This window comes from Delphinus delphis, chromosome 12 (assembly GCF_949987515.2).
Source record: "Delphinus delphis chromosome 12, mDelDel1.2, whole genome shotgun sequence".
Taxonomy (NCBI): domain Eukaryota; kingdom Metazoa; phylum Chordata; class Mammalia; order Artiodactyla; family Delphinidae; genus Delphinus; species Delphinus delphis.
Window position 1 is genome coordinate 11,081,206 of NC_082694.2, and position 142,205 is coordinate 11,223,410.

The following is a 142,205-nucleotide window of genomic DNA, read 5'->3' on the forward strand; positions in this document are numbered from 1 at the left end:
CTGGTCCAGCCACAACATTGGCTCCGGGCTCACTACAAGTAGTATGGGCCTAGGTGAGTACCTCAGGCACTTCTAGCCAATAGCATCATTATAGGCTGAGATTGACAACACAAAAACAAACAAAGAGAATAAAGTTGGCTGGTTACTCCTGATGTTGTTGGGCAAAGTGGTAAAAGAAAAAACTCAGAGATTTACATTCCCTTCTCAAGTGCATATGGAACATTCTCCACAATAAATCACATTTTAGGTCACGAAACAAGTCTTAAAATTTTTAAGAAGATTGAAATCACATTAAGTGTCTTTTTTGACCACAGTGGAATGAAACTAGAAATGAATAGCAAAAGGAAAACTGGAAAATTCACACATATGTGGAAATTAAACAACACACTCTTGAACAACAAATGGGTCAAAGAAGATATCACAAGGAACTTAAAAAATATCTTGATAAAAAAAAAAAATCTTGGGGCTTCCCTGGTGGCGCAGTGGTTGAGAGTCCGCCTGCCGATGCAGGGGACATGGGTTCATGCCCCGGTCCGGGAGGATCCCACATGCCATGGAGCGGCTGGGCCTGTGAGCCATGGCCGCTGAACCTGTGCGTCCGGAGCCTGTGCTCTGCAATGGGAGAGGCCACAACAGTGAGAGGCCCGCGTACCGCAAAAAATAAAAAAAATAAAAAATATTGAGACAAATGAAAATGAAAACACAACATACTAAAACTTACAGTTTGCAGCAAAAGCAGTACCAAAAGGGAAGTTTATAGTAGTAGATACCTACACTAAAAAAGAACTCAAATCAACAACCTAACTTTATACCTCAAGGAAGCAGTAAAAGAAGAACAAACTAGGGACTTCCCTGGCGGTCCAGTGGTTAAGACTTTGCCTTCCAATGCAGGGGGTGTGGGTTCGATCCCTGGTTGGAGAGCTAAGATCCCACATGCCTTGCGGCCAAATAAAAAAACAAAAACGAAATCAGAAAAAACACCAAAACATAAAACAGAAGCAATATTGTAACAAATTCAATAAAGACTTTAAAAATGGTCCACGTCAGAAAAATATTTTAAAAAAAAGAACTGGGGCTTCCCTGGTGGCGCAGTGGTTGAGAGTCCGCCTGCCGATGCAGGGGACACGGGTTCGTGCCCTGGTCTGGGAAGATCCCACATGCTGCGGAGCGGCTAGGCCCGTGAGCCATGGCCACTGAGCCTGCGCGTCCGGAGCCTGTGCTCCGCAACAGGAGAGGCCACAACAGTGAGAGGCCCGCGTACCACAAAAAAAAAAAAAAAAAAGAACTAAGACTAAAGTTAGCAGAAGGAAGAAACTAATAAAGATTAGAGCAGAAATAAATAAAATAGAGAATAAACAATAGAAACAAATCAATGAAACTAATAGTTGGGTTATTTTAGTTGGGTCAATGAGATTAAAGGAGGAAAGAAAGAAGGAAAAAACCATACTATAAACACACACACAAGTTTGGTGGTTAAACAGGTATTATATTTATCAAACTCACTGGACACTTTAAATGGGTGAATTTATTTATCTAAAAGTATACTTTAATAAAGTTGATTTTATAAAATGCCCAAAAGCCAGGTTTTTTTTTGGAGTAGCAAAACTGACAAACCTCTGGAAACACAATCAAGAGAAAAGAAGAGGAGACAAACAAGCAATTCCAGGAATGAAAAAGAGATCATAACTACAGATAAAACAGGGATTTTAAATAAAATAAAAATATTTGAACAACTTAATGGCAAAAAAGAAAACTTTTAGAAAAGCCTAACTTAAAAAAATTCAAGAAGAGATAGAAAGTCTGAATATCCCCTAAAACCAGTCAAAACACACACTATACAACAATAATCCCAGTTTAACAGGTGAATGTAACTAAACATTCAAGGAGCACAAACTCTTCCAAGGGTAGGGAAAATCATTAAGTTGTGTAAATCCCAGGAATGCAAGTGTTCTTTAACATTAGAAAATTTATCAATGTAATTTACCACATTAACAGATTACAGAAAACCATACAATCATCTCAAAAGATGCAGATTTTACTACTGTTCATTAAAAATACTTTTTTAAATAAAAGATTAAAAGACACATGTTATATTCATCATCATTTTATTGGGCTACACCATCATAAAGCTGATGGCAGGTCATAGAAACAGCTATACCAATACCTAATAGTCATACAGCACTTGATAGCTTACAAATCACTCTGCACCCATTATCTACCTAATCTAGCCACTCTCAAGGAGGTATGACATTTTAAAATATATATAAATGAGGAAACAGATTTAAAAGGATGACGTGATTTGTCCCAAATTCCAATTATTTTCCTTCTTTATTTTGTTGGTTCTTTGTGATATACACACATAGATAATACATAATAGGAAAAAAACACACAATTCTGAATCTAATTCTCCAGTGGTCCTCACATGTTCTTGGAGCAAAGATACAAATAAAAATGCTTAACCTCATAGTTTATATTCTTAGTCATATTTATTCTTCCTTCTTGAATTTGTAAACTACAATTAAATGCTGGTATTTCCTCAACTTAAAAACTATAGTTCCCTCAAAGCTAGATGACGCTTGCAGCCTGATAGTTTCTACCTTCCAACTAGGCAATGTATCTTTGGGGAACAAGTGAGCATTCCTCTTGGTCCTTACTTGGTTACAAATGCCCGGTGTAAGCTACAAACCTTTGATGCAACTTGACCTGCCATTTCAGTGTCAGATGGAGGATGTCATGGGAAAGGTGGAGTGGTGATTTCCCCCATTACTCTAAGTATAGCTAAAACCCCTGCACGTTCTATAAAAAACAACATAAGATTCTGAAAGGTGGAGAGAATACAGACAGGCTGGGGACCTCTGGACCTGAAGAACAACGCAGGGCTCCTTGGGTTTTCTTTTTGCTTCATTTGTCCCAGACTGGGTTCTGAAGAAGCAGGAAATCCAGAAACAACAACAAGCACAGACCAAAAAAAAAAGCCCAAGAAAAGTCTGCTCATTCTAGCCAAAGGACTAGGAAAAAAGAGCAGCTTAGCAAGACAGAAAACTTTTAGACAAGAACCACCCTACTCCGGCCAGAGACCATGGAAAAACACTGTGCTCTTATCCACAACCAACAAAGGCCAAGTGGGGAGCCTACATATCCACCCTCACAGGCTGTAATGAGGCTCCTCAATGCCCCATCCCCACCCTGAGTGGTGTCAGAGAAGGTCAAGTGGGGGACAGGATTGTCAAAGCCAACCCCTCCCCCATCCCACCTCAGCAGTGTCACCGGGGACTCTAGGGGAGACTAGGCTTCCAACCCTACCCAGAGATAAGACGTCTCTCCCCTTCCTTACTGGTGTGGTGTCAGTGGAGGCCACGTGGGGAGCTGGAACTCCTCCGCACCCCCAGCCCAGCAGTACTGAGGATCCCTGTCCCACGTATCAACAGAGGCCAATGATGGACCGGGACTTCCAACACCAACTTATAGTCATAAGGCAGTGTCCCCCCAACCCTTTCCACCAGAGCAGTGTCAGAGGAAGGCTGCCCAGACGGAAGCTCCAAAGAGAGTCAGGGCCTCATAATACTCAAAATGTCCAGATTTCAATGGAAAATCACTCATCACACAAAGAACCAGGAAAATCTCAACCTGAGTGAGATGATCCACAGATGCCAACACTGACATGGCACAAATGTGAGAATTACCTGACAAGGATTTTAAAACAGTCATTATAACAATGCCTCGGTGAGCAATTACAAACACACCTGACACAAATTTAAAAAATAGAAGTCTCAGCAGAGAAACAGAATAGAGAATCAAGTGCAAGTGAACAACACAATAACTGACATAAAACCCAATAATGGGCTCAAATAGTAGAATGGAAGGGACAGAGGAACCAGTGAACTTGAAGACAGAACAATAGAAAATACCCAATCTGAACAACAAAGAGAAAATTGCTATGGACTGAACTGTGTCCCCTGAATTTATATGTTGAAGCCCTAACCCCCAATATGACTGTATTTAGAGATGGGGCTTTTAGAAGGTAATTAGGTTAAATGAGGTTATAAGTATGGGGTCTTAATGTGATAAGACTGGTAGACTTCTAAGAAGAGGGGGAAAGAATTCTCTCTCTCCACACCCATGCACTGAGGGAAGGCCATGAAAACACAGCAAGAAGGTGGCCACCTGCAAGCCAGGAAGAGAGCTCCTACCAGAAACCAAATCTGCTGGCCCCTTGAAACCAAATCATCTTAGCCTTCCCAGCTCCAGAGCTGTGAGAATTAAATCTCTGTTTGAGCCACCCAGCCTATGGTACAGGCACACCTCAGAGATATTGTGCGTTCAGTTCCAGAAAGCCACAATAAAGTGAATATCGCAACAGTGAGTCACATACTGTTTTTTGGTTTCCCAGTGCATATAAAAGTTATCTTTATACTGTAGTCTATCGAGTGTGCAATGGTATTATGTCTAAAAAACAAGTACGTACCTCGATTTAAAAATACTTTATTGCAGGCTTCCCTGGTGGCGCAGTGGTTGAGAGTCCGCCTGCCGATGCAGGGGACATGGGTTTGTGCCCCGGTCTGGGAAGATCCCACATGCCGCGGAGCGGCTGGGTCCGTAAGCCATGGCCGCTGAGTCTGCGCGTCTGGAGCCTGTGCTCCGCAATGGGAGAGGCCACAACAGTGAAAGGCCCGCATACCGCAAAAAAAAAAAAAAAAAAAAAAACTTTATTGCTAAAAGATGCTAACTTTCAGCGAATCATACTAGTAACATCAAAGACCACTGTTCACAGATCACCATAACACATATAATAATAATGAAAAAGTTTGAAATATTGAGAGAATTACCAAAATATGACAGGGACACGAACTGAGAAATGCTGTTGGAAAAATGGCACCAATAGAGTTGCTCAACACCAGGTTGCCACAAACCTTACATTTGGAAAACAAAAAACAGAAAAACAATCCCAGAATACCTGCAAAGTGCAAATAAAATGAAACACAATAAAACAAGGTCTGCCTGTATTTTGGTTTGGAACCCAAACAGATTAAGACAGGTTTTGGTACCTAGAAGAGGGATGCTGCTCTAACAAATACCTAAGAATGTGGAAGTAGCTTTGGAACTGGGTTACGGAAAGAGGCTGGAAGAGTTTTGAGGTGACTCCTAGAATTAAAGGCCATTCTGGTGAGGTCTCAGACATCAGAAATGAGGAACACATCATTGGAAACGGGAAGAAAGGCAATCCTTGTTGTAAAGTGGCAAAGAACTTCACTGCACTGTGTTCCAGTGTTCTGTGGAATGTAGAACGTGTGAGCAATGAAACTGGATGTTCAACATAGGAGATTTCCAAGCAAAGTATTGAAGGCACAGCTTGGGTCCTCCTTACTGATTAGAGCAAAATTCGAGAGGAGAGGGACTTCCCTGGTGGCGCAGTGGTTAAGAATCCGCCTGCCAGTGCAGGGGACACTGGTTTGAGCCCTGGTCCAGGAAGATCCCACATGCCGCAGAACAACTAAGCCCGTGTGCCACAACTCCTGAGCCCATGCGCCACAACTACTGAAGCCCACGCGTCTAGAGCCCACGCTCAGCAACAAGAGAAGCCACCACAATGAGTAGCCCATGCACCGCAACGAAGAATAGCCCCCACTTGCTGCGACTAGAGAAAGCCTGTGCGCAACAACGAAGACCCAACCCAGCCAAGAAAAAAAATATTCGAGAGAAGAGAGATGAATGAAAAAGGAACTGTTAACCCAAAAGGAACTAGAACTTGGAGGTTTGGTAAATTCTATCCATGTTGCAAAACACGAGAAAACTTGTTCTGAAGAGAACACTAAGGGCGAGGCTGAGCAACCATTTGATAACGAGATCATGGGTGTGACTCGTAGATTTAATCAGCCATCTCAGCAGAAGCCAGGGACAGAAATGGGACTATACCAGCAGAAACACAGCCAGCTGGGACTAAAGGGGATAGAAAAACCAGACAAATGAAGGAAGGCTGTTGGAATTCTTAGATCCTATAGGGCCAGACAATAGAGCTTATTCAGCTGCAAACGTGCGCTGTGCTTCAAGAAAGGGAAGAATGACTCTGAAGTCGACTCAGAGATCTTGAGGCTGCCTCCTCAGTTTCAAAGGGTGGGGACATCAGCTTGGTTTCAACAGGCCAGACAGCCTCCAGCCACAGTTTGGAGGCAGGGCTGCCCAGCAGAGCTTGGCAGCAGGATGGCTGCACGAGCAGGTCTGGAAGGTGGGACACAAAGCCAGAGAGGTTTATCCTCACCTGAAGATCTCATGGAGCTTGCTTTGCTAGGTTTTGGGCTTGCTTGGGATCCATCACCCCTTTCTTCTTTCCTATTTCTCCTTTTTGGAGTGAGAATGTCTATCTTATGCTGTCCCACAATCGAATTTTGGAAGCACATCACCTATCTGGTGTTACAGGTTCACAGCTGGACATGAATTTTGCCTCAGGATGAATGATACTTCAAGTCTCACCCATATCTCATTTATGTGATATTTAGGTGAGACTTTGAACTTGACTTTAGAGTTGATGCTGCAATAAGTTAAGACTTTGGGGGTTGTTGGGAGGGAGTGGATATATTTTTGCATGTGAGAACATGAATTTGGGGGGCCAGGGACTGAAATGCTACGGACTGAATTGTATCCCACCAAAATTCATATGTTGAAGTGCTAACTTCCAATGAGACTGTATTTGGAGATAGGGTTTTTCAGAGTAAATTAAGGCTACATGAGGTCATAAGGCTGGATTCCTAATCGGACAGGACTGGTGGTTTTACAAAAGGAAGAGAGCAAGCACTTTCTTTCTCTCCTTCCATGCTCAGGCACCAAGAAAAGGCCATATGAGGACACAGCAAGAAGGCAGCCATCTGCAAGCCAGGAAGAGAGCCCTCATCAGAGACCAAGGCCAACACCTTGATCTTGGACTTCCAGCCTCCAAAACTGTGAGAAATTAATTTCCGTTGTTTGAATCACCCAAGCTATGGCACTTTGCTATGGCAACCCATGCAGACTAAGATAAAAACGTACCAAAAAGTAAGTAAACAGAGTCTCAGGAACCTGTGAGACTACAGATCTAACATTTGTTAGAAGGGGTGGGGGTGGAGGCTGAAGATGTATTCAAAGAAATGGTGGCTGAGAATCCCCCAAATCTGGCAAAAGACACACACCTACAGCCTCAAGAAGCACAGAAAGCAGGATAAACTGAAAGAAATGCACACTAAGACATCACAGTCGAACTTGTAACCACTAAAAACACAGTACTCAAAATGTTTGCAAAAATAATCTTCAAAGTTTCAGTGAAAAAAAAAAACAAATATAAAGATGTCACCTGCCTTTATTTAAGAGTAAAATGATGAAAGGTGTTTCTAGTGTTTTCAAGTTGTTTACCACCTAATATGCCGTGTCAGTTCAGGTCTACAGGTAAATTAAACGATGGTATGAAAAAGGTTAGGGTACAAACTACATACAACTGAGGCAAATTTTTATAAATATGCACATTCTCAGGTAACTCACCTTAAAACAGACTGAAAGCATCAGAGGTCCCTTCTGTAATCTCCCTTTCTAGGTTGTCAGCCTTGACCCTTGGAGTTGTGATTCTTAGTAGGTAACTTCTCAATGAACATTGTCTAAAAGAGCAAAAGTGCAGAAGTGGACTTGCCGGGCCAATATTCCTTGGCTTCAAGATGGAAACTTTGTGACTAACTAACAAGCCTGACTGATATTTTTCCTGGTTCTTGGTACTCATTTGAGTAGTTATCTCAATCAACATGTGAGTTCATCCCCAAGCTCTTTTTGTCTATGCTTTCTATCCACCTCCTAAGTGCTCTGGTATTTAAGACCAAGGACAACGTCCCTTCCACCACCACTCTCAACCCTGTACGGGTTCATTGTGAATTGCCAACCTCTTATTTCCACCCTTGCAATTTGCCTAAAAGGACCATTTATCCCTTCAAAACTTCATCTCCTTAGCATTATGAGACCACCTACCCCAGCCAAGATGGCCTCTTTCCATCATGGCACACCCTATTTCTCTCACAAGGATTTGGTAGCTTACATACACATTAGGGTGTTGGAAATAATTTCCCTCTCTCCCCAGGGAAATACACAACTTCCTCTGTTACTTAAAAAAATGTAAAACCCTTCTTTCACACTCTAAATAAGCTATGTCCCATATCAACAATGACTTCTCAATTAGATCTTTTTTTGTAACACAGTCTTAAATTCCTTTGTAGCCCTCACAGCATGTATAGTAATTGTTCAATAAATATGTTCTGAACATACTACACGTACAGGACCTTTATCCAGTATGAATTCTCTTTTGCTGGCCAAAGGCTGAATGCTCACTAAAGGCTTTTCCATATTCCTTGGTTTTCCCTCCAGAATGAGTTTTCTGATGTTGAGAAAGGGATGAACTCTGGCTGAAAGCTTTTCCACATTCCTTACACTTATAAGGTTTTTCTCCAGTGTGAGTTTTCTGATGCTTTGTAAGAGATGAGCTCTGGCTGAAAGCTTTTCCACAATCCTTACACTTGTAAGGTTTCTCTCCAGTGTGTGTTCTCTGATGACGAATAAGGGCTGAGCGGTCACTGAAGGCTTTGGCACAATCATTGCATTTGTAGGGTTTCTCCCCAGTGTGAGTTCTCTGGTGTTGAGTCAGGGCTGAACAGTAGCCAAAGGCTTTCCCACATTCATTACACTCATAAGGCCTCTCCCCAGTATGAGTTCTCTGGTGCTGAATAAGGCCTGAACGATCACTAAAAGCTTTCCTACATTCATTACACTTATAGGGTTTTTCTCCAGTGTGAATGACCTGATGCTGGGTAAGGAATGTGCTTTGGCTGAAGGCCTTTCCACATTCATTACACTCATAAGGTTTCTCTCCAGTATGAATTCGCTGATGTTGAGTGAGGTATGAACTCTGATTAAAGGCCTTCCCACATGCATTGCATTCATAGGGTTTCTCCCCAGTATGGATTATATGATGCCGAATAAGGGCTGAGCGGTGACTGAAGGCTTTCCCACATTCGTGACATTTGTAAGGTTTCTCTCCCGTATGAATTCTCTGGTGTAGAGTAAGGTGTATGCTCTGACTAAAGGATTTACCACATTCATTACATTCGTAGGGTTTTTCTCCTGTGTGAATTCTCTGATGTAAAACAAAAGCTGAGTAGTAACTAAAGGCCTTTTCACACTCATTACACTTCCAAGGCTTCTTTTCTGCACAAATTTTCTCATGTTTCATTAGATCTGAATTTTGTTTCAAGTTCTTTTTAAATGAATCACAATTGTGTTGTTGCTCTCCTTGCTGTTGAACAAGGAATGTCCTCCGACTAAAATTTCTTCCAAATCCATCACACTGGTAACTTCTCTCCCCAGAAGGTTTCTTCTGAGGGACAACCTCTTGTATTAAATGTTTCTCATGGTTTTCCTGCTGACTCTCTAAAGAATCCTCACATTCACTGGAACTTTCCTTTGGAAATCTCTCTATTAACACCCCAGTGTTAACAGGGGCTAATTCTTCTTCAGAAATATCCTGCTCTGGAGTTAGCTCCTTGCATTCCAGTCCTGTATCCCAGTGTGAAAGAAACAAAAATACAATGTATCATTTCCTACACTGAGAGAAAAATAATTGCTGTGGTAGGAAAATAATGAAACAAACAAAAAATGCTTACAGGGGACAGAGGAACTTCTAAGTTCTCAAAAATAGCCCTGCAACCTTGAGAGAGCATGAGAAAAGAAAGATGACTGGGCAAAGCAGTGCTCAACATTCCTGTATCCAGCAGGGGAGGAAATGAGAAAGAATAACAGAACAAGACTAAACAGAGGTGATGGGGGAAATAGCAGATAAGAAACAGGGTCTGGTGGAGACTGGACTGGGATCAGAAAATGATGGTCTCCCATGGATTGCCCACTGTCACCACCTCACCAGAGCATCATGCCCTGAGAATGTCCATCAATAGCTGATCTTACCACCAATCTTTTCTTGTTCCAATATGTCCCAATCACTGCTGGCAGACTAACCTTTTAAAAGCATACCTCTTACACAAAAATCTCTGTTGGTTCCACTGTCTCAAGGTGAGACACAAATCCTAGAAGCTAGCATTCAAGGTAGTTCAGATCTACAAATTCAATTAGTAATTAAAAAGCAACTGATCATCTCTGATCGCGCCACACCAAACAAATTGGAAACAGCAAAACAGAACCAACCTTTACAAAAAAATAAGTAGTGTGTGGGGAGGGGAAGGTCAAATCCCCACATGCTCAGACTGGTCCCCAACCTGTCAGGACACCTGTCCCCAAATTCCAGGCTTCTTAGGAAGAGTTTGGGGGAAAAACCTGCACTGCTAGAAATTTTTAAATATTCTAGGCTTAAATGGTCATTACTATCCACTCCAACCATGACTCTACATGAAATAAATCAATACGATATAACCTGCTCAATGACGTATCATAATCAAGGAAGTGGCTAGGATTGTAAGGATAAATAGGTAGAAACAGGTTAAAGGCAAATGGACTTTTAGCTAAGGGGAGTGGAAGAACTGAAGCCCCAAACATTTGCAGAAAACACATGGTTAGCGGAGGATAGTCAGAGACTTGCCTGTCTCGTGTTAAGGGTTCAAGTTGAACAGAGAAGATAAAATGACTAGGCAGGTAGGTCTTGAAGGCAGGTAGAGGAATAGAGACCTGGCAGAGTAAACAACTCACTGTGGGAAATCTGGCAGTATTATGCTGCCTAATTAGACAAGGATAAGAAAGTATAATTAAAAGCTAAAGAAAGTATAATTAGCTGGTAGTCTATTGCAGTATCCAGTTTGACAAAAGTGATAGGCTCAAATCCATGACATCTTTCAAAAGAAAAGTTAGCAGGACTTAATCATTAGCTATCATTTGCTTAGCACATAGCCATGTACTGTTCTAAGCATTCCCTTGGATTATTTCATTTGATCCTCACAACAACCCTATGAGTTAAGTGCTATCATTACCCACATTTCACAGTTGGGGAATTTGAGTCACAGAAAGAATTATCAATCTGTTAAAGCTCACAGAGCTAGTAAGTAGTTCAGATTGGCTTTGAACCCAGGAAGAGTGGTTCCAAAGTCTGCACTCTTAACCACTATGCTATGCTACCTCCACTTAGAGAAGAAGGCAAGGGGACGACTCAGAGATCAATTTATAGTCATTGTTCTGAGACAAAAAGTCACGTTATCCTGCAGAGATAAAATAACATATATGAAAAAACCTGGGGCTTCCCTGGTGGCGCAGCGGTTGGGAGTCCGCCTGCTGATGTAGGGTACACGGGTTCGTGCCCTGGTCTGGGAGGATCCCACATGTCGCAGAGCGGCTGGGCCTGTGAGCCATGGCCACTGAGCCTGCACGTCCGGAGCCTGTGCTCCACAATGGGAGAGGCTACAACAGTGAGAGGCCCGCGTACCGCAAAAAAAAAATATAAATAAATAAATAAAATAAAAAACCTGGTTTAGAGCCTTGCACCCAAACAAATTATTAACAAACATTATTTCACCTTATTTGGGAAAAAGAATTGGTTTGAAAGGGTGCAAAGTACTGACTTTCTAAAAAATAAAATTATGACTCTATAACAGGTCAGCATACACAGAGCTGGAGTATGGCCCAGGAGAAAGGCAGTTCACTTCAAGCTTTCCATGGGTCTAGCGAAATCTGGAAAGGCTCCTTCACAAGCATTGCAAAGATGCTTTTCCCACTGACCATCTGGGTTTTACGTTCACCGTTTCCAAAAATCACTCACCTGGACTAGTTGCTTTTGAGACTTCTCTCTCCAGCTCCTCCCCACACTCTAACTGAGAGATTACATCAGGCTTGGAAATTGGAAGCCCTGTTTGTGGGGAAAGAAAAAGGAGTCTGGTAAAGAGCTCAGTGTTAGCTCCTTGGTCGTTAGAAAAGACAGTCAGTATAAGAGAGAGAAAGGTCGGTTCTGGATTTCTCCCTCAACAGCGCTCAGAAGAAGGTAGGAAGATTGATATGGGGTCTATTTGAGTTCAGAATAATTGAATCACTTGTTTTTACCTCTCCCTATTAAAAGAATAAGCACCCATCTCTTAAGAGGTGTTTTTATTAGAACTTTGTCTCAACATCCTTGGTCAGGGAATAGGGAAGAAGGACGCTACCGCCTAGGCAATTACGATATAAAGGTGTCCACTTCTGACTCCAGAAGGTTTAAACTTACATCCAGAAACAAAAAGAAGAAATTGCCTGCATCAGACTTTACACAGGGATTAAGAATCTTTGAATCTAAGAACGTCAGAGCTCCTAGGAACTGAGGAAGCAAAGGTACCACACTGGGTAAATTCCCACACTGGGTGGGGGCCGGGGTGATGCTTACCCAGCAAGACCAGATTCCTATGCTTCTCAGGCACATCTCCTTGAGGAGTGTTCAGCTGCCCCCACTGGGTGAGAGCCTCAGCCATATCCCTGATCATCGACTCCTGAAAAATCGAACACATCAAGTGCTCACCAAGGGACATCCTTCCAGAAGCCTCTGGGAAGGACTCAAACAGACGGCATAAGAGGAGAAAGACAGGAAGGACAGGAAGGTTAGACAAAACGACCTCTACCATCCTTTCCAATACTAAGATTCTCTGGTGTATCTGAAGTCACAGACTCGCTCCTTACCTCCACGCATCAGAATCGCATGTAACCTGCAAGTGGGAAAGAATACCTGCAGGGTAAAATCTGAAGGTACCAAGTTACTAGTTTACGTGGTGAAAAGTTAAATTATAGAACTACAGAAATCCTTACTATTTAGATATGGGAAAGTGGAGAAAATATAATTATGAATTAAGTATTTCCTTTATGGTATGTTTTTAAAATACAAGAGATTCAAGAAATATGAATTATTTTTCTCTCTCGTTTTCCTTTGAGAATAAAATCAGTCCAATATATTTTCTAAAAATTAAGGTGTTTGCTACACATGTCACAGTATATAGATTTGTAAAACAGTATTTCAAGGGCTTCCTGGGTGGTGCAGTGGTTGAGAGTCCACCTGCCGATGCAGGGGACACGGGTTCGTGGCCCGGTCCGGGAAGATCCCACATGCCGCGGAGCGGCTGGGCCCGTGAGCCATGGCCGCTGGGCTTGCGCGTCCGGAGCCTGTGCTCCTCAGCGGGAGAGGCCACAGCAGTGAGAGGCCCGCGTACCGCAAAAACAAACAAACAAACCAGATTTCAAGCCCAAATTATCAGAGTTCCGAAAGTGTTCTTGCCATTTCTCCCCAGTCAGTCTGACCACTCTCCCCCCACCTCCACCATCTCCTCTCTACCCCATCATACACTGCTTCTCCTGCATTCTCTGTGCTCCAGCTGCCGGCTGCCCTTTGGCTGCCTGAAATGTACATCATTCTCCCTCCCTTCTGCCCCTTTACACACACTGCTTTCTGTCCCTGAATGTTCCCCCGTTTCCCCATCCTTTCAGCTATTTTAATCCTACTCACACTTCGGATCTCAGCTCAGGGGTTACCTCCTCAGGGAAGCCTTCCCTGATTCTCTGGGTGGTAGCACCATGTTCCTTCCCTCCTCCTGGGTTATGCACACAGCAAGGGGACTTTGTGATTAACATCTGTCTGTCCCATTAGAAGCTAACCTCGAAGAGAGTAGAGGCCAGGTTTAATTTTTCCCAGTGAAGCAGCCCTAGTCTTTGGCACAGAGCAGGAACACGGTGAATATTTGTCAAAGAATTAAAAGAAGGTGAAACACTTGAACAAGAATTAATAGAAACAAGAATTAAGTTTAAATGGGGTGTTCTATAAAAGTGTGCCTGGGAACAGAGGTGGGAGGGGAACAGAAGTGTATCAAACATTGAAAACATTACAGGAGTGTTTACTCTACCTTACCTTGACCTAGATGACAGGCACAAAGTTTAGACCGTCTACTAAAATGTAGGGAGAGTGCTCAGGGTGGGTAATGCTCCTTTGAATCTAGAGCTGAATCTGTTTACTGCTGATAAAACAAAAGTCTAATAATTTTTCTAACTCTATTAAAAATTTTTTCTATACAACTTCAATGTAATGGAGTCACATTGAAACAGACCAGTCCCTGGGATGCTAGCAAATGAACCAGTCATGGCTTTCTTTGAAACACCGCTTTTGCCATAGCCCCTGAATATATATGTATATACATATATACATGTTATATGTATACACACACGCGTATATATGTGTACATATCCTCCAAAACCAACTGGTAAAATAATTCACATAATGACACAAAGTTAAGAGAAACTACTTTGAAAATCCCTTGCTCAAAATAATTTAAATCTTCTTCTAATACTTGAACTATGAAATAACTTCCCTTTTTTTTAAGTTACGGTCCCTTAAGGCCACATGCCTCAGGAGTGCTCAACACAAGCCATGTAATTTGTACAGTCTCTTTTCTTACAAACAACGCAGCAGTAACAGACTACCTAGCAGTTCCTTTCAGACTTTAGTTCTGAGAAAACCTCAGCAATCAAACTCATTTAAGGAGCTGCTGCTCAGTGTGAGTATGTGGGGGGCTTGAGGGCACAGGTAGACCACATCTACCATCCAGCAGATGCTACTGACTCTCTCTCCTCTTCCCTCTGAAAGAGATCTACCAATTCAGATCAGAATCAGTACTGGTGTTTCTTCCTAGCGTTTTGCATGCACTGTCAGCACCTGGATGCTGTGAGGCAGGTCTGAGCTTGACAGGCGGTCCCAATGCCTTTACCACGGGGTCTGCCATTCTCCCAGTATCCTAGACCAGATCCTACAGAAGTATCTTGACTAATCTTCTCTCTCCAATCATTCACGGCATGTTTCATCTTGCTGGGCCTCTAAAAACTTTCACGGGGCCTCATCTGCCTTTGGAATAAGATCCTGTGTGGATTTTTCCTGTGATCTGGCTACAACACGCCTACACTTCCCTCATCACACTCCAGCTCACTCCACAGTGACACACATTCTCCCTGAAGACCTCTGACTCTCTCATCACTTGGGAGACTTTTGTCAAAGCTGTTCTCTCTCTTGGAATATTCCTATATTCTATTTTCCAACTACCTACTCTCTCTTGTCTTCCAAAATGCAGCTTTTATCCCAGCATTTTACCCCCAAATACTCTAGGGGATGGAAAACCTCTTCTAAGGTCTTTTATGACTTGTCTGTACTAGTAATTTCTCTATTAATATATATATATTTCTTCTTGCTGTTTAACTATTTTACTTATCTGTATCTTATTTCCTCAATAAACTTCACAAGGCAAGGCAACTGGCTCTTATTCCTTTGCATCTCGCCAGGAGGCCAATCACAGCCCTGAAGAGCTTGTAAGCGTGCATCTAGCACTAAGTGGATAGAGAAGTGATGCCAGGAGGGAAAGTTCTGTCCATGTGAAGAGCATTTACTATTAGGTTCACTGCTCATTATTTTATTAGGATGAAGCCAGTGGTCTAGGAACCACGGCTGAGCAAGTCCATAACAATGCTAGAAACTATATTCATGTTCTGAGAACAGAAAAAAAAAAAGAAGAAATTTAAACACACCTGGTATGCAGGAGTCAGCAGCACAGAGGTCAGGCCATTTTCTTTTGGGTTTCCAGCATGGGGAAGGTCTGAATTCTCAGAAAGTGACCCTAGAAGTGGAAATAGGAGCCCCAGTGATTACTCTTGCTTGCAGTACACTCACAGAAACTGCCACACACAACTACTTGTCACCTGAGAAGAGTCAACACAGGGAACCAAGGGACAATCCCACAACATCTCTTATACAAGACAGTCATGACCATGGCTGCCTCAGGTTCCTCCTATGCTCCTCTGCCCTTAAACTCCAGTAGAACTCTGCTACGAGATCCTGGACACTTAAATACATATTTCCATTTCTCATCTGCTGAGTGTCGTCAAAATAATCTCAAAGTCTCGGTGTGTCAATCCGTGCCTCAATGAGTCACTCCTGTTCTATTCCAGGCTCACAGGATGAAAGACTAGGTAAATTCATTTTGAACATTGGCTTTTCAGATACAAAACTGGCTTTCTCAGAAAAGCAATGGGCCTGTGGGGAAAAAAATCCAAGTACTCTAAATAAATCCTGTGACTTCTCGAATCCTCACTTTCCCCATCTGCCAAATGGGTCTATTTGATAGTCTCCTTCCTCCATAACCGCCTTACGAGATTCCTGTGAGAACAAAAGAAAGTCATTATCAAAAGCCAAATTGTCAGATATGGTGATTTGGCGGGGGGTGGCAAAGGAGGTATACATCATTCTAAAGACCAGAAGGGCAATGTAGGTAGCGGGCTCCCCTTAAACCCCAACATGAGACCAGCTGGTAGGAATGGGCTCTCTCCCCCAGAAGATGTGATGCTTGTCCTTCCGGAGCTTGCCCCAGCCAGAGGGCAGCCTTTCTCCTTTTTTCTCTCCAGCAGGCGGCATCCTTCTGAAATTCTCACCTCTGCCCTTAGGCTCCATGGTGACTTCCTCCCCGCCGGCGCAAGTGACGACCGTGGGAAAATGGCGCGACGAACGCACTAGAGGCCGGGGGTCCACAGCTCTAGTCCACCCCGAGGCCCGGGAACACGCGCGCGACCCTATAGCTGGGCAGCCCGGTGTCCTCCACCCGGAGGCCCTCCACCGCCCTCCTTCCGGCCACTCAGACTCCGAAGGACACGCGCTCAGCCCTCTTGGAGCCCAAGCTCGACCTCGCGAACAACGCTGTGGAGGCCCGGCTCGCGACAAAGGTATCTAGGAGCCGGCCGTGCCGAGTCGCGCCAGCCCGAACTCGCTAATGAACTACAACTCCCAGAATCCTCCGCAGGGCGCGGCGGCGCGTCACCGGAGGACGCTTCCCAGAGGACCCCGCGGGTCCGCCTTTGCCCCCGGCCCTGCATCTCTGCGATGGCGCGCGGCCGTGCTGGGTGATTAGCAGCGCTCGGCCTCTCGGAGAACTCTTTCCTGGACGCTCCAGGGGCCGCCCCTTCCTCAGTGTGTACTCTGGCCTCCAACCCCGGAGGACGTGTTCGGCCGCGCCAAACCCCGCCTCGAGAGGGAAATTCACTCCCAGCCAACTGTAACTGGCAGAGGGCGGCGCCCCGCTACCCACCCAGGATTCCTCCCTGGCTGCTCTGCTCCCTCGGAGGGACGGCGCCCGCGTTCCAAGGATGTTCACCACGTCGTTTACCCTGTACTGCGCCTCCACGACCCACTGTCGGGGGGCAGAGATTACCTCAAGTAACCAGGGATGTTTATTCCATGCAGCACCTCGAAATATTGAAAAGCAGAATCTCAGTCCCGGAAAGCACCTCAGTCCGGTCCCCAAGAAGCTATTAGTTAATAGTTGATACCGCTGACCTTAAGGTGCCTGGAACATGAAAGTCTTTCAAACTCCCAAGGAGCTCTAGGAAACGTCAGCTGAGAGTGGGGTTATCTTCAGGCTGGTGCATGTTCTCACCTTCCTTCCCACAATAAAGTGGCCAATTTTCTATCCAGTGCAAGTTCCCAAGAAAGAAAATCAAAGTACCTAACTGTCCCTGCTTGGGTATAAGCCACAACGTCTGTTTCTCCTTTCTCTAATAGAATCCCCAACTTTTAGCTAGGCTTAAGGCTGCCTGGAGTAAAAATGACATTCCTCATCATCCCTACCTCTTGCCAGGGGGATGAGAGCAAAGTGATTCTTTTTTTTTTTTTTTTTTTTTTTTGTGGTATGCGGGCCTCTCACTGTTGTGGCCTCTCCCGTTGCGGAGCACAGGCTCCAGACGCGCAGGCTCAGCAGCCATGGCTCACGGGCCCAGCCGCTCGGCGGCATGTGGGATCTTCCCGGACCGGGGCACGAATCCGTGTCCCCTGCATCGGCAGGCGGACTCTCAACCACTGCGCCACCAGGGAAGCCCCCTCACTGTTTTATATTTACAGTTTTGGAGTGTCCATTGCCAGCACCCATTCATGCTTTGCCGTTCTAATAGAGCTTCCTCCTCCCTCCAGAATCATAATAAATGAATTCTAATATCCTGCTCAGAAAGAGATAAAATACATGATCACATGAAGTATCTTTTAACTTTCCCTAACTAGCAACCTTGGATACTTCCTCCTCCATATCCTCATTGGGTTGTTAGAGGTTCATCGAGTAACATCTTTTCCCCACTTGAGTTCTGATCGAACTCAGAACAAAGGAGGCAGGCACATAGAGATCAGAACAGCTGTTTTGAGAGCTGTTGAAAAATGTGTCTGAGGGACAGTGACAACAGGTTTCCCCAGCCTGGACCCCACCCAGATATTTGTCCTACTGGAAGCGGAAGACTGCTTTCTGCAGGTACACAGTGCTTGCCACGTGGCCAGGAGCAGGCATCCCTCTAACGTCTCCAATGATCAAAGTAATCCCTTACCTTTTACTTCTAACAGCTCCTGATGATTTTGCAAAACTGTGCTATACAATACAATAGCAGTTGCCCAGAGTGGCCACTGAGCACCTGAAATGGGGCTAGTCCGAATTTGAGATGTGCGGTAAGAATAAAGTACTTGAAGACTTAGTTTTTAAAAAATGTAGTATCTATCTCAATGCTTTTTATATTGACTCTATTTTGAAGTTTTTAAAATATTTGAATGAAATTCAAATATTGATTGAAATGAAATATTAAAATTAGCTTTTGCTGTTTCATTTTAATATTTAAAATATGGCATTATATTCCTGTTGGGCAGCACTGATCTAAAATGCCTGGACTCGGGTATAGGGCTTAGGGTCTCTTCAAGTTGATTTCATATTTAATGGTCCTGGAGGGGAAAGGTACTGCAGTTTTCCAGGGCCAGATTTGGGTTCTTGTCTCTCACATTGGTGCCATATGATCTTCACACTTCTACTATCAATATAAGCTGATACATACATTTCCCCTGTACATTCAGGCTCTTGTTAATGCATAGTCAAGGAGGACTCTCACCAGGATCCCCATCACCTCAACATGGGTACTTCAACTACTTTCTGCCTTTTTACCGCAGAAGTCCCACCTCGATAAGACAGACCACTTAGGAACTTGACATCCGCAGCTAGCTTTCTCTTGGAATCATGATTCTGGCTTTATCAGTATGTTATCTAGGGACTTCCCCGGTGGTCCAGTGGCTAAGATTTTGCGCTCCCAATGCAGGGGGCCCGGGTTCAATCTCTGGTCGGGAAACTAGATCCCACACGCATGCCGCAACTGAGAGTTCGCATGTCGCAACAAAGACCCCATGTGCCGCAACGAAGACCCGGTGCAGCCAAAATTAAAAAAAAAAAAAAAGTTATCTACTGACCGGCACCCAGTAGCCTTGCTCCCCAGCTCCTCTTCACATCTGTCTTATTTATGTGAGACTTGGGGGTTAATTTATTCTTAGAAGCACAGGCCTGGGGGTGAGATAAATTTCTGGGATTAGTAGTCCCACCAATTCTCTGTCCCAGGCTTCAGTGCACCGGTTTTCTCTATTTACCATATTGTCTTCATCTCAAAGTTCCCTAGCATTGCTTATCCTTTTCTTTAAAGTGTTGATTCATGGTGTGCTTCTATTAATTTGTGTGGTAAGTGTTCAATTCTCTTAAACTTAGATAGGGCTTATTTAAGCATCAGAGAGATTATTTCATTTTTTTGAAACCCCTTTTAAAGTATTTTGCCTTGTATCTTAAAGAATGTTGGCATAGGGACTTCCCTGGTGGTCCAGTGGGTAAGACTCTGTGCTCCCAATGCAGGGGCCCAGGTTCGATCCTTGGTCAGGGAACGAGATCCCGAGTGCTGCAGCCAAAAATAAAAAAAATAATAAAATAAAAAAAAGAATGCTGGCATACTTCCAGTTTGTCCAATTTCTGATTCGAAGATTTCACCCTACTAATGGCCATTCAGTGAAGCTAAAACCTCAAAATTTAAGACCTCCACTACTCCATACCTTATTGAGAGGTCAAATGGCCCTTTCCTCAGAATTTTTAGGAGATGGAACAGTACTCCACCTTTTAAAAATGCTCTGCAGATCACCAAATTTTAGAAAGGAACAAAGGGAGAACTGCTGACTTTATGTCCCCACTCTGTTTTGATTACCACTTTACTCAAAAGTCCATTCTAGTCTCATCTTGCTGACAATGGCAGAGTATCTTAGGGGAATACCTGACATTCAATTTACTTTTAACAAGGCAATAAATTAAAGATTCAGAACTCTCAGAGACAGTCATCAGCCAAAAATCTGTCAGTAGTTTCTTTTATTTTGTACTTGACATTATTAAATAATGATATTATCCACTTCAGTAGATTCTGCACTGTTTTTCCTCAAGTTACTTTGAGAGTCCACATGTGAAAAGTCTTCCTGCTGCTTATCTGCTTTAAGAAAGGTGGATCAATAGGGTTGTGGGTAGGCTAGGGAAGGGTCTGTTTGGAATTCCAGCTTCTTGAATCAGACTTTTACTCCCAGGGAGAAATGCATGTTGGTCCACTGGGATTCATGCATGGCGAGGTAAGTTCCAGACAGCCTTTCAGAATCAAGTCCTCTTCTGGGCTTCACCTTAAGCAAATAGAAAGGGAATGCAAAGCCTAGAGTCAAAGCTGCCTGGTGCCTGACTGTCAATAAAATAAAAGTATAGGACTGGGTCCAGGGACTAGCAGGGTTTTGGGAGTCGAGATTTCAAGTTTAGCAATGTGGGATCACCTCATGGCAGACCTTAAATATTCAGAGACGTTTTCATTAAACAGGGAGCTATTTTAGGTCTTGAGTAAGGCAATGATGGGCAGGAAGGGATCATTTGGAAAGACCGGCCTAACAGTAATATGAAAAATGTAACTTGTGACAGAGGCTGTTTATATTAACCAAATGCTGAGGTGCCTGTTGACTTTCCTAGTATCTTGGTGCTGGGTTCTGGTTTATGAGATATGAACAGAAGTGATGGCCCTGAAAAATATCCCAGCATACCCCCCAGCTTTCTCTTCCATGATGACCTTGGAGGCAACATGTTCTAAATGATGAGGATGAAGGAAGACAGACTCATATCTGAGTTTATGTGAGAAATGAATCTTTATTTTGGGTTCACTTATTGCCCCATAGCTTAACATCTCCCTCCTCAATAATGAAGAGGAAAGAATTCGAATCAAGGAGTGTCTACTGCAGTAATGGGAGCCTGAGATGATAAAGGTACAGGCTAGACTGTGAAATTCAGAGAAAGGATGTGAATCTAAGAGGTGTTTTAAATAGAACTTGGTAAGTCAAAGAGTCATTAATTCAGATAACTATTTATTGAGCACCTATTATTTGCAAGGCACTGTGTGAGATACAAAGACATGTAAGTCACAACTCTGAGTGCTTACAACCTGGTTGAGGAAATAATACATGTACATAAATTATAAAACAAACCTTATAGCATTATGGTAAAGAGAACAGACTTTGAAGGGAGACCTGTATTCAAGACCTGGCTTCACCTTTTACTAGCTGTCATATTGGGCAAGTTATTTAACTCCTCTAAACTTCAGTTTGCTCATCTGTAATATGTGGGTAGTAAAAGTACCTACTTCAGAGGGTTAGTGAGAGAAGCAAATAATCTACTCCTTGCAAAACTCTCAGCTGAGTGCTTGCCCCATAATAAGCGCTCAATAAGTGCTAGCTACTAGTAGTAGTATTAAGAGATCTAGAAGCTGGGACACAACAGAACAAGGTCAGTGCCCAAAAAGTCTCCAAGAGAGAGGGACTAACGGCTATAAAGAACTGTTCTGGAAACAACCGTATTGCTCTGACATTAGTGTGCCTTCCCCTCCTGCTGTGGCCTCCAGTTATTTAAAGTGTAGTGATACCTGGGGCCTAGGACGAGAGGTGTGTCTGAGGACGGCCTCCTAACGTTTGTCCCTATCGTCTGACAAACCTCTGCAAAATGCTGACTCTAAAGAGTCACATCCTAATTTCTGGCATCCCACATCAGCTCTATAACACAGTGGGTAGAGAATGTTCCTTCAAACACTGTGGTAACAGAGGCAGGTAAGGAGAGTAGTAGCCAGAATAGGTGCAATGACCGGGAGATGGATTTAAGTTGGGGAAGACCTATCTTGAGTTTGCATGGAGGTCCTTTAACTAAAGCTTTTGCTCAACTCAGTCTATTCCCTGTTTGGCATAACGCCTTTGATGTTGAATAACTGATGATTTGGAACTGAAAACCTTCCCACACACGCTGCATTCAAAGGGCTTCTCTCCTGTATGAACCCTCTGGTGTCGCGTAAGCCGGCACCTCTGGCTAAAGGCTTTTCCACATTCGTTGCATTCATATGGCTTGTCTCCGGTGTGAATCTTCTGATGTTGAGTAAGGGAGGAGCGGTCAAAGAAAGCTTTCCCGCACTCGCTGCACTGATAGCGAGGCTCTCCAGCGTGGGCTTTCTGATGTCTATTCAGTGATGAGACACCGTAGAAGGCTTTCCCACACTCGTTACATTCATACGGCTTCCTGCCCGTATGGATTAGCTGATGTCGAGTAAGAATACTTTTCTGGCTAAAGGCTTTCCCACACTGATTACATTCATAAGGACTTTCTCCAGTATGAATTCTCTGGTGTCGAGTAAGGGACGAGCGGTCAAAGAAGGCTTTTCCACACTCATTGCATTTAAAGGGCTTCTCTCCAGTATGAATTCGCTGATGTACAGTTAGGGATGAACGGTCGAAAAAGGCTTTCCCACAGGCATTGCACTCGTAGGGGCTCTCCCCAGTGTGCGACATCAGATGTCTACTGAGACTGCTCCTGTGACTGAAGGCTTTCCCGCACTCAGGACAGTCATAGGGCTTCTCTCCAGTGTGAGTCCTCTGATGGCGAATAAGGGAGGAGTGGTCAAAAAAGGTCTTCCCACAGTCACTGCATTCCTGGTCTCTCTCTTTAGTGAGAATTTTCTTGGGAGGGGTTGCCCCATGCTGCAACCTTTCCTCCTGAGAAAGGGATTTCTTGCAGGCCTCCACTGCAGGGCTTTCCTTCTCTGTTCCCAACCCACCATCCACTGCATGAACTTCAAATTTAGGAGATGAAGGACCTTTCATTCCAAGCTTTTCCCTCAATGTTCTTTCTGATTTTTCTTCTTCTGAAGCACCTTGGATTTCAGGCTTAGTCTCCCAGTCTGGAATGGACAGAAAACACAGATGCATGTTTCTTTCTTGGGCTAGGAAATGTTACAGCAGAGAGGAGAGATGCTATGATAAATCTGAAAAGCCATGTACAGTCACCGCATTGCTTGCTCCCAGAAAGTGTTACACTCTAGGGAGAAACCAAGACTTGGGACTGAAACGGGGAATAGAACTGATAGTGGAAATCTCAGAAAAGAGGAGAATTTCCATTGGGAGCATGGCTAGGTTAATTAGGAGAGCTGGTTAAGTGGAGGGGATGGTGAGGAATAGGAATATCAAAGTGTTGAATGGGTAATGTGACAGGTCTGAGAAAGTAAACATTTGGTGAATAATAGTGCACAGAACGTTAAGGTGTAGAGAAAAAGAAAAAAAAGCACTGGTGGGGGACAGAGAATAAATAATAAAGGACAAGATTTGAATTTGAGAAAAAGGTGATACCCAATACTCCCTCCCACATACACCTAAATAACAACCACAAAGCAAAACAAAACTCTGCCCCGCCCAGTTCATACTCAATTACCTTGAGAGACATTCTCTGCACATTCTTTCCCCTCAGATCCATGAAGCTCCACTATCCAAGGCTCATCCCCTCTCTTCAACTGAAAAATCACATCAGGTCCAGGAACTGGAAGTCCTGCTCATGGAGAAAGAAACAAGCCAGGTGGTCATGTGTGATTAAATACACAATGATTCCAAAGCTAATCCCAACCTCTATGTCTTTCAGAGAGCAAATGCAAAAGGCAGAAAGTGCACACCAGGAATACAGAGTATGAAGTCATATAAGGAATTCAGGAAACTCTGAATGGAGGTCAAGACTGAGGTTCCAAAAAGGAACAAATAGCATTTGGTCAGAGAGTTGATAGACTCCATTTGAATTAATGTGTTTATTCTTCCCCACGAAGTGAATGGGATGATCCTAGCTTTAGCACTGGTAGGATGGGGGGAAAAGTCCTTAACTCAGAGAAAATGAGAATGAAGAAAGGTCACAGTGAATAAGAATGTGTAATGTGGGGGCTTCTCTGGTGACGCAGTGGTTAAGAATCTGCCTGCCAATGCAGAAGACACAGGTTCGAGCCTTGGTCTGGGAAGATCCCACATGCCGCGGAGCAACTAAGCCCATGCGCCACACTACTGAGCCTGTGCTCTAGAGCCTTCGAGCCACAGCTGCTGAAGCCCGCACACCTAGAGCCCATGCTCCGCAACACAGAGAAGCCACCACAACGAGAAGCCCGCGCACCACGACAAAGAGTAGCCCCCGCTCGCTGCAACTAGAGAAAGCCCATGTGCAGCAATGAAGACCCCACGCAGCCAAAAATAAATACATTTATTTTTTTAAAAAAGAATATGTAATGTGTATTATATAGGTGCCCATTTTTGTTTATTTACCCTTTACTATTGTGATTTTATTTAAACAAGTGGATCATGTTCATTGTAGGAAATCTAGAGGCATGTACAAGTAATAAGAAAAATCACCTTTCGTACTTTGTATTCATTTCTTTCTTTCTATTCACTTTGATACTGAAAGATACCTATAGATACATTTTGTTAAAAACTGGATAATGACAATTATATCTCAATTTTTGAAAATAATAAAAAACTACTGGAGAGAGATTTTGGAAAATAACTAAGACTACTCCAACTAAAATCATTCCTATTTGATTTATTTTGACATCCACAAGTAGATAATTTCTAAATCCATAACGATTCACTATATATAATATATGTCACTCCAGGCACTTTTACATCGAAAACATCATTTTGGGCAGAAGACTCTCAATTAAAAAAACAAACAAACAAGGAAAAACCCCAAATAACTGGATAATGAAATAATGTTAAATTTTAAACTTGATTTTTTCACATAATAAAAAATTTTAAATATTACTTTAATTAGCACAGCTCTACCTCACCATTTTAATGGCTACATGGTATTACATTGTATGGAATAACATCATTTATTTAATTAATCTCTTGCTGACAGACATTCCAGACTGTTTTCAATGTTTTGCTAAAACAAACAATGGTATGATGAATATCTGTGTACACCACAGGCTGCTAATCTTATTATTTCCTTAGGACAAATTTCTAGAAGTGAATCTGTCCATCTTTGGTTACATTTAAAAAACAGATCCCCTCCTAGAAATAGTCTTGAGGTCTAAACTTCCCCTGCATTGGGACCCCTGACTTGGGCAAGAGAGGTACTTTCTTCTTGGGCCCAAGGATCATCGATCTGGTTGTATGCTGACTCTCTGCTGAGAACGGCCACATCCATCACCTGCTCATGGCTTCCTGTCTCTGTCCTTAGATTTCTATTTTTCCTACCAAAGTGACAAAGGCTCAGCAGTCTCCCTTAATGCTCCCTAAACATTCTCTTCTGTTTCCAGATTTGTCCTGTTTAAGCTACTCCAGGGTGTTGTGCTTGCTTTTTTGACCTGCCTTGAATGAAATCTGCGATGTGACTCCTTTTACTGCCTCCTGCTGCTGATTTTAAGTCTATTCTAAATCTGTACACACTCAGCCTCTTATTCTGGAAGCTCCTGAGAGGTTCTCCTTACAGGAGCCCAACTTTACTCTCACGAATACCTCACATCAGCAGTAGCTCTTAATTTTCCTTTTGTCACACAAGTCCCTATCATTGCAAAGTGCCTTCTGCAGGCATCTCTCTAAGATGTCCTTAAGACAAATATTCAAAATCAAACACATTTCTAGTGACCTACTCTGAGCTACAACCTTCTAATCTCACCCCTACATGCCCTCTTTTTTTTTTTGGCATGCGCGTGTGGCATGCAAGATCTTAGTTCCTGACCAGGGATCAAACCCACGCCCCCTGCAGTGGAAGCACAGAGTCTTAACCACTGGACTGCTAGGGAAGTCCCCCCCTTTTTTTTTTTAATTGAAGAATAGCTGATTTACAATGTTGTGTTAATTTCTGCTGTACAGCAAAGTGACTCAGCTATATATATATATATATATATATATATATATATATATATATATATATATATACACACACACACATATACATTCTTTTTCATCAATAGATTCTTTTCCATTATGGTTTATCGCAGGACATTAAATATTGTTCCCTGTGCTAAAGAGTAGGACCCTGTTGTCCATCTGCCCATTTTTTTTTTAAATGGAAACACTTCTTTCCCCCTCCTCTGTTTCTTTGAGGAGAAATTTTCCCTCAACGAGAATGCCCCTTGCACTCCCCCTTAGCACTCTGGATGGAGCTGAGTAAGTTACTGCTGAGCTGAGGGAAGACCTGGGCGTAGGTATCTCGGCCTCTTCTGCTGGCCCCAACCCTCTGGAGAGCAGTTCCCTGCAGCAGGCTCTCACATGCCCTGCTCCTCCTGGCCCTGGCCCTGGCCCTCCGTGTTGCAGGGCCAGGCTTCTCAGCAAGGGCCCCTTGGTTGTCCAGTCTGCTTACAGCTCAGGGAGCAAGCCTGTCCCAGGCTGGGGTTCAGGATTAAGAAACCCACTCTTGCTGTACACCTAAGCCACATCCCTCTGCTCTTCGATCTTGTCTCTCAGGGGTTCTGACTTGGGTGGGAGGAGAAGAGGTGTCAATTTATTAGCCTCTCGAGCCCACATCAACACAGTACAGAGTCTACTCCTGGTGGGAAACTCTCCTTACCCAACGAGACAATGCTCTTATAGTTCTCCAGCATCACCTCCTTGTAGAGGTCCCTCTGAGTAGGGACCAGACACCTCCACTCTTCATCTGTGAAAACCACCGCCACGTCCTCGAATGTCACTGGGTCCTGGAAACACAATTATGTTCTCCTTATTCATAACCCTTCTCTTTACATGGCCAGACAAAACTATCATAATGATGACAGCCTGGAGGATGCAGAGGGAGTGGAAAGAAAATGGTTCTGACAAAGTAAGGCTTTGAAGCATTAGGGGAAAGTGCTATACTCCCCCGAGGCATGAAGTTCTTGGTCACAACCCCACACTCTCTTCCTAGCCGAGCCTCTGAATATCAGGGGTTCTTTTTTCAGACTTACAGAAAATGTGCAAGAATAGAACAAAGAATTCCCATGTACCCTTCACCCAGCTTCCCCAAATTAACATTTTCCACACTGGCTTTATCTTTCTGTCTCTCTCAGTACACGCACATTCACCTATCTTCTTCCTGAACTTCTTTAGAGTAACTTGCAAACATGATGTCTCTTTACTCATAAATGTTTCAGTGTGTATTTTGTAAGAACAAGGATATCCTCTTGTATAATCACAGCATGACTGTAAAAATCAGGATAGCAGTGATATTATATAATTATCTAATCTACAACCTTAGTCAAATTTCACCAATTGTCTGTGTGTGTGTGTGTGTTTTAAAAAATCCTTCAAATAATGGTGTAGATTAGATCATCTTTAAGATCGCTCTCATTTCACTCTGCTGTTCTGTGATTCTGTAAGGTTGCATCTTTACCCCCAATCCTGAAACCCAGATGAGTCTCCACAGTGTCTGCAGAAGCTCTAAGCCAGAGCATGGAATTCAAGACTCCCTGCCCTTGGGCAGGAAGGGGGTAAACCACACGTCTCTACCCACACACAACTCTCTTCAGGACTCTTTCAACTTCACTGAGGTGCTTTACAGTATGTGTCACGTTCTCCGCCTAACCCAACAACTCCCTGGGATATGGGGACCTACTTTCAGTCCATACATAGTGGATGTACTAAAGGGAAGTCAGAACTAGAAACAGCCCGCTGTTCCCCAAACCTTCCAATCAGACCCGTACCATTGGTTTTTGGGCAAAATTGCTTAGGGTGAAGGCCACAGGGGCTGCGTGCCTGGTGACAGGCTAGTGGGCACATGTTCAAGGCAAGGAAGCATCACTGAAAGATATCACAAATCAAATAGGAAGGACACACTCCCTAAGGAGTCCTTCCTCCACCTGGTTGGGTTTGATCAAAGAAGCTCCAAGATAGAGAAAGAAACGTGGTTACATTCTGGAGCCCGATAGAGTATTTCAGAAACACAAAAGTCCAACTCACCTGGAATCTGGTAGTCGGAGACACAGCAGCCATTCCCTCCCGAATGCTCTCCTTGCAGAGAAGAGCCGAGTCCTAATGAGGCAGAGGTGTGGGATGAGAAAGAGGGTAGAAGAGCAGTCTTGTTTTGTAGTTTTGTGACCCATGAAGCAAGAAATCTCCACACACCAGCGAGTTAGGTACTCACCTTCATTCTCAATACCCTACAAAAAGGGAAGGCAAAGTAAAGCAAGGCCAAGAGCAAGCCCACCCCATCCCAGAACTAGAGCGAAAGGCCATGGATGTTGCTATACAGAACACAATGTGGTGCTTGTTTTACCATAATCTTAGAGGCAAAGTTCTGTTCCTGGCAGTCAAGAACATATTAAGGCTCATACCGTCTTTACAAATTCACATTCAACATTGCTCAGAATGATTACTAGACAAAAAGCATAAGAAATTTTATGAATGGCTATAGGGACAAGTTCTGTCAGGGAAATACCCATAGCCTATTCAAAGGAAAAATGCCCCATTCACAGCAATACCCAATGCTAAAGGAGCAGCCCTTGGGCAGCCACAGTTTGTTCCGCGTGACCCTGCCTCTCACTCCTGGAGCCACACTGATTAGGCCACAGGTGGGCAATGCACAGGCTGACCAGTGGACGGACGTATGGTCTGGCTTGAAAAGATGACATCCATCCTCAGGATCGTGAACTAAGAAATATTGGGACAACGAGGGGGTGATGAGCTGAAAGGATACCGTGAGGGACAGAAGTAGCCACGAGGGTCAAGGAGCCAAAGGTACCAGGAAGCAGAACCCATGAGCATGTGGGAGGCACGAGGTAGAGAATAGGCTGTAACAGACTAAACACAGGCGGGCACGTTGGTGGTGAAGCACTGAAGCAAAGACCCAAGAATTCCTGGCCTTGAAGGCCCTAATTCACCTAGCACCACCCCAGACAGCAATGTGCATGCAGACCAGCCTTATTTATTCTTAGATTTCCATAAGACTGTAACCCTCTCAGGCTTTGTGTGAATCTTTATCACCAAACTTTACTTGCATTAACTGAGTCCATCTTAGTTTCTCACAATCAAGAGTCTAATTGAGACATAGTCAAATCAAGCATTTTGGGGATTCATGAGTGGGGTGTGGGGAGAGTGTGGTCCTGAGAAGGAGAAGGAAAGGGTGTGTATGTGGCTCAATGACTACTGTCCTGCAGCCAAGGGAATGTATTCATTGATCCTTGTTATTCCTTCATCCATCTATCCAACCAACATTTATTCAGTACCTACTATTTATGCAAAAGAAGTATGACACTGTCCTTGCCTTTCAAAAGCTTACGGACTACTACGCAGGACAAACAAGTAATCAAGTTAATATTTCACTACAGGATGAATAGATGCTCTAAAGAGATGTGCACAGCTAACTACGAGACAGCACATCAGAGGCTCGCCTAACCCAGATGGGAGGCAGGGAGGAACACTGCCGGTTTCTTGGCAGAAGTGGGACCTAAGGTAAGTTTTGATTTGGGGGAGGCATTAGAACATTCTAGGCACAAAAAAAAAAAAAATCAAGTTTTCCAAAAACAAGGAGGCAGGTCTTTACAGGGAAAGGATTAACAACTGTAATGAGTTTAGAATGGCAATGTTTAGGTTGGGGCAGTGCTGGGAGGGAAGATGGGGTTGAAGAAGTAGGCAGAGACCAGCTAGATCAAGGAGAGCTCTGCGTGGTCCTACTCCCACTGGCATGGGGATCACAGAAGGATTTAAGCATGGAAGGGTCACCACCAGATTTGTGTTTTAGAAAGATCTTTGCAATTTGTATCAAGGGCCTTAAAATACATATCTTTGACCCAGCAATTTTCTCCTCGGAGTTTTTCCTAAGGAAATAAGTAAGAACACATGCAAAGTTTTTTTATTAATCATCACTAATACTAACCTTTACTGAGTGTCATGTGAGGCAACCTCCTAAGGACTCTACATGTGTCATCTCATTTAATCCTTACAATACAGTAAAAATTTGAAATAGCCTAAGTTTCTAAAATAGGAGATTTGAGGGCTTCCCTGGTGGCACAGTGGTTAAGAATCCCCCTGCTAATGCAGGGGACACGGGTTCGAGCCCTGGTTCGGGAAGATCCCACATGCCGCAGAGCAACTAAGCCCATGTGCCACAACTACTGAGCCTGCGCTCTAGAACCCACGAGCCACAACTACTGAAGCCCGTGTGCCTAGAGCCCATGCTCCGCAACAAGAGAAGCCACCACAATGAGAAGCCCACGCACTGCAACGAAGAGTAGCCCCCGCTCACTGCAGCTAGAAAAAGCCCGCGCACAGCAATGAAGACCCAATGCAGCCAAAAATAAACAAATAAATAAATTTATTAAAAAGATAAAATAAAAAATAAAATAGGAGATTTGATTAAATAATTTATGGTCCAGACCATACATACAATGGAATACCGCTGATATTATCATATTAATATGATAATGTTATCATATTTTATATGTTATTTTATATGATAATTAATATCATATTAATAATAACTAGCATTTATTGAACTTATGCTACTGACCAGGCACTGTACTAAGTACTCTTTATAAGAATAGTTTAATTCCATCCTTATGAATCAATTAGGTACGTACTGTTTCACAGATTAGGAAATTTAGGCTTTGTAAGAGGCTGAGGCAGAATTTGAACCCCAGTCTGGCTAGCAGTTTTTAACCTCTATGCTGTAATGATTTATTTTCATGAAAAGATAGCCACACAGATAACAGACCAATAGACTAGAAAATACCAAAACATATCAAAGCAGGTAGGAAAGCTTGACACATGACAGAAGTGGCATCACAAATCACTGGGGGAACGATCACTAGTAATAAACTGCAAACAACTTACATGTTCATCAATAGGATAAACTGTGATTTTATATGTGCATGTGTGTGTGAATATTATACCTTGATTAAGATGAATGAACTAGAACCTCATGTTAGTAATATAAATTTCAGAAATATAATTACTGAGCAAAAATAAAGTTATAGAATGACTTACTATGTAATAGTTATATAAAATTTAAAAACAGGTAAATGGTATCTACAAAAATCTATATGGGACAATAAGCAACAGATTGTGAGTATCTCTGGGAAAGAAGGGAAATAGGATTGGGGAGGGATACCTAGGAGACTTCAACTTTGTAATGTTTTGTTAAAAAAAATCTAAAGGGAAAAAAAACCATAGAAATTCACACAATATTAAGTGAAGAATGCACACTTTTAAAATTACATAATTGAGCATGCACACACGTACAGAAAAATGACTGGAAGAATATATATTAAAATGTAAATGGAATTTGAGTGGTGGCATTACAAGTGATTTTTATTTTATTTCTTACAATTCCTTATATTCTGATTTTTTTAAATAAGAGTTATGTGTTTACTTTGGTGTACAGGAAAAATAACAGGAAGGAAGGAAAGGAGGCGTGCAGAAAGTTATAGCAGACCTGAGACTGCCATTCTTGGGAACATCTACTTGCAATGTTGGCCCTTGGCTGGGGTCTGGGAACTTCCATTTTAAGAGGGTTTCCTAAGAGGTAGGGTGGGCCATTATGCCTAAACTATTTGTGCAAACAATATGGTTTCTGCTGAACACCTGCTGTCTTGCTAGAGGGCCTGGAATTTTGGTATATGTTAGGCAGGAGGTGCCTACGTGGCTAGCCCTCACTAAAAAGCTTGGGCTCTGAGTCTAAAGAACTTATCTGGGCTGACACATCACACACATGCTGCTGCATTTTCATTGTCGGAGGAGGAAGTGCTCTGTGTGACCCCTCATGGGAGGGAGAGAGCATGAGGAAGACTTCCCATGGGTTCCTCCAGACTCTGCCTATCTGTCCCCCTTATGATCTGGCTGTGTATCCTTGCGAGATCACTGTCCTCATCTTAGCCATGAGTATAACTATGGGCTGAGTCCTGAGTCCTGCTAACAAATCCCTGAATGAGGGGTGATCTTGGGCACCCCCGACACAGGCGGCCATACCACTCTGGGTAGCTGTGGCAGAATGGGAGCAGAGGAGGTGAGTAGACCGGTGAGGAGACTATTACAATTAACTAAGCAAGAAATGATGAAGAACTGGACAGCAGACATAGAGAGAAGGGGAATTACTGTTGAGATATTAAGAATAGACCATAGATTAGAAGCGGAGGCTGAAGGTGATGGGAGAGGCAAGGATGACTCCAGGTCACAGATCTGAGCAACGTGTGAATAATGGCACCATTCATAGAGATGAGCGACAGAAAAGTAGTTTTGGAGGGAAAGCTAAGAAGTACAGTTTTGGGCATTTAGAATTTGAGCTGTTTCCACATCTCTGGATAGGAAAAAAATCAGATGACTCTGGCTCCCACGGACCAAGTTGTAAAAATTATTATTGCCAAATGAAATTACTTGAATTTTGAAAAACTGTGAGTTTCATTCAAAATAGAAAGGTTAATATAAAGCATTTTAAAAATGGTTATAATACAAAGAAGGCAATGTTCAAGCCTTTAGTTATATACAATAGTACTTTGTTTTTTTCTATTATTTGTAAGACTATTCATAAAGTATAGACGTATTCTTGAGATATATAGTTGTATTCATTCACATAAGCATGAAAAAAGAAACCTAGGAAAAGGGGATAAACAAAGTAATCCCAGAAATAGGAATTCCGTACCCCAAACAGGAAGGACTAACCAGCAATGGGACCAGGTAGAAAGAACATGGGCTCCTCACAATGAACCAACCTCAGATTCTAAAGAGGCAAAGTAACTGCAGACTTAATCCTTCTTCCCTTAGGAGATGAGCCCTCCAGCTGGTCTTATTAATTATAAGATACTAATAAGGTAAGTCACGTTTTCAAAAATGCCAAAAGACTAGATCAATATATACTTACTAGACAACGGGTTAACACCGGCCAAGCAAACTTTAAAAGAATATTGCCTTGAGGGTGAACAACAGTTTGCAAAAACTAAAACCTATGTGAAAGGCAAAAACTTAAAACAAAACTTACTGGAAAAAGAAGTTTGGTGTAACTATAAAAAAGAATCTCAACCTGAGGAGAGATTGGGGTTTGAATCTTGCTAGGAGGCCAAGAGGATACCTGTACAAATGGAAACAAATATACAACATCAGTTGGCAACCAGAGCCTCCAACTTGTGTTGTCTGCGGCAATACGTATTCTTACACTTTTTGGTCTGTCAAGATTCCTCCATCCCCAGGAGGGTCTCAAAATATTACCCTTGGGTCCTATGGAGATGTCAAAATTAGCATTTAGAGATACAGGAGAGTATAGGAGTAAAGGCTCTGGCAGAGCGCTTGAAATCAAAGTCCAGCTCTGCCTCTTCCTACCTGTGTGACCTCAGGTAAGTTTCTTAACATCTCAGTTTGCCCATCTGTAAAACTGGGATAGTGAAAGTACACATCTCATAAAGTTATTGTGATCCTTAAATAGGATAATACGTGTAAGGCATTTAGAATAATATGCTAAGTAAGTGTCAGGAGTCCTAGGAAGGTAGAAATAAAGAAAATATTAATTACACTGTGTCGCTGCTGTTTTAGAGTAGGTTTAAGTGTAAGTGTAGCCACAATATTGGGATCAAAGTATTTGTATATGTTGTCTAAAGCATTAGAACTTTTTGAACAAATCAGTTGAACTACATCTGAAATTGTGGTTGAAACTGCTCAATGTTTAAATGCTTAAAGACAATTTTCAAAGTTTCATTTATTAGATTATAACTTTAATACACTGAGTATTAACCAAATTACAAACAAAGGTGAGCATAAAAGCTCCCCAGTCATTAAACGACCAGCTAGTATTCCCAAGGTGCTCATCGTCTGTGGGCTCCCTGCCAGGCCAACTTCAGTCCCCGTCAGGTCTAGACTCCACCAGCAGTCACTTTGGTAAGCTCTCAATGGTACTCAGGACTCCTCAAATCCACCACATTCACATGGAATCACTGCCAGCAAAGGGTCACCTCTGTTTTTCCTTTCCCTATTTCTGGATCTCAGAGTATTTCTGGAGAAAATGCTTTTCAAATTCTTATTCTATACCTTCAAAGAGTGCTCGCCTAGAAAGCTTTTACCGTTCCCATCTTAGCTACACAGCTATCCCAAACCTCCATGGCTACCCTTCAATTTCAGCAGAACACTGTCTTTCACCACACTGAAGCTTCGCAAGAGTGAGTCACTGAGCAAGGTAGGACTGTGGTAGAAAGCATTCCACAGGCCTGGATTACTGACTGTGAAGGCTTGGGCAAGTTACTTAAGCTAACTGTTGACCCCCCATCCCCTGTTTTTTAATACCTATTTCACAGGGCAGTTATAATAGTAAATGAGACAATTAATGTAAAGCATTTATCTTACAGTCTGTTCAATAAATGAAAGCTTCTTTCCTTTCTACTGCCCAACACCAACCCATTCAACCAATATTTCCAAGTACCTGTTATATGCTAGGCAGCCTGGGTGTGAGGCCAGCAAAATGGAAATGTCTCTTCTCCAGGACTTTACCTTAGCGTCCTACATCTGTGTCCTACTTTCTTTTCCACCATTGTTTCCTCTCAGAATCTGCTTCCTGCATGACCCACTCTTCCTTTCTCCAGCATCTCCCATCGCTTCAGGAGCTTCTTCACATATCTGCAAACAGATATAATCCTCCTCGATGTGAAATTATCTTCACTGAATCCCATGGCCTCCCTCTGGCAAAACAGTTCTGATTTAGATTTTCCTTTCATGATCAAACTTCTTCTACATACCTACTGATGCCACATCATCACCACCTACTCTTCTCAAAGCCATTTTTCTGCTCCTGCCACCCCTCACACACCTGAAACCGCATGCTTGAAAACTGCCAATGCATTTCTGAGCTCTAATTCCGACAGTCCTTTTCTCCTTATTTCTCTGCAGCTTTTTGACTGTTTTGACAAGTTTCTGATGCTGCCCAAGGCTCAGATTGCGTACAGCGTTCTTCCCGCTATCCCGCAGAAAGTCCATGCACACCTGGTGCTCCATTTCCACCTCTACAGAAATGCTTCCGGGGTCTAGTCCCAACCCCTCTTCCAAACTCATCCTGCATTTCCAAATGACTAAGAATTTTCAATTAGACATTTTGTTGGCATCTTAAAACCACCTCCCCCTATGCAATTCCCCACATGAGCTCCTCTCCCTGTCCTTACATTTCTAGCAGATGTTCTATTATTCTCCCAGGTGCCCCAAATTCAAACTCTTATCTAGCTATCTTTCCTCCCAAATCTAGTTAGTCACCAGATCCTTCTGAGTCTTCTTTTGCAATGTCATTTGTATCCTTACCCACTACCGACACCATCATCATACAGGTCCACAACAGCTTGCTTCAGGACTACTACCACTACCAAGCGTTCCTAACTGGTTCCCTGCACTAGTCCCTTCCCCTCTCTAGTCCTGGATGGAAACTCTAGAATAACTGTACCAAAACAGTTTTAGTCCTGTCAGTCCCCGATCCGTCCCATACAATCCACCCTGCTGACCGTGTCTCGTCCTGATCCTCTATGCTCTGACCCCACTGTGCTTTTCCCCACCCTTGTCCCCCACTGTTCCTCGATACTTCACTCTTATACATAGCATTTCCTTCTCAAATCTGCCTAATGCTTCGCTACTTCTTTCCTATTTTTTTCACATCAAATTCTACCTCCTCCACGAAGGTCCCCTGATATAGTGCGGAGGCCTATGGTAGGGAGCTAAACGAGACAATCTGATGCGATTTCTGGGAAAAACGGAGGGACTGGAGTGGGCGGCACCCTAGATTTAGTGTCAATTCCACCCACGTTTATTAAGCACCTATTATGGGAAGAAGGTACGGGAGGTGCAGAGGAAGGCTCCAAACTTCCCACGGAACACACGCACACACGGGGGCTGGGGGGAGAACTTTCTGTCCGCACCTGTCCGAGCCGGAACGTCGACACACACACACACACACACACGCACGCACACACTTACGCGCACACACGCACACACTCAGACGTTCTGCAGGTTGGCTCCGCCCGCGTCACCTGTTCTACTCCCACAGCACCTCCCCCAAGTTCTCAGTGTCCCCTTCTCTCGGCCGCTGCGCTCACTCGGCTCCGCCAAGACACACACCCACAGCCCTCACCTCCGGCACAGACTGCTCGCGACCCAGGAAGACGGCGCCTTTTCAGGTCGGGAAAGCAGTGCGCCGGCGCAGGGGGTTCTGACGTCCGCGCTCCCCACCAATGCTCGGCTTTGGCAGACTCCATTTCCCAGAAGTCTCAGCGGTTGGCGAGCTTTAATTTGATGTCTAACGATCTGCGCAAGCGTACCCTTCTAATGTAGGGGTGGGCGGTGCCGAACCGGATCCGACGCGGCAGTGCGGCAACCTGAGCGCGGAGAGGGAACAGTCGTGGACGCTTGGGAGGCTTGTGGTCAGCCTCGAAGTGCTGCCTATGTGTGATGTCACGTCCCTCCAGTCCTCCGATGGGAGGGCCGTCCTAAGGAAATGTGCCTCTTTTAGCTTTGGGGGCCGGTCCCTACTGAGAACGACTTCGAGTCTTCTGGCCCTCGGAAGGGGCTTGTTTCCGCTTCAGCTTGTTCACTTTAAGGAATTTGGTTGTAAAATTTGGGCAGGAGTGACGCAGAGTTTGGTTCTGAGGATGGGGCTGGGTATGTGCACATTTTTGTGCAGAAAAGAGAAGAGCCCTGGAGTAAGTCAGGTAGCCCGACTCCCGACATTTTGAGTGCACACCAGCCTGTCTTCCTTGGTGCTACTGGAAGGACCCTCGTTGGAGTCTCGCAGGGCTTCTCAACCTTGACTGCACGCCGGAATCACTGAAGAGCTTTGATACATTGATTCCTGGGGCCCACTATGAGGAGTGAGAGTTTGAAAAGATCTGCAGGTGATCCTAATGTGCAGCTGAAGCTAAGAATCACTGCTCTATAGCTTCAGGGAAGACTTGAGATTATACAAAGAATGTGATGAAGTTCTACAGTCAGGAACAAGTCTACACTTGCACTCAAAGAACCTAAATTGCCTGCCGTAGGCAAGGCATTGTTACAAATACAAATAAGACACAGTTACTGCCCCAAAGGAACTCGTGTTCCAGTGGACAAATCAGAATGTGAAATTGTTACAACACAAAGCAGTGTGTTCTACAATTATGTCACTATTGGGAGACACTATTGGGAGTACAACTGAGGAAGCAATTAACTATGGCCGAGAAAGTTGGAAAAAGCTTCCTATAACTGGTATCCTTGAAGAAGAGTAATTAGAAAAAATGCAGAGAGAATAGCATCTGCAAAGGTATAGGCTAGAGGATAAAAGTGCAAAGAATTAGTAGCAAGATGAGTGGCTGATGGATAAGGTTTAGGGGCTGATAACCATGACCTGGAGCCAGATGGAGGGCGATTTTGTGCTATAGTAAGGGGTTTGGACCTTCCAAGAGGATTAGGACTTCGAAAAGTTACAATGTCCAAGACATATTTTCTTGCTGTTCCCTTCTGTGGATTTTTTTTTGTTGTTTTTTGCGGTACGTGGGCCTCTCACTGTTGTGGCCTCTCGCGTTGCGGAGCACAGGCTCCGGACGCGCAGGCCCAGCGGCCATGGCTCACGGGCCCAGCTTCTCCGCGGCATGTGGGGACCTTCCCAGACCGGGGCATGAACCCGTGTCCCCTGAATCGGCAGGTGGACTCTCAACCACTGCGCCACCAGGGAAGCCCAGGTGGTTTTTGTTATTCGTTTAGCCTTATGCTGAGAGTGGAAATTTGTGGGTCCTGGGTGAGTTTCTTAGAGTTCCCTCCCCTTGGGCAGGCCTTAGGGTTTCATCGCTACCTTAACTCCTCAGGTTGCTGTCAGAGTGGGAGCTTAAGTTCTCCAGGGTTTAGCAGGGTAAGAGTTGGGTTTACTGCGCACTCACCTCTCAGGGCTCTAGCTCACACTTCCTTATTTTTTTAAATTGAGGTATAGTTGATTTACAATATTATATTAGTCTCAGTTGTACAACATAGTGATTCACAATTTTAAAAGATTATACTCCATTTATAGTTACTATAAAATATTGGCTATATTCCCTGTGCTGTACAATATATCCTTGTTGCTTATTTATTTTTTACATAGTAGTTTGTACCTCTTAATCCCCGATCCCTATCTTGCCCCTCTCCACTTCCCTCTCCCCACTAGTAACCACTAGTTTGTTCTCTATATCTGTGAGTCTGTTTCCGTTTTGTTATATTCACTAGTTTGTTGTATTTTTTAGATTCTGCATATAAGTGATATCGTAAAGTGTTTGTCTTTCTCTGTCTGACTTATTTCACTAAGCATAATACCCTCTAAGTCCATCCATGTTGTTGCAGGTGGCAAAGTCTCATTCTTTTTTATGGCTGAGTAGTATTCCATTGTGTGTGTGTGTGTGTGTGTGTGTGTGTGTGTGTGTGTGTGTACACACACAAGTCCACTGTCCTCCTTGGCAGCAGATACCCATTGAAGGAGACCCAGTCCAACCTACCCCCATTCTTTGCTGGAATATTTTATACCACATCTTATTCATCTGTTGCTGGACACAGGTTGCTTCCATATCTTGGCTATTGTAAATAATGCTGCTGTGAACATTGGGGTGAGTGTATCTTTTTGTTTTCGTTCTTTCTTTTCTTTAACTTTGCAAATTCCTTACTTTCATGCCTGTGTGTTTAGAGAGATGATTTATAAGTTTTCAGCATTTTTATTTTTTTAGTTTTTTCCAGTTAGGGTTGTTCAGGGAACCCAATCTGCCATGTTGCTGGAAAGATTAAGAGAACTTTAGCCAGTTTTCTTAGAAGAGTTAGGAAGGGCATACGGATGCTGAACAGCCAAGAAACAACGTTGTTTAGAATAAAACAAGGCCTGCCAGCTGGGGGCTCTGCCAAACTGCAAGATGTTATGGCTATCTGCTGCTGTGTAACAAATCACTTCAAACTCAGTGGCTTAAAACAACGTTTATTATGCCAATAACTTCTGTGGGTCAGGGACTTGGACAGGGCACAGCAAGGGTGGTTTGTCACCGCTTCACACTGACTCCAGTGTGAAGAGGACTCAAGTGTCTTCATCACTTGTGTGTCTGGTACATGGACTGGCATCCATGGCTGGGCTCACCAGGACTGTGGACCAAAGTCCCTACATGTAGCCTCTCTTTGTACTTGGACCTCCTCACAGCGTGGTGGTCTCAGGGTGGTCAGACTTCTTATATGGCAACTCAGGGCTCCGAGAGAGGGTCCCAGTGAACAAAACAGAAGCTGCATGGCCTTTTATGACCTAGCCTCGAAAATCAGTTCACTTCTGCTTTACACTGTTGGCTGAAGCAGTCACAAGCTTGCCCAGATTCAAGGGTAGGGCGTTACAGCCCACCTCTCAAAGGGAGGCATGTCAAAGAAACGATGGTCGTTTAAAAAAAATCTGCAACATAGGATTTTAGCCTTCCCCTTTCATGGGTGTTTCTCTATGAGACAGGTGGGGCGGGGGTGGAGTGTGGCCTTGCAGTGTCCCTATTTTCAGCGGACAGTTTTGCTGTGTCTCGTCGTTTTGCTCAGCTGTGTTGCTGTCTCCTGAACTGCTGCAGTGTGCTTCTAACAGCTCCTCCCAGGCCCCCTCTTGCAATTCTAAGACCCCTCTTCTTGGACACCATTTGACCTTATTTCTCTGAGCGTCTCTTCTCTTTGCTGCTACTACCTGGTACTCTGTATCCAGATCTACATCTCTCCAAACTCTCTGTCAAAAGAAAACATCATTCTTTTATAGCATGTGGCCTTTTAAGAGGCGTTATCTTAGCAGAAGAGCATGGGCCCTTAGTGATAAGTGTTTTCAGTTTAACCACTCAGTCTATGGGGTAGAGGATGGTTTGTCCCCTAGCAAAGGGATTTGGCTAGGTAGCAGTAATATTCTTTATTTTCTACTACCACCTCTCTTTTCCTGGGGTGCATGTGTATCATCAGAAGCTGGGTAGGTGAGGTGGAAGAGAAATATTCAGGCACAATTTTAGGCTATACCTGAAAAGCATTGTTTCTTCTGATGCCTAGGTCTGATTCCAGGTCAGATTGGTAATCTACTTCTATACCTTTGTTTGTTTAATATATTTTTTTCAAAATAGATACCATTGGATTTTTAGTCCACCCTAAATGACTGTATATGCCTGAGCCCTAATTGCGAACAGGTTCCTGTTTTTACCGTGGGACTCCTTACCCAGGTAAGTCACATGGCGGTGCTCTAACATCCCACATTAGTTAAGGAGGCTCTGTCTGCTAGAGCACACGTTGGACCTGCAGAAATCTCTGTGCTTCAGTTCTGCCTTTCAAAAGCACCAGCCAGTCTTTCACATTTTTGTTTCTTTTAATTAGTTCTTAAAATTCCTTTAGCTCTTTAAACTAGAGTAAGCCATCTCCTTCAGGCTAATGTGAGTTAGAGAGATGCTCTTGCTATCTGATTTTCCTCTGGATAAAATATTATGAGTATTGTTCTTAAAATCTGATATTTCCCATTATTTTTCTGTGGTAATAGAATTTTAGCCAGGCACAAGAATAAAGACTACATTTCCTGGTAGCTAGGTGTGGTCATGTGTTCTGGTAAATAGGATGTAAGTGGATGTGTTGTACAGCACCTTCTGACAACCTTCCGTAAAGGAGAGCTGGACTCAGAACAAAAAGGAATGAACTACTGATACACATGACAACATGGCTGGATCTCAAGGACTTTATTCTGAGTGAAAGAAGCCACTCTCAGAAGGTTACATACTGTATAATCTTGTTTATAAGGTATTCTGGAAAACTACAGCACAGAATAGAGCAGTGATCACAAAGGGTTGGGATGGGAGAAGGGTTTGAGTACAAAGGAGCAGCAAAAGGGAATGTCAGGGGTAATGGGGAAACCTATCAGGCTGCTGGGGACCAGGGCTCCCCTGACTGCACTTGGCATCAAATGGCGCACCAGAGCACTCGGAGTCGGGGAAGAGACATCACTGGTCAGCAATTGATTAACTCTCCAGGGTAACAAATGAGGATTGTAACAAGGGCCTCGAGCTCAAGATCTGTCCCAAAGGACGGAATTTAAGAGTGGGAAATGTCAGGCACTGTAGCAGGCCGATGCCTAAAGGAAAAGGTATCAGGGGCAGGCAGAGCCCCTCAAGTTCATCCGAAGCAGTTCCATTTCTAGTTATGTCAGCCACCAATGAGATGACGCTCTTTTCTCATGTGTCCATACCCTCCCCTTTTTGGTTCCAGAGCACAGAAGAGAACAGAAACTCCTGTGCCAGCCATGGTTCCCAGGCAGCACCCCCTTTCCACACCTCCTCGGCTTGGGAGAAAGAGGGCTTACTTGCTGGGCAGTTGCTGTACCACCCTGGCCATCTGTGCCACCAGAAGTGCTGGCAGAAAAGTGAAACAGATTGAAAGAACAAGAAAGGAGAATGGGGACTTCCCTGGTGGTGCAGTGCTTAAGAATCCGCCTGCCAATGCAGGGGACATGGATTCTAGCCCTGGTCCGGGAAGATCCCACATACCGCGGAGCAACTAAGCCCATGTGCCAAAACTACTGAGCCTGCGCTCTAGAACCCGTGAGCCACAACCACTGAGCCCACGTGCCACAACTACTGAAGCCCGTGCACTCTAGGGCCTGTGCTCTGCAACAAAGAGAAGCCACTGCGATGAGAAGCCCATGCACCACAACAAAGAGTAGCCCCCCTCGCTGCAACTAGAGAAAGCCCACGCGCACAGCAACGAAGACCCAACGCAGCCAAAAATAAATTTATTAAAAAAAAAGGAGAGTGGACTTTTTGCCCTGATTTAATAGGTTATTCTTCCTTGAACCCCTAATTAGGGTCTATAAATCAACCTCTCAGTCCTCACAAATCCCCTCTCTGATTAAGGAGTGCCCCCAGAGAACCACTGTTTTAATATCCAGACTGTTTCTCCATTTCTTTTAGGTCCTAGATGATACGCGTTTCCAGAAGAGGAGGGAGTCCAAAGCCCTCCCTTCTTTGAGTTCACCCTTCACTGAATCCAAAACCGGGGGGCAGTGGGAGAAAGACAGGCACGTTAACAGCCTGTAGAATGCAGTTAGTAGCCTGCAATTGATCTCAGGTGGCCTCGGCCTGCAGCGGCTTGAAGCAGGATTTCGGTTTGTAGCCAGAGATTGAAGTCAGGCCGTGGCAGTGGGAGTGCTGAATCCTAGCCTCAGACCACCAGGGACCAGTGGCCAGTGACAAGGCCCTGGCCCATCAGCTGTGTAGAAATGAATTTCCACATAGAGTCAGAAAGTAGTGAAACAAAGTATTTATTAGGAGGAAAAAGGGTACGTGTGGATAGGCACACAGGTGGGCTCAGAGAGGGTCCTGCCACTGTGGTAGTTTGAATCACTTTTATGGGGCATTTCTTCCACGTTTCCTTTGGCCGACCATCTTGCTTTGCCTGGTTCTGAGTTCGTATTTGGTATATCTCAGGGTCCTCTCATATGTGCGCATGCACCTCTTAGCCAAGATGGATTCTAGCGAAGAGGCCTATGGGTAGGTTGACATCACCTACTATGTGGTGGCGGCCCCTCCCTTTTTGACCTTCAAGGAGCCTTTCTGCGCATGTGTAGTCAGGAAGGTCTCCTCGACCTCGAGATGAGAAATAAGCGGTCTAGCGCTTGGCTTCTCCTCCTTCCTCCTATTTTGGCCCCTTCCAGCCTGGGACCCATCTATCTCCTGCCTCACCATGGGCCATCAGATCTCCTGGGCACTTTATAAGAAATACACATGTCTGGAGAGCCTCCTAGAAATTCTTATTTGGCAGATTAAGGGTAGGGCCCAGGCTTTTTAACAAATCTCCAGTGACTTCTGTTCAGCAGCCCCAAGCCAGGCTCTCCGGCCCAGGTACTAAAGGCACTCCCAATATGGGGGTTGCTTCCGGTTCCCTGCCCGTGGCTGGGAGCAGGGTGACACCTCCATCCACGTAGCTGATGCCCACTTTCCCCATCCGCAGCTGCGGGAGCACAGCACCCAAGATTCCCCAGTTGCCAGGGCGCAGGCGCTGCTGGGTCCCGCCCTGCAGCCGCGCCCCCTCGCGTGGCGGCCGGTCTGCGCAGGCTCAGGACGGGTCTCGGGAGGCGGGGCTGGGGCTGGAACCCGGGCGTCCTTTGGATCTTTGTGGGTTTAGCTACTCCTGGCGCGCAGGCCTGAGCTGGGCACCGCGCCCCGAGCCCGTGACACAGTGGGGAGTGTCCCTTCGTCTGCCCGCCTGCGAGGGGCTGAGGAGGCCTGGAGCTGGGCGCAGAGTTGCGGGGCCGGTCGTTTCCCTGTGAGGCTCTCCCCAGAATCCCTGCTGCCTCCGGGCAGTGGAGGAGCGGGCACCGAGGTCGCAGGTGTGGCTGGGGCCGTTTTTCCTGGTGCTCTGCGTGAGAGCTGGGTTCCAGAGCCTGGTCCCTAGGAGGAGAGCGGCGGAGCGGAGCCCGTGGGCGGAGGCCGGGCGCGTGAGGGGTCTGGGAGTGGGAGCGGGAGAAGAGCATCGCCCCCGCAGCCATGCTGCGCGCCGCTGGGAAGTGGACCCGGGTTTGACAGCCCTGCTCTGGGCGCTGCGGGTTGGCTGGGCGTCGCTGCCGGAGTGGGAATGCCTGGTGTCACCCAGCTTGCTCCCCGCTCCCTGAACCCCGGGAGGACCGCAGGGACCCGGCCGGAGGACAGAGATTTGGACCTAGTGAAAGGACATCGTCCCTTAGCACCAGCTATGGACTCCACAGCATCAGGTTTGGCTCTCGAGGGTGCCGCGGGCCAGACCCCTCCTGGGGGGATTAGTGCTGGGTCGAGGAGGAGGGCCCTAGGAAAGGGCCGGGGAATCCCACTGGAGAGGCAGAGCCTGCAACCGCCTTCCCTGTGGCGGTGCCTTCCAGGCTAATGAGCGTGAAGTCCCAGCATCCAGAGACCATGGAGGGCATGGCCATGGGAGACTTATCCCAAAGGCCAGAGGACAGAGGGGAGAGCAGGAGGGGATCTCTTCCTGCTGTGGCAGGGAGACGGCAATAGACCTGTGAGGGAGTGGCCCTTGGCCAGGGATCAGAGGACAGTGGGGCCATTTGGAGCCTTGCCACCCACTTCCTTTATTACTTCATTAAGTAATAATGTTCTTCCGGAGCAGCTGGGTACAAGGTCAGCAGTGTACACGGTGGGCACCTCCTGTGACCACCGTCTGCCCCAGTGTTGGGGAGAGCGCAATCCAGGTGACCCAGGAGATTTTAAGCCATTCCTTTCTTAGTTTAGAATCTCCCGCCCTTCACCAAGTGGGCATTTTATTTTTGCTGCCTTGGGTCTTCGTTGCTGCACGCGGGCTTTCTCTAGTTGCGGCGAGCAAGGGCTACTCTTTGTTGTGGTGCACGGGCTTCTCATTGCGGTGGCTTCTCTTGTTGCGGAGCACGAGCTCTAGGTGCGTGGTCTCAGTAGTTGTGGCTCGCAGGCTCAGTAGTTGTGGCGCACAGGCTTAGTTGCTCTGCGGCATGTGGGATCTTCCCAGACCAGGGCTCAAACCCATGTCCCCTGCATTGCCAGGTGGGTTCTTAACCACTGCGCCACCAGGGAAGTCCCGGGTGGGCATTTTAGTTCTTCAGTGCACATGCTCAGGGTCATAAAACTGGCCAATGACAGAACTGGGCTAAATCTCTGGGACTCTCACCCCCTCTTTTTTCCTATATGCCTTGTGGTCTGTAGACCAGCAGCACAGGCTTCCCCTGAAGCTCTCTAGAAATGCAGACTCTCACGCCCTACCCCACATCCCCTGACCCAGTCTGTTTAGCGAGATCCTCAGGAATGCATATGCACATTAAAGTTTGAAAAGTGCTGACCTGTGCTATCCCACGCTGCCCGCCTACCTCCCTACTTTTGTTGGTGGTGGCCGTAGCCACTTCTCTGGCATGGTTGGGGTTAGTTTTTTGTTTGAAGACTTTAAAAAGAGTATGATACAAAGGCCTGTAATAGAGGGGCTCTCAAAATACACTCTAGAGACCTAATAGTGCTTAAGAACATAGAGGACAGCTTCTCAGGAAGAGCTGGCCTCTGCGTTGCTTCCCAGGGATAAGGGGAGAGGTGTAACTTCTTCCCAAAAGTCCTATATCCCTATGTGGCCTCGTCCTAGGCCTTATTTTGTATTGTTAACCTGTCTTATATCCTCAGGTTACATTAAAATTCTTTGAAGTTCTTATTCACATTTATATTTTCAAAAGGCCTAGTAAATGACCTGCATTATTGGAGGCCCAGTAAATAACTCTCCGATAGAGTGGCCAGACTGTGGTCACACTTCAGCTACCTACAGCTTGCTGTGGCCTATGGACAGGTGGGGACCTCACGCAGCTGTGTACAAGGGCAGCCTCTAGCCCGTCCGTCAGCTCCCTTTGGCCCAGCCTTGTCCCCAGAACCATGGAAGTGACACACTGACTTGGGGAGTCTGGGAGCTGTAAATCTCATGAGGGTTAGCCTTCCTTATGTCTCCTTTTACCTTCCTAGTTCTCCCTTCTCAGGACCCTGCTCTTCCTCCAGAGAGATGCCCAGGAGAAAAGGGAACAGCCAGCTTATTCCTGAAGGCCAGGCCCCAGGTGAGTTGGGGTTCTCTTGATGTTTCCTCAATTGCCTGAACTATGGCTAGTTTTGCCTCCTTTTCTCTGGAGCTTCCTGGTTTGCCAAAGGGAACTGACCCCAATTCCTGCTCTGCAGGAGGCCGAGCCCATCAGGGCTTTTGCTGGCCTCCTTGCCCCTCGTCCAGGGCCCTCTCCTCTCTGCTCAGCGTGCACTCACTCAGACCCTTTGGTTTATTTCTGTAACGGGCACTGTGGTGAGTACCAAGTAATGCGAGAGCACCCTGGCCCTGGAGATGTCACAGCCACGGAGGGGAGGGGACTCTCGCACCCGGGATGCAGCCCCAATCACAGTAAGGATGTGCGTGGTTTGATGGCAGATGGAATGGCATAGACAGGCCTTTCCATCAGAGTTTGGGAAAAGGAGAACCAGCCTGTGCTGGAGAGGTTGGGGAAGGTGCATGGAGAAGCGGGGACAAGGAGGTTCTGAGGGTTCGGGCAGGTGAGGAGGTCATTTGAGGCTGGACCCCCGTGCACATGTTATCTTCCCGGATTAGTGTGGCAACACACTTAACTTCCCTGCTTCTGGCTGCGTGACCTTGGATGAATCACCGAAGCTCTCAATGCCCTGGTTTTGCCAACTGTAAAATGAGGATGACAATCATGTGGATGATAATGATGAAAATAATAAAAGCTATTATTTGCTGAAAACCAAATAGGCATCAGGAACTATTCTACACAATTTATTTATACTAATTAATTTCATCTTTAAAACAGTCCCATTTTGAAGAATGGCAACTGAGGCACAGAGAGGCAACCTGAGGAAACCAAGGCACAGAGAGATAAAGTAACGTGGTCCTGGTTATCTAGCTAATGGCGGGGTGGGGGGGGGAGCCAGTTTCAGATCTGGGTTGTCTGGCTCCAGACTCAACCACTCAGTAACACATGCACCTCATGTAGCTCTTGGAGTCTCCTGGCACATGGAGTTGCCTAGTCCTCGTCAGCTTCAGTTGCGATGGGGATGCAGGCGTTAATGGTGACTGACTGTAGAGGTGGATTCAGGTTTGGCTGTAGGAGGCTGGATGTGGAGGGAGAGCCAAGTGGAGGGCCGTGAACGCCAGCCTGCATCGTTTCCTAGCATCCAAGATGGTGGTTTGGTGGGATTCTGGCTTGAAAATAGACATTCATAATTAGTTTTCTAGTCAGTAGGGGAAACCCTCACCAATAAGGAATTGTCTCAAGGAATTAGTAGAGTAATAAAGAGCTTAAACCTCTTTGGCCTTGATGTACACCATTCAGAGGTATATCAGAGAGCTTCGTCTAGTTATGCTGTGGTAGCAACAGCAGCTCTCACTGGCTCACGGTAACGAAGTGTGTTTCTTCTGTACGTTACCTGTCGTTAGGGGGCTGGCCGTGACTCTGCTCCATCCATACCCTCTTCACTCTGGGATTCAGGCTGAAGGATCAGCCCTCCTCTGGGGTGTGCCGTTCTCGTGGCTGGGGGAAGGTGCAGTGTGAGGCTCAGGAGCCGGCTCTCCAGGCTTCTGCTGAGAACTGGCATGTGCTGCTTCTGCTCACAACCCATTGGCCAGAGCAGGTCACGTGGCCATGCCTAATGTCCGTGAGGTGGGAAGTATAAGCCTCCCATAGTAAGGGGCACAGAGGGAGGGGCAGTAAACATTCTGAACAAACAATTACACTGTCTGTTCTCTTGCTCACAGATGTTCACGTCCCTCCCTCCTGCACACAAAATCTCTCCCCAGGGGAGATATAACCCCAAAGCCCCATCCAGTCAGAGCATGAGGATTGAAGTCCTGGATGGTGTGATGTTTTGGACATCAGGTCTGGATATTTCTCCTCTGGATATGGAGATCTCTGAAAAAAGAATCCATATACCCCACATACAGTGGAACAGTGGGGCTGGATAAGCACAATAAACACCGCTGTTCAGAAAGGGGAACCATGGGAGGAGCCCAGCAGTCCCTGGTCTGGAACAGTTAGGAAATTCCACTGGGCAGAGTATGCATATGGCTGATTCACTTTGTTGTGCAACAGCAACTAACACAGAATTGTGAAGCAGTTATACGCCGAAAAAGATCTCTTAAAAAAAAAAAATTCCACTGGGCAGACTTGGTGAGGACCTTGGCCTCGGGAGTGGGGAAGTCTTTTGGTTATATGCAGTGGCTCTGCTCCCTGGGTACAGCTCCCCAGTCCAGTGTTCTCCCTGGCTCTTGGCTCTGCCCTCCAGAAGTTCCTTCCTTTTGCAGTATCCCCCTTGGTCACATATGAAGATGATGTTGGAGGATAAACTCTTTTGAGGGCTAAGCAGCTTTTTCATTCTGCCTGAGTAGGTTGATGGCCCAAGGATTGTTGCAAGTCATGAACATTCAGTGTAACTCTCAAAAACTCGACCAGCTTTTTGTGTACTTCCTTCCATTAGCTCCCTGTGTCAACAGCTTTTTCCCACAGTTCTTGTTGAAATATGCCCCTCTCTTTAGACTTAATTGTGGAGCTTTTGGGGTTTCCTTGGGAAAACCATACTTTTAGTCACTCTGAACAGATTGGTCCCACTGAAAGGATTTACTGGGAGCCATCTGAAATTAATAAGAGGTTTAAACAAAAGGTTTGACGATCACACCCATGATTTGGTCCTTGCCATTAGGCTGAGTTTTAATCAGCCTCTGTCATGCAAAAGCCATATTTATTTTGTCTTTGACCAGCTGGAAACGAGAACTGGTTAACTCTCCAACCCTGCAAGTCCTGGAGTTTCTGGACACTTTCTTTGGCCTTCCATTTTTATTTTGCAAATCAGCAAACTCTTGAGCTCATTTTTTTTTTCCTGTAATACTGTCAAGTGACAGTGCCAATGACAACCAACTCATACTACTGATATTATGTTTCCCTCCTCTTTTCGTAACATCACAAGCTCATGCTTGCACTGTTCGTCTTTCAAGTTACGGCAGCAACAGCTTTACCCCACAGTTCAGCACCAAATTACATGGGTTGCCATCTTGCCAGTAAGTTTCCTCACTGCCTGGCCCTGAAGACAGTGTCACGTATTTTAGGCTTTTTGTCGTGGCAGAACCCTACTTGGAGTACCAGCTTTTTTAATGAGTCCGTTTAGGCTAGTTATGCTGTGATAACAACAGCAAACCCTGAGAGACTTACAGCAGCAATGGTTTATTTCTTGTCCACGTTACACACAAGCTGTGGTTTTGCCCCACATCTTCACTCTGGGATCGTTTGCTGTTCTCAAAGCAGAGGAAAAAGAAGCAATTGCAGAACCTCCACTGACCCTGAAGGCTTTTGCTCATTAAGAAGCTCATGTCACTTCCTTCACATTCCATCTGTGAAAGCAGAGTATTTGGCCACACCTGAGTCAGTGGCGTAGGAAGATCAATTTTGTAGGGAGGGCCAATGAATATTTTGAACAAATAATATAATAATCGATCACAAGAGGTTACTAAAGTAGTGAGTTTTCCACATCTGATTATTCTGGACTGCCTTTAACTTAATATAAAATTGTTACTTTGGCCTATTCTATGGAAACCTTAGTATCTAAATGGGATTTGACTTTTAAACGTTTTGGGGGGAAAGTAACAGTACTACGTTCACTTATCTGCTTTATAGTTCATAGTTTATGGATTACTGTACAATGTAAGTCAAATGAGAGTGTTGCTGTTATAGAGAGTGACAGGATAGTTCTGGTTGGGACCCACAGAATGGTTGTACCTTGTGGGGACCTGAGATCCAGGGTCTCACTCTCAACTTTGCACATTCAGGAACTGAAAAATGATTAGGCTTTGGGGGAGAGGATTTATGTGAATCAAAGTCGCAGAAGTCTTAACTGATTCACTATAAGGCCACTTGATATACTTCCAGTGAACTGCGTGCTGGCAGGCTGTTTTGGGGATAAGTTATTCTAAGCCCCAAATGATTTTGTTTGGCCTTAGCAACAGTTGTCATTGAAATCCTAGGTCACAAGTTTCAAAAATACTTAATTAGAAAACTACTGATACCATTGCATTTCAGAATGCAGAGTACATGAGTTTGTTACTTCGAATTGATTCTATTTAAATGTCACTAAATTGAGAGTGAAACCTCTGGAAAACTGAGGAAATGGATTGTATTTCTCTCTCCCATATAAGCAGAGTGTCTCTGTAGGCCTGATTCTCCTGAGACCCCGATTACATTTCTAAGCACTTGATGTTGACATATGTGGGCACTGGGTGGGATGCCAAGTAGTAAGGATGACACAATCCCTGGAGCAGCTTAAAATATTTTTGAGATGATAAAACCCAGAACAGGGGCATTGCGGTCGCTAGGAACTCTCGGAATCCCTTCCCGTACATCCTGAGGTTCTCCTCAGACACCAGTCTACTCTCCTCCCCAGGGTCATGAGTGTGCTCCCGAGGGTGCAAGAGTGTCTTCTGTGTTTCAGGACCTGATGACATTTGAGGATGTGGCTGTGGAACTCACCCGGTGGGAGTGGGGGCAGCTGGACCCTACTCAGAAGGACGTGTACCGGGAAGTGATGCTAGAGAATTTCAAGAACCTGGCCTCCCTGGGTGAGCTCAGCTCCTCCAAAGCCCAAAGCCTGCCCATCATGCCATCTTTATTTCTTTGGTGTTTAAAAGCTAGGGGTGTCTGGGCCTGTTGGCTGATTTTTGCCCTGGGATTCTGGAATTAGACATTTACATTCTCTTTGGCACCCAGAGATACAGTATTTCTACTCCTTGTTCCTAGGAAAAGTCCCACTCCATATGAACTCAGAATAAGAAGTTTCATGACTCTGCTCCTGATACTTCACAATGCTTATTCTTTGGAGGCTGTCTACAAGCCTTGACCTCTGACATACACAGTCATGATCCTTTTCCTTTCCACCAGGGTTTCCAATGTCCAAACCGTATGTGATTTGCCGGTTGGAGGAAGGGGAAGAGCCCTGTATTTTGGAGAGAGAAATCTCAACAGGTGCCCCCGCAGGTGAGTGAGTTGGACCAAAGCAGATAATAAGGCCCAACCGAGAGCGGGAAGTTCCCCTGAGCCCTTGGTCAGGGGGCTTTTCTTTGAAAGGGTGAGGTCACTTGCCAGGAACCCTCAACACCAGTATTTTGAATACTTGTAGGCTTTTGTAATGTTTTTCTGGTGGGAAAAGAAGAGATGTTCATTTTCTTCCCTAGTGTTTTTATTTCCCTTGTTACCTATCTCTGCCCACCCTTCAGGGTTCCTGGGGCTGTGCATCATCACTAGATGTCACACGGTCAGTATTAGATGGAATCTAAGGAACAACAGATGTAAGTGCCCAGCAATCCTGTATCAGCAGGGCTAAGAGAGTTAGCAAGGAACCAGACTGAACAGTTAAGTAGCCCAGAAATTAAAGGGTTACTGGCAAGGACATCCTGATGGATAAAGTCAGGAAGATCAAAGTGAGGACACTTCAAGCTTGGTTAAGCTAAGCTGCAACAGAGGTGATTCCAGGAACAAAGACTACTCCTTACTAGCTGTTGATGGAACCTCTTTGAAACTGTTTATTCCTAGGTGATTTGAGAGTACCCCGTAGGCTCCACCCCTTGGGGTAGAATTATGGACACAAAGCTCTCCTGACTCCCGTGTGTAGCCCAAGCATACTGGAGATGACAGTCTGTGTCAGTGTCCATCTCTGAGGCAGAATCAGCCCCAGGCCAGCGCTAATGCTCCTGAAAGCAGGGCTCAAATCCTGACAGCACAGGCTGGGCCTCGTCATGGGAACCTAGAAGAGAGGAGAGAGAGGGAAGATGCTGATCTCCTCTGTATTTAGTACTCTCTTGATCTTGTTTCCTTCCAGAATGAGGGCAAGGGTCTGACGTCTGGATCTAGCCTCATCATCAATATGTCTGTTTACCATGTTCTGCAAACATGGCTGTGTTTCAGAATCTCTCGGGGAGCTTGATAAACACTCATATCCCCAGGAGCCACACAAGACCTACTGGCTCAGAATCTGGCCTCTGGGAGCCCTGGTTAGGCATTGCCAGTCATTTTACTCTTCAGAAGGGTCACTGTTATTGTATTAGCTTTCTGTTGTTGCTGAAACAAACTGTCACAAACTTAGAGGCTTTAAGCAACATGTTTATTATCTCACAGTTCATAGGTCAGAATCAAGCATGGGTCTCACAGTGTTACAACCAAGGTATCAGCAGGGCTGAGTTCCTTTCTGGAGTGTCTAGGGAAGAATCTGTTTCCTGTCCCTTTGGGTTGTTGGCAGTACCAATTCCTTGTAGTTGTAAAACTGAGCTCCTCGTTGTCTTACTGGCTGTAAGCTGAGGGGCGTTCCTAGCTTCTAGAGACTGCTACATTCCTTGGCCCCTGGGGTCCTTCCTCCACCTTCAAAGCCAGAAATGGTGGATTGAGTCCTTCTCACACCACGTCTCTCTGACTCAGCCAGGAAATCTTCTCTGATTTTGAGAACTCTTGTGATTAGATTGGGCCCACCTGAATGATTCAGGATAATCTCCCCATCTCAAGGTCTGTGCCCTTAATCACATCTGCAAAGTCCCTTTTGCCATGTAAAGTAACATATGTTCCTGGGATTAGAGCATGGAAATCTTTGGGGGATAATTATTCTGCCCACCACAATTACATACAGTAATATAATACATGGTATATGTATATTATATAATACATAATAATGTGTGGTGTGGACTGAGGGAAGATTTTGTGGAGGGCATCTTCCTAACCCTCCTCTCATCTTTACAATCTTTGGACTTATCTTGTGTCCTGGAGTCCAAACACTGTGCTCTCAGGTTTTCCTAATCTCCAGTCACCTGTGTATCTTATTCTTGACACCTCCAAAACTTTGTTCAGACATACACCATTCTTGGAAGAAACTGTACACCTCTTTTAGATATTATTTTATTTATTAAATTTTTTTTTTTAATTTTATTTTTGGCTGCATTGGGTCTTTGTTGCTGTGTGCGGGCTTTCTCTACTTGTGGTGAGCGGGGGCTACTCTTTGTTGCCGTGTACAGGCTTCTCATTGCGGTAGCCTCTCTTGTTGTGGAGCATGGGCTCTAGGCATGTGAGCTTCAGTGGTTGTAGCACGTGGGCTCAGTAGTTGTGGCTCATGGGCTCTAGGACACAGGCTCAGTAGTTGTGGCACACGGGCTTATTTGCTCCATGGCATGTGGGATCTTCCCGGACCAGGGATCTAACCCGTGTCCGCTGCATTGGCAGGCGGATTCTTAACCACTGTGCCACCAGGGAAGTCCCTAGATATTATTTTAAAGGTTAATTATCTTACATCTATTCTAGGACTTTACTTCCTCTTGGCACATAGAACAGGTAATAACAGACTGTCTTTTTTTTTTTTTCCCCAGACTGGGAGAGAAGGCATCAAGCCAAGGAATCAATGCTAAGTCAGGGAATTTCCAAAGAAGAATTATTCCAGATAGCATCAGTGGAAAAAGACATTAGAGATGAACTCTGGTCCTCCAAACTGAAAGGAACTTGTGGTTGTGATGACCAGTTAGAGATGCATCCAAAAAAGCAGGAGAGACATCTGAAAGAAATGTCACTCACTCACAAATATACTACCACCCTTAGGAGAGATCATGAGTGGAGTGAATTTGGGACAAGTTTGAGTTTAAGATCAGTCCCTGTTAACCAACACAGTGTTCTCATGGGAGAAGGATACTATAAATGTGATACAGATTTCAGAGAGACTTCAGGGAGAAATAACTCTCAGAGAACCCATCCAGGGAAGAAATCTTGTAAATGCAATGAATGTGGGAAGTTGTTCCATTTCCAGTCAGAACTTAGGCGCCATCAGAGATGTCACACTGGAGAAAAGCCCTATGAGTGCAGTGAATGTGGAAGAGCCTTTGGTCATATTTCATCCCTTATTAAACATCAGAGAACTCATACTGGAGAAAAGCCCTATGAATGCAGCGAATGTGGGAGAGCCTTTAGCCAGAGTTCATCTCTTGTTCTACATTATAGATTTCATACTGGAGAGAAACCCTACAAATGTAATGAATGTGGAAGGGCCTTTGGTCATACTTCATCCCTTATTAAACACCAGAGAACTCACACTGGAGAAAAGCCCTATGAATGCAGAGAATGTGGGAGAACCTTCAGCCAGAGTTCCTCTCTCATTGTACATTACAGATTTCATACAGGAGAGAAACCCTACAAATGTAATAGATGTGGGAGAGCCTTCAGCCAGAGTTCCTCTCTTACTCAACATTATAGATTTCACACCGGAGAGAAACCCTATAAATGTAACGAATGTGGAAGAGCCTTTGCTCACACTGCATCCCTTATTAAACATCAGAAAAGTCATGCTGGGAAAAAAACCCTATGAATTCAGACAATGTGGGAAGGCTTTCAGCTGGAGTACACACACCACTAAACCTCAGAAAATATACATGTATGTATATATATGTGTGTGTATATATATATATATATATATATATATACACACACACACATATATTATATGAGTGTAATGTATGTGGGAAGGCTTCTGGTCGGAGGACCTTGTTAAACATCAGACAGGACATACTAAACTGAAGCTCTGCTAATATCAAGAGAGGGAGTGGGCTTTTGTCACAACTCCTCCCTTATCAAACACCAGAGAATTCAAACTAGTAAACTATGTGAACATAATGGATTTGGAAAGGCTTTAGTTAATGGACACACATTATTCAACATCAGACAGTTTATACTGGGGAGAAGCCTTATCTGTGTAATGAGTATAGCACAGCCTTCAGTCACATATTATTCCAAAAAAACCACAAACAAACCAGATAACCATACTGGAGAGAAACTCCTCAAGTACAGTAAAAGCTGTCAGTAATACTTCTCTTCTTGCCTTACTAAGCAGCAGGAATACATGCTAAAGAGAATTGCTGAGAAAGCAGTAAATGTGGGAAGGCCTTCAATCACAGCACATCCCTTATTAAGCATCAGAGAATTCGTTCTTGAGAAAAACCCTGTGGACATGGTGAATGTGGGAGAGCCTTCAGCCAAACCTCTTCCCCTTAGAAACATCAGCAAGCTCACCCCACTGGTTAGAAACCCTGGGGATGTAATGCATGTGGGAAAGGCTTTGGTGGATGTTCTGCCCTTTTTGCACATCAGAGAATTTGTACTAGAGTGACTCTCTGAATTTAGTGAAACTGGGAAAGCCCACTAGCCAGAAGCCAGAACTACACATATTGTATAGTTCCCTTTATATGAACTCCACTAGTAATAATGTGTGTTCTCTAACTAAAGCCTTTCCAAATCCAAAACCCTCAGCATACATTAAGGCTTCACCCAAAAGGGAAACCCTGGGAGCTTAATGAATGTGAGGAAAGTTGATTCATAAATCTAGAGCTGAAAGGAAGCTAAGAGACCACCTAGTCTGGTGATTTCCTACCTGCTGGGGGTTGTTTTTATAACCACTTGTGTTGTCTCCCCATCCTGTTACTGATGGGAGAGGGGGTGCTGTGTGGGTGAAGAGAGTGAAGGCTGAGGAAGGTGGAGGCACCAGTGACCTAGGCCAGCCATATTTTACAGCTAAGGAATCTGAGGTTCAGAGAGTGCCATGCCCTGGTCTATACACCTAACTGCTGGACGTCTTTCCTCCTGGTTTACAGCTATAGTTTGGGGATTGAGAGAGTGAAGGCCTTCTCTACACAAAAGCTCCATGCACTTGTTTCTCTGTAATGTTACTTTTATGAGGCAGTAGAGTACTCTTATTTAAGTTTTTGCGAGCAAAAAGCAATTTTAATAGATCTTTATGCTACTAGATTTGGGATTTTTGAAATAAAAAAAATTTAAACATCAATTAAAATATGGGTATTTTAAAAATCAAAACCTCAAAAACATTATCCTAAGTGAGAGTAGCCAGATGCCAGGGACCACATATTGTATGGTTCCCTTTATATGAAATGGCCAGAAAAGGCAAATCTTCAGAGACAAAGCAGATCAGTGGTTGCCTGGGGCTGGGAGTGGCAACTGGGAGTGACTGCAAATATTTCAAGGAATCTCACTGGGGTGGTGGGGCTGTCCTAAAACTGGATTATGGTGATGGCTGAACAACTTGGTAAATTACCAAAATTCACTGAAATGTGCAAATAAAATTAAATTTTATGGTATGTAAATTATATCTCAACTGTTTTTCAAAAATCAAATATACAGACATACCAACTATTGCTAAAACAATTTTCCTATCTCGTTTGTTACTTCAAGCCATCTGTGTGTCTTTGCTATCACTTTCTATTTTCTGTAATGGTTATTCCTAAGCTTACTGGGTCTCAAGTTCATATCATGTCTCTGCAACCTATGTGGAGAAGCCAAGACCAAGAGCTGTCATAGGCCAGAGGAGTCTTGGCTAAAGGAATTAGCTTGCACTAAGGACAGTCGTTCAAACATTTAAAGTCCAGATGAGTTAGCTGAGCCCAGAATTCAGGGAACCAGCTCAAAGTGGGGCCATGCAGACAAGCAGGATCTAGGGGTACAAGAGTTTGGCAGAGGGGAGTAGGCAGGTAGAAGGCACAGGAGGCATCTGGACAGCTAAGATCATGATGCCAGCCTAGGAGCCTGAAAATCATGGGAAATTCTTCCCAGAGATTCAAAGTTCACAAGCAGAAATAGCAAATATTTTACATTAGTAACAGCTTAGTTTGCTCTATCACACATTCTTTCCCTCCAGTGCCCTTCTCTAACCCCCGCCCAGGTCACTTTATATACCTGGATACCTGCAACAACTTTGTAGCTGGTCTTTGCCTAACATCTGTCCCTTCCTCTTTTGTATCTCGGCCACATTAACCATTCTCATCAGTGTGCACCCATTCGCACCCCTGAAAGCCTTTGTACTGCCTACAGGATAAATGCTCACCTCTCAGTTTAGCATTTATTGCCCTCTTCAGTCTGCCCTAATCTCCTGCTGCTCCTGACAAGAACCTCTATTTCAGAAAAACTAGCTTGCCTGCCATACTTAAGACATGCCTCTGCACTTCCCAGCCTGGGCCATTCTGCTCAAGCCTTTCCACCAGCCTGGAATGCCCCCTCCACTGTCTAAAGCCTAATTATCAGTCAGAACCCTGTTCAAAGGTCCACTCCTTGGGGAATAATTCTCTTGAACACTGATGAGAAGTCAGGTCTTATTCATTTGCAATTGTAAAAGCATTTGTTGTATCCATAAGTATTTAAAAATGAACATATAGACAGGGATAGTTCTTATCACTGTCTTGATCTATTTAAGTCACGGGTTGTTTATCATCTTGCCACTTTGTCTCCTGAACCAGATTATCAGCTGCTTCAGGTCATTTCTCACACTTCCTCTCAGAAATGAGCACCCAGTAGGTCCTCACTAACCACGTATTAATTTGAAAAACAACTTGTATTGCCCAAGTTTTCTCAGTGCTCTGACTGCACAGTTTCTACTAGATGAAAATCTTTCCTTCTAGAACACTACCAATCAAATATTTTCTTAGAAAAATACTACATTGTTCCTGTAATTATTTTTCAGTTTCAAATATAGATTAGCACTGTTCCATCTTTTGGGGTTGTTGTATGCGTATATGAAAATTCACTGCTATTTTATTTTGTAGCACTACAATGACTTCTCATTCCAGCTACCCAGAGGTGGGCCAAACTTCACAGGTTAAGGAAACAGTCACCCACAAGACTGCTCTCACTTCAGACACCAGCCATGAATTGGGGGTCCCTAGGTCACCCTTCTGACCATCTGGCTACAAATTTGGGAGTTCCCACTACTCTTTCAGACTTGGTAATTCTATATATATAACTACTCTCAGAACTCAAAAAAGTGCTGTATTTATTATGATAATTTTATTATAGCAAAAGGATACAAATCAAAACCAGCCTAAGGAAGAGACACATAGGGTAAGGTTTGGGAACAGCACAAATGTGAGGCTTCCCCAGGAACACATTACCCTTCTGGCACATTGATGTGTAACAATAATACATAGAGTGCTTCCAGGCCAGGAAACTCACCTGAGCTTCATTGCCCAGAATTTTATTGGGGTTTCATTACGTTGGCGTGATCAATTGACCACACAGTTGAATTCCATCTCCAGTGCCCTCCACCCCCAGGTTGGGCTGATACCATGTGCCTCAAAGCCCCAACCCTCTAATCACTTGGTTGATCTGTCAGGCATGGCCAGTCCCCATCTTGAGTCATCTCATTTGAGTAAACTAGGGGCCAACCACGAGTCACTTCATCAGCATAAACTATCAGATATGGTCCTTGGGGGGGTCACTATGAATAACAGAGATATCCTATCACTCAGGAAGTTCCAAGGATTTAGAGGTTACCTCCTAACACACATTCAAATCAATGTAAAAATGCTGGCCTTCCCTGGTGGCGCAGTGGTTGAGAGTCCGCCTGCCGATGCAGGGGACATGGGTTCGTGCCCCGGTCCGGAAGATCCCACATGCCGCGGAGCGGCTGGGCCCATGAGCCGTGGCCGCTGAGCCTGCGCATCCGGAGCCTGTGCTCCGCAATGGGAGAGGCCACAACAGTGAGAGGCCCGCGTACCGCAAAAAAAAAAAAAAAAAAAAAGCTTCTTCAATTATTATTCAAATAAGTCATAAACATAAGGACTGTACTTTAAACATTCCTCATCAAATAATTGCAATATACCACTTCTGCTTGCAGACCACTGGCAAGAACTTAGACATAGGACTATGGCTGATGGCAAGGGAGGCTGGAGATGGAAGTTTTTGTCCTGGGCAGCAATGGGGCCAACGAAAATTGGGGGATTCTATTACTAAGGAAGAAGAGGAGGATGGATATTGACAAATGACCAGGAATCTGTGCCTGAAGACCCCAATACTTCCAAGTCATTTGGGAATGAGATCATATCCACGATCCTCTCTGGGTCTCAGTCTTCTCCTCTGTAAGATGAAGGGCTTTGCACTTGTGGAAATAAATGAAGACTACCCAAATGAGAAGAAACAGGCTGTTTATTCAGAGCTTGCCACAGCAAAGGATCAGCCACTATCACCTGCACCTGGCAGAGACCCAAAGGCATGAAGGGATTAAGAAAGCTTTACGATGAGAAGAAAAAAAGTGAAAGCTTCAGGTATGCCCTGACTGGAAGTTGTCGGCATGGGAAAACTGGAGGGGGGCTAAGTCGGAGCAGGATATCTTATGTGATTGGTTTGGGCAGCATATTTGGTTTTCTATGGTTGGTTCTAAGTTGGAAGTGAGGGCAAAGAATAGGGGGGAAGTAGCAGTCATTTGGCTGTTCTGAGCTGATTGCTGCAGAGGCTGTGGTTTGGCTTCCAGGCTGGTTGCTGCAAAGGTGTGGGACAGAGTTCTATTGTCATATAAGGTGTATCCATTGTCCACTGGTATATTTAGTCCCTCAGTTCTCCTTTTTGGTCACTTTCTTGCTTGAGAGAGGTTGACCAATTCAGAGATGCTAGAGAGCCAGATCTTTACGGAGGACTGTTTGGTCGTCTCCATAGCAAACTTATCATGAGATCTTTTTGATCTTTTTGTTGTAGCATCATGGCAATCAGATCTGATGAGAGAGAAGCTGTGCAGAAGCATTGAGCCAAGTAGTGTTTTCTTTAAGGTGATGTACTGCCTGTTCTACCATGCCTGTTTCATTGAGCCAACTATAGCAATGGCATAGATGCCCCCATGATCTGTCAGTAAGAAGTTTAGTGCAAAGCAATCGCCCATAACTACTTGAGCCAATGAGCTGAGACAAATCTACAGATCTTCAGTCTAGGGAAGAGGTGATGTCATAACTTGTGGCAGTTAGTGAGTGATAGGTCTCTTATAGTCTTTTTGTCTCCCACCATTGGAAATACTGCTCTGATTGTTCACATAGACAATGAGTCAGCAATTCCCCAAGGCAGAGTGCATGAATAATTAAGGGTGGCCACATTTTGGAGCTCTTGCCTGGGTTGGAATTTCCAGCACTGGTGATGTATAAAGTTACGATTTCTATATACAGACAGTTTGGGGATGCTATTCCTAAAGTGCATGAATTTTTAGTCTGAGGAAAACGAGACCTGTTGACCTGGTTACAAAGGAAGTAGAATCCAGTAAGGGCACATAGAGAGCCAGGAAAAAAGTTGTTCATGACATGAGATTGGAGCCAAAGCCACCCTTAGGTGGCTTTGCTATATATTTAGCTCTGCTATATATTTGGATCCCTTTACTGTCTTCCAGCTGATAAGTAACTGGCCTACTACCCTAATGAAGGTTGTTGAATTCGAATTCAGAATTACCTGGATTCTGATCAACAGATGGTGATAACTGGCTCTTTTTCTGGGAGAGTGGGACACTAGCAAAGTCACAGGTTGCTTTGTTTAAGGTCATTTGTCCCTGTAGGTGCTAATGGAAAAACCACTGGCTTTAATTCTCTATAGTCTCATTTGGTGAGACCAGAACCGTTCATATATATTTATCGTGATGGTCTGCCAATGGATGGCATATCCAGCAGTTGGTGAGATTTAGAGTAGTGGCTACTATTTAGGATAATCTAAGAATGGCATTAGAATGAGTACGCTCTGGGGACTTCCCTGGTGGTCCAGTGGTTAAGACTTTGCCTTCCAGCGCAGGGGGTGTGGGTTCAATCCCTGGTTGGGAAGCTAAGATCCCACATGCCAAAAGACCAAAACATAAAACAGAAGCAATATTGTAACAAAATCAATAAAAGACTTAAAAAAAAAAATGAGTACGCTCTGACCTAACAATTATAATGAAGAGGGAAGAAAAGAGAAAACGGGTCGTTATGGGTGGATGACAACCAGGAATCAATAGAAATGAGAAGAGTAACTATAAGCAAGCAGATGAAAAATAAAACAAGACTATTTTTGAAGTATAGTTGATACAGTATTGTGTTAGGCAAAACAGGGCTTTGACACAGGTCTTGGTCTGACATCTTGGGCAGAAGCTATCTGTCATCTGAAGTCATCTGTTTATTCCAAAGGTCTTTGGTCAGCTGTATACTTCTGAAGACCAGCTGCTTCTAGAGTATCTGGGAGAATCCTCAGTTTGAAGTCCTCTACTGGAATAGGCTTCCAGTTGTGTCAATTCGGAAATTCTTCTTTAGTTGTAAAATATGTATTGAAGAATTGACCCCCTGGAGTGTCACTGCTGTATTTGTTAACAGTACCCGATAAGGTTCTACACAATAAGGTTCAAGAACAATTTTTCTCTGATGTCTCAGACAAAAATCTCATAGTTGAAGATCACCAAGAAGCTATTTAGGAAGATGCTGGGGGAAGATGTCCTTAACCTGCTGATGATAGGCCTGGGTAGAGTACATGAATCCCTTGTAATATTCTGCCATGTCTGCATGCAGCAGGGTAGAGTCTAGTATTGGAAGTGGAATCTCTAAATAAATGGGTTCAGTTCTTAGATAACTGATGTATCCCCAAGGGAGTGAACCATACAGCCATAAGGGCTTCTGGGAGTACCCTTGGCCAGGGAGCTAAAGGGTTTCTGAGATTTTTGCTAATTTTAAGTTAAGGATGTCACTGATTCCTGTAAAGTGTGTGCTTTGATCACCTGATATAAAAAATGGGATGTGATAGGTTGGATACACAAAATCAAGCAGCTTTTAGTAAGGACTATAGCTTTTCATAGCAGCTAAATGCTTCAGTCCATCATAAAAATAGACATATTAAAAACTAAAACATTCCCATTTCATGAAGGGTAGGAGCTGGATAAAATCCATCTGAAGGTGTCCAAGGATCTTGGAGGCTTTGGTTCCAGGCCATGTCCCACCTTTAGTTTTGTCAAGATTATGATTATAGGTGACACGTGACCTAAAAATAACCTGTTAAAAAGTTTTCTTTTTAAAGTTTATTTACCAATGTTAATTTAAGATTGTAACCAATTTGTACCATGATGTGTAGTTTCATGGAAAAATTCAGCTACCATCTGAAATCATCTGGCACCACCAAGTGGCCACCTTGGGAGCCCCAGTGATGATCTGAGTGAAGGTTACATTTTTTAACATTCTTTTTTTTCAGAGTCAGGGGCTAAACGTTGATATTCTATAGTGGCCTCTCTGAATTCCTCCAGAGATTTATCCTTTGAGGGTTTAGTTAGGAACCTCACCTGGGTTAAGGCTGCTTGTTTGGCCTAATGATCTGCTAGTGCATTTCCTTTCACTTCCATATTATCTCTTTTATATGAGCCTCAGCCCTTATAATAGCCACCTCTCTAGGAAACAGGAGTGAATCCATAAGTTCTTGTTGTCCGTTTTTGATGGGGATTCTAGGAGAGGTTAGGAAACCTTCTTTGTTTCAAAGCATCTCAAAGTCATGTTCTGATCTCAAGCATATCTCCTATCTGTGTACGCGCTTACCCTCTGGTCTTTGGCCAGTCGACTAACTGTATAGAGTTAGTGCAATAAGTTCTGCCATCTGGGCTGACTGTAACTCAGGTAGAAAGGACTACATTCTAAAGAGAACTTAAATTAGTGACACCATATCCTTCTTGATAACCTTTGGTTTCATATTTGAGATATGCTTCATCAACAAAAAAATATTAGTTCAGAATTTTTAATTGGAGTCTCTAGTAAATCTGAGCAAGGTACAGAAAGTTTCCTAACTAAGGTAAGACAATCATGAGGTTCTCCTTCTGTTAGGGGCAGGAGTGTGGCAGGGTTCAGGGTGCTGCAGTAGTGAACAGAAATGTGAGAGGGAGAGAGTAACAGAATATAACATAATAAGATGTTAATTAGCAGGCTGACAGTGTAAACTCTTTTCACAGATGACATGATCTGATATGCAGAAAATTCTAAGAAATACACTAAAAACCTATTGGAATAAATGAATTCAGCAAAGTTCCTGGATACAATCAGATCAATATACAAAAATCAATAATATTTCCATACATGATCCATAAAAGAAACAAACCGATAAACTGGACTTCATCAAAACTGAAACCTTTTGCTTGGTGAAAGACCCTATTAAGAGGATGAAAAGACAGGCTACAGGCTGGGAGAAAATATTTGCAGACAACTTATTTCGAAATGTACTCCCATCTAGAATATACAAAGAACTCTCAAAACTCAATAGTAAAAGAAACCAAGCAATCCAACTAGAGAGTGAGCAAACATTTCACCTAAGAGGACATATAGATGGCAAACAAGCACGTGAAAAGACATGCAAACATCATTACCTATTAGCGAAATGTAAATTAAAACCATGATGATTTATCACTACTCAGCTACTAGAACAGCTTAAAATAGTGTTTTTTAAGTGACAATTCTAAATGCTAGTGAGGATCAGAGGAAGTTGTTCTCACACATTGCTGGTGGAAATATAAAATGGTACGGCCACTATGAAAGAGTTTGGCCATTCTTAAAAAACAAAAGATACCTTTACCATGCAATCTCACTGCTTGGCATTCATTCCAGAGAAATGAAAGCTTATGCCCACACAAAAACATGTACATGATGGGTATATACCTCTAAGTATTGAAAGCAGGGACCTGAAAATCTATTTGTACCCCATGTTCATAGCAGTATTATTCACAATAGCAAAAAGGTAGAAGCAACCCAACTGTCCATTGGCAGATGGATAGATAAACAAAATACAGTATATACATCCAATGGAATATTATTCAGCCTTTAAAAAGGAAGGAAATTCTGACACATGCTACACAAGGATGAACCTTGAGGACATTATGTTAAGTGAAATAAGCCAATCACAAAAGGACAAACACTGTATGATTCTACTTATAGGAGATAGTTAATCAAATTCATAGAGACAGAAAATAGAATGGTGGTTGCCAGAGACTGGCGAGAGAAAGGAATAGGGAGTTTCTGTTTTGCAAGATGAAAAGAGTTCTGGAGATGGATGGTAGTGATGGTTGCCAACAATATGAATGGACTCAATGCTCTGAACTGTACACTTAAAAACAGTTAAGATGGTAAATTTTATGTTACGTGTATTTTAGCACAATTTGAAAATTTTTAAATGTCAAAAAATGCACATGAATATTCACAGCAGCTTTGTTTGGAACAGCCAAAAACTGGAGAAAAACTACCTATCCTACAATGATGAATGGTGGAACAAAAGGAAGAAACTGTTGATGCATTCAACAACTTGGATGTACATCAATGGTATTGTGCTAAGTGAAAAAAGCCAATCTCTCTATTCCATTTATATAACATTCTCAAAATGACAGCATTTTAGATATAGAGAACATACTAGTGGTTGCCAAGGGTTAGGGATGGTTGGGGAAGACAGAAGAGGGAGAATGTGACTCTAAAGAGAAAGCACAAGGGATCTTTGTGATGATAGCTCTGTATCCTGATTGTGGTGGTTATAGAAATCTACACGTGATAAAAATTGTATAGAACTACACACCACCCCCAAGAATGCATGTAAACGGATAAAATCCAAATGAACTCTGTGAATTGTATCAATGTGTACAATGGTTTTGATACTGTATTATAGTTATACAGTTGACCCTTGAACAACATGGGTTTGGACTGCATGAGTCTGCTTATATGCAAATTTTTTTCCCATAAATACTGCTGTACTACGTGATAGGCGATTGGTTAAATCCATGGATGCAACAGTACGAATTCAGAGGGCCAACTATGGGACCTGATCACCCATGGATTTTGGTATCCGTGGAGCCAATCCTCTGTGGATACTGAGAGATGACTGTATAAGATGTCACGATTGGGAAAAACTGGGTGAGGGGTGCATGGGACCTTTCTGTCCTATTTTTGCAGCTCCCTATAAGTCTGTAATTATTTCAAAATGACAAGTTAGAAAAAACAAACCAGAACTTGACTGCTTGGCCATGGGCCAGCAAGTTCCCTTGTGACCTGAGCTGTCCATCACGAACTGGGTGCCATCTGACCCACCAAGCCATAAAGCTGGGCACACAGCAGCACGCCATCATCAAGTGGAAGTGGTATATATGAAGCTGGGCTCAAGCAGATCCTGGAGGCACAAGAAATTGACTTCCTCATGACCATGGCCTCTACTCTTGCGACATTATCTTCTCTCTCCAACCCCTACCTACAGCTTCACGGTAACCTCCCTCTGACCAGTTGCCTGAAGAGGAAAACTCTTGGGTTCTGCATGGTATGCGTCACCTAAAAGGACACAGCTGCACAACATCTCACTTTGGGAAGGCTCTGCGGGACAGTGATGAAGAGAAATCCTCTCAGTGGGCAGAAATTTGAGCAGTGCACCTCGTTGTTCATTTTGCCTGATCAGAAGCACAGAGCCATGCTTTTTCATGCGCTGTGGCTAATGGCTTGGCTAGATGGTCAGGTACTTGAGAGGAGTATGATTAGAAAATTCAAGGAAGCCTGACAAGGAGTCTGGGGAGAGGTGTGTCGACAGACTTCTCTAATTTGGCACAGAATGTTAAGATAATTATGTTCCATATGAATGCTTACCAAAGGGTGCCCTCCAAGGAGGAGGATTTTAATGAGGTGGACAGAATAACCAACCTGTGAATGTCAGTCAGCCTCCTTCCACAGAAATGGACTCAAGAACAAAGCACTAGGGATGGAGGTTACGTTTGCGCTCAGCAACATGGACTTCCACTCACCAGGGCCAATCGGGCTCCAGCCACGGCTTGGTGCGCAATATTCCAACAGCAGAGACCAACACTGAGCCCCCAATATGACACTACTTCCCGAGGATTAGCCAGCTATCTGGTTGCAGATTGATTACATCGGGCCAGTTTTATCATGGAAGGAGCAGCACCTTGTTCTGGCTGGAACAGACACTCTGGATATGGATTTGTCTTCATTGCCCGCAATGCTTCTCCCAAAACAACTATCCAGAGCTTTGCTGGAGTTGGGTATGAATAGCTTTTTCATTCTCCTATTTATTTCCCCCCCTCGGACCTTCACTGAGACCCTCTCCGTGCTCGTCCGTACCTCGCACTTCTGGTTGGGAAGAGTCCGCAGCATCAGCTCCGTTCCGAGGGAGGAGGATGTCACCGGCTCGCGCTCCCGCCGCCCTGTAGATCCCGACGGTGCCGCCGGGTCCCTGCAGAGAACACCGTGAGCCAGCCCCGGCCACACCGGCAGCCAGCCCAAGCCCCGCCCCTGGGTCCTAACGCGAGGTCCCCCGCGGGGGCTGTCCGAGGCTGCGCCGTACTCATCCTACTTTGCTTCCCGTCCAGACAACCCCTCACTCGGGCCTGCGTTGCGGTGCGGCCCCCTGGCCTCAGAAATTCAGTCTCGGGCCGAGGTCCGCGGCCGTTGGACGAGGAGCAGTCGCGGCAGGCGGTGGGAAGGCTGCCCGGACGGAGGCGCTCGTGGGTCTCCACCATGGCGGCGACGGTGCGCGCTGCGGGAATTCTCCCTGTGCTGTGTGGCGCGCCGGCGGGTGAGAGCAAGGACGCTGGGAGCAGGGGCTCTGAGCGGGGCGGGAGTGGGGGTTCGCCCAGGGCTTGCAGACACCCGGGTGGAAAGAAGCGAGAAGCCGCAGCCCCGGCCTCTCATGCCCGGCTCTTGTCCCGCTGGGACCTGCTGTGTGACCTTGCGCGCGTCCGCATCCTCTCTGGGTCGCAGGGCCCGGGTCTGTAAATTGAGGGTGGACTGGACGCGGTCCAGAGTCTCTTCCAGTTCACCAGGCCGCTCGTGCATGCTCGGTTAAAAGGGGCAGGGTAGTGGCAGGCGAGCATCGCCTTCCCCGCGGGCGTGATTCACAGGTTCATTTGGTGATGTTGATGTGGGGTTCGAGGTGGATGGCGGCCAGCGAAGCTCGAAAGGGAAATAGGCTGCCCTCCAGCTTGAGTCGGATAGGATTAGCGTCAGTTATTTTAGATTCCGGGCTGATCAGTGCCCTTTATTAAAAAGAAGGATGTTTGGAATGTCAGTAGTTTTGCTCTTATTGTCCTCCCCCACCCCTAGTTGGTTGTTTGCAGCCCGAGGAAAGACAGTCTGCTGTCCTCCAGCCTGATGTTTATCTCTAGGAACCACTTCGTAATTAATTTGACCTCTATTCGCTCTATTTTATTGTAAACCCACAATCCAGCATTCGTAATTCCGAAATCCAAAGATCTGTAAAAATCGAAAAGTTCTTTTTAGTAACTCATTTTGTTGGGAAACTTGACCTGCAATCGTTTGTAGGAAAATCTGACCTGAGCATTTTTTACTTTTGTTTATGTTGTGACCACCTCCTCCTTTTCCAAAGCCCCGATCAAATAGCACTTAGCATGTGTAGCTTTCTTTCATGAGCTCTTATGTGTAGCAGGGACTGTCTTAAACTCTTTATGCTTTTTTCCTTGCTTCATCTTCACAATGCCTTTATGAGATAGATGCCTTTATTATTCCCATTTTACAGATGAAGGAATTAAGGCACACAGAGGTTGAGAAACTTGTTCAAAGTTAGACTGGGAGGATGTCAGGTTTTTGCACCCACACCACCTGGCTCCAGAGCCTCTTTATTTCTTTCCTTCTTTTTTTTTTTTTCTTTTTCTAGTGTATAAACTTTTTTTGGTAGTGGCTTTATTGGGATGTAATTTACGTACCACAGGATTCATCTTTTTAAAGTATACAGTTCAGTGGTTTTTAGTGTATTCACAGAGCTGTGCAACCATCACCACAGTCAATTTTAGAACATTTTCATCACCCCAAAAAGAAACCCTGTACTCTTTTAGCTAGCATCCCCCCAGACCCCCATTGCCCCCAGCCCTGGGCAACCACTAATTTACTTTTTTCTCTATAGTTTACATGTTCTAGAGATTTCATATAAATGGAATCAAGTAATATGTGATCTTTTGTGACTGGCTTCTTTCACTTAGCATAATGTTTTCCAGATTTGTCCATGTTGTAGCATAAATCAGTACTTAATTCCTTTTTATGGCTGAATAATATTCTGTTGTGTGTATATACCACATTTTGTTTATCTATTGAGCATTTAGGTAGTTTGTACCTTTTGGCTATTATGCCTAATGTGGCTGTAAATATTTGTGTGCAGTGTTTTTGTATGTACTTATATTTTCATTTCTCATGTGTATACACCTTGGAGTGGAATTGCTGGATCAAATGGCGACTCCATGTTTCACTTTTTGAGGAACTGCTAGACTGTTGTCTAAAGTAGCTGCACCTTTTTACATTGCCACCAGCATGAGGATTTTTATTTCTCCACATCCTTGTCAACACTTGTTATTTTCTGTATTTTTGACTGTAGTCATCCTAGTGGGTGTGAAGTGGTATCAATTTGTGGTTTTGATTTGCATTTCCCTGATGGCTAATGAACGTCTTTTTTTGTGCTTCTTGTCCATTTCTATATGTTCTTTGGAGAAATGTCTGTTCTAATCTATATCCATTTTTAAACTGGGCTGTCTTTTTATTAGTGAATTGTAAGAGTTCTTTATATTTTCTAGATACAAGTCCCTTGTCAGATAAGTGATATGTAAAATTTTCTCCCCATCTGTGTGTTGTCTTTTCATTTTCTTGATAGTGTCCTTTGAAACACAAAAGTTTTAAATTTGGCTAATGTCTGATTTACCTGTTTTTGGTTTCTGTTGCTTATGCTTTTAGTGTCATATCTAAGAAACCATTGCAAAATCCAAGGTCATAACTATTTACCCTTATGTTTTATTCTAAAGGTTTTATAGTTTTTGCTCTTACCTTTAGGTCTTTGATCCATTTTGAGTTAAGTTTTATGTATGGTATAAGTAGGGCTCCAACTTCATTCTTTTTGCATGTGAATACTCAGTTGTCCCAGCATCATTTGTTGGAAAGATTATTCTTTCTCCACTGGTTTTTCTTGGCACCTTTTTCAAAAATTAGTGTCCAGTGAATGTTGTCAGAGCCTGTTCTGAAGTACTGTACTGTGTGAAGTGATACACCGTATAGTTACAGCCTGGCGCTGCAGGGGCTCCTGATGAAAGAGGGAGCAGAGTGCTGTGGGAATTGGGGAGCCTTCACCGAGAGGTGGTGTTTCAGGCAAACCAGGAGAACCTGTCAGAGACACAGTAAAGGATTCAAGAGCTGAGTGTGTTCCATACTGACTGCGAGTCTGGTGTGGCCAGAGGGGGATGGAGAGGAGAGTGGTGGAGATGAGGCTGATGTGGAAGGTTGGGGCCAAGCCGCAGCCCTGTAGGTGATGCTGAGGAGTTTTGAATTTGTTCTGCAGATAGTAGGGAGCCAAAGAATGATATATCAGGGCTGTGCGGTGACTAGACTTGTAGTTTTAGAAAGGCCTGCCTGTTACCAAAGGGAAAAGGGGAGGGGGGTAAATTAGGAGTTTGAAATAAGCAAAAAAAAAAAAAAAAAAAAAAGAGAGAGAGAGAGAAGGGCCTGCTTGACAGCAGATGGTGAATTAGAGGGAGACTGGAGGCAGACTGGAGACCTGTTAGGAGACTGTCAATAGGAGACTGTCCTTACCCCGTGGCTGAGGGATGGAGCTTGAACAAAGAGGGGCGGTGAGGCTGTAGGAGGGTGTGTAGCTGAGAGGTGGATTGATTTTTGAGGAGAATCTCTAGGGCTTGGTAACAGGTCAGATGTGAGAGTGAAGGAGCCGATGTGATGTGATTTCATTTACTTGGGCAAGTGGTCATGGAGCCCAGAAATTACTCATTTACTTGTCTTGATTCTTTTATTCTATAGATAATACTATTCTTTAGGTGTTAAAAAATGTTTCTTTTCATGTAGAAATGGATCTTAATTTTTTTTTTTTTAATTTATAGGTCATCTATGGTCCAGGCAGCTTTACCTAAACAGCTTTCCAGCAGCTTCCATTTTGGCATTGAAGACTGTTCCCAGCAATGGTGAGATTTATTTATCTAACTACCTTTTCTTATAAGAGCTAGTGTTAAGAGTACTTTATGTAGTTTTTTAAAAATGTAGAGGAATGAAGTACATTCTTTGTAATAGAAATGGATAAGGTCTAAAGAGTATTTTTCAATTTTTTAATGATTACAGCTGTTATAATTCAAGGCTTTAAAAAATAATAGCCATGATTTATTGAGTAATGACCGTGTCAGGTTAATAGTATGTTATCTTGGTTAATCCTCACACCAGTTTTTATGAGGAGTTGTTATTCCCATTTTACAGATGCTGAAGTGAGTCTCTGAGAGGCTAAGTGACTTGCTTTAAGGTCACACAGCCAGTAATGGCAGGACTGGGTCCTGAGCTGTCTTGGATACTGTGATGTGTTCTGGAAACACAGTGTTTGTAGAAGGGGTGGGGAGAGTGCTGACTGGTGGAATGACTGCACAGTTCTCGGCTCCTCCACTTTCTGCCTGTGCGACCATGAACTAATGACACCCCTTGGACCCTCAGTTTCCTCTTCTATAAAATGAGGTTGGTAGTTCCTACTGTAAAGATTATTATCTTGAAACATTGTACTTCCGAAGAGTACTAAAAGGTTTATATCTTAAAACCACTTCCCAGGGCTTCCCTGGTGGCGCAGTGATTGAGAGTCCACCTGCCGATGCAGGGGACACGGGTTCGTGCCCCGGTCCAAGAAGATCCCACATGCTTGGCGTACCGCAAAAAAAAAAAAAAAAAAAACAAAAAACCACTTCCCTTTTCTAGGCCTTCTCATCTTCCAGTGACACTTTAACTTCCATCTGGTTATATTTCTAAACAGATAGTGTATATACTTGTTCTTTTTTCTGTTAACATAGTTATGCTAATTGAAGATTTAATTAGGCACCATCCCTGCTTTTTCTGAGCATAGTTGTAAGCACAGTTTTGGTCGAATCTGTAGGCAGTTATGTATATGTTCTTCACAGCCGAGCTAGGTAGTACAGTTGACCCTGTACAACCAGAACGGGTTTAAACTGCACGGGTCCAATTATATGTGGATTTTTTTCAAGAAATAAGTACTACAGTACCATGCAATTCGAGGTTGGTTGAATCCAAGGATGTGGAATCGCAGATAGGGAAGGCCAACTATATGTTATACGTGGATTTTTAACTGGCGGGGGGGGGTCAGTGCCCATCACCCTCACGCTGTTTAAGAGTCAGCTGTATTCTCTTATTATGTTTCCTTTCTCCTACACCATTTTCTTTTCCCTAGAGTTAGTAATTGCCTTGTTTTTAAAAAATTGCTTTGTATTCTTTGTACCTGTCGTAGTATTTTCCTAAAGGCTGCAACAGGTTGGTCAGAAATAGCAATAATTTTTCTAAAATCCCTGAAACACATCACTAATTAACCAGTTTGATTTAATAGAAGAGATTTAAATTAGAAGGAAGAAATTCTTCATGGTGAAAACTGTTAAACACTGAAGTGAAACCTTCAAGGGCAGACTCTGTCTTTGAAGAAGTCCACCCAAGGGAGCTTCCTGGACTTGGCCCTCTGTGGACTCCATGCTATTCCTGACATGGAGACTTCATGGTCTGAAATTAATAAGCATTCAAAGGATCAGAGCAAAATTGTTAATTGATCATTGGTGGATGATAATCTGTAATTGGACTTCAAATGTGATTTAGCATGAGCTGCTGCCACCTCCTGTTTTAAAAAGCACAATGCAATTTGAGCAAACAGTTGTAGCAACAGCACATTGAAAGAGATTATTTCTGAAGTCTGAAGTTGATTTCTTTCTATTTTTGACAGTTGGACCTTTGTAGGCTAACTACATTATTATTTGTGAATAGTATTTTGGTCTTTAGAAAAAGATTAAAGAATTCTAAATTTGATGGTAGTGATTTTTACACTCTTAAAGTATGTCAAGGATTGTAGTTCTAAACTACAAGAATAAATTCATGTGCACTTGATATTTTGTTGAAGATTGAGAAGGTTACAAGGAGAACTAAAATGTGTCCAACATAATGGGATTTAGAATGATTATTGAAGATCTGAATATATTTAAAATGAAAAGCCAGTATTTTCTATTTACTTTTAATTGAGTAATTTACAAAGTAAGCTAATAGGTCCAGAGAGACCTCACTATGTCATCTGAGCCAGCCTCCAGAAGTTTTATTTTTTAAAGAAAGACTGTCCTCGAAATATGATTCTTAGGGCTTCCCTGGTGGCACAGTGGTTGAGAGTCCGCCTGCCGACGCAGGGGACACGGGTTTGTGCCCCAGTCCGGGAAGATCCCACATGCCGCGGAGTGGCTAGGCCCGTGAGCCATGGCCGCTGGGCCTGTGCGTCCGGAGCCTGTGCTCCGCAATGGGAGAGGCCACAACAGTGAGAGGCCGTGTACCGCAAAAAAAAAAAAAAGATTCTTAAAAGTTCAGGATTTTAGTGACTTATTTTTATTAGTAACAGTTAATTTTTTGGTGCTGGCAGTGTTTCTCCATAGGTGTGGAGCATCTAACAAAGTTTTATTCCATCTACCTGCAGGCTGTGTGTCATCTCCAGGAACCAGAGACAACCGTCATTTTATCAGCTTGACCCGTGCGCTACAGACACAGTGCTGTATTTCTTCTCCCAGTAACTTGATGGGCCAACAGTATAGATTCTATAGTTTCTTCACTAAATGTACGTAGACTGGCCACAAACTTCCCATTTCATGAAACAGGAAAATAAAAGGTGGATTTGTATCTTAATTTTTCTTCTTTTTCTTTTTCCTCCTTAAATGAACTAACACTTCAGAGATTAATATATGATGTACAGGTGTACCTCATTTTAATGTATTAATGATGATGTACAGGCGTACCTCATTTTATTGCACTTCACTGTATTGGGCTTTGTGGATATTGCGTTTTTGACATATTTAAGGTTTGTGGCAACCTGTGTTGAACAAATCTATCTGCACCATTTTTTCCAACAGCATTTGTGTGTTGTCTCTGTGTCATATTTTGGTAATTCTTGCAATATCTCAGACTTTTTAGTTATTATTATATTTGATATGGTGATATGTGATCAGTGGTCTTTGATGTTGCTACTATGACTGGCTGAAGATTAGCATTTTTTAGCAGCAGAGTATTTCTTATTTTATTTTTGAATATTTTTTAAATTAAAGTATATATATTGTTGTTTTAGACATAATGCTATTGCATGCTTAAGACTGCAGTATAGTATAAACGTAACTTTTACAGGCACTGGGAAACCAGAAAATTTGTGTGACTCACTTTATTGTGATATTTGCTTCGTCACAGTGGTCTGGAACCAAACCCACAATGTCTCCAAGGTACGCCTGTGCTATTCAAATAAAAATGTTCCTCCATGTACCTCCTAGAATTATCTTACATGCTACCAGTTGTACTATACACACTTTTGGGAGTACTGGTTTACTTTAATCCCCTCATTTGGGGCACCTGAGGTTTAAAGGACCTGTGGAATCCCTGGAATTCCAGGATGGAATTGTGGCCCAAATCCCTGCTGATTTAGATTCACACCAAGAATATACTCAAAATCTGTTTTCACTTGCACTTTAGTTGAGGAGATAGGACTAATCAGGAAAAGTTAATTTTAAGGAGATGTTGTTTTACTAATATTACTCCTACCTGAGATAGTATTTGAGAGTCCAGTCTGAACTGAAATTAGCTTGTAAGAAATGGAGATTGAATCCACAATTCAGCATTAGGCAAATTAAAAGAAATTAGGATTATAAAGCCAATTCATTTTAGACTATTTGGTAAATACAGAATCAAAAAGCAAAAAATCACTTGTAATCCTACTACCCTGAAATCCTGGATTTGCTGCTATTTTCATACAGCAGTACGCTATACATTTTCCCATGACAGTACATGGGCTTCTCCAGTGCAGTGTCATAACTGTAGAATATTTCATTGTGTGGGTGCAGATCACTTTAATTTGGATTAAATTAAATAATGACCTACTAGGTCATTTGTGTAACTATGCAGAAAAGAGGACCAGATGATGGGGAATTGCAAGTAACACAGTCTTCCTTGTATCAGAGGATTTTGGTGTAAAGAGAAAAGAGAGGTGGGTAGAGTTGGAGCCATGAGGCTCTTGGTGCCCCCAGCCCCAGTGTTTTCTGAGAGCTGACTTTGTGCTTCGATGGTGGTGGTTGGGGGGTGTTGGGCGGGTGTATATCCGACTTACAGGCCTTTTTAAAAATAGTCTTTTCCCTGCCCTGAAAGGCCTTTTCTCTAACTCTTCTTGTTCTAGAGGTGCCCCTTGCCCTCTGAGACCACTCACACCTGCCTCTGACTCTCCATTAGCCTCCCTTCTTCCTCAGTCATAGGACTCTGTACCCTTATGAGTTTATTGCTCCCAAGTCAGGGCGGGGTGGGGGTGAACTCAGTTGAAACCAGCATGGGGCTAGTTTTTGCTGTTTTAATAGGAACTAGTCTTTGACTTTCTAAATCTCTTCCAAGAAATAAAGAAAACCATAATTTTTTCAAAACTCATTAAGATTTCCTAAAAATGTTTAACACTGTATTTGTAAATCTATCCCTCTGCCATAGAGGGTCCACCATTAAATGGTGGAATCTTTTAAATCTTCGTCTTAATATTGTTTCTTTTAAAATTGAATCCCTTTTAGTCTTAATGAGTGATTTGCTTATTCTGATTCTAAGAGAAACTGTAATTGATGGACCTCCTTATGCCTCCATTAAAAGTGCTCTCTCTGTGAACTTTCAAGTTTTTGATGGCGTTTATAGATACCATCATTTTTAAGCAATTAGGAAAGAAAAGCAGTCTTTAGTGAGAGTTTAGTTTGAGGTTGGTAATTTTATTTCAAACCTGTGGTTCTTTTAAAAGAATCAGTGTCAGCCTAAAGTTTGAAGTTAACCCTTTGCTTTGATCAGGGATACACAACGCAGCATGTGATGTGGAAGCTTACTTACTTTTGTGAGCTTCAGTTATGCAGATCATCTGTAATAATACATTTGTATTTTTAAAAACAGGGTACTGTATAGCTATAAAGCATTTTAAAATATTATAAATCCAAAGCATTTTTCCCTTTTCATGTTATCTACCCAAAGGATCAAGGTGTAAGGCCTTTCAGGAGGCTAGCAGGTAGAACTTTCATTTTTATTATTTTTAAAAATTTTTATTGGAGTATAGTTGCTTTACAATGTTGTTTTAGTTTCTACTGTACAGCAGACTGAATCAGCTATATGTATAATATAGATCCCCTCTTTTTGGGATTTCCTTCCTATATAGGTCCCCACAGAGCATTGAGTAGAGTTCCCTGAGCTATACAGTAGGTTCTTACTAGTTATCTGTTTTATGCATAGTATCAATAGTGTATATATAGTGTATATATGTCAATCCCAATCTCCCAATTCATCCCACCCACCCCCTCTTACCCCCTTGGTATGGTAGAACTTTTAAAGCTTAAGGGCTCAGAAGAGGAGAATGAAGATACTCATTTGAGTTCTAGAATATGTTTAATATTTCAGGCATGTAGATATATGTATCTTAGATTTTTGACTAGTACAACATTTGTATGGCTCTGATTCTTTATTAAATTGGTAATGGAACAATCTGTGGTCATAAAATCAATTGGTGATACTGTGAAAGGTAGAAGTCCTTGTGAAGACAATTTAAATCTAATAAACAACATAGCTAGCTAAACAACATAGACCAGTAAAATTCAGAAGTGGTCAAAAGTAAAGAATCTGAATATTCCACAAGTACAAAGGGGAAAATACTGCTTGTAATTTATGATAGAAAAAGATCTGGGGACCCTGGAAATTCACAAATGGAAATAAATCAGCAGTGTCAGGGTCTATATATAAAGAAAAAGACAACAACAGTGATTTAAGAAATACACACATACACATGCAGGTATTAACTATCAGACCTCTACACACTCATTCTTTTGCAAGTATTGGTTAGGCTATAATCAGAGTTGAAGGTGAATTTGGGCATCTCATTTTGAAGGATGTACAGAGATGTTTAGGGCATTTACAGAATAGAGCAAACAATCCAAATTATTAAGATTTTTGGGTTCAAATTGCAGTGTTGGTACTTTGGGCTAAGAGATCTGTATTTTGGAAGTCTAGTTACTGATTATCTCAATAGTTATAATGGAGGCAAGAGGGCAGGGAAGAGACTGGTCACACAGTTGTTAAAATGTCTGGGAGACAAATCTACTGGAAAGTAACAGGGATTGAAATATGGTTGTCTTTTGTGGGGGAAGGCCATATTCTGTAAAAGGAGTAGAATCGCTTCCTCTTGGGCTTTCCAAATGTAACCATGTGATGTGTACAAAGAATGTTTCAATTTTGCTTTCATTGCCGTAATGATATGTGACCCGACTTCTTCCAGCCTTTTGTATTCAACAGGAATAAATCAATAGACCGTAGATCATTTCTTGAAGAAACTTTTTAAAACCTATTTCTTTATAGTGACAGCAGATGAGCTGTGGAAAGGTGCCTTAGCAGAGTCTGGTGCCGGAACAAGAAAAGGAAGAGGCAAAAGAACTAAGAAAAAGAAAAGAAAAGATTTGAACAGGGGTCAGATCATCGGTGAAGGTAAACTTATTTATAAAAGCAGCTAATGTGCTTTCTAAGATTTTTTCTCCAAAATTTTATAGATATTTTACAAACTAGAAGCATAAAACATTTCTCATGAAGGGTATTAGGTTCTGTGATTTTAGGGTCCAGCCAAATGGCTTATTGCCCCGTGATTCAGGGAAAGGAAAATCCCATAGAAAGGGATTCATTCATTTAGTTATTCATTCAACAAGCCTTAAATGCCCTTGTGTGGCATCTGCTGCAAAAGTCCCTATCCTCAGAGAACTTACGATTCAGAGGTAGAAGGTGGAATAACTGGAGAACTGGCTTAACCTTCTCTCTGAAGGGCCAGGTAGTAAATACTTTTTTAGCCTTATGGGCCACATGGTCTCTGTTCCAACTATTCAACTCTGCTGTTGTAGCACGAGAACAGTCACAGACAATACATAACCAAATGAGCATACCTGTGTTCCAGTAAAACTTTATTTACAAAAATAAGTGGTGGGCTAGGGCTTCCCTGGTGGGGCAGTGGTTAAGAATCCGCCTGCCAATGCAGGGAACACGGGTTTGAGCCCTGGTCTGGGAAGATCCCACATGCTGCGGAACAGCTAAGCCCGTGCGCCACAACTACTGAGCCTGCGCTCTAGAGCCTGCGAGCCACAACTACTGCAGCCTGCATGCCTAGAGCCCGTGCTCCGCGACAAGAGTAGGCACCGGAATAAGAAGCCCACGCACCGCAACGAAGAGTAGCCCCTGCTCGCCACAACTAGAGGAAGCCCGCGCGCAGCAACAAAGACCTAACACAGCCAAAAATAAATAAATAAATAGATTAAAAATAAAAAAAAGTGGTGGAGTAGATTTGGATTGTGGGCCTTACTTTGCCAACTTCTGGAACACATGATTGTTTATACTTGTGTTTTTTAAAGAATAAAAATAGTATACTTGAATCAACATTCTTTACTGTGGTTGCTGACAAATTATCTTTGATAGTAATAGCCTTTTGGGTGTAAAGAAAACACCTTTCACTGCACTTGTAGCTGTTGCATGTCTACTTGGATGTTTTTCTCCATGACTTACCTTATATCTTTTTTATTTATTTATTTTTTTAACATTTTAAACAATCATATATGTATACTTTCTCAATAAAAAAATTTCTCAATAAAAAAAAATAGAGAAACCTAAAGTCCCCCTTGATGCCTTTTTTATCTCCCCCAATCCCAGTTGCCTCCCCTAAGGAAACCACTGATTTCATTTTGATGTGTTTCCTTCTGACATTTTCTAATGCTTTTATATATATAAATACCCTAAAAGGAATATATATTTTCTTTTAAAAATAATTAGATTATGTCATATGGTACATATTGTCTTACTTGCTTTTTTTCACTCAATAATAGGTCTTGGAAATTGTTCTATATCAGAACCTATAGTGCTAACTTATTCTTTGAATTTAGTATAGAGTATTTCATAGGTTGGATATGCCGTAGTTCATTTTACTGTTCCAATATTGCTGGACATTTAGATTGTTTCTGTTTTTTGCCTTTACAAATAACACTTCAGTGGACATCCTTGTCCAAGCACACATATGCCTCATACCTGCATGGGAGTGTTTTTCTAGGCAATACCAGTAAGTAGAATTACTAGCTGTTACGGTAGGTATGTTTAAAATTTTAATGAACAATGCCAAGTGGCCTGTAGAGTGATTATGTTAGCTTAAGCTCCCACCAGCGGTATCATTATCTATATACACATTGCCTGGCATTTTAATACTCAAGAAATGAATGCTTTTAAAAAAATCCTTATTTATGTATGTTTTTAAACCTTCAGGGCGTTATGGCTTCCTATGGCCTGGTCTGAATGTCCCTCTTATGAGAAATGGAGCTGTGCAGACCATTGCCCAAAGAAGCAAGGAAGAGCAGGAGAAGGTAGAGGCGGATATGGTCCGGCAGAGAGAAGAGTGGGACTGGAAGAGGAAGATGAAGGTTAAACGGGAGCGAGGATGGAGCGGAAACACATGGGGAGGCGTCAGTCTTGGCCCCCCTGACCCTGGTCCCAATGGAGGTAGCAGAGTCCTGGTTTTGCTTACATTGTGACAGAGAGAACACTCCTATTTCTGGAATTCTTTGATATGATTTTATTTACTCGTCTGTTTAGATTGCCTTCTTCCTAAAAAGGATTTGAGCATCATTGAAATAACTTCACATTATTACCCAAATGTATTTTATGGAGCACTAGAGGCCTATAAGCCAAGAAGTATTCCACAAATAGGGGGCAAAGCACTGGGTTCTGGTGTCTTTACTGTGTGGCTTCTCAGAGCATTTGAACTTGGTGGTGTGCATATGGCTCTGTATAAGTCATCTGTGGGATGCAGTTTCCCAAATGCTGCTGGTCATTGGGTACGGAGCAGCATGGCTTGGGAGTGCTGTTTTGTTAACAGAAGAAACCAAATAGTTGTCATTAAGCCTCATAAAAGTACACATGAAATAAAAGTTGAGAATATTTATCAGACTAAATTAGAAAACAAAGTCATCTCCCCACTGCTTCCTGAGTACGTAAAGAAGTAAAAATCATCTGAAATATTCATTCTTGTCAATGAATAGGAGATGAAGAAGTAGACAAGGGTTCCGCTGCTTTCTTTAGTTCGGCTCAAAGAGGAGACGAGAGGTTGAGGTGGAGAGACTCAGGCCAGCATGCTTAGGACTGAGCAGAATGCTTCCACTGGGAGAATGAAGATACGGGAGGGAGAGAAAAAACCCATAAACTTAAGTCCCTAGGGAGGGCCCAGATTTAGAGTGTAGATAAATGGACGAACTTGTGACGGGAGAAAGGGCAGGGGACAGAGCCAGGTAAGCTGTGTTGTTGGTAGTGGAAGGAGGGGGTGGGGCCTGTGTCAATGCTGTCTCTCTGGAGCCTTCAGTTAGTCTGTGAGGAGGAGATGGGCGTGGATGAGCACGGCCACCAGAATATTTTGATGAAAAGGTAGGGTATCTGGGACGGGCCTCAGAATTATCCAGTGGACTGGGACTTGGACAGAGTTTAGAGGAAAGAAGATTGGCTGTGAGTTGATAATCGTTGAAGCTAGCTAATGGTACATAAGCTCACGTTTTACTGTTTTTTGGGGTGCTTTTTGCCTATGAATGTAAATTTTCTATAGTAAAAAGTCATTAAAAATAAAAGAACACAGAGAGTGTTTGAAATGGCTGCTGTGGTAAGAGGAGAGAGACCTAACTAAAAGGATGTAAAAGGCCAGCAGGCAGCAGGGAGGACTTGACTGAGTTGGAGACCATGAGTCTTTCGTGGCCCAAGTGTGTCCCATGCTTTGACTTCTCTACAGCAGCACCTGGCAGGTCAGGTGTGCCCAGACAGCTGCATTGATTCCATCCTGGATAGGGTGGTGGGGAGGGGAAGAGGTGAGGGAGCTGAGGATATTTACAAGACCGGGTGGAAGTGTTGGACTGTGGTGTCTTGACTGAGTGGGAGAGACTGGAAGACCAGAGGGGTGATGGGGAAGGGGAACAGTGGGCAAGAGTCTGGAGGTGCTGGGAAGCCCCAAGGACCATCACCTTTCAGTCACTGAGTGAGAGCTGGAGAGGTGGAGGATGCAGTCAGGGAGATAGTGGTCGAGTTTGTGAATTTAGTGGTAGAACAGTTTCTGGTGATGATGGAGGACCAGGGTGTTGCTTTGATAGTGGCACCAAAATATCTGAGATTCTTTCTTAGTTAAAAGTCAGTGATGGGGCTTCCCTGGTGGCGCAGTGGTTGAGAGTCCGCCTGCCGATGCAGGGGACACGGCTTCGTGCCCCGGTCCGGGAAGATCCCACGTGCCGCGGAGCGGCTGGGCCCGTGAGCCATGGACGCTGAGCCTGCGCATCCGGAGCCTGTGCTCCGCAACGGGAGAGGCCACAGCAGTGAGAGGCCCGCGTACCGCAAAACAAAAAAAAAAACAAAAATAACTTTCATACACTAATTATATAGACACATTTATCTGTATACCTGTTTCTTTTCTCCCTACAGAAACATATGATGATTTCGATACCAGAATACTTGAGGTGGGCATGCTGAATTAAATACCCAGTTAAGCCTTCGGAGAAGTTGGGATGGATGGAGTGGGGTGGGTGGAGAGGGTAAGAGGTACAGTGAGAAAAAGCCTTTGATGCATGACTTTTTCTGAGCTACAGAGCTGCTTTGGGTAAGGAAATAATGAAACTTTAATTTCAGTTACTTGATCATATTGGCTTTTCTGACTGCTGCCCTTCTGGGGGGCCACCCATTAAGGTCTCAAGACAAAGCAACTTCAGTGGTATTGTTGGTAACAGAATTTGGAGATTACATATAAATTTCCTCCTTCTTAAAGCAAAGGTTGCAGTAGCAATTTCTCCTTGAATTCGGTGTATCTGACGCTCAGTTCAGCGGGCAGAGATTGAGGGGAGCCATGGGGAAGGGTAGAAAGCTTGGAGTTACTGTGTATGTCCAGCTCTTGGTGGGGAAATGATCTGCTGGGCTGCTTGTAGGCCCTTGAAACTGAACCCTGTATCAGGTAAATTGCAATCACTCTTTCCAGGGTGTTTCCTAAAATAGTCAACTTCCCTTTGAGCTAGTGCTGCATACTTAGTGTTAAATGCCATATGCAATAATCACGTATTGAGTTTGTGATTGAATGTGTATATTGTTTCTTCAATATCAGTTGCATTACAGAGTTTAAGATATATTTACAAGTATTTTAAGTCTTTGGGTCCTAGCTTACACCCTTTTGAAATTAATTCCTTTGAAGAACTCTTGTCTGTGTGGGTGATTTCCTGTAGGATTATCCACAGGAGTGGGCTTGAGCCCCCTTTTCTTACCTTATGGGAAAGGGGCTGCCATGTAAGCAGTTTAGTTAACGTTTCATAGTTCTTGGTAAATTTATAAATATGCCCCAAAAATGCAGATTTTCTTGTAGTTCATAATAAGCAGGTATTTCCAAATTTTCTATTTTCAGTTGAGCCTAACCCATAGAGATCCAGTCCTGTGCTAATTATTTCTATACACTGCATTTTATCATTTCTAAGATGCACATTTTTTCATATTTTAACATCTGTGATATTGGGATGTGATTGATTGACTGATTGATTGATTTTTGGCTGCTCCCGCAGCTGGTTATATCTTAGTCCCCCGACCGGGGATGGAACCCAGGCCCCAGCAGTGAGAGCGCCAAGTCCTAACCACTGGACCTCCAGGGAATTCGAAGGATGTGCTTTTATAATCAGTTAGTTATAAACTATGTCAGAGTTTAATCGGCAACTTTTTATCTTTCTTGTGGTGCGTTCATTAAAATAGGGTGCATTGAGTTTTACAGTTTCAAATCCTTTAAAAGGTTTCTCAGTCAAACTTTCTAACAAGGCTGTGAAATAAGAAGAGAAAGCCTTACTTCCGTTTTACTCCTGAAGAAACAGTCCAGATGGAGGTTTCCCATTGGAGACAGTGTGCTGTTGGTGCTCGTGGGATTGAGGGATGATGTGTGTATTCACCACGTGTGCCTGTGTGTGTGTGAGGAGGTCACTCCAGTTCCCTACTTCAGAATTTTCTTAAGGTGTAATATTTATGAAACATTTTCTTTTAGGTGAGGAATGTTTTCAACATGACAGCAAAAGAGGGAAGAAAGAGATCAGTCCGTGTCCTGGTCGCTGTGGGGAATGGCAGAGGAGCTGCAGGTGAATGGGGCTGTGATCATATACGGAGAGCTGGTGGTGGAGGGACAGCTGTGGCCTGGGCTCAGCCGTGGGGTCAGTGGGTTCAGGCTTTTTTGACTAATTAAATCTTTCAGCGGCTTGGGCTCACAAACCTTGTGGTAAACCCATATAATCCCTTAGAGTCAAAAGAAGGATCTTCCTACATCTGCCTTTTTCCATGAAGACAATTAATATTTTAAAAGGCTTAAGACACTATTGTTTATGTATAATAGTGAAAAACAAGGGGGGTGGACACTAAATGTTCCACAGTAGGGACACAGTTACAAGAAGAGTATAGCTATACATTGTAATAGTCTATAGCCATTAAAGAATTATGGAAAATTACTTACAAAATAATGGTAAGTCAAATGAACAGACAAACAAAAACCCACTTCATATAGAACTAGATAATATAATCCCAGTTTTTTAAAAGTATGTTTATATGCAAAGAAAAGACTGGAAGGATTGGAAGGATATACACTGAAAAGATTAAAAATGTTTAATTAGTATGTTTGCCAATCATTTAAATTTCTTCTTGATACTTTTCTCTAAAGTTTCCATAGTGAACATCTGTTTTTGAAATGTATACATGAATACATTTCAAAAGGGAAAGAAAAGTGGAAAGAAAAATGGAAAACTGCCTATTTAAATCCATACTGACACTTTCAAAACAATTAATACCTGTAGATAGTATGTTGCCAAAGGAAACCACTCTTAACGGTTACTTTTATATCTTTTCAGAAATTCTTTGTTCAAATATCACCATATATCTTTTTTAAAAAAATTATACAAAGGGTCATATTATATCCATAATTTTATAGCTTGTTTTTCTTGCCTAGTATTATACCCAGAGATTTATATATTAGCATAAGTGGATTCCCCCTCATTTTTTTGTATTGATTGCATCGTGTTCCAGTGTATGGATAGCGTAATTTTTGTAACCTTTTTCCTATTGCTGAATATTTATGTTGTTTATCCTTTTTTTTTTTTTTTTTTTTTTTTTTACTATTTATAAAAACAGTGAGCTTCTTGTACATGTCATATGTTGTACTTTTGCAAGCATATCGATGGGGGAAATTTCTTGCAGTGAAATTGCTGCCTCTAAGTTACATGCATTTGAAATGTTGATGAGTGTTGCCAGATTGCCCTCCCAAAAGGCTGCATCCGTTTATGTTTATCTGCACCGTCACACCCTTGCCAGTCCTGGGTAGAGTCAGACTTTACTGACTGTAAGTAAGTGACGATATGAAACATAACTCTTAGTTTTGATCTGTATTTCTTTAGTTATGAGAGTTAGGCCACCATTTTACATGTCTGTTGGCCATTATAATTTCCTTTTTGAGATCTGTTAGCTCATGTGTTTCACCCACTTTCTGTTGGGTGATTATTCTCCTCAATGATTTTCCTCTTTGTATGTTAAGGACATTAGCCCTTTATCTATCATATATTTTGACTTAGTTTTAAATTTTTTCCACATGAAAGTTTTTAAATCACAGAAACTTTATACCTTTATATAGCAGGTAAGTTCACCCATATATTCCTCAAGGACTTATATGGTTTAATTTTTTTTAAACTAGTAATTGTAATCCACAGCCCCTTTTGCCCCAGCTTCTCAGATGTCTTGCATATCTCATGGAACAGTACTGTCTTATGTTACTTTTCTGTGTATAATTTAAAAACAAAATACATTCTTCAAAATAAATAATGGTGATAGCAAATAATGCAAACATTTTCTTAACTTGTGGTAAACCTCATTTCACAGGATTAAGCATTTACAAACTCAGGAATCATTGATTTTTATTTCCGTGTATGTCTAGCAGTGTATGTTTTTTTCCCAGCTGTTCTGGTTATTTTAATCTGTTTTCAGAATTTGTGAAAACCATTTACCTTATTAATTTAGCATGGTTAGGGTTTTTTTGGGTTTTTCGTTTGTTTTTTTATTCAGTGTAGTTTTATCTAGAAATTCATAAAAGGTAATGTTATGCATCTAACCTTGAATTTCATAGGTACGTTCAAATGTAATGTTTCCAAAATGCCCCAAAACAAAGAAGCAAATCTCTGTAGCCTCATGCTTTGTCATTTGTTTTGGATAGCGGGTTTTCTGTGGGCAGAGGAAAGATGAACTACTGTGAAATGTTGTAGGAACTGAAACCTGAAATGTGGTAAAAGACATTATGTGCCAAATTTATGCCCCTTTTCATATTTATGCTTTTTCTTTTAAAGGTTTTGCCATTGGGAAAGCCAGTGAACGGGCAGATGCTTTCAGAAAAGTATGTACATTTTCCCTTTGTTAACAGTAAAAGACCAATAAGCTATGTGCTAGACATTGTGGGAACCACAAAAAAATACTTACTGTCAAAGGTTACTTAATAACTGTCAAATACTTACTTAATAACTGTCAAATACTTACTTACTGTCAAATACTTACTGGCAAATACTTACTGGCAAATACTAACTGTCAAATACTTACTTACTGTCAAAGGTTACTTACCTCAGAAAAAGCAATTTCAGAAGTGCCTGTATTCTTGCATCATTTCTATCAGACTTGTAATTGCTTACCAAAATTACGAGACAACAGGGAATGTTTGAACACTGTCAGAGATATTAAGGAATTGTTTTGGGTTTGTTTTCTGGTGAGATAGTGATGTTATACTTACGTTTGTTTTTTTTTTTTTAATTAAATCCTTAGCTTTTAGAAGTATATACTGAAATTTTTGTGTAAATTTGAAATTTTCCATAATAAGATATTTTATAAAAGGTATTTTTTGAAATCCCTGAAGAAATGTAAATTCTAACAGTAGATTTAAGAAAAATATTTTCCTTCTTTCTTTCAGGCAAAGAACAAGGCAGTTCACTATTTGCATTATATAGAACGATATGAAGACCATACAAGTGAGTTTTAATCTTTTCTTTTAAACTTTGCAGGATTATATTTGTTTTATTTATGTGTGGCTGTATATCTCTGTGGGTGTTTCTGTGTTTCCCTGCTTGTTACTGCATTCTTACATATAAATATATAAAATGTAGAGACAAACTTTCTCTCCTGAGAAGATGAGTAATGAGTGAGATCGGAGTTTGTTACTCATCCTTGGCCAACATGTGGTGTCTGCTTAGGGTAGTACTGGTTGCTTTGTGATATTTGCAAGGGCATTAAATCTATACCCCTAACCCTTCTTATATTTATGTTTTTACCCTCCAGTATACCATGATATTTCTTTAAGATTTAAAAGGACGCACATCAAGATGAAGAAACAAACCAGAGGTAACTAAAAAAACTCATAATTTGTTGAAGATAAAGCAGAGAAACTGTACCAATTTCATCCTGCCCTCTATTTTTGCTCACCTTTACCTGAACTCATTCTGAAAACACCAAAATGTAAAGGCCCAAGTTAGATTTAAGAAGATTGAGGCTTTTGGGGAAATAAAAAGCAGTCATCCTACCCAGGCTCTCATGATTAAAACACTTCCAGGGGTGACTGTAGGTGGGAAGAGCACTTAATGAATAAGAAACAATAACGGGCTTCTCTGGTGGTGCAGTGGTTGAGACTCCGCCTGCCGATGCAGGGGACACAGGTTTGTGCCCCGGTCCAGGAAGATCCCACATGCCGCGGAGCGGCTGGGCCCATGAGCCATGGCCACTGAGCCTGCGCGTCCAGAGCCTGTGCTCCGCAACGGGAGAGGCCACAACACTGAGAGGCCCGCGTCTGCAAAAAAAAAAAAAAAAAAAGTAACTGAGTGAGTGAATAGTTGGGTTTGTAGTGGGAACATTGGTTACTTCTAGACAATTCATTGATGCTACTAGCTGGTTCTTTTTTTAAAAAAAAATTTTTAATTTATTTATTTATGGCTGTGTTGGGTCTTTGTTGCTGTGCGTGGGCTTTCTCTAGTTGCGGCGAGCTGGGGGCTACTCTTGGTTGTGGTGGCTTCTCTTGTTGCGGAGCACGGGCTCTAGGCGCGTGGGCTTCAGTAGTTGTGGCGCACGGGCTTAGTAGCTCTGTGGCATGTGGGATGTTCCCAGACCGGGGATTGAACCCATTTCCCCTGCATTGGCAGGCAGATTCTTTTTTTTTTAAATAAATTTGTTTATTTATTTTGGCTGCGTTTGGTCTTAGTTGCTGCATGCGGGCTTTCTTTAGTTGCGGCGAGCAGGGGCTACTCTTCGTTGCGGTGTGCGGGCTTCTCATTGCAGTGGCTTCTGTTGTTGCAGAGCACGGGCTCTAGGCGCACGGGCTTCAGTAGTAGTGGCACGCAGGCTCAGTAGTTGTGGCTCACGGGCTTAGTTGCTCCACAACACGTGGGATCTTCCCGGACCAGGGATCGAACCCACATACCCTGCATTGGCAGGCGGATTCTCAACCACTGTGCCACCAGGGAAGTCCCTGGCAGGCGTATTCTTAACCACTGTGCCACCAGGGAAGTCCCAGATGGTTCTTTTCTTACAGCTTGTTCAGTTCCACTCATTTATTCTCATCACCAAGTATTGACTGAGCATCTTCTGTGAACCAGGTGCTACACTGAGCTCTGAGGTTTCAGAGATGGACCTTCTTCCTGTCTTGGAAAGAGCAAGCAGGCAGAGTTCAGGGTCATGGAGCTATGCCAGTCATGCCCAATGGTCTCGAGGTGTAGAATTCTTGAACATTCTGATTTGTGTTTCACCTGTGGTTCTACAGTAAAAATGATCTCATATAACTCTAGGTATACTTACAAGGTCTGGATCAGAAGATAAAATATTAAACAGTATTTAAATTTTTCATGTCAAAGCTTCTCATACAACTTTGCTAGAGCTATGGCATGGAAATAAACCAAGAGAAATAAAAATCAAATACAGTACCTATTGTATTAGTGCACCAGAACTTGCCTTCTGCTTTAAAGTCATAATTAATGATTCATATGCCAGATAAAAACCATTTACCTTATTATTAGAAAAAGTATTGAGTTGAACACTTAGACATTAAGGTTTAGACCTGTGCTGAGGTGTGTCCCATGTGGTAGTTGCGGCCTGTGTGGCTATGGAGCACGTGAAATGTGGCTTCTGAGAGACCCTGTAAGTGTCAAATACCACCAGATTTCAAAGACTTAGTATAAAAATAGAATAAGAAATATCTCAAAAATATTACTGTATTGATTACATGTTCAGATGATAATGTTTTAGACGTATTGGGTTAATAAAATACATTACTAAATTCAGTTTTACCTGTTTTTAAAAAAACTTTAAAAAGCATATCTGCGAGAGAATTTAAAATCATATATATGGCTTACATTTGTGGCTTGTGTCATGTTTTTGTTAGACATGTTACTTTGGATACATCTTTATCTGAATGATTTTGGAAAGACTGCTACCATTTTAATTGCAGAAGTTACCTTTTTTATCTTCCCTGTCTTCTAATCAAAGCTGTAGTTTTCAGTCCTGCCTTTAAGGCATGTGCTGAGGTCCATGCCTGGTTAATCAGAATGTTAAGAGTCTAAATTTGGGCTTTTTCTCTGCATCATTCCCGCCTGCATCTGCCAGGGGCTGATCTAGGCTCTGGGGATACAGCAGTAAGCAAACAATATGCTGGCTCTCATGGAACTCGCATTCTGCTGAGGGGAAACATCGGATAACAAGTTCGGCTGAGTGCTTGAAAGCAGCCATCAGGGTCTGGTTTGCAGGGGAGGGCATGGGGAGGGAGGGAGGAGGCCACCTTCACTAGTGTGGTCAGGGAAGGTCTCTTTGAGGAGGATGTATCTGAGCGAGATATCGAAGGTAAGAAGGGGTCATGCAGGGAGAGCAGGCTGAGGGAAACACTGAGTGCAAAGTCCTTGCGGCGGGAAGGCCAGCACACAGAGAGTGGTGTCTCTGGATGAAGCTGGTGAGATGTCAGTCACAGAGCAAAGAGGGCTTTGAAGGCCGTGGAGTTCTTTGTTCCAGTCGACCCTTGAACGGCACGGCTTTGAACTGCTCGGGTCCACTCATACTCGGCTTTTTTTCTAAATACTACAGTGCTTCACAGTCCGTGGCTGGTTGAATCCATGGATGTGGAACCTTGGATATGGAGAAACTGAGGACATGGAGGGCCGACTATAAGTTAGACTCAGATTTTCCACTATGTGGAGGGTCGGCTCCCCTAACCTCCACACTGTTCAAGGGTCAACTGTACTTATTTTAATTCGAGGGACAGTGGGAAGTGAAGGGCTTTAAATAGGGAGTGATGCGTTTGCTTTGTGTTTTTAAAGCTCTCCCTAGGGAAGGGATTACAGGTAGACAAGAGCAGGGCGAATGGCTGGAGGGGAAACCACCCAAGATTTAGAGGCCAGCAAGGAGGTGAGAAGGATGGGCCAGTCGCTAGGAGGAAGTCTGGGAGAGGGTGTGTTACCGAAGCTAAAAGAGTTTTTCCAGGAGGAAGTGGATGTCTCTGCTCAGTGCAGCTGAGCATTCAAGGAGGTTGAGAACAGATGTGTCCCTCGAGTCTTAGTTAACATGGACATGGGGCACCAAGAACCTTCAGGCATCTCTGTTAATCTGAACAGCCCTGTTTTTTTTGCCCATATGTTTAAGAAACTTATATATTATTTCTTTAATCCTTATAACATCTCATTTAAATAAGTGTCATTGTGGAAGTTAAGTAAGTTGTGAAGTGTCACCCAGCTGGGAAGTGGTGAAGCCGGAATGTGAACCAGCATCCCCTAAATCCAGAGCTGGAAGCTGTGCGAAGCCAGCAGGTGATGCCGCCTGCACCGTGGGCAGTGGGCAGGTGTTTGACTTGTTCTTCCTCTTTCTAGGTTATGGCCTCCGCTGCCACCGGGCCATCATCACCATCTGCCGGCTCATTGGCATCAAAGACATGTATGCCAAGGTCTCTGGCTCCGTCAACATGCTTAACCTCACCCGGGGCCTCTTCCACGGGCTCTCCCGCCAGGTAACTTCCCTGGGCTCTGAAACAGAAGGGCTAGTTTGTATGTCATTTGTGTGCTCTGAGACCACCGTCTCCTGGGCTGTCCTGGAGTTGCTCTCGGGCCACCTGAGGACTGGGCATTCTTTGTTGTCTGTGGCTGCATCAGGTTCGTTAATCCAGCTGACGAGTTAGTTCATGAGAATTATCCTGTAAAAAAATACTCTATGGGTGTTTTGAAGTTTTAAAATTAAGTACTTTTAAAAGCCAGTAATTATAATCTGCTTTATTATGGAAAGAATACCCGCTTGTTCTAAAGCTTCAACAACATAAAGATGTAAAGTAAAAAGAGAAAGTCTCTTTCCTAATTTCGTCCGTTCCTTTGGAACTGGGGTGAAGCCCCGCGGGCACCTCTACTCGAGAGCCGTCTTCAACTGAAGCACGGTCAGTTTTCATGTCACCTGTATCGGTAGTTCAGAGGGACATCTGAGTCAGTAGGAATATGAACATTAGTAGTTCAGGTTATTTCTCCACATAGATGGGAGCTCTGGGCCCCTGCCCAGCTCACCCCCTCAGCCTCGGCTAGGCTCACAATCACTCCAGCGGTAGGGAGGAAGGGCTGTCGCTGCACGGGGCCCCCGCTTCTGGGCTGCCTGCTGCCTCTCTGCCAGCTCGGTGGGGATGGCTTGTGCCTTGAAAGGATGGGTGGACCTTAGCAGAGCTGGGTGAGCAGAAAGACAGCCAGGTTCAAGAGACATTTGCTGAGGACTTTGACAGGCTTCCTGACAGTGTGATGGCTGTTTCTGAATAAAGTGATCCATGGAATAATTGTAGCCGTCTCTGTTTAAAATAGGAAAATTAATTGAAAGAAAAAGCTTTGCGTAAAAAACTTTTTTTGAACAGCTGTGTTCGTGTGTGTGTATGTGTGTTTGTGTGTGTGTGTGTGTTACTACTGTCTAAAACGTGTGTGTGTGTTAGTACTATCTAAAACATCCTTCAAAAGCACTTCTAAATTTACACTTACTGTTAAGAGGTTTAATTGTTTGATGTAGCTAAGATATTTGTTTTAGATAGGTCATATTTATGATCAAGTAGACCTGTTCTAAAATGCCATCAGCTATAAAAAGTTGCATTGTGCTACTCAAAGGAAAAAATGACACCAGTGTAAGCAACATGCCACTGATTATAAGACACTCCAATTTAAATTATTTTATGTTGTTTTTTTTTTTATGAATCAGCTCTTCTCTTTTCTAATTTCAAACGTATGTAGAATTAGAATAGTACAAGATGCGCATAAAGTCTGGAAACATGAGATGGTACATTTCTCATGGTATTTTAGGTATTTTAATTACGATCAATAAACCATCTATTGAGTTCATTCGCCTTTTTCCGATTTTTATGGCTACCTTCTGTTATGAATCCCCATGGCTCTCTTATACAGCATCAACAGTTAGCAGCTCATGGCCAGTTTTGTTTCTCGAAACCACCCCCAACCAGCCCTAGTCATTTTGACCCAAATCTCAGATATCAATTTATTTCACTCATAAATATTTTATCATGTATCTCTAAAAGATAAGGATTAAAAAGGACCCAACAATACTAATATCATACGTAAAAAATTAACAGTAACGAGATATCAGACATCTAGTCAGTGTTCATAGAAATGTATCCATTTGTCAGATTAAAAAAATTTTTTTAATTAATTTATTTATTTTGCCTGCTTTGGGCCTTTGTTGCTGTGCACGGGTTTTCTCTAGTTGCAGCGAGCGGGGGCGACTCTTTCACTGCGGTGCGCAGGCTTCTCATTGCGGTGGCTTCTCTTGTTGCGGAGCACGGGCTCTAGGCCTGCGGCTTTCAGTAGTTGTGGCACGTGGGCAGGCTCAGTAGTTGTGGTGCACGGGCTTAGTTGCTCCACGGCATGTGGGATCATTCGGGACCAGGGTTCGAACCCGTGACCCCCTGCATTGGCAGGCGGATGCTTTTTTTTTTTTGCGGTACGCGGGCCTCTCACTGTTGTGGCCTCTCCCGTTGCGGAGCACAGGCTCCGGACGTGCAGGCCCAGCAGCCATGGCTCACGGGCCCAGCTGCTCCACGGCATGCGGGATCTTCCCGGACCGGGGCACGAACCCGTGTCCCCTGCATCGGCAGGCGGACTCTCAACCACTGCGCCACCAGGGAAGCCCTAAGATCTTGTTTTTAATCACTCTTAAATAATTCAGTAAACAACTAAACTTGATATTATATTACCTGGGCCATGTTTCCTGCTGTAATAATCACCCTCGGTTAATGAATTTTAAAGAGTTGCTACATTTTAATCAACCAAACAGTTTTGGCCATGCAAGATAAGTATCAGGGCTGGACCATGTTAGACCAACCTCATAGACCTAACCTTGTGTCCTCAATTTGGTCGTGTCCAGGAAACCCATCAACAGCTGGCTGATAAGAAGAGTCTCCATGTTGTGGAATTCCGGGAGGAATGTGGCCCTCTGCCCATCGTGGTTGCCTCCCCCAAGGGGGCCTTGAGAAAGGATCCGGAGCCGGAAGATGAGGTTCCAAACATCAAACTGGACTGGGAAGATGTGAAGGCTGCCCAGGGTATGAAGCGCTCTGTGTGGTCAAGTTTAAAGAGAGGCGCCACCTAGGCCTCCATCTGGCCTGGCTCAGCCTGGCATCTCTTGCTTCTGACACCTGGGAGAGACTCAACCCCTCACACTTTGTTGATTTTTTTTTTTTTTTTTGCAGTACGCGGGCCTCTCACTGCTGTGGCCTTTCCCGTTGAGGAGCACAGGCTCCGGACGCGCATGCTCAGTGGCCATGGCTCACAGGCCCAGCCTCTCAGTGGCATGTGGGATCTTCCCGGACCAGGGCACGAACCCGTGTCCCGTGCGTCGGCAGGCAGACTCTCAACCACTGTGCCACCAGGGAAGCCCTCAACCCCTCACACTTTGGATTGTCACTTTTTTTTTTTTTTTAAAGGAAAGGCCAACCTTACATTTCTTTATTTACAAATAACAAATAATTATAGATTTAATTTATTGAGTACGTCATATATACCAATTACTGTGATAGGAACTTTACATACATATCTTAGTTAAAAACTACTTTAAATATTCATTTAAACTAGCAAATTAGGGAGGCAGGGCTTCTAGTCTGACCTAATAAAAAATAATATGCAGGGCTTCCCTGGTGGCGCAGTGGTTGAGAGTCTGCCTGCTGATGCAGGGGACACAGGTTTGTGCCTGGTCCGGGAAGATCCCTCATGCTGCGAAGAGGCTAGGCCCGTGAGCCATGGCTGCTGAGCCTGCGCGTCCGGAGCCTGTGCTCCGCAATGGGAGAGGCCACAACAGTGAGAGGCCTGCGTACTGCAAAAAAAAAACAAAAACAAAAAAACTAAAGAAGAAAAAAAAATAGCCTATTGTATTTACCCATGTTTTTGCTCTTTCAGTCGTTCTTCTTTCCTGATATTCCGAGAGTCCTTTTGTCATTTTGAGTGGGGAAAAGCCAAGGTCCCCTCCTGTGTGTCTCCCTAACTCTCACAGTACTACCACACTCCCGGCACTTCTGACAGCAGATGTGGGGGGTTTCCCCTCACCAAGCAGTCGTCTGCAATACCAGCTACTTGTCCTACAATTTAACTCAATTCTGACACTGTCTACCTGGAGGTAACATCAAATTCCACTGGTTAAAGGCTCAGTCCCTCAAGACTGCCCCCACCCCACTTCACACCAATTGCAAGTCCGGTTGTCACCTGTGCTTCTGACTCATCAGCTGTAAATCAGAGGTTACCATGACTCCCTCATTGTGTTTGATAATTTGCTAGAGTGGCTTACAGAATATAGGAATACAGTTTATTTATTGCCTACCAGTTTATTATAAAAGGATATGATAAAGGATACAGATGAACTTCCAGATGGAAGAGAGACAGAATTTTAAAATTTTCATGAAGTCTAATTTGTCTGTTTTTCTTTTGTTGCCTGTATCTTTGGTGTTCTGTACAAGTAATTATTGCTAAATCCAGTGTCGTGAAGCTTTTGTCCTATGTTTTCTTCTAAGAGTTTTATAGTTTTGGGTCTTACATTTAGGCCTTTGATTTCTTTTGAGTTTGTTTTTGTGTATGGTGTTAGAGATCAACTTCATTCTTTTGCATGTTGATATCCAGTTTTCCCAGCAACATTTGTTGAAAACACTGTCCTTTCCCCATTGAATGGTCTTGGCACCTTTGTCAAAAATCATTCAACCATATATACAGAGGTTTATTTCTGGGCTGTCTATTCTATCCCATTGGTTAACATGTCTGTCTTTATGCCGGTACCACACTGTTTTGGTGACTATACCTTTGTTGGATATTTTGAAATCAGGAAATATGAGTCTTTCCGTTTTGTTCTTCTTTTTCAAGATTGTTTTGGCTGGTCAGGTGTCCCTTGAAATTCCATATGAATTTTAGGATGGGTATTTCTGTTTCTGCAAAAAATATCTTTGGGATATTGATAGGGATTGCATTGACTCTGTAGATCACTTTGGGTAGTATTGACATCTTAACAATATTAAGTCTTCCATTCCATGAACGTGGGTATGTGTTCACTTATTTACATCTTCTTTAATTTCTTTTAGCAATGTTTTATAGCTTTCATTGTACTTTCACTTCCTTGGTTAAATTAATTCCTAAGTATTTTATTCTTTTTGATGCCATTTTAAATGAAATTGCTTTTGCAATTTCCATTTGATAAGGGATATTGGTCTGTAGTTTTCTTGTAGTGTCTTTGGCTTTTCTATCAGGGTAATGGTAGTCTCATAGAATGAGTTAGGAAGTATTCCCCCCTCTTCAATTTTTTGGGGAAAGTTTGAGAAAGATTAACATTAATTCATCTTTAAATATTTGATAGAATTCAACAGTGAAGCCACCAGGTCTAGGGGTTTTCTTTGTCACAAGATTTTTGATTACCTACTTAATCTCCTCAGTAGTTATAGGTCTATTCATATTTTCTATTTCTTCGTGATTTAGTTTTGGTAGGTTTTGTGTTTTTATGAATTTGTTCATTTCGTCTAGCTGACCCAATTTATGGGTGTACAATTGTCCAGTATACTCTCTTATAATCCTTTTTATTTCTATAGAATCAGTATTAACAACCTTAGTTTTATTTCTAATTTTTTAATAATTTGAGTCTTCTCTCTTTTTGTTCTTAGTCCATCGAGCTAAAGGTTTGTCAATTCTGTTGATCTTTTCAAAGAACCAACTCTTGCTTTCATTGATGTTTTTCAATTATTTTTCTATTCTCTATTTTGTTATCTCTGCTCTAATCTTTATTATTTCCTTCTTTCTGCAAGTTTTGGGTTTAGTTTATTCTAGTTCCTTAATTTATAAATTAGGTTGTCAATATGAAATCTTTCTTGGTTTTCAGTGTAAGCATTTATAGCTGTGTAATTCACCCTTTGCACTGCTTTGTTGTGTCCCATAAGTTTTGGTATGTTGTATTTTCTTTTTTATTTATCTCTAAGTATTTCTAATTCACTTTGTGATTGCTTTTTTGATTTATTGATTGTTTAAAGTGTGTTGTTTGATATCTACAAATTTGTGAATTTCCAAGTTTTCCTTTTGTTATTGATTTCTGACTTCTTATTGTGGTTGGATAAGTTACTTTTTATAATAGTTATCTTTTAAAATCTGTATGACAGTTTCTGGCCTAACATATGATGTAGCCAAATTTTCTGATGAGATCTGCTGGTAGTTTTAATGAGGATCCCTTGTATGTGATGATTTACTTCTTGCCTCTTTGAAGATTGTCTCTTTGTGCTTGTCCTTTGAAAATTTGATTATAATGTGTCTTGGTGTGGATCCCTTTGAGTTTATCTTACTTGGAATTTATATTCTAGATGTTTATATTCATGTCTTTCATCAAATTTGAGAAGTTTTCAGCCATTACTTCTTCAAGTGTTTTATTCTCCCCTTTTCTCTTTTTTCTGAGACTCCCACAATTTGCGTGTCGATCTGTTTGATGCTGTCCCACAGGTCCCTTAGCGCTGTTCATTTTTCTTCAATCTTTTTCTTTCTGTTCCTCAGACTGATAATTTCTTTAAGTTAATTGACTCTTTCTTTTGCCTGCTCAAACCTGCCTTTTAATCCCTTTAATAAAAATTTCCATTTCAGTTATTAAAATATAGCTACAGAACTTTTTTGTTTGCTTCGTTCTAGGTGTTCGATATCTTTATTGGTGTTTCCATTTTGTTCGTACATTGTGTTTTTTGGTTTTGTCCCCATCTTCCTTTAGTTCTTTGAGTGTCTTTAAGACAGTTGTTTTTTTTTGTTTTTTTTTTTTTGTTTTTTTAAGACAGTTGTTTTAATGTCTTTGTTAGATCTGCCATTAGGTCTTTCTCAGGGACAGATTCAAAAGTAGACATTTTAATGTAATAATGTGGTAACTTCAGAAATCAGATTCTCCTCCTTCCCCAGGGTTTGATGTTTTTAAATGTTTTAAATTTATGTATGTATGTATTTATATTGTTGTAGGTTGCCTCTATGTCAAGAATATGCCAAGATGTAAACTTAAGGTCTTCTCAGGTCTTTTCTGAGTCTGTGCCTTTCCCTGGGTATGAATGGTCACTTTATAATGTTCCTTGTATATGCAGCTCCTTTTGAACCTCCTACTCTTTAATGTGTGACCCCCAAAAGGTGAAAAAGAGAAAAATAAAGAGAAGGGGAAAAGGGCATCATCCCTTTAAATCTCCTTAAAGTCACTTCAGCTGGAGGTGGAGGGACTTCGAACAGTTGTGGGAGGTGCAACAAAATTAGCCACCAGCCTTTTTGTCTACACCTCTCTGATCAGAGGCAACAATCAGTGATCAGAGCAGAGATCCCTGGTATTTGGGGGACAGGGTCCTTTCTGCACACCCTGGCTTCAGCAAGCTGTGTGCAGGCTGCTCCAAGGACACTTGCACAGCTGCCTGCCAGGTGGCTTAAAGCAGGGGTGGGGAGCTGCTACTGTGCTGAGTGATGAAACTGACCAAAATTAGCCACAATTTACCATCCATGCATTTCCCTGAAAGTCAGAAACCTTCAATAGACTCCACAATTCCAAAACAGTTACATCAGATTCTGCCAGCACAGTTGTTATTTAGATGGGGAGACAGATTCCTGGTGCCTGCTACAACCAAAGGGTTCTGAGAACCCTTTCTTGTTGCCCTTGTTCTCTGTTCCTATTGTTGTCTTCCACCCCTATCTGCTTTGTGTGTGTGTTGTTATAATTGAGCATTTTATATGATTCCATTTTCTCTCTCAGCATGTCATTATACTTTTTTTTTTTAGTGGCTGCCTTAAAGTTTCCAGTATAAACTTACAACTAATCCAAGTCCACTTTCAAATAACACTGTACCACTTCATGGGTAGTGCAAGTACCTTATAATAATAAAGTATTTCTGATTCCTCCCTCTCGTCCCTTAATGTCATTCTTTTCACTTATACATAATTTATAACCAATGATACACTGTGACTATTTTTATTTTGAACTGTTATATGTTAGATAACTAAGAAAAAATTTTTATTTTTCCTTCACTTATTCCTTCTTTAATGCTCTTCCTTTCTTTACGCAGACCCGAGTTTCTGGCCTATATCATTTTCCATCTTTCTGAACAGCTTCTTTTAACATTTCTTGCAAGGCAAGTCTACTTGACAAATTCCCTAATTGTTGTTTGTCTGAGAAAGTCTTTATTTCTCCCTTGCTTTTGAAAGATAATTTTACAGGATACAAAATTCAAGTTTGGTGAGATTTTTTTCCCCTCAATACTTTAAACATTTCATTCCACTCGCTTCTTACTTGCATGGTTTCTGAGGAGAAGATGGATGTAATTCTTATCTTTGCTTCTCTATGGGTGAGATATTTTTTCCCTTGGCTTCTCTCAAGGCTTTTCTTTACCTTTGATTTTCTGAAATTTCAGAGGGTACTTTTTTTTTTGGCCACGTGGCTTGTGGGATGTTAGTTCTGTAACTAGGGGTTGAACCCGGGCCACAGCAGTGAAAGCCCAGAATCCTAATCACTAGGCCATCGTGGAACTCTCTGATTTTCTGCAATTTCAGACTTACACATATATTGTCAAATGATTTTTGACAGACTCCATGGTAATTCAAGGAGGAAAAGAATAGTCTTTTCAACATTTAGTGCCTGGAACCCTTGGATATTCATATGGAAAAAAAAAAGCTTGACCTTACTTTAGGCTACACACAAAAGTTAGCTCGAAATGGATCATAGACCTAAATATAAATCAATAAAACTTCTAGAAGATAATCTTGAAGACCTCAGGGTAGGTGATAACTCATGTCTTAGAAACACAAAAACATAAATCATAAAAAAGATACATTGGTAGACCAGTCTTCATAAAAATAAATGTTCTGCTTCTCAAAAGACAGAAAAAGAAAACAAAAAGACAAGCCACAGATTGGAGCAACTATTCACAACACATATAACTGACAAAGGACTTGTATCTAACTTGGGTCATGCATTCCTCTGACAATATGTACACTTGCTTCTCATTATTTGTTCTGTGCTGTGAATTTGCCAACTTGCTAATATTCATTTTACCCCTGAAGTGGATCCTTATGGTACTTCTGGGTCATTTGTGGACATGTGCAGAGTACTTGGGAATTTGAGTTGCCTGATGTGCACATTCTGGCTGAGGTTGAACAAGGTGGTGCTCTGCTTTCATGTTTCAGCCCTTGTCCTGTAGCCAAGTATCCTTTTCACGGTCTATTTAGCGCCATGTGTTTTGCATTTTTGTGCTCTTTGTTGGTGATTTTACTTTTTAAAATGGTGCAGTCAGTGCAGCACAGTCAGTGCAGCACAGTTAGAGCAGCACAGTTAGTGCTGACTAGTGTCCCTAAGCGCAGAAAAGCTGTAATGTGCCTTATGGGGAAAATACCTGTGTTAGGCAAGCTTCATTCAGGAATGAATTATAGTGCTGTTAGTCATGAATTCAGTCTTAATGAATCAACCAAATACATTAAATAAGGTGTCTTTAAACAGAAACACAGATAAAACAAGGGGATGTATTTGCCAACTGGTGAAAATGTAGTGACCATAGGCTTATAGAACCTAATGCTGTATTTATCCTAGGAGCAGTAGTTCAGTATTTACCAAGCCAGTGTTTGTGGTGACTTTATAGAACCTAGTTACTGTGAATAATGATAATCAAATGTATATCTGCTATGTATATGTGAAGCATTGCTCTGTTGCATTCAAGATTTCAGAGCTGTTATTTGATGATTGGAGGGAAATTATTTTTAACCCAAATTGTATACCCTGCTAAACTATTAATCAAGTGCAAAGGTAGAATAAAATATTTTCAAACACAAGCAGTCTAAAAGCAATCACCTCAGTCCCCATTGAACTGTTTCCTAGGAAGTAACTAAAGCATGTCCCCCAAATGAAGGAGTGAGCCAAACAAGGAGCAAGGGTTGTATGGACCACAGGAAACCAGAGAGCAACGTGGCAGGGAGTGAACATGCAGAGTGATGATGAGGGGACAGCTGGGCACAAGGTCCCAACAGGACAACCAATTCAGATTGCAAAGCTCTGGGAGAGACTTACTAACGTCAAAAAAAAAACTGAGGGAATATCTGACACATCTCACAACTTGAGAGATTTAGAAAACTGCTACAGTATTTTGGTTGAATTAATGATAATAGAAAAAAATAAATCCCTCCCCTTTAAAAACAAACACAAAACAAAAAACCACAGATATTAACCCTACGGGAAATAAAATTATTTTAAGGAAAAGAAAAGTAGTCATGTTACTGACACTTTGGATTCAGGCCCCAACAAAGGCCCTTCTGTCCGGCATCACTTGTGCCAATAGAACGAGAGGGAGTTCGATTCAGAAGCGAAGGGAAGTTTTATTCTCTGATAAAAGAATGGAGAGGTGTGAGCGGGCTCAGAGTACACGCTTTTCCCGAAAACCTACGGGCCAGGCTGCTCAATCAGGTTCTCTCCCATGGAGGGCCGGTGGGCTCCTGCAGGTCCAGCGCAGGCGCATTGCTCACTGCACTTAACACTGAAGTGCGGGGCAACGTCTCTGCACACCGCCCGCCGCCGCCATCTTGGGTTGAGTGTCTTGGGCACCGTCTGCGCACGGCCCGCCGAGCTGAGGTGTCAGGCGCAGCCCCTGGCTGTGGGAACTCTGTCTGAAGTGCCGGGTGCAAAGCCACTGCTCGAGGCACCCTTTGACCAAGTGACACCAGACTGAGCACAAAGGAAAAGAGAGGAGGAAAAGAGCTTAGACTGTATTATTCAGATTCTGTTTTTATATACTAGGAATTGTTAATGAGCTTTGCCAGTGACGCTAGTGCCCACCCTCTGGGCAAGTGACAGGAGAGCCGTCTTGCATGTCGCTTTGCTGCCCTTGTCCCGGGCACCTCTCCCTGCCTCCTGCCAACTCCGGACCCCGGCGGCTTCTGCAGCCGCGTCTGTTCCTGTTCACAGCTGTTCTGGGAAATGACTTCTCTGGGCCCAGGAGACTGGAGCTCGCGGAGTCCAGCTGGGGCTCCTTACTGCTCCTCAGGGTTGGGGGTGTGAGGGGGGTTCCATTCCCTGTGGGTCTGTTCTCTCACCCCAGCGGGAAGAAGAGTCTCCTTGAGAGAAAGGTTTCGGGGCCGGGAAGGATGGGATCCTGGTGGCCAAACACCGTTAAATCCTTCCTTGCAGATTTTCAGGGTCTCCTGCTAAAATGCAACATCCTCGGGAGCCGTAGTCCCTTTAAGCCCGAAGGTGAACCGGGGCAGCTGAGAACCTGTATGGAGCTGGGGGAGCGGGGGAGGCAGGTGCTCGAGGGGACCGGGGAAGGTGGGGAATGCGATGCTTCTTCGGGGACGGCTCCTTCCCTGCCTGGGCGCCCGCTCAGCCTCCCTGCTTCAGGGCTGGGCTCAGCCTCTTAGCAGCGGCGTCAGCGGGGCGTGATCCAGAGGCTGCGCCGTGGAAACCGTGACCACGCCTGCCTGGTAGGATCGCCGCGAGGTGACGGCAGAGAACACGTGGGGAGCTTTTAGCTTCCGTCCCACTGCGGGTGCACGCCAGCCACTGGGGGCCCTCGTGTGGATCCCAGGAGGGAGCAGAGCTGAGCGGGTGGGGGGGGGGCAGGATGGGGGCCTATGGTGACCACGTGGCAGCTTCCTCTCCCCCTAACCCTCCCCCACCTCCCTGCCTGGTGAGGCCAGAGTCCCCTGCGCCTTCCATTACCGCTGAGGGCTGTGCCGGGCCGCGGAGGACACCCTGTCGGGAGACCCCCGAAAGGGTCCAGGATCTTTCCCCTGTTAGAATCAGAGACCAGAAATCCACCTACTTAGGAGAGTGGGGCGAAGGGCGGGCAGCCCTATCAGAGCATCTGGAGGAAGAGGCCAGCTCTGCAGGCACGCTGTCTCGGGGTGCATTCCAGGCATTGTTTGCCCAAGGCAGGGCACAGGCGGAGACTGGAGGCCCCTGCCCCACTTTTAGAAGTGGGGGCTTGGCAGAAATATGCTGTCTGTCCACCTGCACCTGCCCTGCCTGCCATCCCTTCCCGACCGGGGCGATAGGAATGAGTCCCAGGAGGGGCCTTGGGACCAAAGAACTTCTTCCTCCTGGGAGCTGTTGAGAGCCCCTCGGTCCTTCTAGCCTCACTGTGTCCTGTTGGGGGGTGGGTAGGGCGAGCATCTGCAGAGAAGCAACCAGTCAGGGCATCTGCCTGGGAGGTGGGGGTGGGCGAGGTGCTCGTAGGGTTAAAGAGCAGAGGCTGGTGGTGTGGAGAGCAGGACACCGGGAGCAGGCTGGGTGTGGGGACGCGTCGGCATCGTCACAGATGTTCGTGGTACAGTGTTCAAAGAGTGGGCTGGGTGATCTGTGCCTGACTCCCAGGGACGGCCGTGCCCCTCCCGAGCCGCTGGTGGATGCTGTCCGGTGATTCGCAAGGTCGTCATCCGTTCTTACCCCAGAAACTGAAGTCCGCAGGGCAGCCGGTGGGGCCCAGAGCCCAGGCACTGAACCTCCACACTCACAGGGATGGCTCTTTTTGACCTCCTGCCCTGTGGTCAGTGCAGGTTGCTAATTTAGCCCCTCTCTCTGTTCTGCCTCAGTGCAAGTGGCAGAAAGCGGTGGGATATCTTAAAAGAGGAAGACACAAGGCCCTCAAGGTCCTGTCAGTGGACACTTCGATTGATGCTGCGTCTTGGCGACTGTAAATAATGCTGCAGTGAACATGAGGGTACAGGTGTCTCTCTGGGAGAGTGATTACCTTGTGCTGAGTGAAGTAAGTCAGAGAAAGACAGTGTATGATCTCACATATGGAATCTAAAACAAACAAACAAAAACTACCTCATAGAAACAGATCAGTTTTGTGGTTGCCAAAGTGGGGCTAGGGCGTTGGAGAATTGGGTGAAAGTGGTCAAAGGTACAAACTTCCAGTTAGAGATAAATAAGTCCCGGGCATGTTTGTACAGCATGATGACAATAGGTGACAACACTCTCCTGTATATTTGAAAGTAGCTAAGAGAGTAAATCTTAAAAGTTCTCATCTCAAGGAGAAAAGATTGTGTCAACTGTGTGAGGTGATGGATGTTAATTAAACCATTTGTAGCATTTCACAGTATATATATACATAGATCAAATCATCGTGTTGTACACCTTAAACTTCTACCATGTTATATGACAATTGTATCTTAATAAAACTGGAGGGAAAAAGAGGAGGGTGGCAGGGGCAGGAAGACAAGGGGGGCAGCTTTCAGGGGAGGGTGCCCGGGAGCCCTGAGGCTGCGTGCCTGCTCTAGCGCTAACTTACTGGGTGCTCAGGTGAGTCTCTTGGCCTCTCCAGCCTCCTGTTCTTCATCTGGAATGTCCCCGACCCCTCCCAGCACTGCCCCCAGGAGGGAGGAGTGAAGCTTGTTAGGTCTGGCTACTCATGCCTGGGCAACTAAGGGACTGAAGGGTCTGGTCAGATGACCATGACCATGACAGTGACCTGCACTTGGTGGTCAGAGGGCTCTGGCAGAAATGGCTTCCTTCCCAAGGGACTGAAAGTTGGTTTACTCTGTTAATCACAATTTGGGGAATGAAGACTTAATGGAGATAAAGAGGCATTTATTTGGGGTTTTTTAGGACTGCAGCCCAGGAGAGCCAGATTCAAGAAGCGCTTGAATCGTGTTCTGCTGGACGACAAAATGGAGAGCGCTTATAAAGGCAAAACCCGCAAGCCACAGTTAGTTACGAGTTGTTGATCAACAATTATAATTGGAGCCGGCAGGAGGTAAGGATCAGCTGGAGTCTGAAGTGATTGTATAGTTAGAAGGGGAACAGCCTTGAGACCACAGATGTTGTTTGAAAAACAACTGGTGTCCTTGGTTTGATATAGTTAAGAAGATGTTGAAGTTCTCAGTGGTGCAGGGACGTGTCTAAGATTCTCAGTGGCCACCTGCCCTGTTTTGTATTCCTGAGTTGTGATTACTTCTGTATGATTTCAGTCTGTCATCAACTAGGTGGGGCTTTTTTTTTTTTAACATCTTTGTTGGAGTATAATTGCTTTCCAATGGTGTGTTTCTGCTTTATAACAGAGTGAATCAGTTATACATATACATATGTTCCCATATCTCTTCCCTCTGGCGTCTCCCTCCCTCCCACCCTCTCTATCCCACCCCTCTAGGCGGTCACAAAGCACCGAGCTGATCTCCCTGTGCCATGTGGCTGCATCCCACCAGCTATCCACTTCACGTTTGGCAGTGTATATATGTCTATGCCACTCTCTCTAGGTGGGGCTGTTTTAAAGTATGTCATGGCTGATTAAATGTTCAGTTCTGTGGGGAAAAGCAAAAGTGTCAGTCCGAGTTTCTGACAATGTCAGGAACATGGTTAATTAATAAACACAATGCCAATAACCATCATCTGCCCAGGTTAGAGACTTAGGATCATTCTAGACCTTTTCCTCCTTTATTCCCATGATGGTGAGCCCAGCTGACACTGCCTCAGCCTTCCTTGGTCCTAGGTGCTTACCTGAACCAAGTTCTTGAATCCTCCCAACAACCTGTGAGGCAGGATGAATATTCCCCTTCTGCAGGCAAGGGCCCTGAGGCTGAGAGGTCACACACGTGTGCAGGCTCAGGGTCCGTGTCCTCAGCCGCTGCCTTCCATGGGATCTCTGTTCACCAAAACCTGGTCAGGTCTATCCCACCTCCCCAGCCCAGCCTGTCCGCCGCTCTTCCCCCACCACCCCTGCTACTGCCCACACCCATAGCATCTCTCACCTGGAGAGCTGCCCCTGCCAACAGGTACTCGCCTTCAGGGCCATGTCAGACTCTCCTGACCTCTGGACGCCTCCCCTCCCCCGCCCCACCTGGCTGGATCATTGTCCCGGCTCTGCCTGGGGAAGACTCCCTGCCTGCAGGTGTTCTCATATCAGACACGCTTCCTTGGCGGGTTGGGCTTCGGCCTGCGTTTCCTGAAAGTCCCTGTGTGTAGTCTGGAACCTTCTGTACCGTCTGTCAGCGTTGTGGGTTTGAAGGACTTGCTTGGCAGGTCTGTGCCCCCTGGTCCTGTGAGATGTGGCACATGACAGGTAACACTGGGGGCCGTGGAGCCAGACCCTTGGAACTCGAGTCACGCCTGCTTGCTCTGTGACCTTGGGTAAATCATTTAACCTCTCTTTCGCCTCAGAGTCCTCATCTAAACAGTATCCACCACATAGGGTTGTCATGAGGATTAAGTGAATAAGTAAAGCGCTTTAAGCAGCACTGAGCAGCCAGTGTTGTTGGCAAGGCTTCTCCCATCACGTCCCTGGGCACCTGCCTCCTACCAGGCTCTCCTTGACTACAAATGGGCTGAAGGACGTCTTGGAAGCTGAACTCCCCGCATGTATCAGACCTCTCTGGGTACCATCTCTAGAGCCTGGCACTGTGATTGTCCCAGATTACCTGTGAGAGAAGAGAGAGGGCACAGCTAGGAGCCCCAGCGCCTGCCTCCAGCACCCCAGTTCTTGGAGGCTGCTGAACAAGGCCCATGAGAACAAAGCCCATGAGTCATGCGGAGAGCGGGGAAAATCACTTTCAGTCTTCTTCTCAAGTCGTGTTATTCTAAATGCCCTGGGCGGATGCCCATGTGTGTAGGAGCACTCGGCCAGGCCAGAGGCACTTTGCCCCTCAGAGGCCCCATTGTGACCCCGGGAACAATCACCCCTTGTGTGGGCTTGAAGGCTGCACTGGCCCACGGCCCACGGGCCACGGCTGGCAGTGCAAAGCCTGTGTCTCTTTAAGGTCAGCATGGAGAGGCCCTAAATCCCGCACGTGGGCTGCTGCAGGGGCTCTGATAAGAGGTGCTTTTTAGAGTTCGGTTCGGGCATGTCGGTGAAGCCCAGCTCCTCTACGCTTTGTCCTCTCCAGGAGAAGGGCGGATCTGGTGGGACCCACTGGGAGCGCAGCAAGGGGTAGGGGCTCGGTTCCTGGAGGGGGACTACGTGTGATGAAGCCCCTCCCAGGCCGCCTGCCCTGCCCAGGGAAGACCCTTAGGATGTGTCCCCAGAGCCCCCATAGAGCAAGGGGGCCACAGGCACTGAAGTCACAGGTAGAAGCACCCCGAATATCCTGGTGGGATTTGATCCACGGCAGCCTCTCCTTCTCTCCGTCCAGAGATGCACACCCTCACCCAAGCTTGTAGTCACCACGGTTTGTTCTGTGCTGCAAGCTTTGCCTCTTGGTCACGTACAGACATTGACTTCTTACTCCTTTCTCAGGCCCGTGGAGGGACATAGCTCTTTGTTCTATGAACTTAGAGACATCCAGTTATTCACCTTCTTCACAAAGCGTCAGCTGGCCTGGGGGCCCTTTGGCTCTGTCGGGGCTGCAGCGTGGAGCCCGGCAGCTGCCTGGACAGGCCTGGCCATGACTTTGCAGCTCAGAGCAGCCCACCCCTTTCAGGAAGACAACGGTGCCCAGGACCTGGACTCGGCTGTGTGGCCTCCTGCAAGCCCTGCTGGCGGTCCGGGTCTGTCCCACATGCCCGGCTTCATCCCCCTCTGACGTCCTCCGCCCACTGATAGCAGGTCTACTACAAGGTCTTGTCTCACTGTCACTTCCTGAGAAGCAGCCAGAGAACAGACCCTCATGGGGACAGGTCTGGACACCTGAAGACAGTGAGTGAGCACAGGGCTTCAGGGACGGAAGAAGTTGGCCCCAGACCCAGCTCCAGTTCTCACCTGCTAAGTGAGTCTGTCTCCTTACCTGCACAAGGACAGTCATAGCTGTCTACTGTGGCCACTGGGAGGATGACAGGAGGCTCTCTACATGGGAGGTGCTTCCACAGTGTCTGACCCAAGCCAGGAGCTCCAAACACGGCAGCCAAGATGGTCACACAGTGCAAATTTGGGTGTTGGTGTGACCTGCCCTTTGGTCCAAGTCAGGGCCACCAAGCAGGCAACCTCTAAGGCATGTCCCACCTGCCCTTGGGGTGGCAGCCAGATGTGCCCCATAGGAGGTTCCCTTTTGCCCAAGACCCAGAGGCAGAGCTGAGGCATGCCAGCCACGAGAAGCTTTGGGGGGCAGACACCATCCCACACCTGGAGGGACCAATGGTCCCAGCACGCGGTAGGTGCTCAGTTGACGCCCAGTCTCTGTGATCGGAGGACCTTTCTGCTGTTGCCCAGCAGGCTTCTTCAATGCCCCCTTCCCCAGGCCACGTGGGTTCCTGGGAGCACTGCCCTTAGCAAGCAGCCCTGCCCACTGGCCAGAAGTTGTACCTGCGAACACTTCCTAAGTAGCTGGATGCAGATGGAGCTGAGCAGTGAGATGTACCGGCCGGGAGGCTGGACCAGGGTCTGCTGGGGGTGGGGAGAGGCGGGGTGGTCTGCATGAAGGAAGACAGGACCAGGAGAGGGCCTTTTCTGAGGCTGCCCACCCTTATTACACCCAAAGCAAGAGGAGGCAAATCGAATGCCCAGTGAAACTGCAAATTATAAAAATGACTCAGGATAGAAGGAATGAGAAGGTCATGTCAGAGAATCTTCTGCAAAGCTTGGGATTAATGAGGGTTTAGAATTAGACAGTTCCCAACTGAAAAAGGGAAAATAGAGAAAGAGCACATCAAATTTCCTTTAAAGAGGATAATTGAAAAAACACTGAGAAACGCTTGGGAAATTCGACTAAGCCTCTGGTTTCTTTTTTTTTTTGATGGGGTCGAATGTGAGCTTCTGTTAGCATCTTGGTGCGTGACGAAAAAATTGTAGACTTCCCTCAGTCAACACCTGGTAGCAAATTTTGTTAAACACGTGACAAACTTCCTATCATTTCTTAACTCGTATTTTTTCAGGATATAGCCCCAATCACCTTTTGCTCCTAATAATGTAAAATTTTACCTTAAATTTAAGTGGACTCGGTGAAAGTGGCCTTTTCTGGTACAATTACCCTGGGATAACAGCTCCTGAAGATACCACTGAGATCCAGTTTAGTCACAGGGTCCCCATGTTGGAAGGGGAGTAACACGTCCACTAGTCAGACCTCTGCTTGAGGCTTCAATCTTTGCTCTGCGTGCCCGCTAGCCAGCAGTCGTGCAGCCTCTGCATCTGCACCTCCACGCTGGAACGTGACCAGCTTTTGAGACACCTGTTCTGGCGTCCCAGCTCTAGAACATCATTACCTTCCTTTAATGAAGGATCATTTCGTAACGGGAGCGGAGTTTTCAGGATTCCTTGCTGAGTGCCCTCCTTCCTAATCATCCTTTCTCCTCCCGACCCAGACATCTCATACCTGAAAGGTAGCACTGCCACTTGTCATACTACTTCCTTTCACACTGTGGCCCGGTCCCCTTTCTCTCCAACAGTGTGGTCCAAGGAAATTCTAAAAACAGTTTCTTATCCACGTTCCTAATGGGAATAGAACATGGAAGATACTGCCCAGAACATTTCTGATCAACTTCATAGAGAGTGAGAAGAAACTTCTGCCCCTGTTTTCTTTTGGCTTAAGGATTTTCTAATTTAGCACGGACCCACCCCTCTGTTTTGTAGGAAAAAGAAGGGGTCACCCAGGCTGGTACTTGGTTAGTTTCCAGAGATGGCGAAGCCCTCTGACCTCCCTGGTTCCTGGGGAGGATGGGATACCCACGGTGGTCTCTCTGAGATGCAGTGGCTGGGCACACGGTCACCTGAACTGCCCTTTGATGCTGCCTCCAGAGATTTGGTCTAAACCAAGGATTCCTCAGAAAGCTGACATGATTGTGTTCTCTATGCTAGAGAATGAAAAAAAAACAAAAACTGAAAAACACCCACATGAAAGTATTGAACATAAAGGTACTTTATAAAGTATTTCAAAGGTTTATCACATCCCACTGTGGACATCTGCAAGTATTTGTTGGGTGATTTTTATTCCCCATGACAGGTAGAATATTCTTGAAGACAGAGAAACTTGCTGCAAGATGGACACTCAAAAGAGCCGGAGGAAAATTCCAGTAGACGGTTCTCACGATCCGGTCCAGGAGTCAGCAGTCCAGTTTTGTGGTCTCTCAGATCACGTTCCTCACTTCCCACTCCCACTGCCCCCTTTCAAATAGGAAACGATCTTGGAAAGACAGCTCAGTACTCTGACATGAAGGTATATGGGAGAGTAAACCTCTTTCTTTACCCACTATCAGGAACATTTCTGCATTCTAAAGTGTTATGCTGGAAGGCGGGCTGGTCAGTTAATAACCCTCTTGGTTTTCAGCTAAAGTTCTGCTGCTGCTTTAGGAAGACTTCCATCTGATTAAAGAAAACACTGCATGGACCACGTACAGCAGAGTGACTACGAATGAAAACACCTGAAAGCAAGATAAGTGACAATTAATGGCCGTGCATGGGGAGAGGGAAAGGCATGGGCTGTGCACACTGGGGTCGCCACGTGCATGGCTTGCGATCGACAGCCCTTACGTCTGTGGACTGCCACTGCTTCCCATCACACACGCAGATATGCCTTCCTGCAGAGCCTAGGTGCGACCCAGAACGCCCTCAGCACAGACTCCAGGTGACCTAATGATATACTGAACTTGGTGTGCAAGGTCAACTATTTGCCGTCACACATCATCATATTGGTACCATCCAACTGGAAACGAGGGTCCTCAGAGACCCTTCAAGTGATGATTGAAGGGCTCTTCATGGAAAACTTCCTGCCTGCACACCGATAAGACCAGAGTCCACCAGCTGTGATCCCCAGAGTCCACCAGCTGTGATCCCAGCGGCCTCGGCTAAGAGAGCCTGAACACATGGATTTGCCGCCTGGACGTGTTCAGACCCCGACCAGAATTTTATTCTAAGATTCTGAATTGCACAAGCATGGGCCAGGGAGCCAGGCCACAGGAAGTGAGGGACGGGGATGGAGAGGAGGGATTTTGAGCTTTTGGCAAAAGGAGGGAGCTTCCTGAGAAAGCTACTACTGGGAGCAGAGGCTGGGGAATGTGGCAAAAGGTCACTTTGTGCCCTGTCAAGGCTCTGACCTGCTGTTGTGCACCTGGGCACCATCTGTCCTATCACCCTGCTCTGGGTGGCCAGCCCTGAGGGCTGCCTGCTCCCAAGCAAATACCTGCACCTGGCTTGTGACCTTGGGAATAGGGTCAGGAGTTTCTAACCCAGGCATAACATCAGGGCGGCTACACTCCCGTGACTGTTGAAAATTCCCCTAAAATCAGCCGTAACTGTGCCTGCTCTTCCGCTGCCTCCACACCTGGGCGAACCCTCACCCTCACTGCCGGAGGCGGTAAGTAACCTGAGTTATTTAATAACCAAGGTAAGAAAATGTATCTGGGAATCAAATACCCTGTCTGAAGGGAGCAGTCACACACGAGTGAGAAGCCCCTCGAAGACCCCCCTGTGCATCAGGAGGGAGCAGTGTATTGTGTCGGGGACTCCGAGCCCAACGGAGACCCTTGGCAGGAGCACCTCAGAAGTCCCCACAGGAACAGGAAACACTTACTTTAAAGGGGGGTCAAGAAATGGCAAATGGAACATGGAGAGCCAGGGCCATGAATGGACATGAACTTAGGCCCTTAAAAACCCCTCTCCCTGAACAGCTGCCATTATTGCCCACCACAGTTAAGATCCAGAAACCTCTAGATTTCTCCAGAAATTTCCAGCTACTCTCAGGCAACTCTCACCAATCCCAGGGATCCCTCTGGTGCAGATTCTCTGCTGCCAGCCGAGGAAAGAGGGAGAAGCTCAGCTTTTGAGGCAAGTGAGGAGCCTCAGAGGGATGAGAGGAGGCCAGATGCTCCCAAAGGCCAGGGGTGTGCGGGAGGTCACATCCCCGGACTGCCGCAGCCCCGCCCCACCCTGAGACCATGGGAGGGGCATGTGGGTGTTGGGCAGGGTCTGGGGTTAAATCCTGAGCGTGTCGTCATGATCCCGTCTCCCATGTGCACGGACACAAACTGATGTTTTGAACAGAAAGGTGTGAGTTTCCATTGAACTGGGTTCATATTTCCCCCGGGGGGCTCCAGCCCAGCGTTTCCGTCCGCTGGCAACGTGTGGATTCCTGGTTCCAGCCCTGCTGACTTTGCCTGGGCCTCCTCATGGTTCTCCAGCTCAGCTCCCAGAGACGTGGGGATGTGATCCGTCGTGGCAGGGATAAATAGATGTTGGTACGGTCCTCAGTGGAGCACTAAACAGCACAGAGGACGAACCTCTGCATCCCCACCCAGCAGTGTGGAGGAGCCTCACGAACGGGAGGCGAAGAGAGAGAAGCCAGACACGGGAGAAGGCGCGTCACGCTCATGAGAATGCAAAGCAGGGGAAGTGGAACCTGAGCTGGAAACCAGGCCAGCGCTTATCCTCAGTCCAGGGGCCCAGTGACCGCAGCGGGACAAGAAGGGGCTGCTTGTCATGTTGTTTCTTAACCTGGATGCTTTGCTACACGGAGGGCTTGTGAACTATGAGTCATGGGTGCATTATGGGAATGCATCAGGTTGTACCCGTGCTTCCAGGTCACCTCCCTGGATGCCTGTTTATGCTGCATTTTGATGGAAAGTAAAAGGGAGAAGTCAGAATAGGGTAGAGCCTGGTAGAGCCCAGTGGTTCCCAACTAGATATCTGCCCAGTGGGCAGGTCATTCACTCCCCGCTCCTGCGTTGCTCAGTCAAGGGCTGGCCCACTACCCACATTCCATCTCCATTTCACTGCCCTCTTCTGCAGTAATTTTACAGAAACGATTGTCAAATGCCTGGCTGATGTCTGTTCAGAGACAAGACTTCTGGGCTTGGGATGGGGGAGGTGTGTGGGGGTTCTCTTGTGAGGGGGCGATGAAATAGTCATTTGAAGGTGACGGAGGAGGCAGATGACCAGTCTCCCAAGAGAGGGAAGAACACCCAAGGTGCTGCCTGGCTGTGCTCCTGGTTAGGAACCAGCCACCTTGGGAGATGAGCCCACACGGGGGAGGGGCCCACACGGTGGGACATTTGAGGGGATGCCAGGAACCAGGAGGTGGCCATGCTAACGGAACTGGAGAGCGGCTGGGAGCTGAGGGGAGTGTGTGGCTTCCCCAGGGAAGGGGGTGGGCCCCTGGGGACCAGCAGACAGGCTTTGAGGAGCTTTCCCCCAGACCCCTCCCTCTGGGGACAGGAAGGACACGCTCACTAACCCCCTTCCCAAAGCCCAACTGCGCCCACCCTGTGGGTTTTCTCTCAGCCTCTGCTCTACCCTTCCCAAAGAGAGGCGGGGGTGGCACAGATTTGGCACCTGGGGCGGACGTCTCGTGGTGTTTCATCACATCTGACCTTGGGTGACCCTGGGGCAGGTTGTGCACGCTCTTAAGGCCCTAGTTCTCCATCTGTGAAATGGGTATAACGGCACCTCCCTCCTAGCAGTGTCGTGAGGGGTAAGCAAGATTGTTCACAAGGGCCCAAGACAGTGCCAGGCCCCACGGTCATGTCTCCTCCCGCATCCGCCTCAAAGCCCAACCAGGCTTGGACCCCTGGGCAGTGCAGGCCTGGGCAGTGCAGCACTGGCTGATGGCTGAGGGAGTCTGGGGCACATCATTTCCCTTTTCTGAAGCTTTGTTTCTTCAGAAATGAGGAGAAGGTTTATTTTATTCAAAATTTAGTGAACTAAAAAAATGCGGGAGGGCCCGGGCAGCCTTCCACTCAGAACCTTTTCAGTGGGAGCTGTGAACAGGGCAAATTGACTGGGGACTCACCACAGCAGCGATGTTTTCATGGTAATGTTTGTAGGTGAAGCCCACTTGCAGCTCGATGGCGGCCAAAGCTTCCAGGACAGAGGCACCAAAGTAAAACAGGGAGGCGATACAGTGGTAGGCTGCATCCTGCAGGGTGAGAAAAGGCCACTAGACAGGTGGGGCACCCAGATATGGAGACGTGGGGCAGCTGTGGTCCCAGCAGGTCCTGTCCACCCCTCAGATGATGGGGGACCCACCCCAGGACCAGGTCCCCCGTCATCATCTGCTACTCCTTTGACACCCCCCAACCCAGCCCCCCTCCTCAGAGACATTGATTAACCAGAGCGGCCGAGCTGAGTTATCTCACTGGTTTGGGGCCAGAGTAAGGACTTTGATGGAGGAAGGATACTGCTCTCCCTTGAGGTGGGATCTAGTAAGGGGTGGGGAGGTGGCCCTTTGGGATTGGTAGAAATTGGTTCTGGACCTGAGAAGTGTCAGCTGCAGTCACAGTCCCCAGTTCGGGTGTGGCCTTGGTGGCCAATACAGAGTGAGAGGCTCAGGCCGTTTTCACTGTTGTGGTGTTGTTAGCTTTTTCTTGGGGGGAGCCAGGGATTGGGGCTCCAGGTATGTTTTAAAAGCAGAAAAGCGCTAGAACAGGTTTTTGAGTAGTTACGATTTGGAGGTGGTTTCTAAGGTCTAGGTTGGAGGCCCTTTGAGACTAAGAGGCCTGGCTAACAGCCCCACCCCCTTCCAGGGGAGGTAAGGGCAGGTGGCCCACGTGTAAGTTTACCCCCTTCATGGGCCTCAAAGCAGAATTCATGTGCAAGAGCGATCATAGGCCTTCCCTCTTCCTGGGCCAAGTCCCTCTCTGGTGACCCTGCTCTAGAAGGTGGTGACTGAGAGCCGGGCAGTGAGCGTGGCCTCACGCTGGGCAGCCAGGACCAGCCCCCAGCACCCTGTCCCCTCCCCCGAAATGGAAGCCAGCCCTTCTGGGTGGTGGGTGATGCCAGCTGGCCCCTGGCAGGTGCAGGAGGTACAGGGAGGGTTGTTGGGCTGCCGGTTTGCATGAAAAGGGCGTTCACCCGGGAGAAAGCAGAGCAGGCCCGCAGAGGATCAGGCGGTGACAGTGACAGTCCGCTTCTGCCTTTCACCTCTGCCCGACCTCCTGCGGCGGGGAGCCCTGGGCTGCTATGGGCAGCTCGGATCTGAGGGCCTGCCCGGCTCAGCCTTGGCGCATGGGTGGGAGACGTGTACGGGGCACCTCACCCAGCACCGGCCAAGCCAACCTGCCAGGGGCGACGCTCCGATGCCGCACCCCACCCCCACCCCACCCCCACCTCAAACATCGCAGGACCGGGACTCACCAGGGTGATCCAGGAAGTTCTGCTGCCGTGGGCACCAATTAGGTACAGGAAGAGCAGTAGAGTGGTGGCTATGAAGCAAGACACAGACGTGAACATGACCCAGCCCTGGATCAGTGGGATGGGCACATGGGACGAGGCAATCAGGATCCACACCAGCCCCCCAAAGACCTGCAGAGGGAGGGAGAGGAGGGGTGAGGGTCAGACCGGGAGAGCCCACACCCAGGCAGGACCAGACCCAGAGGTCACGCTGGGGAACCGGGGGCACGCTATAAATGGTAACTCAGTCAATCCTCACAACATCCCTGGGAGTGTGGTACTGACCCATTTGTGAGATGGGGAGACAGAGGCACCTTTGAATTAAACATTTGTTATCCCCCCCCCCCAAAAAAAAATGTGTTATCCCTAGAAAGGACTTAGGCCATCCAGTGTTTTTTAGTAGAAGGGCAAACTCTGAGATTATATCCTTCCTAGTATTTTTTATAGACAAATATCCTTTTTGTTTTGTTTTGGCCACGCTGCACGGCTTGTGGCCCAAGGCTTGAACCCGGGGCCATGTCAGTGAGAGCACTGAGTCCTAACCACTGCACCACCAGGAAACTCCCCCAAATATTCTTTCTTTTATAAAATGGTAGTGGCCAGCTGATTCTTTTGGTCTTTACTTGGCAAAACAAATTAGCCATACTATATCATTAGCATTTAAGAAAAAAACTTGACCTTTAAATCCCCAAGTCCCAGAAGTTCTCTGACTTTTGGAGATGGGGTTGGAGTGGGGAGGGCCCAGGTCAGCCTGGTCTCCTCAGAGGTGGGAGAAGCATTCCTCCCCCTGTCATTATCCAGAAGACATCCCACTTGGTATCCTCAGGGTCAGGGAGCCCCATGTTTTCAAGAGAAGCATAAGAACAGACTTGGGGTTCATAATCTCAATGGTATAGTCCGGCTCCCCCTGTGGACAAGGTACAACCCAAGCTGGGATTTCCTGTACTTGTCTTCCATTCTCCTTGTCCCTCTCCATCCCAGTGAAGTCACCTCAGCCTCCTCCACCGACCCCACCCAGAGAAGGACTGGGCTGGGACACGGGTGGAGATAGTCACAGGGTCCAAGGTACTGCAGAGCTTAGCGCCATCCTCCTGAGGGTCTGGGGGCTGAGGACGGGCTGCCCTCCTAGCCCTGCATTCCCTGGGGTGTAAATGCATGTGGTACCCTGACCTTGTCTCCCTGCACCTGCTGCCCACTTGCTGGGTAAGAGATAGCACTTCCCCAGGTGTTCTCTGAGCCTCTTAGCTGAGAAGCTTCAGGCGACCATCACATTTGGGTAGGAAAATCAGTGCAGTGAAGAATCTGGAGTTATCAAAACCAAGTTGGGTCTGATGAATCATATGTGGGCATCTCTGATCAGAAAATTCCTCTACTGATGACTGAGAGGCAGTGGGACACACTTCCCAACTTACAATAAGTGGAGCAAAATCGATTAAATAAAAATCCTCAGACTGCTGTAGAGTAAGAGGTGTGTAGACTCACCCATAGTTGCCTTTAAGATCAAACACATTGCCGGGACTATTTCATAAGGGACGCTTAACAAAAGGATGTGATCGTGCCGATGGCCGAGACAGACTTGGCTTTAGAAGGCACGGAGTGTGGCATGGAGAAGAGGGTGGAACTGGCTTGCCCATCTTGGGAGCAGAGGGCTGCTGGCACACGGCGTGAGAGGGCCTCTCCGCCGCATCTGCTGGAGGATGCTGTAGCCTGTGGTTCCACCTGTCGGGCCCTGGCTGGAGGATGCTGTAGCATGTGGTTCCACCTGTCGGGCCCCGGCTTCCTCCACTGTAAATGGCACCTGGCAGCTCACTCCGCACGTTGCCGGCTGGTGCGAACCGCGTGAGTGTGAAGCTTCTGGCCCTGTGCCCCCTCACCCCCCAACAGCAGAGGGAAGTCTGCTCACTCAGGATGCCGGCAGCCCAGTGCAGACAGACGTAGAGTCAGCCAGAGACAGCACAGGACGATTGGGCAAGGCAGTCCCGACTGGGACACGGCCCCAACTGAGTCTTGAAGGGAGAGGTGGACTTAGGCCAGAAGGTCAGGACGAGGCTTTCCAGGGGAGGAAAGGGTACATGCCAAGCCCAAAGGATGCTGCAGCAGCAGTGAGGGCTTGGGAAGGCCGTGAGTTGGCACGAGGTTGGGGAACAAGGAGGGGCAGGGAGTGCGGCTTGAGGAAGGGTGACCTTCACACAGGACTGATCGTTGGGCCACCTCAAAGGCGTGCCAGGCCCTGCTCAGTGGAAAGCCGAGATTCAGCATGAATCACGGGGCAAAGCCAGTGCCTGCCTCACTCCACCTACAAAGTTTGCAGAGAGCAAACAGAGCAAGTACAGTACCCACACCTAGGAGATAAGGCATCCCAGGCAGGGAGCGTCCACTGCACCCTGGCCTCAGAGCCCTGCTGGCCAAATATTTGTCCAGAGCAAAGGGGTAGGTGAGGGTTCAAGCACTTCCCTTCCTAAAGAGAGCCCGGAGGGGCTCCCAGCTCTCAGGAAGCACGCTGAGAGGCAATCGTTTTGACACATCAGTTACACAGGTGGAGGCATGGCCCCAGTTTCCGTTCATCTCCGTCAACAGGCCAGATTCCCACCACCCTCACCTGCGCCCAGGTCACCGTCTTGCATAACATCTCTTAGCTGAGTGGCCCGAGAGTCACCAGACTTGAGCTCGCTCTCTGGGTCCCAGATCCCCACGCTAGAAAACGGGGGTGGGGCCTGGACTAGGGCTCAGTGGTCCTCAGCCCTCACTCTGCACTGGAATCGCCTGGGTCACCTCGAAAACCCCAGTGCCCAGGTCTCATGCCAAGGAGAGAAGCAGAGTGATAGGACAAGAAGCAAACATCCCAGGCTCTTTGCCAAAGGCTTTGGAGTATGTTTCCATAACACAAGCGGTCCATGGATGGAGTTTTGGTAACTCCTGTCAAACAAGGAGAAATGGTTCCTGTCTCCAACGTCCAGCAATGCCGGCCAAGAGGCCTCTCCAGTTCCTCACTGGCTCTGATCCAAAGTTTCCTTTCCTCTCCTTAAGCCTCCATCCCTGTCTTGCTCTGAACGTGAGAGTCGCTCGTCCTTGGGTGTCCTCTAGACACGGGGACACAGCCTCAGTATCCATGAATGGGGTGGAGCTGGGGATCTGAGGCCTCTACCCACCCTGGTGTTTCAGGCCTGGAAACCGCCCATCTTTCATTCAGTGTGCCTGTGGAGGCTGAGCAGAGGTGAAGTTCTGTAAGAACCAAGGATATCGTACAAATCCAGACAAAAAGTTTCCAAAGACTTAAAAAAGTTTTAATCTGCGGCCTACCCCATCACATGATTTTTGTGAAAACAATTGCCTCAGGAGATGGTCTTGGGGAAGGTCTCACGTGAACTCAAGAGTAGGTTCTTTCTTTTCTTTTCTGAATTAATGCAGAGGAGGCAGGCCAGGGTGGTTAAGGGTATAGACTTCAGAATTACTGAATCTGAATCAGCTCTGCCACATTTTGCTGGGTCACTGGCTGTCTCTGGGCAGGTTACTTCCTCTCTGGTCCCTATCTGAAAAATAGTGATAGCAGTAGTGCCCACCCAATGGGACCGGGGTGAAATGAGTTTATATCTACAGGTGCCTGGCACACGGCGAGTGCTCTAAGTACTTGTTGTCATAACTGTCGTACGATGGGGCGAAGCCTCTCCTGTAACCACGTGAAAACCCCAGTAGGTCAAGATCTCAACTTGCACAATTATCCCGCCCCCAGACCTTGTGGGGACCCAGAATTTTAAAATAACTTCAGAAGCATCAAAAAGAGAAAAACCTAAAATCTCCCAGAAATCAAAAGCTGAGGAAAATGTGTCTGCCTCTGCCAAAGGGAACACAAAGGACATAAAAATATGCGAAAGCCTTCCTTCCAACAATGAGCTCCGGTTACAGAAGTGGGAAAAGGACTCCTCCGGCACATTCTTGAGATTGGTAGGGTGTCTCCATTGCTTGTGCAGGGCTGAGAGCTCTGGGTCCACAATTGTCCAGTGTTTTTGTGGCAGGACTTGGATCATGGAGTTCAAGGCAGAAGAATCGCTCAAATTCTCTGAATATTTTTCTGGGGCTCATTTTACTCTGTCAGGGTCACCACAAGCAGGCAGTCTTCCCATAACAAGGCAAGACGTGACCCAAGGAGGACGTCCACGTGGGGCTGTTCACACACATACCCGGTAGTAAGTCCCTCGGGGCCCAGTGTCAGAATTCCCAAGCTCCGAGGGCACGGTGTGGTCTTGAAGGTCACATGCACGTGAACAGGAGCTTGTGCCCTGAACTCTTGAGAAGGGAACTGGCCACAGAACACAGGTGGCGCACCCAGCCCTGAGCAGTCCTGCTACTTCGGTCAGGTGGGCAAAAACCACCTCCCCAGGAGGGAGAAGAGAGATGGACACACCGATGAGACTTGTCCCGGCTGCCGAGAGCTCCGAGCCCTTAGGTGCTCTCCCAAGGCCACCAGGAAGAGCGACTCCAGTTTGTGTTTCTGGAAGTGTCTCTATCCACTGAACTCTTTTGGCAGTCAGGGGTCACTGCAATGCTGGGAGGGCCTATGCAGGTGACTTGGCCAGTAGAGTAACGGTGTTCCAGGAGAAGCAGCAGTCCCAGCTCTGAGCCTTGGTTGACTAAAACAAGCAGTCGTTCCGTGACTTAGAGCAGAGGGTGTTTTCTTGTGCGTGTGTGTCTGGAGGCTGAGCTACTGCAGGGAAGGGAATAGGCACCAGGTCAAGAGGACTTAGGCAACAGGCAGCAGGAGAGTATAGAGAGAGGGAGGTCGGAGCACTGAAATCTTCCCCAAGACCCACAAAAAGGGGTCTGAGGGGGAGGCTGGGGGCTCTTCCTGTTCTGAAAAGCAGAGACAGCAGGAAGCAAACGCTAGTTCTCATATGAGCCCCACCACCCTTGTATGGAGGAACTGGGCTCCCAGCAAGTAAGGAAAGCCTTCCTTCACCTGCTCACTTACTCAGCCACCCATTCATTCATTCATTCACTTATGCATTTAACAGATACTGAGAGGAAATGGCAGCACTGGGGGCAGGTATGTCCAGGGAGACAGACTTTATTCAAAGACACACCAGTAAATGGAGCCCATCTCGCCCGTCCTGGCCTCTCTCCTCCAGTCTTGCTGCCGAGTCCCACTCAAGCAGCTCTGGGGCCACCAAGGGCAGAGGCAGGTCCTGGTGAGTGTCAGGGCCCCAGGGAGGGTGACCAGCTGAACACCTCTGCCAAGGAGAGGGAAGGAGCCCAGAAATTTGCACAGCGTCCTCTCCTTGGACTGCATGGAGGTGTCTGGGGCAGGTCAGAGATTCTCTCTGTGGGGACCCTCTCCCCCTCTGCCAACTGAGGAGTCTGACCTCTGAGTCTATTCCCATGGTGAACGCCAGGAATGCCGCTGAGGCTTCGTGACTCAGTTTACCTATGCCAGGTGCTCTGCCCTCCTGGTCCCATTGTCAGCAGGCTCCTTCCTTCTGGGGAACCATCATTACATGACCATCCCAATATAGACTTAGATAATGTCCCTTTAATCTGAGGGTGAGACCAGGACTCAGGGGACCTTGAGTCTGTTTGTGAAGAGGAGGATAGAGGTCTGGGATTCAAAAAGACAGGGTGTGGGTTCACGTCTGTAGTTGATATTAACAGGGTGAGTGTGGACTGGGAAGTGGCCCCCCGTCCAGGCCTGAGTCCCTCTTCCCTCAGGTGAGTACCCACCCCGCCTCTCTCCATAGCACTGGTCATTAGCATGTGGGGGTACGTCTCCCCCTTCCCCCTGTCCCTCTCTTTCTGCCCCCTCCCCTCCCAGCCTGACTGTATTCTAATAGGAACCAAGGCTCCAGTGTGGAATTTCAGGTCAGCTGAGACTGGCCGTGTGGCCCTTTTTCTCACTGCACATGCACATCAATGTGTGATGGCTGGTGCCAAGGCTTTTCTTTTAGTTCCTACATGTATGTTCCAGGTCCTAGGACCTTGGTGTATTAAAATGATTCAACACAAGGGTTGTTTTGCCCCAGCATGAACAGAATATTTTTCACATGGTGGGAGGGACAGAGAATCAAGGCCACTACGTTACCCTAGGAAGTAGTTATGCCACTAGAAGCTACCCATCCAGAAGCTACCAGGAACCACGGCTTCCCACCAGAATGCAGAAGACAGGTCAGAGCCTCACAATGCAGAGAGTACCAGGGCCCTGCTGCGTGCTCTGAGGAATAATCTGGAACCCGTGAGGAGTTGGCCCACACCTACCCAAGGCATCAGTGCTTCAGGGACCAGGGCTGTCATTCACCTGCTGTCCTCACATTCATGCGCATCCGGAGAGAGCACCTGCTGGGGCCTCTCATCAGTGCCTGACCCTGGTGGCCTCTGGTCCAAAGCACCAAGTCCAGGGACCTATACTTGAGAGCCAAGAAGAAGCGCAGCTGGGCTTGTATCAGGGGTGGAAGCCAGGGCTCAGCACGGAATCCAGGGGGAGTCAGTCCCCAGCCCCCATCCAGGTCCAGACTGGCTGGCCCCATCCTGCCTGGAGGCAGGCCCCAGGTGGCCCAGTTCCCATGCCCAGCCCTTCCCTCAGATAAAGTGTCCTGAGTCCAGAGCAAAGCCAAGCTATTCCTTGGGTAAAGAAGATGTGGTACATATATACAATAGAATACTACACAGCCATTAAAAAGAGCGAAAGAATGCCATTTGCAGCAACATGGATGCAACTAGAGATTGTCATACTAAGTGAAGTAAGTCAGAAAGAGAAAGACAAATACCATATGATGTCACTTACATGTGGAACCTAAAATAGGGCACAAATGAACCTATCTACAAAGCAGAAAAAGACTTATAGACATAAAGAATAGACCTGTGGTTGCCAAGGGGGAGGAAGGGAGAGGGATGGACTGGGAACTTGGGGTTGGTAGATGCAAACCATTACATTTAGAATGGATAGACCACGAGGTCCTACCGTATAGCACAGGAAGCTATACCCAGTCTCCTGGGATGAACCATAGTGGAAAAGAATATTTTAAAAAAGAATGTCTGTATGTGTATAACTGAGTCACTCTGCTGTACAGCAGAGATTGGCCCAACGTAAATCAACTATCCTTCAATTAAAAACAAACAAACAAACAAAAAACACAAGCTATTCCTAAGGCTCTGCAGAACCAGCCTTGGCTGGTAGCACAGCACACGTCCCCAACGCGCCCTGGCAGCCAGCATGGAGGGAGTGGGTACAACAGCCACCCTTTGTCCTGGCCTGACTTGAGTGTGAGCTGTGCCTTGCAGGGGCATCTGGAACCCGCCTACTCTCTTCTGAAAGCACTCGGACAGACAGTGGGGCCCGTCTGCGTCGAGTTGCGGGTGACCTATGGAAAGCGTAAAAGCAATCTTTTTCAAGGCAGCTTGGTTGTGACGACATACGCATGAGGATGCTGGAGCTGAGCTGCGTCATCACGCTTAGCGGTTTCCAGAGAACAGCTCAGTCACTGATTTCGGATCAAAGCAGGCCTCCCATTCTTGAAAACCTGGAAAAGTCACTTCTCAGCTCCAAGGACAAACCCCTGAGAACCTCTACCTGTAATTCTTCCCCTCCCTTTAGAGAAGAGGAAAGGAGAAAACCCAGTAGTACCCTTACCTCCTTCTAAACAGCTCCAGGGAGGGGCCTGCAACACGAGGAGAGACACAGGGCCAGGAGTCAGTGGGCACAGCCAGGGAAGGGAGGCTCTGCCACCGTCCTGCGCTGGCAGCAGGGCCGGCCCGCACTCTCTGGTGACTGTAGGAGAGGTCCCTGGCTGGGGCAGCAGGACTGTTTCCCCAGGAGCAGAGAGGGTGCTTCCGCCGAGCCCAGGAGAACCTCAGGGCACCTGGCTTCTTGCCCAAGCCTTTCACTGAGAGCCACCTCCAGTATCGTGTCGCCCATTTAACGTTGAGGGGTAGACGGGCCTCCCGTCGACCACTCCAAACCTAGCTGGATGATGCGGGCCGTGCAGTGCTTATCAAATGCAGATTCTTGGGCCGGCCCAGGACCTAGCGACTCAGGACCTCCAGGGTGTTTTTGACAATAAGGCCTAGTCAGCTGTGAGCTCCCCAGTGGCTCCGAGCTGTCCCTTCACTCCCTTTGGGGGAGAAGAGGGAACCAGGCCTTGCCCAGGGCTGCCAGGTGGGCAGTGGGGTCCCTTCTGCCGTAGACGGAAGTTCATCGTGGGTGTTTGGGTGAATGCAGGAACCTGCGAGAGCTCTGCTGTCACTGCAAGAAGTACCACTGGAGATGGAGGTACCAGGCGAGCTGCCTCCCCTCTCTGAGCCTCAGTTTCCCCCCACCTCTTGAAAACTAGGTTTCTGTGATTCCACATCTCTCATCTCCTAGGGGTCCTCGTGCTGCCTTCCCAGTGTAGCCAGAACGTGGACCACCCGTCAGAAAAGTGCTTTGTCATCCTGCCCCCCCTCCCCCCCAGTCCCAGGATTTTTCTGGTCACTCTCAAATAATAAAAAGTCCCCAGTCACTTTGGGTCCTAGAAGCAGTCTCATTTCAGTAACTACTATGTCCAGTTCACTGTAAGAATCGACACTGCCAGCTGATTCCGGGTGGCTTCCAACTCCCACCCCCGCCCCCCAAAGGGCACACTCTGAGGTGCGCACACTCTTTCCAAAGAAATGTTCTCTCAAGGTCCAGCCATTCTATCAGCGGCTCCATCTCTAGCAGGCTGGGGAAGAGGCAGTTGGGTTAAAGATTATTACATAACCTGTTTTCAGGTATCCCCTTCACAAGTTTCGAAAGGGAGGCGTCTCTCCCGGCACTTGGGGAGACCAGAGTTGGCCAGAGCTGAGACAAAAAACATCCTATGTTAACATCCCATTTTCTGAACATGTCCCAAGTGTCCCGAAGCCCCTGGCTTAGAGGGAAGACGAGGATGGGGAGACAGAGCCTTGGCTCCAAAAGGAAAAATGTCCTTGGGTGGCAGTGCGGGAACAGACCAGAAGCAAAGCCCTAGGCGGAGTTGTTGTGGGAGGGGGGACACTGGGCGTTCCACCTGCACCTGAATGGGGGTACACCTGTGACCCCACCGCCTGCAACAGCGGCATGGCCTCTGCGGCTCTGGGGTGCTCACGGGGGCAGGGTCACACCACCTGGTTGGGCCTGCCTTCCCCTTCCCGTGAAGACCCTGCAACTCTCAGAAGTCAGGAGCTCAGGGGTAGGGGTGCAGGGCCAGAGTTAAGCTGCCCTGCGCCAGCCCGAGCTACCAGCCTTCCCTGCTCTGTGGGCATGTCTTGGGAGCTGGGCAGAGCTCCACCCTCAGTCCTGGAGGCTGAAAGTTTGGCATCTGCACCTCCCAGGCTATTGGGAGGTCAGGCATGAGAATACAGACTGGGAGTAATCAACGACTCGCTGGACCACAGAGTTAAAAAATAATCAAGCATTTCACACCCTCTGGACTAGCAGAAAATTACAAAGTCTGACTCTACCAAGTGTGGCAGGATGAGGAACAATGGAGACTTTCGTAAGCCGCTGGTGGGGTCAGGAAGTTATACAATATGGGGACCCTCTTTACGAAAGCACGCAGAGTGAGTCAGAGTCTTGGAAGGGTACTGAGCAAGCGGGGGTCCTGAGCTTAATTAAGCTTCATCAGCTTCCTGGAAACTTCACTTCTGGCTGTGTACGTTGTAACCCTTTTGGACATCAGTGTGCTAACATCTGGGAAAACAAGGGTGTGCATTCCCTATGACCCAGCAAGTCAAATCTCTGTGTGTTCCCACAAGAAATTCCCAAAAGTAAAGAGGCAAATACAAGGATGTTCTTTGGCGGTTCCAGCTGCGCTATCAAAATGCAACACGTTGGAAATTGCCCAAGCGTCCATCAACAGAAGACTGAATAAACAGTGTCAACATGTATAAAGCTCAGAACAAGGGTGCACGAAAAGCATGTTGCAGAAGGATGTGTACGGGGTGACAGTACTTTCAGAAAGCGAGAAAAAATATACAACCACACCGTGTGTAGTCATGGGTAGTTAGGTGTGCAGTAAAGGTCTAATCTTGAACAAACATTCAGCCCAGGGGTCGTCCTGAGGCTGGAGGGAGGAGAGATAAGGTAAGATCATAGCAAAATACCCAGGGGGCTTAGATGTCCTCTGAAAGCCCCATTTCCTTAATACTGAGAGTAAATAAGGCAAAATACTAAGATTTGACAAAGTTGAGTGTTAATTACATGGATGCCTATTAAAGTATATATACTTTTCTGTCATTTTTGAAATAGTTCTTACTTGAAAAAATTTGATTTGAAGTTGGTACAACAGAAAACTAACCATTTAAAATGGACCAGTTCGATGGCATTTAATACACTCACGATGTGGTGCAACCATCACCGCTAACTCCAAGACCTTTTCATCACCCTGGAAGAAAAGCCCATACCCATTAGGCTGCTCCCAATTTCCCTCTCCTCTCGGCCCCTGGCAAACCACCAATTTGTGTCCTGTCTCTATAGACTTACCCATTCTGGACGTTTCAGATAAATGCAGTCATACGCTACGTAACCTTTTGTGCCTGGCTTCTTTTACTTAGAACAGTGTTTCAGTGTTTATCAACATGTATCAGTACTTCATTCCTTTCTACAGCTGAATAATATTCTGTTGCATGGAATATTACAGCTTGCTTATCCATTCACCCGTTGATGGGACATTTGGGCTGTTTCCACCTGTTGATTATTGTGACACACATGTTCATGTACCTGTTCAGGTCAGGGCAAGAGGAGGAGGGTGTGCTAGAGTCTTTTGCATGAAGCCCGATTAACACACTTAAAAAAAATATTTATTTATTTGACCATGCCGTGTGGCTTGCGGGATCTTAGTTCCCCAGCCAGGGATTGAACCCGGGCCCCTGGCAGTGGAAGCACAGAGTCCTAACCACCGGACTGCCAGGGAATTCTCAACACACTTCCTTATGATTCTTGTTATAATGCTCCCCAAACAGCTACAAAGGCAGAGTAAAAAACTCATTAGGGCAACTCAAGAGATACGAGCAAGTCGTTTTGTTGCTTAAAAATCTCTCTGCCCCATCTCACCTCCAGCCATCATCACTTACAGTCACCAAATGCTGCCTTTGTAAGTACAGTAGCCTCTGAAGAAACCACCTGTTACTCATTTTCAGGCTAAGTGCTACTGGAAGCGCAGAGATGAGCCATTTGGGGAAGGAATGTTCCAGTGACTGCAAGCCCCTTCCACTCTGGGCCTGGGTGTCCCTATCTATAAATGGTGTGGCTCAGCGTAGAGGTGTCCAGGGTGTCTCCTAGATGTCACTTCCTTGATATGGTACCATCAAGCAAACTTAACCCCCGCTTCCCTTTCCCCCAACCCTCCATGGATGACAGAACCTGATCCCTTTGTTGTTCACACCCTCCCTGACCGTCAGGAGATAAGAAGCTGGGGTCCCGTTTTTAAACAGGCTTGGACGTTTTCTTTTCCAGCTGACTCTCCAGGCAGCCACTTCTGCGGTGGGGACGCAGGGAAAGGAGTCTCGGAGCCCGTGGAACGGCACCCACAGAAGAAATACCGCACCCGCTCCCCCCACCCCCTTAGGTGAGGCCCTGGGGCCCTGGGGAGTTTAGGCTGAAGGCGGGTCTGAAGCCTCCCGGCAGTGAGCACTTTACAGGAGCCCAGAGTAGGAAGTGCTCTCCTGCAGCCGTGCGAGGCTGTGCGGCTCCAGTGTAAGGAGGGACCAGCCGCGGTGCAGAGGTCTACAGACCGCTCAAAGTCAGCCAAGGCCGGGGACGGCTCTCACAGGTCCCTCTCCCCTCGCACACCCCACACTGGGCACCATGGCTGTGGCGGAGCAAACGACAGCGTGTTTTATTAGTTCCAGATCAAAGTTGTCGCAAATACCTTCACCAGAGACGTTCAAGAGAAAATAATCCGGATTCGGCTCCTCCTATGACACCAACCCAATCTCCACAGTTCGCTTGGTAATCCTCAGGTTTCTTTTGATGATTTTTAAATTTTGAAGCAAAATCCTAACCCTGGAAAGAGCTGGGCCCCTCTACAGGGACGTCGCTCTCCAATAAGGGCTTCCTCTGCTCGGCCCATGGGAGGCAGGTCGGGAGCGCAGCATCGAAACCGGCGCGCAAAGAGTGGACCGGGGCCGGCTTCGGATATCTGACCCGTGTTGCGAGTTCGTTTTTTCCACCTAAGTCTTGGAGACGGTTTCCCCATGGCCGTTAGCTAGAAGGGGCCAAAGTATTACTGCGGGGTGGGCGTGCGGGAGAGTCTTTCCTCCCCGGGCCCGGCTACCGAGGCTCAGGGACCCTCGCTGCTTGCGGATCAGTCGGCGCGCTGTGCGGATCCCCCAGGAGAGTGCGCGGCACGACCCATCCCATCCCGCCCTCCCCGGCGCGGGCGCGGGGCGCGCCAGCCACTCACAAACTCGAAGATGAAGAGCAGGTCCGGCAAGGTGATGAAGACCGCGAAGCCGCTAGGCAGGCTGCTGCCACCCGACGCCGCTGAGGGGGCCATGCTGGTGGGCTGGCGACGGCCTCGGAACAGGACGCGCGCAGCTCTGGCTCTGCGCTGAGCGCTCGCTTGCCCGGCGGAGCTCAGTGGCCAGGGCGCCCCCGCGCGCGGGTTAAGAGCAGGGGCGCCCCTGACGAAGAGGGAGGAGCCCCGGCCGCCGCCCGGCCCCCGCCCTAGACTGAGGGGCACCCCAAGGGACCTGCCCAGCGCCAAGGGCGCAGCCCTGAACCACCCTGAGGTTGGGGCGGGGGTTTGACTCCTGATTCCCACGTCTGGGCGCCACCTCCCACCCGGAGCCAAAGCTACCGCGGTGAGGCGCTTCGCACACTTCGCACACTTTGCACTCTGCAGGTGATCGCCATTTCTTAAGAATGATCACCATCAACCACTATTCCCCCCAAACTCCCCACCGTGGCACCCCTCGGGTCACCACTGCTCGAACTGTTCTAAGTTGGAGCTCTTTCATCTTTCTGCTGGGTTAGTTAATACTAACTAACTAACCTCTGGGTCCAGGCTCATCGTGAGACCAGTTCCCTGCCCTGCAGAGGCGGTGCTGAGACCAGCTCCGGCCACCCATTCCTTCTCCCTGCACCCTCAGAGCCCGGAGCCCGGAACGCTGCACCCCGGTCCGCATCACTCTGTGGTGGAGCTGCCGGGCGATGGACTAAGGACAGTCACAGCTGCCTCGGACCTTGGAGGGTGGAGGGGAGCCAGCATTGCTGAGGGCCTACTAAGTGTCCAGCACTGCCATAGGCTCTTTGCACGCATGACCTCATTTAATCCCACAGAGCCTTTCCAGTAGGTGTCACCCCACCTACAGGCTCAGAGTGGGGAAGGAACATGCCCAGGCCACATGGAGGGCAACTGGGCCTCTTGACTCTAGAAGGCAGACTGTCCCACTGCCTCCGTGCCCCCGGCATAAAATCCACACACTTGAAAACTATATCTGTGAGTCTGCTGCTTTTATGTGATATTCAATAGTTTGTTGTATTTTAAAAATTTCACATATAAGTGATATCAACAGTATTTGTCTTTCTCTGTCTGACTTATTTCATTTAGCACGTCTTCCAAGTCCGTCCATGTTGCTGCAAATGGCAAAATTTTATTCTTTTATATGGCTGAGTAGTATTCCATTGTGTGTGTGTGTGTGTGTGTGTGTGTGTGTGTCTCTGTATCTCACATCTTCTTTATCCTTTCTCTGTTGATGGACATTCATGTTGCTTCTATATCTTGGCAATTGTAAATAATGCTGCTATGAACATTGGGGTGCATGTATCTTTTCAAATGAGTGGTTTAGTTATACCCAGGAGTAGTGTCAGATGGTAGTTCTATTTTTAGTATTTTGAGAAACCTCCATACTGTTTTCCAAAGCGGCTGCACCAATTTACCTTCCCACCAACTGTGTGTGGGCTTTCCCTTTTCTCCACATCCTCACCAACATGGATTGGAAGAATTAATATTGCTAAAATGACCATACTACCCAAGGCAATCTAAAGATTCAGTGCAACCCCTATTAAAATACCAATGGCATTTTTTGCAGAACTAGAACAAATAATTTTAAATTTTGTATGGAAACACAATAGACCCTGAATAGCCAAAACAATCTTGAGAAAGAACAGAGCTGGAGCAATCATACTTCCTGACTTCAGACTATACTACAAAGCTACAGTCATCAAAACAGTATGGTACTGGCACAAAAACAGACACATAAATCAATGGAACAGAATAGAGAGCCCAGAAAGAAACTCACACACTTATGTTCAATTAATCTATGACAAAGGAGGAAAGAATATACAATGGAGAAAAGACAGTCTTTTCAATAAGTGGTGCAGGGAAAACTAGACAGCCACACATAAAAGAATGAAATTAGAACATTCTCTAACACCATGTACAAAACTAAACTCAAAATGGATTAAAGACCTAAATGTAAGATAGGAAACCATAAAGCTCCTAGAGGAAAACATAGCCAAAATATTCTTTGAAATAAATTGTAGCAATATTTTTTGGATCTGTCTCCTAAAGCAAAGGAAATAAAAGCAAAAATAAACAAATAGGACCTTAGTAATAAAACTTAAATGCTTTTGCACAACAAAGACAACAATTGACAAATGAAAAGACAACCTACTGAATGAGAAAAATATTTGCAAATTATATGACTGACAGGAGTTAATATCCAACATATATAAAGAGCTAATATAACTTAAAAAAAAATAAACCGATTTAAAAATGGGTAGAAGAACTGAATATACATTTTTCCAAAGAGGAAATGCCTACGGCCAAGGGACATAAAAAGATGCTGGTCACTAATCCAGGAAATGCAAATCAAAACCATGGTGATATGTCACCTCATACCTTTCAGAATGGCTGTCATCAAAAGGAACAAATAGAACAAATGTTGGCAAGGATGTGGATCCCTGCCTTTTTGAAGCTTACTCTAGGGAAAGGAGAGAGAGAGATCAATCAAACACTGCATGATAAATGTGTAAGGGGTTTGGTGCTGGGAGGAGACTGCAGGGGTCCTCAGGGACACCCAGCAGCCCAGCCTGGCTTGGCCTAGGGGTGGAGGGAGCTTGTGGGAGGAAGTGACCCTTGAGCGAGTGTGCAGTGGTTAACTAGAGGGAGAAGGAGGCCTTCCCTACAGAGAAACAGCAGGCACGGGCCCTGGAGGATGGTCAGGCCCTGCTCCACATGCTGCAAGGGCTGCAGGATAAATAAGGGAATCCCTGATAGGGGTCAGAGCCACTGTGCTGGGGGGGAAGGGAGAAGAGCCATGGACGTCTAGGGCAGAAGGAAATAGGCACAGACGGTGGGTTCTGGGAGAAGAAGACAGGACAGAGGCTGATAGGGGAGTCTGTGCAGGAAGAGGGAGGCGGGGTGCACCTGGAAGGGTCCTGGAGGCTGGAAAGTCTTTGATCTCTGTGGGGAGCAGGGTGGCTCCTGGGGCAGAGCTGGAAAGGCCAAGGGCAGGCTGGGCTCAGAGGAAAGGGGCAAAATCTAAAGAGTATTAAGCGTACTTCAAGCTTAGTAATGTCCCCCTGTTCAGCCCTGAGAATAATCAGGTTCATGCTCTCTGCCCCAGAGAGGGGTGGGGACCCTGCCACTCTGCAGGAGAGCTCACTGCCTGCCCAGTGAGTTACACCTAGAGTTTGGCCCAAGTTGCCCAGGACATCAGGAAGCATCAGATGCACAGAGAGGGCTGGGCCAGTGGGTCCCCTGGATGCAGACTCACTACTCAAGCTGTGCAGGTTGGGGCTTGCAGGCTGCTCCCTGTTAAGCATGTCCTTTCCAGGTTTCACTTACAGCACCTCTCAAATAGCCTTTGCCATGCAGCATGCTACTAAGACTTCAAAGAATTGCTGAGAAAGCACTAGGATTTAGCAGGTGCATCCTGGAACAGCCTTGATCCTGGGCCTTTCACTCTCAGACTCAGGCTTCCTCCGAAGGCCTCCCCATGGGAACTGACCCCCTCTTGGATGACCAGGAACCCACCTTTTAGAGAAGCCACTTGCCTCCAGGTATTGAGAAACCTTTACCCTCCCACCTACTGTGCCAGAGGGACCTTTCTTGTTATCTTTTCTCTGCATTTGTTTTCTTTTGGAAAAAATACACTTAAACTTAGAAACCATAGAAAGGAAAATTGTACTAATACTCCCTGATTCTCCCAAATCAAGGCAACTATTTTCAGCTCTGCATGTTACCTTTTAGAAGTCATGAAGGGGCAGACTTGCTACCTCTCTGAGCTTCTGTTTCCACCTGGTGACTTGTCCATTCATTCAACCTAAAATGTACCCTCAAAGTGCCACGCCCAATCTGTCTGAGCACAAGTGACCGGACTGGAGAGGGAGGTATATGTGGGAGCCTGGGTAGCGGAGGTGAGGCCATTGTACCTGGGAGCATTCCAGGTGGCAGCAATGACGGCCTTTGACAAGGCCATTGTGAGTTCTCCTCCAGGGAAGAGAGGGGATTCCAGCAGGTGCCCATGTTTCTTCAGTTCTTGGAAGACTTGGTCAGTGCAAAGCACTTGGGACAGAGCCTAAATAAACAGGGGTCCAGGGACCAGCCCATAGTTCTCTGAATCAGCGTAGGGACCCTTGATATCTGGGACAGCATGAATTCAGAATAAAACAATAAAACTATAGAAAAACTCAACCAAGCGGAATTTGAAACTTGGTGCAGAAGAACAGCATGTCCTTATGAAGAGTAGTAGGAACTCGCTAATTCACCTTTCGGTGCTCAGTACTTACCACAGTGCCTGGTACATGTGAAGGGTGATGAGTGTTTGTTGAAGGACAGGGAGAAAGGGTGGGGAGAAGGAGGGACAGAAAGAGGGAGGGAAATATTAAGCGTGCAGGCAGGTTTCTGGAAGCCCAGAACATTCAGCTTCCACAAGGGCTGTGTCCCACTGGTTTCCTGAACTTGCCAGGACGTGTGTCCTTTGGGTGAATTGATTGCTATCACTGCAAACAGACTGGCTTTTCCAGATGTGGGGAACAGAAAGGAGGAAGAGCTCTTGGCTGCTCTAGGTCTTGGTCTACGACTCGGAGCAGCTAAGCCCTTGCAAGGAAGGGAGGGCGCCTGTCGCTGCTTCACCTGGATGACAGAGAAGGCTCCAGAGAGCTGCACCCAGAAGTGTGCAGGACACAGCCTGGCTGAACAGGGTGGACGGTGCCACAGCCCCTGGGGACGAGGCCTGGCCCTCATCTGACCAGCCCAGCTGTTTTGGGCAGCAGTCGTGACTGTGCAGAACAGCCATTGCATCATGGGAGGTGCTTCAGACCCCAACTTAAACATCAGAAGGACCCGAACCCTGGCCTTACCAGGTTCTCTGAGACACGACATTCCCTCCCCACCTCTGGTCAGTCAATGAGAGAGAGCAACTCTGTGGGAAAGGACAGCCCATTCTCAAGAAGCCCTGTGACCACATCCACTCCAATAGGACAAGTCACCCAGACGCACCAGGGCTGTGTCCATTCTGTGGGAGGCCCTCTCAGAGCTGGAAAAGGCACAGTAGACATCCATGTGCTGACACAGGAACACGACCAGGAGAGTGTAATTTGGAGGTGAAAAGACGAAGCTGCAGACCAGTACGTAGAGACGTGAGGCTGAGGGTAGGAGAGAAATGACACTGTTTCTTGAACAGTGGACACGGAACATAGAACTTGTCGTTGGAGACCCCATTCAGGAGGGCACATCTTGGCTCTGCTTGCTTGGGCTGCCTCAGGTCCGCTGGTTGTCAGTCCTCCTGCCTGGGTTTCCTTCCTGCAAGAAGGACCTGAGCGCTCAGGCGTCTGGCTGTTCTGAACTGTGGCCTCTGGCTTTCTCTTCTGCATCTTGTGTTCCACAAAGACAGCCACGTACAGCCACAGCTGCACCCCTAATTTTATCACAGTCATGGCCCTCCCTCTGGTCCCATGTTGAACATACAATAGATACTTAGTGAGAGACCTTGGTGAGCCCTCAGCTTATAGAGTGTGAATGTGGAACTTGGGTTGAACATCTCTCCTAAGAAGAAGTAAATAGAAGTAGATAGAAATATACTCGCTGCAACTTCAGATGAAGTACTTGATTTCTTTGCCTTGGTTTGCTTGTCTATAAAATGGCAAGAGTAATCCCTCTCTCACAGGGATATTTGTGAATTAAATGAGGTAATATGTGTCAGGTGCCCTTTGCAGTGCCTGCCATGAGGTAAACTTCAAGACTTGGAAGTTTGTATGAGTAGATGCTCACAAAATTCCCCTGGGATTCATCATTGCCGTGCGTGTGCCCTTTCACACACCTTCATTCTGGGTCCAATAAGGGAGAGGATAAATTTTCTCCCTTATTGAACCCAGATTCCATTAGAGAACATTCTGGCTTTTATTCACATCCCTGCATGCCTGCCTGGTTTCCTGGTGGTCACTTCCCGGGCCTGAGCCTGTTTCTAGGCAGGCAGTTTCTAGCAGAATTTTTTGTTCCTTATGGCTCCAAATGGGAGAAGGCCTCCAGGCAGGGCCACAGCAGGGGACGCGCACCTGGGAGCAGAATAACAGGCAGTGGGAGCTGTGTGGAGCAGTTTGGCTGTGGCCAGTGAGGTGAGCTAACTGGGGTTCACAGCCTCCCCGGGGACTGGCTAATTTGAATGACTTGGAATTATAAGCCCTAGGGTCAAGGGCCTGTGCCTCGTTGGCAGGTACCTGTGGCACCTGCTCCCGGGGCCTGATGCGTAGCGGTCCACAGTGGAGAGCCTGATAAGGGAAGTGGTTGAAGTGTGGACTTAATCATCTTCTCAAGAAAAGGAACTGACAAGCCTCTAGCCACGGCCTCAAAAGTGGGTCTAGATGGTGTTCAAAACACAACTCTATTACAATTGACCCCTTAATGTCCTGGCGTCAGTTTTGAGCTTGATTATTTGGGGTATTACTAGTGGCCTGACTAGTAGAGGAGACTTTTAGAGCGCAGGGCATACATTGCTGTAAATGGTAGGAAAACAAGAAGAAATATTCATACAGGGAGTCCGTATAGGCTGGCCCATAACCAAGTTTCCTGGTTACGTGGCATTAGCTAAGAAAACAGATCTGAAATGTTTTGGGGTCTTTAATAATATCTTGGTGGAATTGTAAAGTACGTTAAAAGTACGAGTGACATTTTTATGATGATAATGTCTTGGTATATTTCTTGGGCCGAGGGGGCTGGTCCAGCAGCTATGTTGTTGGAGGGTCTGAACTGATAGTTCAGTGAGACACATGGACAAGGAACAGTGGTACTTGCTGGTGACCAAGGGGGAGGAGGTGCTTGTGGTGAACATGGCTGCAAATGCATGGACAGTAGTAACATCTACAAGATTTCACCCCAGGCGTGGGAATATAGAGGTGTACGTTTTGGCAGAGAGCGAGGAATATACAGGATCGTGGGCTCGGCAAACAGCAAGCTCAGGAAACAGAATAGAATCCCTAATATCAAGGGAAGAAAAGCCATAAATACCCTGAGTCCAGTTTGTCAGCCCCTTAGGAGCGGCCCCTGGCCTTCACTGTGGCAACGGTCTCATTGTCTGGAGCAAAGCCGTCTCTAACAATCAGGTCTTGGATGTGGATTGTGGGACTGGGGTAGTCTTTCCAAGTGGAGATCCACTTGGGTTGATGTGGGCTGTGTTTTTGTGGCTCTGTGGCTGAGCTCCTTGTAATTTGAAGCCTGGGAGCTTGATTTGTGAATACCTTTTTTGGGGGGCTGTGTTGGGTCTTTGCTAGTGTGCGCGGGCTTTCTCTAGTTGTGGTGAGCTGGGGCTACTCTTCGTTGCAGTGCGGGCTTCTCATTGCGGTGGCTTCTCTTGTTGCGGAGCACGGGCTCTAGGCGCGCAGGCTGCAGTAGTTGTGGCACGCGGGCTCAGTAGTTGTGGCTTGCGGGCTCTAGAGCGCAGGCTCAGTAGTTGTGGCGCAAGGACTTAGCTGCTCTGTGACATCTTCCCAGACCAGGGATCGAACCCGTGTCCCCTGCATTGACAGGCGGATTCTTATCCACTGTGCCACCTGCGAAGTCCCTGCGAATATCTTTTAAATCAAGCGGTTTTGTGGGTGCACAGCCAGCAAAGGTGAGCCCAGCATCTCTGATATCGTTGTAACTGGACCAGAGCTCTGGAACCCACCTGGCACAATTTAAGCCCTGTTTAAGCGTGACCGAATCTAATGGTTTCCAAGGTTCCCAGCCTTTGCGCAGACGGGTGATGAGAGGGGTTTTGCCGCAGATAGGCTGGAAACATATGGCCTGATTGGGGCCCTTAAGAGAGTGTCAGGTTGTTTGTCAGTTGAGATCCCCGTGGCTGAGGTAGGAGTTTAGCACAGCCCGGGGGCAGGCCCTCCAATCTGGCAATTGCCATGGGGCTCCTGGCTCAGGTGCTGGTTTGGTTGGTGACGGCCACGCCAGCCGGGTCTTTGGGCTTCAGAGAGCGTATCAGCCTAATACGATAGAATGCGTGCGGGCCTTGGCATTTGCCGTGGTTGCTTGAAACAGTGGCTCACTTGGAGGGTTCTGGCCTCTGAACTGCAAAGTGGTGAAAGCACCCAGAGCAGCATTAACAAGACCAAGAGTTAATAGCATGGCGTGTAGTTGTACCAGACAGGCTTTTCTGGTCTGCGGTCGATCTTCCCCTAGCATGTGCTATTACAAATGAGGGATTGGCTGGTTTCATCATTATGGGATACAGTGATTTTTATTTACTGAGTGGACCTTTTGTCTTTTTATCTCTCTTTCTGATAGACCACGCTATCTGTGGGAACGGCTCTGAGGAAATAATTGTACTTTCCTGGAGAGGATCCTTGGGGAAGCCCGGATGAATTATGCACCCTTAGAACCCAGTCGTTAAGGAAGGAGTTTTGGATGGTGGAAATTTAGTTTCAAATGAGCCCCATACCAGATGGGCAGGTGTCCGGCCCACGAGACAATCTGTGGTCAATGCGTCCCGAGGGAATATATGCCCTCGATCTGGCCTCCAGCCCTATGGGATGGGGGCAGGATTGAAAATCCATACAGATAAGGAAAGATGTGAGTAAAGGGTCTCATGTGTAATGAGTCTTCATATATATGAAGTTGAGACATATCTCCCTTTAAATATAGGAAAGGGGGATGGGAAGGTATTTTTAAGGTTGGTGTATAATTTATATATATAATATACATATATATGAACCTCCTTCTGTATCCAGGTTTCTTTCTTTTGGGGGGCTTCTAGTATCCTAAAGCTGTGGTTGTCAGTTTTTGTCTGTGATAACTGATAGTGTAGGCCTTCTAGGAGGTTAAGGAAAAGGAGTGGGGAAAGGGCCTCCCCCTCCCAGAGATGGGGGCTTGCATTTAGAAGAGCGATAGCAGCCTCTCCTTGGGACAGCACAGTTGGGCCCTCAGTCTGAGGGATCAGTCCCTTTGCATGTTAATATTTGGGGGTGCTTAGTCAGGCCCAAGCACACGTGGCTCGGGCAGGGGCTGGGGGTGGATGGGAGAACATGGAACTCACAATACCCCTGAGGGTCTGGGGAGCAGGGAGTATGCAGGTGAGAGCAGTGAGTTATGCAGCCACAACAACACGGAGGCCGCCAGCGCCACCTGAGCAACACGGACAGTGAGACGGGGCCCATTTCTCTACCTCAGGGGGGTCCAACCAACACATCTTTCCACGGGGCTCACCCAAAACACACAGACAAACCAGAGTCCCGCCCCAAAGGACAATTAAATAAACGACACCGGCCTTCCCTGGTGGCGCAGTGGTTGAGAGTCCGCCTGCCGATGCAGGGGACACGGGTTCGTGCCCCGGTCCGGGAAGATCCCACATGCCGCGGAGTGGCTGGGCCCGTGAGCCATGGCTGCTGAGCCTGCGCGTCCGGAGCCTGTGCTCTGCAATGGGAGAGGCCACAACAGTAAGAGGCCCGTGTATCGCCAAAAAAAAAAAAAAAAATGACACCGAAGACAGAATGAGGTCCTGGATAAATGCTGGAGACACATTGGAACAAGCAATCCAGAAAAGTGCTGCTCTGGTGACCCACGTCACTCCTGTGGCCCTAAAGTGGGCCACCTGAGGGGGTAGGCAGTCCCCAGAGCTCGGCCAGTTAGCACCCCTCATTTGAATGTTCCCATGCTGAGGACGCTTGGGCAAGGGGAGAGTAGCAAGCACACAGCAGCAGCAATAAGCCCGACATGCAAGCCCCAGCTCTGTCCCCAGCCCTCTCACCGTGGTCTAGAACCAATAAATAAACCAAGAGCCATCTCCCGACAAAGCTCTCCAGAAGCCAACGGTCAGAGCCCCGCCATTCTGCTCACAGCACCAATTGTTTCCTAAGATTTAAAGGTCCCTTTGATGGTGGCCCTGACACAAAGATCCTCAGATATATGAAAGGCAGACTCTGTTACTTACAGCTCCAAGCCAGAGCAAGCCGCCAGACAAGGCCACACAGGGGCTCGTACCCGGGGACCAGGCAGCTGGAGCTGCAGAGGGCAGCTTGTGTGTAGCAAGCCGTTAGCTAGGCTTCTCGGGCTCCCTGTGGATTGGCTAGCTTGAGGAATTTCTCATCTCCTAGAGTGAAGCCCTGGGCTTTCACTCACAGTCACGGTGACCCCACCATCTCATCTCCCCCACTACAGAGACCCCCGCCCCAGCCTCTGATGTGCGGGGAGCTGGAGATGCACAGCGGCCGTGTACACACAGGGGTGGGGTCGCCAACCAGCTCCAGGGTGTACAGCCTGGCGAGAGACCCTGGAACGTAATCTGGGTTTCCGTCACTCCACAGCTGGAACAGGACTGGCCCTCGCCGGCCCGTGCTGGGCTGGACCACTGGTCACTGGGTGCCTTTAAGTCTCTGTCCGTGGTGGAGGACTGGAGCCCACTGAGCCAACGGTGCGACCGACTGGGGCAGAGCTGGGCCCCCGCCCCTGCAGCTCTGCCACCTCCAGGAGTGTTGTACCAAGTGCTCACGGGAAGGCCTGTTCCAACTCCTGGCCCCTGGTGTGGATAGTATGGTAGTTGTAGAGCAGGGACAACGGGGACCTCAGGAAGGGGCCCTCAGCGGGCGCTGTGAAGTCTGCTGGGTGTGGGTCACATAGCATGAGTTCAAGTCCACTCCTGTCACCTGGAGGCTGCTCAAGTCATTTCACACCCTGAAGCCTCAGTCTCCTCACCTGTGAAGTAGACACACTTGTGGTACCTCCCCTTGGGGCTGCTGAGGGATTAAACCAGCCTTTCCTACCTGGAGCCCATCCCACCGGCGGACTACTCAAGGACAGCGTCAGGCACTAGTGATGATGTAGACGCCTTCCCGTCTCTTCTCCTCTCTGTAAAACCCAGCCAGCCTGCATGCCCCCCACCCCGCCGGCCTCCCCTGTGTCCTGGCCCGGAGGGTCCCTTCCTCTTCACCCCCAATTCCTGCTCCTCCAGCAAGCTCTTCCATGAGCCTTCCAGACGGCAGGGACCTCGGGGCACAGGTTGGAGACATCGTCTGAGACACTGCTTTGACCGCAGTGCAGCCAATGAACAGTGTGGTGTTGAAGAGGATGTTTCCGGGTTGAAAGAAGCCCTCACGCACCCCAACCTGCCAGGGAGGGGAGGCTGCTTCCCTCTCAAGGTGCCACACCGCTTTCTAGACAGGCAGCTGCCCCAGAGACAGGGGGCCACCAGCCAAGCTAGAGGCGGTTTCACCACCCCTGCCTTGCCGAGATTCTGGGATCTGCCATGTGGAGACTCTAATGTGAACCTACAGTGACCTGGAGAGATGTTCAGATCTACTACATGGAAGGGAGCGTGTGTAGTACGAGCCCATTTAGCTGCGCACGTGTGCAGCAGATGTTAGCACAGAAATGTCAGTTTACGCAGCCATGGACAGCAGATGCTGCATTTCACAGGAGAGGCCGGACCCCCCTGGGTAGAAGGAGGAGGGGGCCAAGCGCAACCTGCTAGAAGTCAAGAGGCCTGGCTCTGAACTTGACTGAGGACATGGAGAATGTTAGGGGCCCGGTGCGCAGCTGTGTGAGAAGGAGAATGTTCTAGAACAGAGACCAGAGCGACTGCTCAGAGTGGAACCATCTTCATGGGAGTGAGCACAGCACCGTGAGGTCACGTGTGCTAACGTCCATGCATTTACTCGACGAGGAAACCCAGACAGGGCCCAGGGAGGTCATCCCTGCAGCAAGGCCGCCACTTTAGGTCACACTTCGGGAAACTTTGGCCTGGCAGTGAGGGAAGTTCTCATGGGAACCCCCAGGCACGCTGTGCCCTGGAGCTTTGGAAACAAAGCGATGAAAATCAGTCACAAGACTCCTAACAGTGGGCTCACGTCGCGGGGTAGAAGGCTGAGAGTTGGAAATGAGAAGGAGTTTGGCGGGCCTCAGGAGCTGATCCCCAAGGGGACGGAGGGGGTACTATCTGCTTCAAGTGCAGGGCTTTAAGGAGCCTGCTTGAAGAGGCTAACATGTGACCCCACGGTTTGGGGAACACAGGGACTGGTCTGGCATTCCAGCCTGAAAAATCCAGAGAGTGAGTGACCAGCTGATGGTCTGCTCTCCTGCTGGAGCCCCAAGCGTCATGGCAAAGGATGCTGGGAAGGTTTACTGTGGACCAGAGAGCGAGGGAGGGGCCTCGCATGGGCTCGCATGGGAAAAGGGCCACATTGAGGGACTGGAGGCAAGGCTGGAGGCAAGGTTGGCTGCCCGGGGCTCCTTAGTAAGCAGCCAGGGTGCACAGAGACCGCCTCCCTCACTGCGGGTCTGTGGGTCACAGGTGCTCAGCAAAGCACTTGAAGCGGGTTGGGGATCTCCCTAGAAGTCATGAAAACACCTGCCTGAGAAAGAGGCAGCTCCCACCTCTGCCAGTGCCGGATCACACCAGAGGACCCGTCTGGTAAATCCGGTACCAGGAAGCTTACTGCCTATGATTTCTGCCAGGAGTTTTATGGTTTCTGGTCTTACATTCAGGTCTTTAATCCATTTTGAGTTAGTTCTGTGTGTGTGGTGTTAGAGAGTGCTCTAATTTCATTCTTCTACATGTAGCTGTCTAGCTTCCCCAACACCAGTTATTGAAGAGACTGTCCTTTCCCCAGTGTGTATTCTTACCTCCTTTGTTGTAAATTAATTGACCGTAAATTTATGTTTATTTCTGGGCTCTATTCTGTTCCATTGATCTATGTGTCTGTTGCTAAAGGAAACAGAACAAATGAACAAAGAAAACAAAACAAAACCAAAAGCCTCATAGATGCAGAGAACAGATGGGTGATTATATCAGAGGGCCAGGGGCTGTGGGTTGGACAAAAAGGTGAAGGGCTCCAGTTGTGTGGTGCCGGATGGCAGCTAGACTTTTGTGGTGGTCACTTTGCAGTGTATACAAATATCGAATGATTAGGTTGTACACCCGAAACCAATATACTGTCAATACTGCTTTTACGTCAACTACAAAAATGAACTGCAGTATGTACTTCACAGTCCAGCACATCTCTGTTCAGACCAGCCTCGCTTCAAGTGCTCAGTAGTCTCAGTTGGCTCTCAGATATAGAGGAATGGTTTTGTTTTCAGGTCTTAAAAAATCTGGTCCAGTCTGGAACCAAAGCTGCCATCTTTTTTTTTTTTTTTGCGTTACGCGGGCCTCTCACTGTTGTGGCCTCTCCCGTTGCGGAGCACAGGCTCCGGACGCGCAGGCTCAGCGGCCATGGCTCACGGGCCCAGCCGCTCCGCGGCATGTGGGATCTTCTAGGACCGGGGCACGAACCCGTGTCCCCTGCATCAGCAGGTGGACTCTCAACCACTGCGCCACCAGGGAAGCCCCAAAGCTGCCATCTTTTATCCAATTCAGAAGTCCAAACAGACTTGGGCTTGGAAACCAGCAGTAGAAGGGGCAGAAGGTGGCAGAGTGGAGGGCTGCTTTTCTCTCTTCCTCATTTCACCTGTTCTCCCACTGATAGGTAGTCTTTCTGCCCCTCCACCCCACCCCTTTTCCTCTGCCCAGGACCGGGGGCAGGGGCCATTAGAGGACAAGGACAGAATCCTGGGTCGCTGTGTGTCCCTGAAGTTGTTCCTGTCAGGGTAGCACCCTGGGCTGCCTTCTGCCACCGTGGGCTTCTGTGCTGGGGAATAGCCACCCCAGGTTCCTTGACAGGGGCTCCTCCCTTGCGGGCTGCTTGCACTCAGCTCTGGGCTGCCGGCTGCCCTCCACTCCTGGATTCCCCGGGGGGAGGTCACCTTGCCTCTCCAGGCCTCCCGGGCCCTTTGGTGATGCCTGTTACCGAGACTGGCCCTGCGGCCCCCCCACGGAGGGCAGTGCACTCTCTGCGTGACTCTCCCCGCTCTGCTCTAGGGACAGCCCCAGCCCAGCTCTTTGCTCTTAGATCCTCCTGGCACAAATCTGCTGCCGCACCCTGGCACCTACCTCCCCACCCCCCCCGGCGACCCAGCCAAGTTCTCTGGCAGCTCCTTTGATGCCCCTTTGTTTGCTTTGCGGGTACTGTCCTCCCTTACCCCCTACCATTAAAGTGGGTAACGGACGATAATAGTGGTAGAAGATCCCTTTGACAAAACCTACGTGGCTGGACTTCCCATCTCTCCACAGAGACGCCAAGACCCCATTATCACCCTGTCACATTTACAAAGACCGTCAGGAAGGGCACGCCCGCACCAAATTATTAACTTTGGCAGTCCCCAAGGTAGGAGCGTTCCAAGTGAGTTTTATTTTCGCTTTTTGCACCTTGAAACTTCCTAAAATATTATAAAAATGTCTGCAATTTACTATTTCTATCATGAGGTTTTTTTTGAGAAAAACAATGAGCCTAGGAATCAAATAAGAATATGAATATTCGGGCTTCCCTGGTGGCGCAGTGGCTGAGAGTCCGCCTGCCGATGCAGGGGACACGGGTTCGTGCCCTGGTTCGGGAGGATCCCGCATGCCGCAGAGCGGCTGGGCCCGTGAGCCATGGCCGCTGAGCCTGCGCGTCCGGAGCCTGTGCTCCGCAACGGGAGAGACCACAACAGTGAGAGGCCCGCGTACTGCAAAAAAACAAAAAGCAAAAAACTTTAAATTTTAGATCATTGCAGATTCCTATGCAGTTGTCAGAATAATACAGAGAGAGACCTCGGTACCCTCTGCCCAGTCTCCCTCAATAAGAACGTGTGGCAAAACCATCGTACAGCATCACAACCAGGATGTGACGCTGGCATAGGCCACTGGTCCTGCTCAGAGTTCCCCGGTGTTATTGTACTTATTTGTGTGTGTTTGTGTGTGTGTGTATTTAGTTCTATGCAGTTTTATCATGTGTAGATTTATGTATCCACCACCACGGTCAAGGTATAGAACATGTCCACCATCACAAGGAACCCTCATGTGTCCTTTATAATCACATTCAGTATTCACCTGCCCCACCCGCTCCTTAGCCCCAGGCCCACTGATCTGTTCTTTATTTCTATAACGTTGTCATTTTTTAAAAATTTATTTATTTTATTTATTTATTTTTGGCTGCATTGGGTCTTCTTTGCTGCACGCAGTCTTTCTCTAGTTGGCGGTAAGCGGGGGCTACTCATTGTTGTGGTGCGCTGGCTTCTCATTGCGGTGGCTTCTCCCGTTGTGGAGCACGGGCTGTAGGTGTGAGGGCCTCAGTTGTTGTGGCATGTGGGTTCAGCAGTTGTGGCTCGTGGGCTCCAGAGCACAGGCTCAGTAGTCATGGCTCACGGGCCTAGTTGCTCCGCAGCATGTGGGATCTTCCCGGACCAGGGCTCAGGCCCATGTCCCCTGCATTGGCAGGTGGATTCCTAACCACTGCGCCACCAGGGAAGCGCTTAGCTCTTACATTTAAGTCTTTGCTTCATTTTGAGTTAATTTTTGTATCTGGTGCAAAGTAGGAACTCAAGTTCATTCTTTTACACGTGGATATCCAGTTGTCAGCACTGTTTGTTGAAAAGACAATTCTTTCCCCATTGAATTGTCTGGGCACTCATGTCAAAAAACAATTGACCATAAATGTGAGGGTTTAATTCCGGATTTTCAACCCTATTCCTTTGATCTACATGTCTAACCTTTTGCCAGTACCACACTGTCCTGACTACTGTACTTTGTATTGTTTTAAAATTGGGAAATGTGAATCTTCCAACTTTTTCTTTTTCAGAGTTGTTTTGACTGTTCTGGGTCCTTTGCAGTTTTGCATGAATTTTGGGGTCAGCTTGTCAATTTCTACAAAAACTGCCACTGGGATTTTGATAGGGATTGCATTGAGTCTGTTGGTTAAATGGGGGAATATTGCTATCTTAACAATATTAAGTCTTCCGATCCATAAACATGGGATATCTTGCTATTTATTTAGGTCTTTTAAAACTTCTTTCAACAATGTTTTGTAGTTTTCAGTGTGCACAAGTCTTGCAATTTATAAATTAAATTCATTTCTAAGTATTTTTTCTTTTTGATGTTATTTTACATGGAATTGTTTTCTCAATTTTATTTTTGGATTATTCATTGTTAGTGTACAGCCAGCAATCACTTTTAATGGGCCTTTGACTAACATTTGTTTTCAGCTGCAAACTTACTTAAGGAAAACTCTTCTAACATTTAAAACTTTATAAGTTTAATATACGTTTTCCTTTTTAAGTATTTCAATGGTCTGATGACAAAGTCATTCTGAGCCTTTTAATTTCAAATTCTGAATTTGAATATGATGAACCTTACATTCTCTTAAATGTTCCAGCACTGTTTACAAACTTAGATTTCAGCCTAAACCGCAAATCTAAAGCAATTACACACCAGAGTCTGAGAGTTCCCAGTCTCTAATACATTACTTGCAAAAAATTCCAGATATGAGACTCCTTCCTGACACCTGGACCCGAATACCCAAACATTTCTGAATTCATGCGGAGTCCTTCTGATCTGGGCATCCAGGTGCCTGCTGGCAAGGACAGTTCTTGTGCCAGTTACCTGAAGACCTTGGGGGCAAATGCACTCACTCAACTGAGAAATGATCTAAAAGTCTTGATCAGGAGCTGATTGTAGCCAGTCCAAACAAACAAGCTTACCCCCAAAGGTATGTACATAAATGCAAGTGCAAGTTTTTTTTTTTTTGAAAATGTATTTTGATGTTTCATATCAATTCCACATTTACTATCTCCCCCAATCTTTTTTTTTTTTTTGCGGTACGCGGGCCTCTCACTGTTGTGGCCTCTCTCGTTGCGGAGCACAGGCTCCAGACGCGCAGGCTCAGCGGCCATGGCTCACGGGCCCAGCCGCTCTGCAGCATGTGGGATCTTCGCGGACCGGGGCACGAACCCGTGTCCCCTGCATCGGCAGGCGGACTCTCAACCATTGCGCCACCAGGGAAGCCCGTCCCCCAAACTTTTAAATTTATCTTTATCATAATTGTTTATATACTTAAAGATAATGTAATGAATTTTTTCATTAAGCCCTATATAGTTATCTCAGTTTATCCCAATGTGCAGAAAGAGTTGTATTATTTTCTATGTGTTCCACGTTGTGTAAAGGATTGGGAAGTAAGATGTAAGAAGGTTCTACTACGTGCCTGGTTGTCAGTCTGTATTACCTCACTTAATTCTCACCTCTGACTGCTGACCTGTTGGCTGTCAATAAACATTTGTGAAGGAAGGAATGGCCTGTGCCCGCCACTTACATTTTGGTGTGAAATTATTTCTAGAGCATTACTTCACCTCTATGTGTGACATGAAAGGCAAAGGTTTCATTTAAAGTGCATGAGTAAGAGATGCCCGTGGGGCTGGCTGGTTTCAGCCACACAAGTGTTTCGACCCAGGGCTGCAGAATACACCGGCCTGATTGGACACTGAAAACCCAGGTCTGTTCATCTTGGGCAGATGCATCCACCTGCCTTGGGAACTGTGACTCCAGGCAAGGGGGAACCAGCAGCTTCCTGTGGTAAGCCCACTGCTTTGCCCCCTCCTTTGGCCCCAGAGCTGGGGTCATTCATGCCCTGCTTTCTTCCCCCTATCTTTCTTTCTTGTTTAAATTGAAGTATAGTTGATTTACAATATTATATTAGTTTCAGGTGTACAGCACAGTGATTCAACGTTTTCACAGATTATACTCCATTAAAAGTTTTTACAAGATAGTGGCTCTAATTCCCTGTACTGTACAATGTATCTTTGTCACTTATCTATTTTATACACAGCAGTTTGTACCTCTTAAGCCCATACCCCTAATTTGTCCCTCCCGGCTTCCCTCTCCCACTGGCAACCACTGCTTTGTTTTCTATATCTGTGAGTCTGTTTTGCTACATTCATTCATTTGTTTTATTTTTTAGGTTCC

The 142,205-nt window shown here is 45.9% G+C and overlaps 5 protein-coding genes and 1 long non-coding RNA gene across 7 annotated transcripts; 3 read left to right on the top strand and 3 right to left on the bottom strand.

Annotated features, from left to right (window-relative positions):
* Positions 1-8,290: 8,290 nt before the first annotated feature.
* On the bottom strand, positions 8,291-16,600 carry ZNF892 (zinc finger protein 892). Of its 2 annotated transcripts, none has more exons than XM_069541264.1 (5): positions 16,420-16,600; positions 15,520-15,608; positions 12,353-12,455; positions 11,761-11,845; positions 8,291-9,575 (listed from the first exon to the last, which is right to left on the bottom strand). In XM_069541264.1, exons 1-5 carry the CDS (start codon positions 16,436-16,438, stop codon positions 8,291-8,293), a joined length of 1,581 nt encoding a protein of 526 aa, XP_069397365.1. In that variant the 5' UTR covers positions 16,439-16,600. The 2 variants fall into 2 exon arrangements, with proteins under 2 accessions (XP_069397365.1, XP_069397364.1); XM_069541263.1 differs by having other exon boundaries at positions 8,291-9,558; positions 11,759-11,845.
* A 3,572-nt stretch (positions 16,601-20,172) lies between these two features.
* ZNF2 (zinc finger protein 2) lies at positions 20,173-28,280 on the bottom strand. The gene is made up of 4 exons (XM_060027344.2): positions 28,061-28,280; positions 26,697-26,823; positions 23,583-23,696; positions 20,173-23,055 (listed from the first exon to the last, which is right to left on the bottom strand). The coding sequence occupies exons 1-4, from the start codon at positions 28,091-28,093 to the stop codon at positions 22,049-22,051; spliced, it is 1,281 nt and encodes a 426-aa protein (XP_059883327.1). The 5' UTR covers positions 28,094-28,280; the 3' UTR covers positions 20,173-22,048.
* A 10,126-nt stretch (positions 28,281-38,406) lies between these two features.
* On the top strand, positions 38,407-41,795 carry LOC132435585 (uncharacterized). Its single transcript, XR_009521585.1, has 3 exons — positions 38,407-38,658; positions 40,165-40,260; positions 41,291-41,795. It is a non-coding gene; the product is annotated as an uncharacterized lncRNA (long non-coding RNA).
* A 1,377-nt stretch (positions 41,796-43,172) lies between these two features.
* Positions 43,173-53,992, top strand: ZNF514 (zinc finger protein 514). Its single transcript, XM_060027345.1, has 5 exons — positions 43,173-43,790; positions 45,538-45,626; positions 50,047-50,173; positions 50,493-50,588; positions 52,958-53,992. Exons 1-5 carry the CDS (start codon positions 43,655-43,657, stop codon positions 53,941-53,943), a joined length of 1,434 nt encoding a protein of 477 aa, XP_059883328.1. The 5' UTR covers positions 43,173-43,654; the 3' UTR covers positions 53,944-53,992.
* An 11,782-nt stretch (positions 53,993-65,774) lies between these two features.
* On the top strand, positions 65,775-91,701 carry MRPS5 (mitochondrial ribosomal protein S5). The gene is made up of 12 exons (XM_060027347.1): positions 65,775-65,936; positions 69,250-69,330; positions 71,856-71,993; positions 75,779-75,904; positions 77,711-77,944; positions 79,898-79,932; positions 81,483-81,573; positions 83,815-83,861; positions 84,426-84,483; positions 84,791-84,853; positions 88,351-88,487; positions 90,878-91,701. Exons 1-12 carry the CDS (start codon positions 65,879-65,881, stop codon positions 91,100-91,102), a joined length of 1,293 nt encoding a protein of 430 aa, XP_059883330.1. The 5' UTR covers positions 65,775-65,878; the 3' UTR covers positions 91,103-91,701.
* A 14,863-nt stretch (positions 91,702-106,564) lies between these two features.
* Positions 106,565-124,528, bottom strand: MAL (mal, T cell differentiation protein). The gene is made up of 4 exons (XM_060027350.1): positions 124,370-124,528; positions 111,948-112,115; positions 110,605-110,730; positions 106,565-107,242 (listed from the first exon to the last, which is right to left on the bottom strand). Exons 1-4 carry the CDS (start codon positions 124,460-124,462, stop codon positions 107,168-107,170), a joined length of 462 nt encoding a protein of 153 aa, XP_059883333.1. The 5' UTR covers positions 124,463-124,528; the 3' UTR covers positions 106,565-107,167.
* Between the last annotated feature and the right edge of the window lie 17,677 nt (positions 124,529-142,205).

Coding starts and splice junctions, on each gene's coding strand:
- ZNF892 (XM_069541264.1), bottom strand. Junction 11,846..12,352: donor TAGGAATCTGGTCTTGCTGG/GTAAGCATCACC, acceptor CCCCACAAACAG/GGCTTCCAATTTCCAAGCCT. Junction 9,576..11,760: donor GTCTCAAAAGCAACTAGTCC/AGGTGAGTGATT, acceptor ATTTTTGTTTCT/TTCACACTGGGATACAGGAC.
- ZNF2 (XM_060027344.2), bottom strand. CDS start 28,093: ATGGCTGCTGTGTCTCCGACTACCAGATTCCAG. Junction 26,824..28,060: donor CTCCGACTACCAGATTCCAG/GTGAGTTGGACT, acceptor TTGTGTTTCCAG/GACCCAGTGACATTCGAGGA. Junction 23,056..23,582: donor TGCAGAGAATGTCTCTCAAG/GTAATTGAGTAT, acceptor TGTCCATTCCAG/ACTGGGAGACTAAGCCTGAA.
- ZNF514 (XM_060027345.1), top strand. CDS start 43,655: ATGCCTGGTGTCACCCAGCTTGCTCCCCGCTCCCTGAACCCCGGGAGG. Junction 43,791..45,537: donor TATGGACTCCACAGCATCAG/GTTTGGCTCTCG, acceptor TTACCTTCCTAG/TTCTCCCTTCTCAGGACCCT. Junction 50,589..52,957: donor CTCAACAGGTGCCCCCGCAG/GTGAGTGAGTTG, acceptor TTTTTTCCCCAG/ACTGGGAGAGAAGGCATCAA.
- MRPS5 (XM_060027347.1), top strand. CDS start 65,879: ATGGCGGCGACGGTGCGCGCTGCGGGAATTCTCCCTGTGCTGTGTGGC. Junction 84,854..88,350: donor GATGAAGAAACAAACCAGAG/GTAACTAAAAAA, acceptor TCCTCTTTCTAG/GTTATGGCCTCCGCTGCCAC. Junction 88,488..90,877: donor TCCACGGGCTCTCCCGCCAG/GTAACTTCCCTG, acceptor GGTCGTGTCCAG/GAAACCCATCAACAGCTGGC.
- MAL (XM_060027350.1), bottom strand. CDS start 124,462: ATGGCCCCCTCAGCGGCGTCGGGTGGCAGCAGCCTGCCTAGCGGCTTC. Junction 112,116..124,369: donor TGCTCTTCATCTTCGAGTTT/GTGAGTGGCTGG, acceptor CTCCCTCTGCAG/GTCTTTGGGGGGCTGGTGTG. Junction 110,731..111,947: donor GAACTTCCTGGATCACCCTG/GTGAGTCCCGGT, acceptor CTCACCCTGCAG/GATGCAGCCTACCACTGTAT.